The sequence below is a fragment of the Pelmatolapia mariae genome, linkage group LG5 (assembly GCF_036321145.2).
Source record: "Pelmatolapia mariae isolate MD_Pm_ZW linkage group LG5, Pm_UMD_F_2, whole genome shotgun sequence".
Taxonomy (NCBI): Eukaryota; Metazoa; Chordata; class Actinopteri; order Cichliformes; family Cichlidae; genus Pelmatolapia; species Pelmatolapia mariae.
The window spans coordinates 21,258,537-21,402,715 of record NC_086231.1 but is presented as its reverse complement, the minus strand read 5'-3'; the positions used below and the strand labels follow the sequence as shown (position 1 = coordinate 21,402,715).

The 144,179-nt window shown below is 40.9% G+C and overlaps 2 protein-coding genes and 1 non-coding gene across 3 annotated transcripts; all 3 read right to left on the bottom strand.

Moving 5' to 3' along the window:
* Window positions 1-29,432: 29,432 nt before the first annotated feature.
* trnaf-gaa (transfer RNA phenylalanine (anticodon GAA)) lies at window positions 29,433-29,505 on the bottom strand. Its single transcript has one exon. It is a non-coding gene; the product is annotated as a tRNA-Phe (tRNA).
* Window positions 29,506-32,232: 2,727 nt separating this feature from the next.
* LOC134627778 (G-protein coupled receptor 22) lies at window positions 32,233-50,093 on the bottom strand. Its single transcript, XM_063474162.1, has 2 exons — window positions 49,679-50,093; window positions 32,233-36,173 (listed from the first exon to the last, which is right to left on the bottom strand). Exon 2 carries the CDS (start codon window positions 36,063-36,065, stop codon window positions 34,377-34,379), a length of 1,689 nt encoding a protein of 562 aa, XP_063330232.1. The 5' UTR covers window positions 36,066-36,173; window positions 49,679-50,093; the 3' UTR covers window positions 32,233-34,376.
* Window positions 50,094-64,263: 14,170 nt separating this feature from the next.
* col7a1 (collagen, type VII, alpha 1) lies at window positions 64,264-130,786 on the bottom strand. The gene is made up of 119 exons (XM_063474161.1): window positions 130,659-130,786; window positions 123,638-123,710; window positions 123,345-123,525; window positions 123,099-123,255; window positions 122,907-123,000; window positions 122,637-122,795; window positions 122,389-122,546; window positions 121,216-121,345; window positions 120,786-120,905; window positions 119,801-119,956; window positions 119,452-119,571; window positions 119,208-119,357; window positions 116,772-116,888; window positions 116,422-116,568; window positions 116,203-116,328; window positions 115,946-116,092; window positions 115,551-115,673; window positions 115,056-115,322; window positions 114,809-114,952; window positions 114,539-114,670; window positions 114,293-114,439; window positions 113,954-114,088; window positions 113,695-113,844; window positions 113,476-113,612; window positions 113,231-113,357; window positions 112,962-113,105; window positions 112,362-112,528; window positions 112,086-112,127; window positions 111,872-111,898; window positions 111,738-111,782; window positions 111,280-111,399; window positions 111,130-111,201; window positions 110,983-111,018; window positions 110,843-110,896; window positions 110,645-110,722; window positions 110,323-110,436; window positions 109,179-109,205; window positions 109,035-109,088; window positions 108,854-108,925; window positions 108,723-108,782; window positions 108,338-108,373; window positions 108,209-108,253; window positions 107,618-107,653; window positions 107,474-107,518; window positions 107,320-107,355; window positions 107,143-107,178; window positions 106,978-107,010; window positions 106,813-106,884; window positions 106,665-106,724; window positions 106,450-106,485; window positions 106,281-106,361; window positions 105,253-105,288; window positions 105,019-105,063; window positions 104,835-104,906; window positions 104,653-104,697; window positions 104,529-104,564; window positions 104,346-104,387; window positions 104,075-104,155; window positions 103,885-103,920; window positions 103,727-103,762; window positions 103,405-103,485; window positions 103,276-103,311; window positions 102,418-102,489; window positions 102,243-102,287; window positions 101,952-101,987; window positions 101,653-101,688; window positions 101,050-101,154; window positions 100,907-100,972; window positions 100,579-100,614; window positions 100,035-100,070; window positions 99,902-99,949; window positions 99,769-99,804; window positions 99,130-99,255; window positions 98,756-98,965; window positions 98,642-98,677; window positions 98,505-98,549; window positions 98,295-98,411; window positions 98,135-98,206; window positions 97,603-97,647; window positions 97,158-97,193; window positions 94,824-94,859; window positions 94,701-94,745; window positions 94,574-94,606; window positions 94,387-94,449; window positions 94,212-94,247; window positions 93,548-93,628; window positions 93,391-93,459; window positions 84,694-84,729; window positions 84,522-84,581; window positions 84,363-84,407; window positions 84,238-84,273; window positions 82,179-82,214; window positions 82,035-82,094; window positions 81,793-81,918; window positions 81,636-81,707; window positions 81,375-81,410; window positions 81,229-81,288; window positions 81,082-81,126; window positions 80,641-80,676; window positions 80,464-80,499; window positions 80,082-80,138; window positions 79,894-79,965; window positions 78,634-78,705; window positions 78,485-78,520; window positions 78,296-78,376; window positions 76,527-76,580; window positions 76,177-76,230; window positions 76,021-76,083; window positions 75,875-75,937; window positions 75,614-75,730; window positions 74,164-74,241; window positions 73,343-73,396; window positions 73,144-73,192; window positions 72,909-72,917; window positions 69,741-69,821; window positions 69,315-69,443; window positions 66,963-67,130; window positions 66,405-66,587; window positions 64,264-66,321 (listed from the first exon to the last, which is right to left on the bottom strand). Exons 2-119 carry the CDS (start codon window positions 123,699-123,701, stop codon window positions 66,293-66,295), a joined length of 9,261 nt encoding a protein of 3,086 aa, XP_063330231.1. The 5' UTR covers window positions 123,702-123,710; window positions 130,659-130,786; the 3' UTR covers window positions 64,264-66,292.
* Window positions 130,787-144,179: the final 13,393 nt, after the last annotated feature.

Here is a 144,179-nt window from a genome sequence, read left to right as displayed (position 1 = left end):
TCGAATCTTTAAACTGATAAAATTTTGCATGTGATGACAGCAACACTTCTTAAAAATGTTACATTGGGGCAACAAAGGCCTGAAAAGTAAGTGGCACTAAAAAGAAATGGCTGGAGAAACATTTTGCAACTAATTACATTTATTGATAAGAGTTCAGTAACATGATTGGATATAAAGAGAGCTTCTTAGAGAGACAGAGTTTCTCAGAAGTAAAACTAGGCAGAGGTTTACCAATCTGCAAACACCTGCATCCACAAATTGTGGAACAATTTCTGAATAATGTAAAAGAGTTTCAAAATGTCATCATCTACAGTACATAATATCAAAAGATTCTGAGAATTTTAAGAAATGTCTGTATGCAAGGGACATGGCCTTGGCGTTTAGGCCTGCATTAAAAACAGGCATGGTTCTGTCATCAAAAGCACTTCATGGTCTCAGGAACACTTCTAACACTAGAAATCGCTGTCTGTGAACACAGTCCACTGTGCCATCTACAAATTCAGGTCAAAGCTCTATCATCAACAGAAATGTGGTTGTCTTCTCTGGGCCAATGTTCATTTAAAATGCACAGTCTGTTCTGTCAGACAAATCAAACTTTAAAATCATTTTTCATAAAAACACTGCATATTGCTTCATTACAACAACACAGCTTCACAGTGGTGCTGAAGTTGCCTGCCTGTAGGCCACACCTTTTAGCAGCTGAAACATCTGGCACGTCATTAAATTAAAAATATGAAAAAGAGGACCCAGGGCTGTTGCCTCAGACAAGAATTCCTCATTTCTCTGGCAAAATTGTTAGCACACATGCTACACAGATGCTACACAGTGGTAAACATTTCCAGTTTATCTAACAAGCAGCAAAATGTTCCTCCAGCTTTTTCTTTGTAGAACCTAGACTTGTAGTCAAGACCGCCTAAACCAAGACCAAGACAATACCAAAACCAGAGGGTATCGAGACCAAGACAAGACCAAGACAGACCGAGTCAAGACCAAGACAAAGTCGAGACGAGACCGAGACAAAAAAGTCTTTAAACTGCAGCCAGATGCTGCTTCGTTTACGGGTGTCAGGCATATTTATGTGTTTTTGCGATGCACTCGCACAGCCCTCCTCACCGCTGTCTACTGTCTCACTCACTTACTGAGAGGACAGACGCACGCTCCACTTGACTCTCGCGTCTCTCACCCTCTCTGTTTTTCACATAATGATATTATCCTATATCCTCGCATGTGATTGGCCACAATATGGAGGGATTGGAGCATAGCTGAGCCACTGTGTGAGAGCTGAGCAGCGAAAGGAAATTAAGTGAGGAGCCGGCTCTCGCGCAATGGGAGTCGACTCTTCTGATTCACTACAAAGCATTTTCTAAGCACGGCTCTTAGAGCTGATGCTTTTGCGCATGACACATTATCGAACGTTACGTTGTGTGTCATGGATACTGTTGACTCCAAATCTCCCGACCACTATGTCAATCTGAGACAGCAAGACCGAGACAGCGAGACCAAGACAAGACCGAAGGATCTGAGACCAAGACAAGACCAAGACCAAAGTCCGTCGAGACCAAGACAAGACTAAGACCACGTAAAAGTGGTCTCGAGGCCGGGACCTCCAACTCTAGTAGAACCACTTACTGTTCCAGCCCTTTGTTATCCCAACCCAACTTTTTGGAGATGTGTTGGAGCCATCAAATAAAATGTTTGTTCTTTTTAAGTTTAAACATATTTATGATTTTATGTTCTATTGTGAAAAGAAATGGCTGCATGAGTTTTGCAGATCAATGCATTCTGTTTTTAGAACAGCCAATTGTATTTCAGATCTCAATTTAAGTTACTTACATGCGCTTAGTAAATTAACTCGAGCTCTTTGCAACTTAAATTAGTTTTGTGAAGTGTTACTCTTTCATTTTCAATATTAAACAGTCACAGCCTACTTTATAACACACTGATTTTAGTTGAAGAAGTAACCCCATGATAGAAGTAAACCTGCAGATTTATATGTACTGCTGTGTCCTGCAGCAGCATCACACAAAGTTAGATTTCTCTGAACATCCCTGAAAGTGCTGACTCAAAAGCAGTACTTGACTTCCCTGAAGTGCGAGTCACTCTTTGCAAATTGAAACAGGCCAAAAACAGAACTTTGATAAAGGAGAGTGAGTGGCACTTAGGACTTAGCCTCATTATAAATAGTGGTATCTAAAAAAGTGGACTGAATGAGAGCTGGCACAACACACATTTTGTATTCACGTGTCACAGTCCTCCCCTGTTTTCTAACTACTTGCCAGCCCATCTGCAGTCTGCGTGTTGTTGATCCATAACACATTAGGTTAGTTACTCTGAATCAATCTGTGTGCTACAGTGATTGTTCTGCAACACTGCAGTGGTTTTTTTCTGGCCCTGTGTTTTAATGTCACGTTGATATCTAGCCACAGTGAATTATTCTGTTCATAACTTTAATGGACAGAATACACAGGTGTAGATAAGTGCTCATTGGTCCTGGGATCAAGTCATTGCTTTATGTAGATGATGTCGTCCTGTTGGCTTCATTGACTGATGACCTAGCTTGGGCTGTTTTCTTTTCAGGCTGTTGCAGCATCTGTAATCTGGGTATCTCTGAGCTCCTGAGCACTTACATATCACTCTAATTGAGGTAAAAACCGAGCCACTGATAAACTTGTGTTTCCAACCTGGTGCACAAGTTACAAAAATCAACAAGCTGATACAACACCAAAGCACAGTGGGTGTCAATGATATCATTTTTGGTGCATAGCACTGTTCACAAGGGTGAAAACATCAAGTGCCATGAGTATGCATATTCAAAGTGTGGAAATAAGTGATAATAAATAATATAATGAGTTCAATTTACAATCTAAATCAATCTAACAATCTAAAGAAACAGCTGAGAAACAAAGTCCCTGACATTTATCAGTCAAAGAGTTACAAAGACATTTCTAAGGTTTGGGGTCTTTGGTGAATCACAGCGACAACCATTATCCAGAAACAGAAAACAAAACTTGGAACAGTGGTGTACTTTCCCAGCAGTGAACAGCCCACAAACTTTACTCCAAGAGTGCATGGATAACTCATTCAGGAGGTTGCCAAAGAACCCAGAACAACATCTAAAGAACTATAAAGTTCACTTGCTTCACTTAAGGTCAGAGTTCATGATTGAGCAATAAGAAAGAGATTGGGCAAAAATGGCATCCATGGGAGAGCTCCAAGGAGAAAACCACTGCCTGACTAAAAACAAAGCAAACAAGCCTCTTGCTTGCTGATCTGTCGATGTGCGGTACAGGAACTCTATAGGGGGCTTTGCTGTCTCCATTCCTGTTCACCTTGTACATCTCAGGCCTTCAGTACAGCTTTAATGTGGCACACCTACAGCAATACTCGAATGTTTCTATTGTGGTTGGATTTTTAGTAAAGAGGGCGAGGAGCACAAAGCGCTAGTGGATGATTTTGTGTAGTGGTCTGGGAGGACTCATCTGCTTCTGAGTATGAATAAGGCCAGAGAGAGATGGTGATGACCTGTGTCTTTTATGGCACACTGACAACAACTGGAAGACCAACATGGAGGGTGTGTAAGCCCTATTTCCTTAGGAACCTGAGATCCTCCAACGTCCCAAAGGGATGATTGAAATCGACACGCCACGGATCGCCACGACTCAACTGAGATCGACAGTTTTTCCATAACAATCCAGTACTGTCTAACGTGCGTGGTTGTCGCCATAGCAATGCATCCCAGTGTCTCATGACGTAATTAATATGCAACATGAACACTACAAAAAAGGTGGAGGGCAAGGCAAGAGTATACCTGCTGCTTGGTGTGTGGCTTTTCGTCAGACTCGGAAACCACGGCGTTGTTTTTTATAGTCATTTTCCTCATTGCCAGGTTTCAAAAAAGGCGGTTTTAATTTTTGTGAACAAGACGCTCTCATGACTTATCGAGTGATTCTACTGACCAGCTAATCGGTGGCACTGAGTCTGACGATGTCACATTTTAGTACCTGCTCAGATCACTTCAAACCCCGCAGGTACTAAAAAAATACCTGGTACCAGGTACTATGTGGCGAACTGTGCTGAGTCGATCCGAGTAGGTACTACTGGAAAAGGGGCTATTGTGACATCACTGTTACAGGTCTTTCAAGCAGTCCTAGAAGTGTGCATATAATAGCAAATTGGCATATAATGGGAAACATCCTCTCGGCAATTCTCAATGTCAGCAATGCCAATTGAGATGTAGCCTCAGCTCAGTATACTTACCCAATTACAGGACCTTGTTTCCATTTTCATATCTTTAACTTCCATCTGCAAGTTTTGGAGAGTGCAACAACTCGCAAATTTCCCCCTTCCTTGGTTTCCATGTGTCTTTAATGTGGGCACAAGAATTGAAGAATCTGCAAGGTAAAATCAAATTTAAATGGTCTCTTGCTGCGATCCCCATTCGGCTCAGTTTATTCAGAGCAGTTAGCTATGATTAGTCACTTATCTAGTGCTATTTAGCGATCATCTTAATTTTGTCTGGAATTTTCTCTCGTCAACACTAAAAAACCCACTAAATTTCAGTTCAGGTCAATACTTGCTTCAGCCAGTCACTCCTTGTTAACAAACTTAAATTCCGTGTCTAATCATTCAGCCCAGTCAGTCCAACAGCCTGATCATTCACATTCATCTAGTGTTAAATCTGCAGCAATTCTAGCTAAAACGATTGTATTTAAGCTTCCGGAGCTTCCTCCTCATAAACCTTGTAAAATTTCAGTAGGGTCATGTTTTGAATTAACTGCACAGATAAATGCCTTTTTAGTTCTAAGGGTCATGAGGTGCAATTCCTTAACCCTAACCTGCATAGGCCCACTACGCTGCAATAATTATCACATTAAAGCTTTTAAGTTTTTCACTACCAAGTTATATGAAGTAGTCAATGTTTATCTGCAGAATTCAGTTGAGGGGGCCCAGCAACTTTATCGGGTAGGCCTGGATTCCAGAAGCCTCTGTATATCGCAGTTTCAGCCTGTGTTCATATCCTCGTTTTAATCAGGGACACCTTGTGTCCGTGTATCCTGATAGGATGATATGTTTAGCTTTGATTTTTATATCCACATGAGCCATTTGTACAGAAGCTCTTTCAGTTCAGTACAATGAGCCTTACATAATAATAATAATAATAATAATAATAATAATAATAATAATAATAATAATAATAATAATATTTTACTGTTAGTCTGAGAAACATCCATTAGGTAAATGTCTCTTGTTGTTCACATGTTGATTATTGGCTTACTGACCCTTACTAGCCAATTCAGGCGTTCACTTCATCTTAGGCCATCTTATTTCTTAGATGATTTTGCATACCATGTGTGCAGTTTCTGGGCATTTTAAGTATCCGAGATAATCAAATGCTTCTCAAATTCCTGAGTTAACCATCCATTAAACTTTAGCTTCCTTCCCTGTTTGGACATCTGACTCTCTTTACTCAAGCCATTGTTTGTCTTCTAATCATGAACATTTTCTCGTGATTATTCATCCTGGCTCTCCAGTGCGACTTCTATTACTTTCTGCCATTAAAGGTTATCTCGGAAGGTTTGCCATACCTGCTCAATATTTTGATTTGCATGTCCTTTTCTATGTCTTCATATTTCTTCTGTCTTCGGGGTTTTAAACATTTAGCACCATGTTTCAGGGGTACTATTGTCAGTAATAGTTAGAAGGAGTAGCCCACCTGAGTTTCTGCTGTTTCCTGTTCTCCACAGGAATTATTCAAGCATGCTTCTTATAAAGTCAAGCTGGCAATATGTGCATTCTAAAGATGGATCCTCGAAAGGACCTGAAATTAGAACTAGTAAATCAGTATCTCCATCTCTGCTGTTTCATGGTGAAATTTCAAGTTCAGCCTTTCCATCCCATTTATTTATATAATACCAAATCACTCAAGTCTATAACTCTTGGCACGTCAGCACATAGCTGGTGGTGGCATCACGGTCTATGTCTTTTCTCCTGCTCCTGCTTCGCCAACTCTCAGCCTCATTACAGTCTCTGTGCTCTCTCCTGGCCAATAGTGGCCTTGAGCCTTAATACAGGCTCTTTTCTCTCCTCTTCCTTTAGCAACTCTCAGTCTTATCGCAGGCTCTCTGCTTTCTCTGCCTTATTGCATGTTCTGGCTTTGTCCCGGCCTTCAGTGGCCTTGAACTTTAAACCAGGCTTTCCTTTCTCTCCTGACCTTTGCCAAACTCTCAGCCCTATTGCAGACCTACTGCTCTTGCTGCTACTTATGCAACTCTCAGCCCATTCAAAGACCCTCTGTTGTCAACTGGCCTTCAGCGGCCCTGAGCCTTAGTGCATGCTTTTCTGTCTTGCAACTTGCAGCCTTTCGCAGACTCTCTGCGCTCTGCTGTACATCAGCTCAGAGCCCATCAAAGGCTCTCCCTCTCTGTTATGCATTTTACGCCTTGTCCTGTGCCATGCATTACTGCCAACATTCATGTATTAATTTCCCTGTAGGTAAAATCTTCCTGCCACGATAAGACTGCTTTCTTTTCCTTGGGAGTCCTGCCTAAATCCCTATCACCGCTGGGATTCCGTTCTGCTGTGAATGGCCATCGGAGTCTAACCGCCAAATACCTTGAATAGAATTCTGTACATCAACAAATCCTGTTCAATTTCTTCTGATCTGTCCTTATTGAAATGAAGCTTCAATAAGGACAGTTCAAAAAGGAAGATCTGTAGTCACATATCTGTGTGCTTCCCAGCTCTTGGTGGCTAATCTACTTCCACATTCCCACACTGTCAAGCTGATTGTGACATCACTGGTGCAGTCCAACAATCTTTCTGCCGGCCTTCTTCAGGCCAATCACTCTTCACTCTACATACTTTAAATCTCACTGCGCATTTGTCATTCTTCCTTGCAGACGCTTTGTGCAATCCACCTCCATCCCATCACTGCCTCTCTCTCCTGGATCAGGTTCCATTCAAGTCTCCATCTGAATAATAATATTGCCCATAAGTTAAATATCTAAATAATATCTGTGACTATTTCCAAACAGGCTTGCAATAACAACCTGAGGTGATAAATAACCACTGGACTCATGGGTTCACATTGACTAGAATAAGTAAAAGAAAAAAAAATCCAAAATCACTTAATGTAGTTTAAGTTTTCATTGAGATACTTATATAACATTGGACTGAAAATCAGCTTGTAAGTTTTTATGGTGACCCTTGTGTTACCATAGGCTGCTGTATTATTGTGTATTTTATATCAGTGGTAATAGTGCGTGTAGGACACCTGCAAATGGATTTAGATTGGACAGACATGATAAAATGTATGATGCACATTTCCAATAATCTTTGTGAGTAGTTTTAGCATAAATTCTGGGGGCTTGGATTAAATCTGCAGCTAAGTGTTTGTGGGCGCCAGCTCTTTTTTTTTTTTTTTTTAAACCTGTCCCGTTTGGTTCTTTTGCCATCAGAATTATTGTCTAAAGGCGAAGAAAGATGCCCAACGGATTTACTTTACCAAATGGACCATCCCAGCCTTGCCGTAATGGTCCATTTGATTTACCTTTTATTGTTTATTTTATTTTTATTTTTTTATTTTTACTTGCTAGATACGGGACAGGGGAAAAGAAAAGGGAGAAAGAAAGAGGGGGGGAAAAAAACAGCGAAGAAGAGGGACGGGGATAAAGGGCAAAAAACAAAAACCAACAAAATAAGCAGACAAAAAATACATATATCGATCACCTGGATTACCTGTTGGGAAAGAAAAAAGAAAACAAGCAGAAGAAAACGAGAGTAATAGAATAAACAACATCACAATGATATATGGGAATATAACACTAAATACTTAATATTAAACATTATTGTGCAGCACGTAAGATCGACAGCGCACAGTGTGCTTTGAGGTAGGAGCCAAAAAGGGTGTAGTTTGTGTGTGTGATCACCTGTGTGTACACCTGTGAGCATGAGCGCGCTTGTATTTAAAAGGTTCCTTAATGTAATGATCTGCTAGAGGGTGTGGGGGGCCACTGCCCCGTCCTCCAGGGCATGAAGCAGGTATGGAGGAGATGAAAACTCCAGACATCCAGAGGCCCTCAGAACACAATTGTCATGATCCTGGGTCCGTTTGACCCAGCGTTTTGTGTTTCTCTTTTAGTGTGATTTTGGCTCTGCTCTTCCTTTGTTTAGTGTTTACTCTGTTCAGCCCGTGTGTGTCCTTGTATGTGTAGTTCCTGTTTTATTGTGAAAGTCTCTGTCTTATCTCAGTGTGTTCAGTTTACTTTCCCCTGTCTCGTCAGGTCTGATTACTCCCAGCTGTGCCCTCCTTTTGTGTCTCATTCCCTCGTTATCCTTCTGTGTATTTAAACCTCGTGTCTGCCTCTGTTAGTTGCTGGTTCGTCTGTGTTGTTTCCCCTCGATGTCCCTGCGTCTCTCCGTGTGTGTTTCCTCGGACCTCCCCGCATCTGCGTTCTGGTTTGTTTTGTTACTATGACCCAGTTTAGGTTTTAGTTTCTTTTTCCCAGTACCTTGTTGTTCGTTGTCCTTCCTTCAATAAATACTCACCTGCACCTGAGCTGCTGTTTTGGTCCTAAAATAATTCCACACGGCTTGCACCCGCAAACCGTGACAGCACGAACCAGCCAACATGGACCCAGCAGCAGTGAATCCGTCGGAAGAGCTCCGGGACGACATCATTTATAATGTGGAGAATCTTCTCGGCCTGTGGCTGGAACACCCCCCGGAAGAGCTTCGCCGCGTAGTGGAAAGCCGGCTACAACGGCTCTTTTCCGGCCTGCCATGGCTACTGGAGTCTCTTCCCCCGACCATGCAGGCTTTTCTTCACCTCACACCACACCTTCTCTCCGCCACTCCTGCCCCGCTGCCCGACTCGCCGGATGTGTTCTTGCCCGGCTCGTCGGAGCCGTCTGCGGGGAGGAAACACCGATCGCGCCATCGGCGCGCCACCCCACAGCCGGTTGTTCGGACTTCTAATTCGCCGGCTGTGGTGAGTGAGGACTCTTTTCTATCTTCGGACTGTGGAACTGTTTATTCCGGGACTGTCTTCTGTGCAGCAGATGATTTTGTGAACAGCTCATCGCCTGCTCAGCAGCCGCTTTCAGCTCAGTTTTCTGATGTCATTCCACCGCTGCTTTCAGAACTCAGGCCCTGCAGGAGGGGCAAGCTGCGGCGAAAGAAGGCTTATGTGGTGGAGGACACTGGGCTTACTCCGCTGCAATCCTTTGCCTTGTATTTGGGACTTCCACGTTCAGAGCTACACAATCTTCCCGCCTCCTCGTCCCAGTCTCGCTCCACCACACCTCCCCAGCCTCCAGTGGCTCACTTAGCTGCCCAGCCCCCAGTGGCTCACTTAGCTGCCCAGCCTCCAGTGGCTCACTTAGCTGCCCAGCCTCCAGTGGCTCACTTAGCTGCCCAGCCTCCAGTGGCTCACTTAGCTGCCCAGCCTCCAGTGGCTCACTTAGCTGCCCAGCCTCCAGTGGCTCACTTAGCTGCCCAGCCTCCAGTGGCTCACTTAGCTGCCCAGCCTCCAGTGGCTCACTCAGCTGCCCAGCCTCCAGTGGCTCACTCAGCTGCCCAGCCTCCAGTGGCTCACTCAGCTGCCCAGCCTCCAGTGGCTCACTCAGCTGCCCAGCCTCCAGTGGCTCACTCAGCTGCCCAGCCTCCAGTGGCTCACTCAGCTGCCCAGCCTCCAGTGGCTCACTTAGCTGCCCAGCCTCCAGTGGCTCACTTAGCTGCCCAGCCTCCAGTGGCTCACTTAGCTGCCCAGCCTCCAGTGGCTCACTTAGCTGCCCAGCCTCCAGTGGCTCACTTAGCTGCCCAGCCTCCAGTGGCTCACTTAGCTGCCCAGCCTCCAGTGGCTCACTTAGCTGCCCAGCCTCCAGTGGCTCACTTAGCTGCCCAGCCTCCAGTGGCTCACTTAGCTGCCCAGCCTCCAGTGGCTCACTTAGCTGCCCAGCCTCCAGTGGCTCACTTAGCTGCCCAGCCTCCAGTGGCTCACTTAGCTGCCCAGCCTCCAGTGGCTCACTTAGCTGCCCAGCCTCCAGTGCCCCAAGTTTCACCCGCAGTTCAGGCTCCAGTGCCCCAAGTTTCACCCGCAGTTCAGGCTCCAGTGCCCCAAGTTTCACCCGCAGTTCAGGCTCCAGTGCCCCAAGTTTCACCCGCAGTTCAGGCTCCAGTGCCCCAAGTTTCACCCGCAGTTCAGGCTCCAGTGCCCCCAGCAGTTCAGGCTCCAGTGCCCCCAGCAGTTCAGGCTCCAGTGCCCCCAGCAGTTCAGGCTCCAGTGCCCCCAGCAGTTCAGGCTCCAGTGCCCCCAGCAGTTCAGGCTCCAGTGCCCCCAGCAGTTCAGGCTCCAGTGCCCCCAGCAGTTCAGGCTCCAGTGCCCCCAGCAGTTCAGGCTCCAGTGCCCCCAGCAGTTCAGTCTCCAGTGCCCCCAGCGTCACCCTCAGTCCAGTCTCCAGTGCCCTCAGCGTCACCCTCAGTCCAGTCTCCAGTGCCCTCAGCGTCACCCTCAGTCCAGTCTCCAGTGCCCTCAGCGTCACCCTCAGTCCAGTCTCCAGTGCCCTCAGCGTCACCCTCAGTCCAGGCCCCTGTGTCCTCCGTAGCTCAGGCCCCTGTGTCCTCCGTAGCTCCAGTCTCACACTCTCGCTTTAGGCAGGGAGAAGGTCTTAGTTCCGCCCAGGGAGATTCTTGCTCTTTAGCTGCTTCAGGCGAAGTAATGCACTCCAGGGCTTCCCCAGAAGCTAGGTTTCACCCCCCAGCTATTACTGGACCCCTGAAGATTAAGCAGCCCTCAGAGAACTCCTCCATGTTAGTGTTGCCTGGGCAAAGCCAGTGCTTCGTGCAGTGCCAGCTGCCTTTATGTCGGCTAGTGGACTCTTTGCCTCGTGTCTCCGCTGGAGGGTCCGAAGGACCGCTCCGGCCTATGCCTCGTGTCTCCGCTGGAGGGTCCGAAGGACCGCTCCGGCCTATGCCTCGTGTCTCCGCTGGAGGGTCCGAAGGACCGCTCCAGCCTTTGCTTCCTGTCGTTGCTGGAGGGTCCGAGGGACCGCTCCGGCCTTCGTTTCCTGTCGTCGCTGGAGGGTCCAAGGGACCGCTCCAGCCTTTGCTTCCTGTCGTCGCTGGAGGGTCCAAGGGATCCGTCCGGCCTTTGCTTCCTGTCGTCGCTGGAGGGTCCAAGGGACCGCTCCGGCCTTTGCTTCCTGTCGTCGCTGGAGGGTCCAAGGGATCCGTCCGGCCTTTGCTTCCTGTCGTCGCTGGAGGGTCCAAGGGATCCGTCCAGCCTGCAGCGCCTCCGTCTCCGGCTTCCACGCCGCCGCCAGCTGCAGCGCCTCCGTCTCCGGCTTCCACGCCGCCGCCAGCTGCAGCGCCTCCGTCTCCGGCTTCCACGCCGCCGCCAGCTGCAGCGCCTCCGTCTCCGGCTTCCACGCCGCCGCCAGCTGCAGCGCCTCCGTCTCCGGCTTCCACGCCGCCGCCAGCTGCAGCGCCTCCGTCTCCGGCTTCCACGCCGCCGCCAGCTGCAGCGCCTCCGTCTCCGGCTTCCACGCCGCCGCCAGCTGCAGCGCCTCCATCTACGCCGCCGCCTGCAGCGCCGCCGCCTGCAGCGCTTCCGTCTCTGGCTTCCATGCCAGCTGCCGCCTCTTCATTCACGCCAGCTGCAGCCTCACCATCTACGCCGCCAGCTGCAGTGCCTTCGTCTCCGGCTTCCTCGCCGTCACCTGCGGCCTCTTCGTCTCCGGCTTCCTCGCCGTCACCTGCGGCCTCTTCGTCTCCGGCTTCCTCGCCGTCACCTGCGGCCTCTTCGTCTCCGGCTTCCTCGCCGTCACCTGCGGCCTCTTCGTCTCCGGCTTCCTCGCCGTCACCTGCGGCCTCTTCGTCTCCGGCTTCCTCGCCGTCACCTGCGGCCTCTTCGTCTCCGGCTTCCTCGCCGTCACCTGCGGCCACATCAGCGTCGCCTGGTCCTACCCCGTCGGGGTCCGCAGCTGACCGGCCACCTTCCAGGCCACTGGCCAGGCGACATCGCCGTCGTGGGCGGCCCCCGGACCGCCTCCGCCTGGGTCGCCGCCGCTGCCGTCCTCACGGCCGACCCCCTGAACTGTGCCCACGTCGGCGCCGCTGCCGTCCTCACGGCCGGCCCCCTGAACTGTCCGGGCTCCTGGGTTGTCGGCCCCCGGGCCGGCCCCCTGACCTGGGTCCACATCGCCACCGTGGCCTTCCGCACGGTCGGCCCCCGGAACTGTTTGGACTCCTGTGCGGTCGGCCCCCTGGCCGGCCCCCTGAACTTTTCTGTTTTGGACTGTTTTCCTGTGCTCTGGTGTGTTTCCTTTTTGTCTTCTTTTGGTTTTGGGCTCGTGTTGTGTTTTCTGGTGCTCCTGTTTTGTTTTGGCTTCGGGCCCTCCTTCCTGGGCCCCCGCCGCCCGCCCTGGTCAGGTTGTTTTCTGTTTTTGGGCGTCTTTTGGTTTTCTTGTTTTGGGCTGTCTGGGGCCAGCCTTTGAGGGGGGGGTACTGTCATGATCCTGGGTCCGTTTGACCCAGCGTTTTGTGTTTCTCTTTTAGTGTGATTTTGGCTCTGCTCTTCCTTTGTTTAGTGTTTACTCTGTTCAGCCCGTGTGTGTCCTTGTATGTGTAGTTCCTGTTTTATTGTGAAAGTCTCTGTCTTATCTCAGTGTGTTCAGTTTACTTTCCCCTGTCTCGTCAGGTCTGATTACTCCCAGCTGTGCCCTCCTTTTGTGTCTCATTCCCTCGTTATCCTTCTGTGTATTTAAACCTCGTGTCTGCCTCTGTTAGTTGCTGGTTCGTCTGTGTTGTTTCCCCTCGATGTCCCTGCGTCTCTCCGTGTGTGTTTCCTCGGACCTCCCCGCATCTGCGTTCTGGTTTGTTTTGTTAGTATGACCCAGTTTAGGTTTTAGTTTCTTTTTCCCAGTACCTTTGTTGTTCGTTGTCCTTCCTTCAATAAATACTCACCTGCACCTGAGCTGCTGTTTTGGTCCTAAAATAATTCCACACGGCTTGCACCCGCAAACCGTGACAACAATAGACCAAGGAAGACCAACAGAGGGGCAGCCGCGCCACTGTCCCAGAAAGAGCTGAGGAGAGTCCCAGATGAGGGATCACTCAGCAGCCGCGGAGCAGAAGCCAGGGGGGGTTGCAGTGACGTGCCGGTGAGCTCCGCCGGCAGCCAGCTGTGCCTGAGTGACCGAGCCCCAGGCCGAGAGGCCGAGGGCACCCCACCCCCGAAGTGGCCCGAGCGAGCCCCAGGTTCCAGGCCCCGATAAGCAGCCACCAAGGAGTGAGCCGGTGTGTACCCGGACGCCCACCCCCGGACACAAAGAACCACCAACGCACCGATGTCTGAGGGCGTCTGCCACCGGCAGGGGAAGTGGTGGGGGGAGATAGGCCTCCAAACCTTGGAGGGCCTGAGATGTCCCCAGAGAGGTGGCGTCTGATACCCAACCTGACATATAGACACAGACATACAGGCACACTCAAATACAAACATCCATTCCCACCCTCATGCTCTCATAGGCAATTACTCCACACTCAACCAACGTGGAGACAGACATAAAGAGACGCTGTACACATAATCACACTCCCCAAGCGTACTCTAAGAACCGGGTCTAGGTACCCTTGCCCCTGGAGGGGGAAACTGCACCCAGACCCAGGTGGTGTTACCCTTTTCCCTGCAGTGGGGAGAAGCAGACTGCCCCGACTCCGCAGCAGCAGGGAGGCCCCACACACCAGACCCCAGTCGGACGGCCAACTCCTCCTCCTAGCCCCCCCGCTCCAGCAGGCCGCAGAGAACGGGGGTGTGAGAAGACTCCAAACCTCCCTCTACCCGCTCATATGTAGTGTTGATGTATATGTGTTCTAAGGTGCAATTAAAACCCAGGAGGGCATGGAGCTACCTGCCAGAGAGCAGCAGGTAAGCGCATAGCCCCTCCTGATAGCCCTCAATGTCTACGTGTATTTAAAACTGAGAGGTGGGCAACGACGCCAGGGGTGAGGTGTACACCCTGATGGTAATTTGGAGTCCGTGTTGTGAGCCCACCCCCAAGATCCTATATGTATGTGTTATGAGAGTGTGAGTAATGTGAATGTCTAAGTTGTGAGATAAAATTGAGGCAGAGGCAGCCAGAAGGGGACAGAGGGGGGGGATGCCTCCTCTGCACCCTGGTGACACACCCCTACCCCAAGGCCCTGCATGTGTGGGTGATTGTGGTGGAGTGGGAAGAGGGAGGCAGCTGGAGATGGGGAGGGAAGAAAGGGAGGGGCAAGTGACCCCTCCCTGGGGCCAGCTCCCCCGCTGACCCCAGTAGTCACCCCCATACTCTGCAACCCGCCAGGGAAAGGGGGCCCAGGCCCATCTGGACCAGGGCCCAGTGCAGCAGCGCCGCCCGGCCCCACAGAGCCCGGGACAGCCCACCCGACCCCACTACAGAGAAAACTGCACCCACCCCATCATCCACTCATCTTCCAGACTACACAAGACAATAGATGCCCAGGCTGAGATCTTCCTCCACCTCTCCTATATCTCCCCCTCCTGCAGAGAGAATTCCTGAGGAGAGGAAAGCTCCTGCAAGATCCCCCAAGTGGCTCGATGCACTGGCGGCGCCCTGCGCCAGGGCTGGGCCCCCATATACCCACCCGCCCACAACCCCAGCAACACTCCAACCAGGACCCGAGCCCCCGAGGCCCGGCCAGGGCCCCAGCCCAGAGACGGAGCGCCCCCAGAACCTCACGCCTGTCCCGGACCCACCCATGGGCAGCCAGGCTACCAGGTCAGTAACCCACGTCCATCAGCACAGACCCTCCCCTAGCCCTGCTGCACGCAGCCACGAGGAAACCGTCACCTAAGAGCCAACAGAGCCCTTAATTGGCCATGACCGCTACCCCGGGTTGAGCCCCCCAAGGAAGATGCACCTGGGGAACCCCCCGACGCCCTAAGCCTGTCCCTACCCCCACACCAATCACAACAGTGAAGGTGGGACCAAACTATGACCCCCCACCCCCACTAGGTGATGGAGCTGATCAAAGGAGCCCAGAGCAATTGATCTGATGTGGTGGCAGAGGCTGTATCAAGACTAATGTAATCTAATAGATAATTTCTATACTGGTTAGAATTAAGATTATTTTTATTTTTCCAGTTCATGAGGACTGTTTTCTTGGCTATGCATAGGGCAGTGAAAACCATGTGGGCTACATTCTTTTCTGAAGTGACATTATCTAAGCTGCCCAACAAACACACTAAAGGAGAAGTTGGAATGTTACATTTCAGACACTTCGATAAGTCTTCACATATCTCACGCCAAAACTTCTGAACTGGTGGACAGAACCAAAGAGCGTGGATATAATTGTCCGGTGAATTGGTTTGGCAGTGTGAGCAGTTGTTGGTAGACGTAAAGCCCATCTTGAACATCCGATGACCTGTATAGTGCACTCTATGTAGTATTTTGTATTGAATTAATTGAAGACTGGGATTTCTAATTAGATGAAAGGTTTTTAAGCAAATCTGAGACCAGAAGTTTTGGTCTAAGTTAACTGATAAATCCGCTTCCCATTTTGCAATAGGAAGTGATATTGATTCATCTATTTTAGAAAGCATTCTGTATATTTTGGATAGTAATTTGGGGGTTTTAAGAGTAAGAAATTGAACCACACTTGGTGGTGTTTGTAGTTCAACTTGACCCGGTTTAAATTTCTTTTTTACTATGGATTTAATTTGTTGATATTCTAAAAATCTTTTCTTGTTGATCCCATATTGTGTAACTAGTCTGTCAAATGAAATAAATTCTGTTCCTTCTAGTATATGTTCTAAATATTTGAACATATATTTATACATATACATGTGGGCGCCAGCTCTAAGCTGTAGTGCTAGGGCGCTGCAGTGCTTTTCTGCTTATTCTCAAAGCACGTGATGATTGATGCACGTTTCTGCAGAGGCTGTAGCCAAAGAACTACATTTTCCTATCCCTCCATCCCTCCATCACTCCATCACCCACTCCCTGAAGGTCTCTCTTCCTCTTTCTGCTGATATACAGGACTCCCTCCTTTATCTCCAAAAGTATTTACATAAATTAACATGATTGTTTAAATATCTCAAAAATCGACCTCTGTCTTCATATCCCTGTATTTTATTGCATAGTATCAAGGTAAGATAATGATAATAAAAAACAAAACAAAACATCTTTCTCAGTTTTGCAATGTAATGCATTTCAACATCGTTCATTGCATTATCACAGTTAACCGAAAGCCCAATTTCTTTCTTTAACTACTGTCACTTATAATATTTTTATCATTGAAAGTGGTAGCATCCTCCTACGATTTATTGCAAAACCGACAGCACGGATTACTTCTTTCGAGCATATTCTATCCCATCCCACCTGCGTCTCCCTCTCCACTGCCACCCCTCGCGGGCTGCTGCATTGTGGAATTTTCCAACCAGAGCAAGTGCTGCAGTGCCGAGGCTCAGAGTGATGGCGTACAGGAAGATGAAAAGGATAGAGGAGGAGGGCAGGGTGAGCGCTACTTAGCACACATCACAAAAAAACTGAGCCATTGTGAGGATAGATCCATCACCTCACCTCCCTACATGAATTCAGTGGAAAAATACCAGACACAGAAGCAGCACTGAAGAGTTGGCGAGCACCCACAACATAGGATAATAGATGTGAGCATATTGATGTAAATGGAATAATAAGTATAGCACTATAATTAAAAAAATGCACAAAAATAGTGTATAATATCCTAATATATATGTGAAAGCAGTTGTGTGTGTGTGTGTATATATATATATATATATATATATATATATATATATATATATATATATATATATATATATATATATATATATATATATATAAATTACAGTTGTGTAACTGAAAAGGCAAAAAGCAAACATAGACCATTAAGAATGAATGAATTACTGAAGAGGCAAACTACATTATCAATCAATTACAAATCTTTTGAATAAAAAGTATTTGTCATTGGAAACCTTAATGATCTTCTATTTTTCTTACTTTTTTAAATTTATTTTATTTTTTTTACTTGCTAACAGGGCCTGCATTTTTTTGAATGCTTTTACTTCTGGCAAAAATAACTCCATATGCATTTGTCACATAGGCAATAAAACCGCTCACAGATTTATATTATGTCATAAAATTCAGCATCACTATGCGGCCGGAGGATGTGCGGTAATTCTCAGCACTGGTTAGATTAGTTGTTAGGGACGACGAGTTCCCATCAACTGATCTGACAAACAGCAAACAGTCAGATACTGCAGCATCTTTGGTGTAAACGTGGAGGAGGTGATTGGAAATGTGTTAATGACAATCTGTGACTGTGACAACGATGCAGCAGTGGGCATTTGAGATAACGTGGCAATGTCTGCGACTCTGGGTATTTAGTGGCTAAATCATAAGGGAAAATTTCTGCTGCAGTCTGTTGGGCCAGTGTTAAAATGATGACGTTGTAAAAGGTAATCAGAGTGGGAAACTGTGTGTGGGTGTGTGTGGCTACTCTTTAGATTATTGCCCTGCGTCACCAGATGTGTAGAGCATGACATCATTTACCCAGTGGACATCTCCAGTAACCTCTGTGGTGACATTCTCATACTTTCTGTCCTACACACGAGGAGGCATGCACTCACCCCAAAACATTAAGTCTGTGCAGTTAACCATTAGATGTATCATTCTCCAATGAGAGAAATGGCAGCATACTGGATTCCTGGAAAATAAAATCAACTTATAACAAGTGAATAAGCTGTCAGTGCAGAGATATATGCAAAGAAAAATCAAACCTAGAAGATCAAACAAAATTGAATATGCCAAAAATATAGTTATCAAAGAAAGGTTAGAATCAGCAAAATATCATGTTTTCAACCAAATTCAGTCCAGTTGTAATAGACTGCTGTGGTAGTGGGTATTGCTGAGTAAATGTACCTGTAATTTGCTCTAAAGAGCTGCTCCAACAACAAGCTTACACTTTCAGTTTCTTTATAATAACGATATCATTTGTTTTTTCTTCAAGCAGCCTTTTAAAAAGTCTCCATCTTTCAAAAAAAAGATGCCAAATGAATGCTAATATTAACATGTAAATAGGGTTACGTTTAAATTTGTGCCACTCTGTTGCTTCCCAGCCTTCTATGCCTACACTGTTACCAGTGCTCACATAAAAGGAAGACAACACTGACATGTTTGGTAATGGTGGAGCAGGACTACCCACTTTAAAGCAGACAGTGGATGTTATTGCCAGCACTACCAGCCTGTTGTCTATAAAAGAAAAAGGCAGCTGATAGTGAACCTGTCCAAAAAGCTGAGCATCAGGAGGGAACATTCCTGGTTCAAGACTGTTAAAGAGCTCACACTGTGGCCTTTATAACCTAATAATGCAACAAAGGTAGGTTATACTTATCTACAGAGAGAAAACTGATTTAATATTATTTCTGATTGCAAAGATTTGTAATCTACTTCTTATTAGATGGCATCTTATTCTTATTTTAAGTAAACTAGATTTCAGGGCACAGTGTTTAAAGCTTAAGATTGATCCAGACTGCAGTAGTGTATCCTGCAACATAAACTGGAGCTCAGTGGAATATAGGTAATATAAAACCAGTCCATATTGGATTAGAAATGTCAAGGCAACTATTTGGCAAACAGCTAAGCTTGCATCACATTGACTGAAAGTTAATTAATAAAGTTTGACGTACATGAGATCTATCCAGGAAAACAAATACGCACCAGTGCGGATATGTATGTATGTTTGAGAAAACCCAGCCACTCCTCCTGAGTCATCCTATCATTTGCTGCTCTTTTTCTGTCACTTTCTGATGCCAAAGGAAACTGGACCCAGTGAGCCTCAGTGACAGGAGAAGTTTTATGAGAATCCTGAGAGGTTTGGGACCTGGGCCAGTCTAGGCCACTGCCACAGATGCCAATCATCTGTCCTCGTATGTAAAAAGTCTGGGACACTGTCAAAACAACCACAAAAGAATGGAAGAGTGGAATGAAACTCTAGTTTAATAAGTAAGCAGTAAGAAACTCACATGTTAATTCATACTACCTTAAGAACAAATCCCTATGTTAGCCCTTTATATGCACGGTATATGCCATCATTGACATCGCTATCTCCTCTAAGCTTTTAATATAATAAAGTGTATTCTTTTCAGTGATAGCTCTACAGCAATGTTATCTTAAGCCCTGGCCTATGTACTGTCCTTTCAGCCTGTCTGACTCAATTTGTCCCATGTAATAATTGCAGGGTTGCATAACACTGACCCGCAAGCCCATCATCACAACTACCAGCGGTAAATCCCAGAGATCAAGAAAGGGTCCAGACAAAAGGAGGACAAAAAGAACAATGAAGAGATAGGATGAAACAGAAGAAGTCATGGATGTAAAGCCGTTTGACTGGCAGGCAGCAAAGGGCATTTGGCTCTATTCCCTGAGCACACAGACAGCTGAGAACATTGTGCTCAGACGAAGGGCACTGCCAGAAAAGATAGCAGCTTACACTGTGAAAACAAATGTCAACACAAACTCCCAGTGAACAGCGTTCCCGTTTACCATTTGCTGTCAGGAACACTAAAGTGACAAGGCTTAAGGAAATAAGTCAAGTGGTAATTATGCCGACAGGTAATGCACTGCTGGGATAATGAAATGAGCCGCTTGAGGAGTCGAGAGATTCTCTAAGCTAATCCGTATTTCCCACCTATTCACCCTGATTGGGTGCATAGTCTTCATAAAAAGCTCTGCCAAAAAAAGCGCTGGGAACTGGGACAGGTTCTCCCAAGGTGTAAGAAAAAGTATGTGAGAAAAATTAGAAATGAGATGGGAAGTTTTACTAAAGCTTCACATGAAGGAATGAAAGACTGGTAAATTAGTGACTGTGCAGGAGAACATTTTCTGTTAATGAGAACAGCTTAAATATAGCTGCAGAGGAAGGGGAAGTTGAGACAGAATCCCCCAGAGTTTCCACTCAGTATGTTTTTCATCCTTGGTCCTGAGGATGAATTTACGTATACGTCCACAATATACCATGTTAGACTTGGAGCAGGACATGGGGATCTTGCACTGATTTGTGTTATGAATGTAACAAATGATCCACATGCAATAATTTTCAGTAGCCCTAACACAATCTCTGTGCCCGTGTTCACTAAATAAATGATCTGAATGGAGGTGCAGATTTGTAGCACAAACAGAGATTAAGACTGTCGGGGTCATTTTATGCTGTCAAAAATTCCATTCCATTACATCATAACTGCTTTTTAGATAGTTAAATAATGTCTGAAGCCCTTGCCAACGACGCCTCTCTGATGTGAGAAAGTAGCAATTTCAGTAGCTTTCCACTGCAAGCGGAGATTTATCAAATGTGTGGAGGTGAGAAAGTGAGAGTGGTTTGGCTTTTTATCTACATCTTCATTCTGTTTATGCCACTCCTTCCTCCCATTGAGCACACTCAGACCCACATAAGCCAGTGAGTGCTGCTCAGACCTTCTCTTGCATAAGAGAGATAGAAAAAAAATGTGAGATGTCAGGCTTTCAGCCGTAGTCAACACCCAGCTTTGTTTTGCTTTAATCATGTCAAGACACTTAAGCCAAGCTTGTTGCATTTAATTATTTTATTCATATAAATGTCTTTGAAGTGTTGATGTTTTTTTTTCCACGGGTGTGCATGATTATCCCGTCTAAGCAGAACTTAGCTGACGAGGAAGTTTCGGAAGTATCACCACAAGGAGCAAATGTAAGCACAAGCCAAGGGTCAGGGATACTGCTAACATGCCTCCACAGAGATCCTTTGCCTTACATAACGTCCAGTGAATGTTAGCGCTGCACACTTCGTGACAGATGCACTGAGAAAGATCATTGATTTTTTTTTTCTTCACAGCCTTGGCTTAGAAAAGAAGAATGAAAATAGCGCTCTGGCAGTGGCTTAGTAATTTTCTGTTCTTTCTACTATGGAGCAAAGGAGGATAAGAGATTTTGTGAATAGGATAATTATGTGTAAGACATGTCAGACTGCCTAAATCTAAATACCTGAAGATGATTCTTATGAGAGGGGACTAAAATTAAGAGTAGTTCTAATGGTTATCATACTATATACACAGACAAAAGCGTTTTACAGTAATATTCCATCACATTACATACCTGATGCTAATCCAGACTGGGAGTTATTTCACTTGTCAGCTCCTCTCTCATTGTTCTTAAATAAAGGCATTTTACTGGGAGATGCTTTTAACAGAGGAATTTGTTTTTCCATTCTCCATCACCTCCAGCATAGTGCTAACTACTGTTAGCTTGCCTGCAAACACAGATGAATTGCCAGCTGCCTAAAATCACAAAAATAGTTTCAGCTAATTCTCCGAATGGATGGTGTTACATGCTAATTAGCTTCTAACTGGCTTCTTTGTGCAAAATATTTTAAAGTTACAAAGTAACCAATGAAAGATTCATACTTTTCATTGCTTAGTAGCTACCCCTCAGCATGCTTACTTGCTAACAGCTTCTATGTGATGGTCTGGCACTGATCCCGCTTGGTAATAGTAATGCTAACAAGATATCTAATATGAAACCTGATCAGTTTTTCTTTTTTGTATTGATATGCAGTATATGCTGGTGGTTTTTTTGTATGCTGTATATGTTGGTTGTTCATTGACCTAAGCTAACATTAGTTTGAAACACTGTTGCAAGGCAGTAAACAAGAGCTAGATAGACATATATCTGTCAAGTCTGTAGAGCTCTTTAAAGACATATGCTAATGTTCAGTTTTGTATGTCTGAGTTCTTTCATAATAAATAAATTAAATATACAATTGTTGGAGCCAATCCAACTAAAACTATAAATGTGTCTGTTTCATCTACCCACCCTGTGACAAGAAAAGCTCAGAATATATTTATAGCGAGCTTAAAATTACAACTCTATGCCCTGGGTACTTTTTTTTGGAGTTGTACTGTAGCTGTAATGGTACAGATGTTTGGTGATATTGCACGTCATTGTGTGCCAGGACTCCTCAGGGAGTACGTGTTTCATTTGTTCATCCTAACCCCTTCACTGTGTGTCCTGAGATCCTGGAATGTGGTAACGCAACACCACACAATCTCTTTGTGTAGACTCAACCAGCTGCTTAACACTTCAGGGCACCTTACACAGTTAACAATCCTGTGTAGGACAACGTGTGTTTCTGCCAGTGAGTGGAAGATAAAATGAGTTCAGAGAGATAATTATACCAACCCTATGGGCTCTTTTGATGCTCTCAAGAGAAACTGTAAGAATAGAATAGAATGATCTCATCACAACCTCGACCTCATTTATTTTCCATCACGTGCGAAAGACGAGAGGACCTCGAGGGTGTTACAATTATCCCACTAATCGGGGTGCCCGTGCTGTCAAGTAGTGATCTTAGCACCAATCTACTTTCAAAGAGACTGGATCGACGTGTAGTCTGCAGTCATCACAGTTGGAATATACTGTGAAAGAGATTAATTTCACTGGATGGAAGTTATATGGAGGACATTCTCTTAACCTATAATAGAAGTACAAAATCTAATAATGTTTACTGCAAGAAGAAGTATAAATGAAATATTTGGACTCGACCTAATATTGCCAACTTGTATAGTTTCTTTTTTTGTGTTTAATGAGTCAAGCTTAGCAAACTCCCAGCCAAGTGTCTGCTCCTTTCCCTGCCTCTAGAAAATGTCTGATCTGTGTAAACAGCGGGAAGGGCCAGATTACGCACAACATTAGGTCTACATAAATGCATGTAGAGAGAGGGATGATTGGTAGGCTTGCGAAGATGCGGTTGCTTCACCTGGTGTTTAGAAAAGCTTGCTTCTGCTGAGCTGACAGTCCTGCCACACTGTGACCCAGCAAAGACAATGCCAAATGATGGCCCTGACTCCCTGATGGCCAGAGGTTTTTAAGAGATGACATCCCTGTCTCTGCAAATCCTGCAAACATCACAGTTGGAGCATCATTGGGGTGCGATTATACCAGATTCCCTATCATCAGAGGACTTATAGGAATAATCACCTTGCTGTCAGATGATATATGAGGGTTTTGAATATAATTTTCTTTTTGCTGGAGTCAGGGCTGAGTAAGACTATCTTACAAAGACGTGCACATGTGCCAACGCCCTTGATGTGTTTCCTCCTGATCTGAGCAACAGGGCACAGGTAGAGAAGAACACGTCGATCACGACAGCAGTCACCCCCAAAGCACCGCAACACTAATTGTGGAAGCACTCCTTTAATGTTCATTCCCATTCTATAAATAAAGATTTTCCAATGCACTAGTCAATGGGAATTCTTACCCTGATATAGAAGAGTCACTCCCGCTGTGGTATGTGTCTCACTGGATTGCATTACACTGTTGTCCATCAACAGCTAAGAGAACGGTGAGAAAAGGGGACAACCTGTAAATAATAATATCAAAGGACACCTCCGTACAGTCAAAACAGACACAAAGTTACCTCATACTCTGCAAACATGCATGGCATGAGTTTGACCTAATGTTCTGTACCTTTCTAGTTTTAGCTCAAGGTTTGTCTATGGCATTCCTACAATTTACATTTTTTTAAGATGAATTACATCTAATTCAGAAAAACGATAGAAAGCAAAGAAAATTAAAAAATAAAGACAAGGACGCCTTCTTTTTGTTTAATCTGATAGATATTGCTTCTGTTCTGTTTTAAGAAGAATACACTTACATGTCAAATATAACAATAGCTTTCACTCTGTTGACCTTTAATACTAGTTTGTTATGGAAACAATCAGTGGACTTTCTGTTTTTTCCCTACTTCAGTGATATGCTTGGAAATATAAAGCATGATTACAAATCCACACAGGTCTTCTGCTGATACATCAGAAACAGCTGCACTTACCAACAACTATCCCACTTATTTATTTATTTATTGTTTTTTTCATTGACAGGGTGTGGTTGAATTGGATGAATGTTACTTTCTAACATCCCTTCTTAGAAAATGAAACATAGAGCAAAATGAAAGGGAGTGTTTACTGCATGCATCTGTGGTCTAGTTTTGTTTTTAGTTTTCCCTCGTGTCTCCAGGTGTTTTCCTTTCCCCCCTTCATTCTCTGTCTTCCCGTTTCCCAGTCTGTCTGAGTCACCCCTTGTCAGGGTGCCTGTTTCACCTCCCTGTCTTTATTCCCGTGTGTGTGTGTGTGTGTGTGTGTGTGTGTGTGTGTGTGTGTGTGTGTGTGTGTGTGTTGGGGGTGAGGGCAGTTACTCTGTTTTTGTTTTTTTTGTTGCCTTTTTGTGTTTTCTTCTTAAGTCACCCTTTGCACTGAATTTAACACTGAGGTGGAAGATTTCTGTCACAAACAGAAATTAACAGGCATGTGATAACTTAAATATACACAAGTTGAAAAATAAATAGATGAACACACATTTAAAAAATGTGTGTCTCTTTAACAATGAACTGCATACATCTCATGTCAGCCCCAAAGGAAACAGCTACCCACAAGGTATTTTCAACAATACCACATAAAAATATGCACTACTATTACATTAGAAACACATGATATGGGCCACAGTGGCTGTTAGATTCCATTAACAACTTTAACAGCCAAATGAATTTAATATTTACTTGGCTTGTTTTTTCTCTATATGGAATTGTTACCGTGGCACCATTATAATAGCATACCCAGGGGTTGAAGTGGGACAATCCAGGCATTCGGTTCCCTTCAAATAATGAGCAATTAATCTGATAGGCAGGTGAATGCATATTTCTGTTCAATTAATTCATTTTTTTGTGTGATGCAGCCTGGAAGTGACTCCAGTAATGACACAAAGATCATCCTTGCATATGGACTGCGTGGACTCTCAATATGTGCTTTTTTTCTTCTCACCGCTGTGATGCGTTAATGGTGCAGATGTAAAGTTGTGGTCATAGTATTTTGGTATATGACCACGAGCATGAACAATTACATTTTTAAATGCAGCTTTTCAAGCAACTCAAAAAATATCAGCAAACACTCAAACTCTCCCTGAAGAGTTTGTCATAAAATGTGTCTGCTAGCTAAAGGTGCAGACACTTCATTTAACAGGGGGAGAAAAAGAAGTTCAATACTGACAGAGATAGAAAGATGTAAGAAAGAAAGGCCACGGGAGGAAGAAGAGAGATTGTTTTCAAAAGTCAGGACTGCTCAGCAGGTGAAATTTGGTAAACTGGAAATTTAAATCTTACTGTCCTAATTTACTTTAAAGTTTTCAAATCGTATCTATAAACGATGTGTTGCTGTTATGTTATGTTATTTTTTGTGAAACTAATTGCAGTATACAAATGGGTAGAAAATATGATGTGATTTGATTCACTCAATGAATTTGACATTTTATGCCAGCCTTATAGTATCTAGATTGTAAAATCGGCCATACAGCTCATGAAACATCTGCTTATATCTAGTTGAACTCAGGTAGTTAAATCCACAATCAGCTGAAATAAATTACTATTTGACTTTTTTCTAAGTGATCCTTTTCCCCTGTTGAACGTTACAACCGATCTTAAGGTTCCTCCACCTGCCAAATCCCAGGTGTTAGATAATATGTATTAAAGTCTCAAGCTGGATAAGAAAACCCATCACACAACCTGTCACTTTTGCTTTTGTTGTGATAATGGCAATTTTGCATTTGTGGTAACATGAAACAGCTGCTGGCTATCTGGAGCAGGTGAGACTTGAACAGGTAGAGACAGGAAGTCAGACTGGCTTTTGTGTATTTGGCTCCATGTCTGTAACTAATAGACAGGCCAGTGTCTGTGCTCAATGATAATGTGTTGAAAGTAACAATATCAGTGTCTGGCTCTTTTTGAGTGTCTGCTTTTCCACTTTCTCAGAGGTCAGTCTCTGTGTTACTCTGGGTTAGAAGTCTGATTTCTTACCCAGTGACTTTGTCTTTTCTCTTTTTCAGAGGATCTGAGATCTGGAAAGAGGAAGCACACTGTGGGAGTGGACTGGGTAAATACAGGAAGTTAGCCTATTCTAAGTATCTACACAGCAAAACAAAGCACTCATCCTGTCCTCTGCCTGCAGTGCTGACATTGAAATTCAACACAAATGCTGAGTAAACATTTAGATTTTTTTATAGGGGGAAATGCACGAGTGCAGCGAATAAGTTGGATTCCCAACTGCTTTTATTCAGGTCACCTCTCGGCCAGACTTTTTAAAACTGAACAAACTCCATGTCTTTTTCACACAAGACAGTGGAAGTGATCAAATCACAATCTAACTGTTTAAGGTGCTGCAGTGTGTTTTGCTTGCCTTTCACTGCTTACTGGGTCATTTCAAAGAAAGTGGCTTATAGTCCATATAATGAGTTACCCTGCAGTGACATGTCCAAAGGTCTTCAGTGAGAAAGGCTAAAGCTGAGTCAGAAATTTCTACATAATACAGTACACATCAAGAGTTTATTTTGTTGTTAATATGTAATGACTAATCTGACTAACACATCCACAAGCACACAGACACATGCTCACACTTCTACCTGACCATAATTGTCCATTAAGGGTTGAAAAAGGGTGAGTTGCACAATTTCTGAGTCATCAGTTTGTTCAGTGTGTTATTAAACTCGCAAAAGATTTGCATCCTTGGTCAATACAACGCTGAGGTAAATATGGGTTAGGATACCACTAAACATGTAGTATATCTTTCTTTTTTTCAGACTGTTCAGGAAGAGCATGGTTTAGCATAAATACCTTTTTTTTTTTACCCAGGCACTTCCTTGTTATATAATGCTCTGTTATATAATAACACTAAAGTTAAATGTTAAAACGCAAACCACTTAACTATTTCTATAAAATTCATATGATGCCCTTTTTTGTATCTGTATATCAGAAAAGTGTTGACTTAAACTTTTCAGTTCAGTTCACTAGAGTTTTATTTATATAGTGCCAAATAACAACAACAGTCATCTCAGGGCACTTTATATGGCAAGTTAAAGACCATATAGCATTAGAGAGAAAACAGAAACAATTTGATGACCCTCTATCAGCAAGCGCTTGGCAAAAGTGGGAAGGAAAAACTCCCTTTTACCAGAAAAAAACATCTGGCAAAACCAGTGTATACAAACAAATACATTTACACAATCCATAAAGAAAATCAGATTTTAATAGTTCATATTCACTGTTAACTTTTTGAAAATGGAAAAACAATCCTGTAAGCTGGTAAACCTGTTACAAAACATGTTCTGCAAATCAAAATCAAGTACAAACATGAACTCCCTTTTTTTCTTCATGAGTACACAGACATGTCTATTAACAAAAAAACCCCCAAAAAAACCCACAAAAAAGCATTCCCATGTCATGTTTACAGAGCACTGGGTTCAGAGTTTTAAGGGAAAAGTGTGTATAAATAAACTAGCAAAGAAACAAAACCAGTTGAAGCTGAAAGGGAGGTGAATGAGTTTAGACTTTGATAGAGCCATTTTTACTGTGTACAAAGGTCAAAAACATGTGGTAGATGGAGAGGAGGCACTGACAGGAAGCAGGTGCCAGGGGTGTGTGTTTAAACTTTTTTAAATGTACCAGAAAAAGGAAACCAGGAAAGAAGTAAAGGATTCTGTGTGTAGGATATTGTAGGTAGTTGTTTTCCAAGGATTGCCTGATCCTAAATATATGGACATGGTGACTGTGAGAGCTGTCTTTAAGGGATACCCTCATGCACACAGATTAAAAGCTTTTCATCTGGATCCCATTTGAAAACCCAAAATAAGAAACAGTGAAAACGATAAACAAAAGTGACAGAGACCACTACTCCTGTGTTGAAATACTGAAACAAAACAAATGAGTGGCAGCAAATTCCAGGTATTTAACGTGTAAAGTGATGTCACAGAAGTCATGTGAGTTACTTTCTTTGCATATAGCTGCTGATAACGATGCACCTTTATACCCTCGACGAGATAACAGGTCCACAGTGTAAGGAGCTGCGTTGGCATGGTCATATTTCTTCATTGTGCGAGATGAAAGATGAAATATCCAGTTTCAGAAATTTCTGAAGACCACACAGATCCTAGTTACTGAGGAAAGACTGAACACTTTTAAAACTTTTTACAGACAAGGTAACTGGCTGCACGGAGGTTGGTACATGATCCAAAAAACTAAAAAAAGAAGAAGAAAAAAAAATAGGATATGTCCATGCACTAAAATCTGTAGACCAAATCTGTAACACTTTTTTTAAACTGTCTGTCATGCCATGCTTTTTTTGTTGTGTCTACATTTAGATTGAATTCTACTGCAGAAAAATTCATCATCACCTTAACCCAAAAATGATTCCCACCTCCTGTTCTTCAGATGAATTGTTCTCCATGCACTGAATGAGTAATGTAGGGATGTGAATATACTATTACATCAATGCATTCCACCAATAGATCCTCAAACACCCTGTACTATGACAAGTTTTATACCTCTAAAAATATGTCTTTTATTTCCTTCTTTAATATCTTGTCTTCATGCTTTGCTGTTGAATGGTTGCATACGTAAATTCTACATTACCATAAAAACAATAAATTGTAAGTCTGAAATAAGAGATGCTATAATATATATTCTTTGTAGCTGGCCTTTATAGCTCACACTACGAGAAATTTGAAGAAATTTAAGTAAACAGTGCCTAAACTGTTGCTTTAAAGCAGACACATTATTCTACAAACTATCTATATGTAGACAGGATGGATAATATTAATTAAAGTTAAGTACACAGGCTTTTCCAGATTCTGAATATTCCCAGGAATGCTGGAAATGAATTACTGTTAATCGAAACAAGTCTGTTATTTGAATGAGATGATCTTATTTGGCGATAAGCGCCTATACGCCCCTTGTTTACTGCTCTTTATGAGTTTGAAACTTGCTAAACTAACTGTTAATTGCTTTGAGCTCTGCAAGTAAACAATATGCTGTTGAGTGATTTGATGACCAAGACCGCCCTCTAGTGGAAATGTCTACGAATTGCAGTGCTGCTGATTTGCGTCGATGCCTAAACATTAGATTTCATTGGTCGGCTGAACACAGGACAGAATAAACCCATGCAGCTGGCACATGAAAAGGGTGTTCAGATACTAAGATCGTATACTTTTATGGTGTTAATTTATAACTTGTTAGTATAATTAAATACTCTAAAACTACTGAATATTATTCAGTTAAAAAAATGATCCAAACCATAAAACAATGCATATTTATGAAACCTAATATGCTTAAAATAAACAATTTAAACATTTTTATAAAGCTGTGTAGGAGTGAATATGGCGTGTGGATCTTTTGTATTTTTTATATCGATGAAATGAAAGTTGTTGCTAATACTTAAATATATGCTATGTCATGTCTGGCAAAACGTTACATGATCCACTTTTGGTGGATGCTCATATTTAAATTCTGACTAAGTTCTACTAAATAAGGCACTGAATGGTGAAAAGAAGGTAAAAATTTACACCCCTTCCTGCCGAAACCCGGGATCGAACCAGGGACCTTTAGATCTTCAGTCTAACGCTCTCCCAACTGAGCTATTTCGGCGGTATAAACGTACATGTCATATATCTAGACCAAATGATTCCTACCTATGTGATACGTATGAAGTAAATATGTTTGTATGTGAACTTCGTATTCTCTGCCGACAGCTGATAGTTGACGTAAGTATATAGAGCCATAACGCTATCTAAAGGACTCAGGTAACGGTAGAATTTCCCTTCAAGCCGCTAGACGTCATAGTCCTGAGCCACAGGGAGCCATAAAGCAGTACGAAAATAAAGGTTTTAATAATAACGCCACTGCTATTACAAAGACAGTGAAAAGAACGAAAAACGACGGAAAAGTTTCAGATAACGTTGCATTTCAGCCGTGCTCAGTTACAATTGTTCCAACGTTTGGACACAAGATGGCGCCATTGGCGACCATAACATGCTGTTCCCGTTCATTGTTTTTATTATTATTATTATTATTATTATTATTATTACTATTATTATTATTATTATCACTGTTGTTGTTGTTACTGCTATGCTGTTTATGGCTCTTGATAAAAAAATAGCTTCAAAATAAAACTGATATCCAGCATCGTAATGAGCTTATTCTGCTCATTTTGTTGGTCAAATCACCATAGACTAGATGTATCATCAATTTGGGACTCTACTTCAATCAGGCCAAATAGATTTTTATTTACCTCAGACTGCTCAGCTGGGATGGGGTGGGATTTATATGAAATGAAGGCAATAAAAATAGTACATATTTACTGGGGAAAAAAAATAAATATATTTAACAAAATAATTGCAGCATATTTTACGGTTACTAGCATGCTGTATTCCATGTATCTGACATAGCACTGGATTATTTTTCTGCAATTTGTCCTTCACTGTCTTTTTTCTTCTAAAGCCCACATTTTTCCATTCTGAAAGTGCTCCTGATACACATCCTACCACATATTAATTACATTTGCTCTTACACACATTAAAGAAGACCTTTAGAAAAACAGTGTGAGACTTTGTCATAAAATTGCAGTCTGAAGCAATATTATGGGACTCCTCTTGGCCTAAAGTAGAAAACCATAAAGCCTGCTAATCTTATCGTTCTACACTTCTCTTTTTTTCTAACAGGGTTCTGCAGTGATGCAGTGCTGTCCCTTTATTAGTCATACAATATCACAATGCCAGTTTCTCTGCCTCCCGTCCCCTCTCTGTTTTCCCCCTAATCTCCCCTCCATTCTGCCTCTCATTCTCTCTCAATCTCTCTCTCCCATTTTTGTCCCTCTGTCATCCCTCAAGGTGACTTTCCTTCCTTCACAGACACTGCAGCTGTTCCTCGCTTTTGTTCTTGAAGGCCTGAGTGTGGATAAGAGATGAGAGAGATGCAGACCGGCGGAATAAAGAGAAGGAGAACCAAAGGAGAAAATGGAAGTGCGAAAGAGGAGGGGGACTGATGAGATTATCAAGCAGGATGGAGGAATGTACAGTTTTGACTCACTGCTCAAATCAGTAAGGCAACAAACACAAGTGCATGTGTGACGTGTGCAGACCAATTTGTTCTGGTAAAATTAAAAATGAAGTGTCAACATCAAGCGATTGAGCCGCCTTGACAGATGCTTACCTGAATAACAGGTTTCATCTTCATTATTACTGGATATTAGCACAGTTGTCACATCAGAGTGATGCATAGTGAGGGTTCACTACAGTCAGCACTAAATACTGCAAGTATCTGGGACAGAGTTTCTAAATTTAGGAATCAGAGAAACAGGGAGCGGAAACAGGAGATGTCGAAAGGGAGGGACAGCTGGAAAAAAAAGAGACAGATTTGGGTAGTGGGTCCAGAGAAAAAGGGATGAAGGAATTCCCAAGTTGTCCTGATGAATCCAAACAGTTCTCTGTTAAAACTGCAGATAACTGGGTGCAATTATGATAAAGACCAATCACATTATTCATGTCTCTTTCTTTCATTTGTCTTAAAAGCTTTTGCTCATAATTAAAGTGACGCAAATGTCATATTTTATTCTTCTCTTTACAGATCACATCTTTGTCAAATGTTAAACAGTCTTGAGATTTGAAAGAGATCACTTGAAGTGAAGACTGCTTGACCTTTCAGTATACTTGTCCGCAATAATTCTGAATGATGATCGAGTCTGTCTGTAATAAAGGTCTTCTTGGTTGTTCGGTTAGAAATCTGTATCATTTCTGTATGGCTTTGTGTTCACATTTTCCTCTCCTAGCTTAGTACCTCTAACCAATAGAAAGTTTCCTCTTATCAAATATTATAAACGGACTACTATTTCTATGGTTAGCATTGCAACAGAATGGCAGTCTGTCCAAGGTGTACCTCGCCACTCGACCTACGACAGCTGGGATAGGCTCCTGTCCCCCCTACAGCTCTGATAAGGATAAGCTAAAGAGAATTGATGCATGGATGGATACTACTTGAATGGTGCTTTTCTACTATTTCTGAGCACTCAAAGCGCTTTAGACTACAAGTCACATTGACACAGACATTCCTTAAGTGCTTTCTACCTATCACACTCCCTGTTGATGGATAAAGTAGGGTCATCCCGTCTGCACTGACCTTTCAGCTGGTAGACGACCTGCACTACCTGCTGAGCTATAACCACTTTTAAAATGACTCGACGCAGACATGTGGGAAAACAGCTTCTCCTGTGTAACTAAATTGGCTAATAATAGCAGTTCAATATTTGAGTGTTGACAAAAACAAACACCTTGGACATGATATGAGTATTGAGTGACACAGATGGACTTTGATCACCTTTTTAATACAGATGCTGTTCTGCTCTATACAATGACACATATTATAAATCTTATACAATACTAATATTTCTCTATACACATGGTAATAAATGTACAGTACAGTGTACACACATACAATATTAACACAAATTCACTTACATGTATCTTCTCTTTACAGTAACTTTCCAGCTCACCAAGAGTTTATCACAATGGCTGATTTTCTGTCCGGCAGATGATTGTGGCCAAAGTAAAAGATTTTATTATTATTATTATATTTTGGACTAAAACCTAACTCAGACTCTTTATTATTTACATCCCTGAAAAAATGTACATGAATACACAAGAATTACTGCCTTCTGTCTGGCTCACAAATAGTGTAAAAGGGGTGAGGATGAAAGAGGAGATAGCCCAAAGCCCTCCGAAGGAGCACTCCAAGTCTTGAGTCCATACAAAGTTAAAAGTGTAGTCTATCTACTTAGTGGACATAAATCTTTACTTACTGCAACACCCATAATACAACAGTTGATTGAGGGCTGGCTTATTGTTTTTGTTTGTTTCATTTTGTTTTATTTTTTTATTTTTTTGTTGTTTTTTTTGTCCAACAAGTCTGGGAATTTGACATAAAGCCCTGAGGAGAAAAAGAGACACCAATATTGTGTAACATGTCCAGGACTCAGTCCAGAGGCTGTCTGTCTCTGTGATCATTCAAACCTCTAACCAAAAGCAGTAACTCTGCCAGCCAGAGAAACAAACAGCTAACACAAAGAGGTGTCTCGCATCTGCGGTGATTTCACCATCGTTCTGATCTCTCAAGTTCGTCATGCTTGTTAACCTGCTGTGACTTGAGAGCCTTTTATTATTGAAGTTTTCAGAAAATATTGCCCTTTAATTATCACTTTAAAAGTGAAGTTGATCCTTTTTCAGCAGTAATTTTAGCAGTTTCCTGCCATTTATACATAGTTACATATTCTCTATATCGTTCACTTTTATGTTCAGCAGCTTTTTTTCCCCTGTTAATCAGAAGATTTCCTTTTGCCTTTCCGTTAAACATATGTTGAAAGCCAAAAGGTCTTTGTTCACACTCTCTTTGTTCACATCCTGTGGGTCATTGCTTTGCTCATTTATTGCACATAATCAGTGACACACGCACACATTTCTTCATTTACGCAACCACGCAGCTTTTGCAAACGCACATGCATACATGCACACTTGCAAACAAACGCTATCATACAAATATTCTCCATAACCGTGGTCATTACAGTTCATTTTTCCTTAAAAACAAACAAAAAATAAAAACTCATGCCTTTTAGCTTTTGCTTGCACACATTCTTCTAAAACATGGTGCTTATTGAAAATCAGGTCTAAATCAGTTTTTTGTCTTCTTCATTTTTTGCAGTTTCCTGGTTTAGTATGAGCCTGTAAACTTTGAATCTCAATGCTTGCATTTATCTGCCTTTGATTCTCTATATGCAAACAAGTTCACTCGAAGTTGACACATTGTTGTAAACATACAGCAGGACAATCAGCACCATAAGAATACTAATAACTCAATTAAGGCATGAAAAAAAATAAAGCAAAGAACGGGAAACAGAGACTTCCATTAATAATTTAGTTTTTGTCACTGAGAATATCTGTGCAGGTAGATATCGATGTGCTTTCACAGATAATGATTAAATATAGATCAGTGTGCAATAATTGGATGAGTGTGTGTGTATCTACCTGTGCATATGTACATGCACATGCAAGTTGAAAGTGCACGCAGGAGCAACACTGTCCTGTATGTATTCGCGGTTATCTATCCTTTACCCTACATGTGGGGTGGATGTGAGTATTATTAGCAGTCATGGCTATGATGTTGTCATAAAAATTTTGACTAGTATTGCCACAGAGACACACTGGCCATCTTGTCAGTCAGAAAGTGGACTAATGACAGCCTTGGTAAGGAGAGCAGACTCTAATAGAGCTCATGTTTCTCCACATCTGCATGTAGCAAGAGGCCAAGAGACTTTCTCCTGACCTTTATAAGCTAGCTGGTTGTCAGTTTTCCTCACACCCCATGGATCATTACACTTCATCTATACAATCCATCTCCATTGTCTTGGTAAGATACATATAGTTCTTCAAATTCACACACATATTCATACATCCACACTCTAAAGACCAGCCTCATTCCCTCACTGCCTCTGTGAGGCACCGATCAGTGCCATCACTGGCCTCCACCCGCGATTTGCGATTCTTTCTTTGGCCTCCTCCCTCCACCCAAGAGTTATGAATAACTGTCCCCCCACTAGGAGCTGGGTCCACTTGCAGAAGTGAAACGACCCTTTTCTTAACACGTGTTTTGAGTGCGCGGCGCAGTTTCTGCCTGGTGAAAGCATAGAGCAAAGGATGAAAGATGGTGGTTCCATAAGCCATCGCCAGGAAGCACAGACGGAGCCGCACCAGGCTGTCGCTCGGACCCATACACAGGATTAAAACATTGACTGCAGACAGAGGAGCCCAGCAGCCGAGGAATGTGGATATGATGATTAGGGACATTTTTAGGACGCGACGCTGACGTTCCCGACGGTCCCGGTGCCGCCGCACTGCTCGCCGCAAAGCGATGATGGCAGAAACTGAGGCCTGTACACCCATGGAGGAAGCTGGCAGTGGTGTGTTGGCGTGGGTCTGAGCTGAGGCTGAAGGTGGGGTTGGAGAAACTGGGGTGGCGGGTGTGGTTGCGATGGGGGTGGTTGCTGCAGTGCTGACAGTGGTGACTGTTGCTCCACTGTCAGACATCCCTTGGGGCATGGAGGAGAGTGGCGGGGGTGATGTCGGTGTAGGCGTGGGGGAGGGAATGAGGGAAGGATGACTGAGGTTCTGGTTCTGGTTGGAGGACACTACCTCTGTGGGCAGGCTTAAGTTCTTCTTCCTCTGCCTCCTGCAGCGTATCCTGCAGGTGGAGTCCTTTGCACGGGTACTCCTCATCATGTGAGAGCCGATGCGGATGTTGAGAGCCTGTAGGATCCTGGAGTAAGTGAACAACATAACTGCCACAGCGATAAAGAAGCAGGGCACTTGGAGGAGCAGGTGGTAATACATTGCCAAGCCTGTGTAATACCCCTGCCCTCCAACACAAAGCAATGTCCTGTTCTGCCATACTGGAGGCAGGTGTTGTGAAGGGGATGGAGGTGTAGTTGCGGGTAATAAGGAAGGTGACAGTGAGGAAAAAGTGGTGGTCTGTTCAGTGATGAGCTGAGAGTCATTGTTCTGCCTTTCCAGCTCCTCGTGTTCACCATCCTCAGCCCTTGAAGAGAAGAAGTCCCCCTCAAGGAAGGGCAGGAAGAAAACGGCCAGAGACAAGGCCCACACAGTTGCCAGGAGCAGCGCAGCACGTCTGGGGGTCAGCAGACGACTGGCTGGACGCACTGAGATGTCATATCGGTCCAAGCTGATTACTAACACGTTGACTGCTGTAGCCACGCTAGTGAACGTCACACAGGCCTCATGGAAGCAGCAAAGTGTGGCCAGGCTGCTAACTCCATTTTCATTTGCTGGCAGCAGGATCACAGCCACAGTGAGTGGCAGACACAGCACGCACACCAGTATGTCGAGCACATGGAGGTTGACTGTGACCAGGTTGCTGACTGAGTCCACCAGGTTGGACTGAGCGCAGTACAGCACAAGAACGGTCAGGTTGCTGCTGAAGCCCAACACAAGCTCCAGCATCAGCACAGTGGTCAGAGACACCTGAAAGCCCAGAGGGTAGGGCGTGCTCCAGCCCTCCTCCACGCCCACCTCACTCCCTCCATCCAGCAGGCCTACCCCCTGGCCATCACTGGTCTCCAGGAGGTCACGATAGCCTTCGGTCTCCATTGACGCCGCGGCAGTCCTTTACACATAGCAACAGAGGCCGGCGTACCTGACCATGTTCCCTTCTTCTCTGGCTCAAAGGAGACAGCGATGGAGGAGATGTGGTTGTATCTAAGAAAAATAAAAAGAACAGACATGGAGGAGAAAAGAAAGAGAGACAGAGAATGATCAAGCAGTTTGACAGTCAGTTTACTCAAAAATAACGCTGCACAACAAGTACAAGTCAAACTTGTCAAATTTCACAAGTGAGGGGAAGCTACTAGCTGAAGCTATGAGGGAGGTGAAAGTGATCTCGGCAGTCGAGCGGAGTTGTAGGGTGCAGTTCAAGCTGCTGCTGATGACCCATGATGTCTCGCTGGCCTCAACAGTGAAACAACAACATGCTTCATACAGTCAGTGGTAACAATTCAGGGAGGATGTGGGGCAGGATGTATCTCGGGGTGTACGTGAAGGTCTGAATGAATTAAACAGAGACAAATTATCTCTGAGCTGTATAGATTTTAACAATCGAGTGAAGATGTGTTTTTGTGATATACCTATAATCCACATAGTATGCAGAATTAAAAAGAAAAAAAAATTCCCTCATAAACATGAGTGGGCGAATGTTTGATTCATTCTTATGCAACATACATTATGTGGGTCAGAAAGCTGGCTGGATAAAGCATATACAGATAAACAGGAATAAACCAACACACCTGCACCGTCAAGATGTCAGTGACGTACTACGTTTTGGGTCTAACATCTACCTCTACGAGTACCCATTCCTAAGTGATTAACAACCCACCTTATGAATTTACGACATACCCGTACAAATCCAATAAATGTCAAGCTTTGTTGTTAAATCATCTTTCTGTTTTTTTGTTTTTTTCACGGGCTATATAAAATCTTCAGCTTCTACTTTCAGGAGCAGAGGTGGCAGGAGCATTGGTAGCAAGGACATTTGCAGTGCATGTCAACAATGCAGGCAGCCAACTGAGGGTGGCAGCAGTTAATAGTTCTCACAGGGAAATGTAACGAAGACGAATAGATCAATGATCCACAGACAGTGGCGCACAAACAATGCTATCAGAGAAAGACCAGCTCCCCTGGCATCCTCTCTCCACACCCCCTCTTTCTCCTTCTCCTTCCTACATCCTCCACATCCCTTTCTACTCTGTTGCTTTTCAGTTTGCTGGCTGACTGCTTTGCATGTACAGCATGTTATTCATGGCTGGTTGGACGCTTTCCTGCATTAGAGGGAATCATACAAAGTGATTAGGTCAAGAGAAAATGCCTTCATGATTTGCTTTAAGGAATTAAAGTATTCCCTCGAGTGTCTGTCTAAAGAAGAGCTACAGATCAGTGGCAGCGCTGACCCAAGCTTTCCTCTGCCACACTTTTTGTTCTCACCCTCTTGTTTGCCCTTTTCTCTTTGTTTTATTTCACAGTTTCCCTCCCATTTGTCATGTGGAAAGCACCTGCAGGCAGAGCAGGACTCAATGCGGAACAGTGGTCTATCTTAATTCACTAATGGGTTTCATGGGGTTTGCGGTGGTGCTGGAACATTGATTTAAAGCATCATCGATCTGCCAATTTAACAAGCCTGAGGCGAGGGAGCACATAAACACACTTCCTGTCACACCCTCCCAAGTGTACCTGTGGTCTCATTTTGATTTTGAGAGGCCGGATAAAACAGTTATGAGTGACTGTGTTCAATTCCTGTGTTTTAACTACAGTTTAAGATGTTTTCTTTAGTTTATCATTATTGCAAGGCAAAGTAACACGCATGGCTCAGGGGAACGAAAGTAAAATGTGGTGTTTCCCACTTTTATTATTGAAGTTTTTATGATTTTTATGATTTTTTTTCAAAATCATAAAAACTGAATCAATTCACAGACCTCATCACAGGAGTGAAACTTTAAAACTAAGTGGGCTTAGGTCTTTTAATGTTATCGATATTGGTTGTTTGTCTTTGATCAATATGGCGAACAACACACTGCAACACAGTGTCATGGAGCTAACACTCACTTAAACCAATCACAGTGGCAACATTGTCAGCATTGTGCTTTCCAGCACATGTGAGTGTTGTTTAACCGCTGTGGCAAATTAGGGTTGGGAAAGACTTTTAAATCAATAAATGGCTGACAAAAACTGAAAGGTGTAACACAACAGTCACCTGTCACCTAAACTGTATTTTTCACAGACATTGCGACAACAAAACAGAGAATAAAATTATCCACAAGTCAATCTCTTTCAGCAAACACCAGGTCATTATCTTCTTCTCTTGACTGTCCTGCCAATAATTACAAGAGGATGACTGTGTAGCGGGCCGGCAACGAGCAGACGGGATAGCTTTCAACAAGTGCAGTTTATCCTTTTCTATGGCTAATGAGTCCTGCGACAGAGGATACTTGGGATGAAGCCGTAAGAGTTACAAAGGGACAGAGGCAATAGAGTAGAAAACATCAAAGTTAGCATGTGTTTGCTCCCAGCAAGACAAAATGTCAGAAGGCCTTTATATGAGCAGCTGTGACTTCGACCTGCGGGCAGCAAAACTGACAATAACCTAGTTTTTACAGGGACGTGGGGAGAATAAAATTAAAGAAGACAGACGGGTAAACTTTGGGGAGTTTTTATAAAAATCACAGGTGTTTCTGTCCTTTTAGTGAGAACTTAAAACACTAAGGTTCATCTGAGGTTGCTGATCTGTCTCGTGCAAGTCGTTATCACAGTAACTGAGGAAAGTTGCAAGAATCATCATCAATCAATTTATTTTTTTTAGTTCTAACAAGTGTTTTGTGTTATTGTGGCATCCTTATTGCAATCAGTCACAGGGTGTGGGTGTTTGGATGTAAGAAAGTGGGTTGTTGGGTTGAGCGAGTTGTGGCAACAGAAGATGGCTGTAAACAAGGGGAAACTTTGCCAGCTGAAATTACATCAACAGTGTGATTGCCAATTTAGACAGGCGGGGGAACGATAGGAAAAACAAACTTAGAGGTACAAATTGTACGATTGCTTGAAAGTTTGAAAAAAGAGGTGAAAGTAAAAGAAAGAAACAGATTTTTGGATTGATTGTAAACCCAACATTAACTGCTAGGATGTCTGTGTATTGTGTTGCATAGATGTTCACTGAAGTTAACCAGCTAGTGCCAGAACCATAAACATAGATAGCATGACATTACTTGAGCACACAAGTAATTGTTAATAACAAGAAAAAAAAAAGACATAAAATATTAAGAAGATAATAAATAAAATACAGATGTCTGATCACAAAACAATAGGTGAATGTTTTTTGCAATGTCCAAGGCTTGTTTACTTTTTATGTTTCATGTCTTCTTAAAAATCAATCATGTTATTCCTGAAAATTCTGCACGTTATTTAAGAAACAGCATCTGTGGATAAATTGTTTGGCCATAATAACAAAGATGTGGTACAGTAATTCCCTTTTCCTGTCCATCATTTTAAGACCAAGTTTAATATTGTTAAATTCTAATATGGGTGCTTGACAGTATTTTTCAGAAAACCAATTTTGAAGTGTTATCCAAAAGGTTTGAGTGTAATTACAATCCAAAAACAGATCCTTTGAGGTTTCAATCTCTAAATCCCAAAAAGTACAGGTATTTTTGTCAATGTTGAATCTCTGTCTCAAAAATTCATTACAAAGATTAATGTCATTGATGATTTTAAAGTGAGTGGTAGACAGTTATACCAGATACCCTTCCTGGTTTATGTTTTCAGCTGGGCTTGAACCAGCATCATTTTGATTAGCAAAGCAAATACGTAAGCCACTACTGAGCACAACAAAGTGGGCTCAGGCGACGTGGCCCGAGCCCATGGACTCAGAAGGACAGTGTTTACAGAGGAAGACAGAAAGCCATTTTCCTGTATAGAGCTAGCAGTCTTCCTGAAACCACAGCTGTCGTCTTCTGGTGGTCTTCAGATCGAATGCAGGGTTAATGCACTTCTGCATTGGCTTAATGTTTGTGCTCCAGAAGCTACGTCAATGTTTTATAGAGTCTATGGCCTGAACATACCCTTGTAGAACACCACTTTGTACTTAAATATGGGACAGTAAGTCAAGTGTCCACTCTGCCCACAATCCAGTGTGAGAGGGAGGACAAGCGGTGCTGCCTAGAGATAAATTCTTTCCATTGTCTCTGATTTTAACCTTTTGGGCCATCGTGGTGGAGGGCAGGCAGTTGATAAATGAAACAGTAAATACAACAATGTTTGAGAACAGGGTTAAAGAGACAGGGCTGCCTGTCTCTGGTCTGTTTTTCCCTGTGCAACTCTCGTCGCACTTATGCCTCCTTGCACACCACTTACCACGTCCTCTCTCCTAGCCATCATAGTCAAGCCATCAGATAATGCTGTAGCACTGTCTGGCAACACAAACACCAGCTACCCCTGCATTAATGTGCCTTAGAATTAAAAGTTTGGCTAAGAAACTTTTTAAATAAGTATTCCTTAAGCCCTGAAACAAAGTATCCCACTTATTACACCTTTAAGGCATGTACAAAATTTTACATTGCAAAACGGCTTTGCCTTTAGTGCTAAACCAGGCAAATAAATCTGAGAAGCAATTTTAAAGTTTAATGCAGCAGCACTGTTCAATTCTGCTAAATTGGTTTGGGTAGCCCCATGGGTCCTCTCTTATCAATCACCAGCAGAATTTACAATCATGTACTGAAAGCGAAATAAAATGACTGCTTGGTTCGGTGTGGAACCAAATGAGTAACTGTCATCGGGAGATTTTACTCAGGCTTTACAGATGTTTTCATCACATCTGGTGTCTCATTTACTGTAGCTTGTATGACTCTCTCCAAAACAACAAACTGTGTCCTAGATTTCACAGCTTCCTGGGCCCTGCTGTCAGGGTCGTTATAGGTGTTGGGCAGGAGATGACAAGCTGTCAAGCCTGTTCTCACATTATCAGAGGGTGAATAGTAAAGCAGATCCCGTTAGTGCCAAAAACTTCAGTTTCCTCCTTTCTTTTCGAACTTTCCTCCTGCTTTGTGATCTTGCATTCACTCTGCACACAGGTACAAACAAGCTCTCCGTGTATTTAATTTGTACTCCTGACAACAAATTTGCTGCCAGAGGCTTAATTACTTCTTCCCAGCACAAGACAAACAGTCGGCATGCTCGCGTCCCAGGCATCATCTAAAACAACATGGCGTGAGGTGTTTCTTGCCATATTTCTTACTTTGAGAGAGCGTGGAAAAAGAGAAAAATAGATGAAGAAAAGGTTGTATATAAATAATTATAGCAAGAGTACAATACATTGTTCCAATCGCAGCCACCAGGGAGCTGACAAAATGCACTTTGCACGAGTTCAGAGTGAAGCAGTAGCTCAGTAGAAGTCAAGATAAAATTCAGGTTCCAAGTTAATGGCACAGCTCTTTGCCACCTGTGTTTACTCAACCACTGTTTTTATATTTTTTACTGCTTTCCTTTCATTAAACTTGGGTTCGAGACCCAACTTTGTAAAAACACTATAAAGTCATTTCCATTATGCTACCTCAATTGGTAAAGTCACTTGACATTCACTTCAAAACTAGTAGAACTCCCTGGACATGAACAACACACACACACATTTTCCTTGCACGTCTGCAGTGAAGCACAAACAGTTTATTGAATCTGGTCCTGTGTGTCGTGACCTCAGTCCATCGTGCTGCTGCGTGGCAGGGTATCTGCAGTACCTGCTGCTGCTGAAAGTGCTGATCTGTGCCTAGGATCATGTTCCAATTTTCACCTCAGTCCTAGGCAATATAGAAGTGACAGTGGTTGGTATGTATGAGACTTGGGATGATGGGCCAATTATGTAAAAAAACAGAAAGCTTTTAGTGCTCAAATTGCATCTATCTGGGGAAGAAACTAATTTTTACAGAAGGCAATATCTGCAGAATCTCTGCAGAGAGTTTGTTGTCTTTGGATGATTCATGAATCTGAGTGTTGCTGTAAGATGGAAAAATAAGACAAAAGACAAAGGTGTCAAAGGTTGAATATGAAGTGGAAGCACTTCAGGATGACAGATATACAGCTCTTTTTTTCCATGCAGTAAGCAGTACTTTCACTGGCACTGTGGATTGATTTAAGTTAGTCAACTTGGTGTCTCCTACTGCAAGAAGTTCTTAAGTTCTCCTGATGGATTTAAATATCTCTTTTAATTTGTTTAAAACTATTTAAATGTGCTGCGTCAGATTGGTGACCTGTCCAGGGTGTACTCCACCACCTGCCCTATGGTAGCGAGGATAGACTCCAGCCCTTCCACAACCCTGATAAGGATAAGTGGATGAGAATGGATGGATGGATATTTAACTGTGACTCTCTCCTCAAGGATGGAGATCGTCAGATTGTCAGTGTTCTTATGTAAATGTCGAGGCTCTTACCAAAAGCGATGAGAGAAGGAAAATGTTATAATATTAACCTGTACCAAGAGAGCACTGCCTCTGAGTACAAAGATGGAAGCTTCATTGTACTATGGCTTATTTAGGTTCCTATCTACAATATGGAAAAACTGTTATCTCCTTTTCTGATGGATTTTTCCTTGTAAAATGTCAGTACAAAATGGTAAGATGAGAACAAAGGCTTTGTTCTTTGATTCGACAAGACTATCACCAAAAGTTGACATTTAGGGAAGAAAGTAAATCAGTAGGGAGAGTGATAGGACAGGAGAGGAGATAAAGAGGGGGGGAAAGTGAATACAAACAGGATGATGGCGGATGCGGCACGCTGACTCATGGTTGTCTTAGGTATTCCTGATGTCCGCAACAAGACAATCGATCAAAGGCTTAATTCTCCCATGTAATTCATCTCGCAGCACTAAGGGCAAGCAGCCACCAGCTGGGCAGCAGCATCCCTGGCAGGCTCCCAGTAAAGCAGCCTGGACAGGCCAGCAATAGATCCAGTTCAGTGAGAGCACCAACCTACCTAATGTGCTCCTCATCAGGACAGCTTTCGGAACTTCGGGAGAAACGCACACAACAACATCATTACTGTGTGCTTGTTACAGGTGGAAATATCCACCTGTAACTCAACAACACTTCTCTTAAGTGAGGCCAAACAATCACAAACCCATAAAGATTTCAAAATGGGTTATCATAAATCCTGCCAAGCTTACCAAAGACATACAAGCACACGATGTAGTCCACAGTGTATTACTAACTGCCACCCACTGCCAGCCCACGTCTCTGCTTGCTCTCCCTGCCCGTCTGCACTCCACAGATACAGTGAAAGATGGATTGCTATCTGAGGCGAATGACATGTTGTGTGCTTAAGAAACTGCTGAATCCCAGCCACACAAGTGGAGGAGAAAGGTATGGGGGTAGCAGGAGGTAAGATAAAAGCGGGAGGTAGGTGCAGTGAGGGAGTGATGGATAGGAGGGAGGCTTAGGGGTGTGCAGATGGATGCTGAGTTGTGTGCTCGCTCGAGGGGAAAGTCTGCTCCCCGCTCACTACCACAATCCATTTCTCCTTTGAATAGTTGCACCATCACCCCCCTACACCATCTATCTTACAACCAGAACATGGCTCTTTGCTTTTATACTCTACAATATCTTTGTGTAATCTCCCAAGACCTTCAGGACAGACTGTGATTTTTAATATTAAACTAGCTTTATAATGCAACTGTGCAAGTAGCCTCCCATGGATTACACAAATTACATCAGAGACGCATAAAATAACACAACACTGGAATATCCAGACATCTTCTATATGATACATTATTTCTGACAGGTTGCTACCTTGACATTAATAAAGATGCCATGCTAGGCAGGTCTGTAATCTATTAGTTCAGCTCTGTATAGAAATAAGACTCTGGTCCCTAAACAGGTCTGGTCCACAGGGTGTGAGACATCATTACCACCTGACAGCACGTTCGATGGATTTCATTTGGCTCCCTGTTCGTTAAAGATACTCCTCTATATCATCTATCCAGCTCTAAACTGTCAAGCCCATAATTTTGTTATTGCACACACCACCCATCAATAAGCACTAATCAAGGCTGCTGTGCAATCACAGCTTTCTAAAAGAAGCAGCGATTAAAATCAAGTGTGAGAGCTGGTCAAAGCATAAATAAAACACAATAATAACAATAACAATAATAATGATGATGATGATGATGAGGTGGAGGAGGAGGCTGTCCACTGCCACATAATGACAGAATGGAAATGATTAGCAATGATATAAGACAACAAAACAGGATAGATAAATGCTCCTTCATTTCTTATGTGCTCTAAAGTGATTGTGATTAGCAATGTGTCTCTCCACTTTTCCATTTCAGCAGCATTTTCCACCAGGAATAATGGCCAGTCTGAATGGAGTCATCACGCTCAAGTGCTGTGCCCACCTCTCATGATTTATATTGTACTGGAGTGTTGTGAATAAATAGTCAAGTCACAGTGTGAGCTCTGCGGCCACTTTAATGACACTCTGGTAATGCCAAACCAGCAGCTGTGTGATAACAGGCTTAGCGCCACTTATTTAGCACAGAGTAGCTTGAATCCATGTTATTTTACACATATCTACATTGCCACACTAAATGTATCAATTCATAAATGCTCAAAGTCTCAGACAAACATGAGCTTTTATCCCAGGATGGTGGGATTGGTCTTTCTTTATCCTTTAATAAAAGGGTGACTCTTATTTTATTTATTGCTGAAAACTTGCATTAGATTTACTTACCAAATTATCTAGTACATAACCTGTGGAAACAGTTAGATTATGTCTGCAAACTCAGAAAGAAACATCATCATTTATATCTTAAAGAAAAAGCAAAAATTTTGCATTCAAAGTTTTATATCAGGGGTTCATAAATAGTGGACAGTTAAAGATGCTGTTTAGCTGCCTTGGGGGAACCTGGAGTTCCTAATATTTGGATATTTGATTTGATTGAATCTTTATTTTGAACATGTTGAAAAAGTACAACAAAATAGAATTAAAAGAGACAAATGAACAAAGCAAAACAAAAGGAAAACGAGCAACCACAACTCCAAATAACTTTCATGTTCAAAAAGGAGCAGGAAGAAGCATAAGCTTATTTAATCCCACCCCTTTTCCACTATCTAGTATCAATAGACTACAGAAATACCTCCTTGCAATTACATTATGTCATGTGTATTTTTTCTTTTTTTATTTTTTTATTTTTATTTTATTTATTTTTTTTTATATATACATATATGTTTCTATCTATCCAGATAGAAAATTTCAGTACGAAATTTCTGTTTTTCTCTGGGAAGGCATCCAACATTGTTTCAACAGAGTAAATCTTGACAAGTGCATTAATTGGGTTTGCACACTTAAGTTTTTCCTCCATCTGGAAAGATTGCTTAACACGGCAGAATAAACAATAGTGTACATGTAAAGAAAAGTATCCCCACACACCCAGTGGAGGCTTATTGTACAAGATTTGAATCAATGATGCAGTGATTGTATTTTTGTTTTTTAACACAAAACAGCAAGTTGGATTGTGGCTCCTTTATTTTCTTTGCATTTGCAAAGAGAGAGATAAGATCTTTTTCACTGTGTTCTGTGGAGTTGTATGCTAAACAAGCATATTTTCATGTTATCAATCCTGACTAGGCTCAGTTCACTGCACAATAACATCGAATTTGGTTAATTCTTTTAGGCTTATCAAAATGTTTTGCATGTTTCCCTGCAATCGTTGGCTCATTAAGGTTGTATCAGTGGAAAAGCATAAAAGCATGAGACCACTGTTGCTCTTGACTTGTGCATGAGCAGCTTTGTACAAGCAAAAACAGCAACTCAAGCATAACAACACTGCTCCATTGCACTACTAATGGTCAAAATCTCCAAAAAAGGGTGTAAAAGAAAGTGACCCACTGAAACTGTGTGTCAGCAACAGAGCAGCTATTTTTGTTTTTGTTTTTTATCATTCAAAGCTAATGGGACAATTTTGCACTAATGTAGTGCTCCCAGTCAGATTAAACTAAACCTGACCTTGCTTTCAATCAGTGGCTACAGAGAGAGAAATCTCTCTATGCACTCTCTCTCTCTGCTCTTTGAAGCAGACTTGCACTCAATGTCCACTCAGTGACTGAGCTTAGGAGAACTGGGGAGCAGCTCAAGAGGTCCAAAAGCTGAAAATTAAAGAAAAAAAAAGATTTGAAAGCATTTCAGTGCAGTGGAGTAAATCTAAGTGATGATGAAGTTGTCTGCACCAGGTTAAAATGATTAAGCTATCTCACTCTAGAAGGCAATTAAATCTCAATTAATGTCATTCATCTCCTGCAGACAGGACATCATTGTCCAAGAGGGGAAAGATTCACTGCAAGCATTTATATTGATGACAGATTTAGAAGTTTAATCTGAGGAAGGGAACACAAACACATGCTCAAACATGGTGTACATAACACCATAATGTCTATACACACCTTCAGCCAATGTAGCAGAGGTATATGTACGTGTAATTATATTACATCATAAGCAAATATGTTATGTAAGCAAAGCAAAAACAAAAACCTGCAGTGTTAGTATACAGATGGGTGGAATAATGGAGTTCTCTTCCTTGTTGCCTGTGCCTCTCTTTACTTGATAGTCTATTTACACATGCTCACTACACTCTGCTTTTCTAATGATGTATTGTTCCATCCTCTCTCTATATTTGCTCTTCGTGTGCTGTGCTTCTACTATCATCCCCCTCATCTGCTTCACCTATCTGTTTCTCTGCACTCGCACACATCAAGGAACAGTGTTATTTGGAAATTAGGTTTAGTGTGGATTTTAATTTCACACAGTGACCGCTGGTGCACTGAAAAGAAGGAAGAGCAATCTCAGCCATCATTTATCGCTCTGTCTGTGGACAAGGAAGTTAATGGCATTTATTAAGTCTTGAGTTTTCTTTGTTGTGCTATTCCCAAGGCTGCTTTTCTTTAAAAAATATTTTTAATTTCTGACAATTTTATGCACGAATGTGGGCACATTTATACTTCATGTTCAAAAATAGCACAGAGGTCTGACAGCTTTTATCAATGACTCAGGTTAACCGAAAAAAGGATGTGACCAGTGCAGTGGAAATATTGTTCTAATTAGGAACATACAAATATAGACACTGTTTGATTAATTTAACTACAGATGTCCTTAATTACAGCTGCTTTTAAACCTTGCTGGAGGCTTGGACAGCAGTAAATGAGATTTTCAGTGACTGCAGAGTGATTTTGCACACATCCTTCTAAATGTATTCACGACAAACAAGCAAACAAAAATTGAACATGACGCTTAAGTCGTTGAAAGTTTCATTGACAATTAGACACAAATGTAACACATTCCTTACATATAAAAAGTAAAGGGATATAATAAAACAATCAGTTGTGTTAAAACAAGATTCTGCCAACAGAGAAACTGGGAACTTACTATAGCAATGGAACAGCTCTCCCATAAATCTTGTGTACTTTTCCCACACTGATGTTGTCCTGCAGTACCCTTTAATCATCTCCAGTTCAGTGTTGATATATAAATCAGCGTGTCAGATTATAAGTACAGTACTCCATTGCTTATTGCACTGAAACAAATTATTGCTGCTTTTGACTGTGCTGCAACATCTAGCTAGAGAGTGACACGCGTGATGCGTCCCCACCAGCAGCATCAAAGCTCCTCTATAAATACACGCATAATCGCAAACACATAATGACCCATATGCAAAGCAAACATACAAGCTGCTACTATATAAGAGTGAATGGAAATGGAAAAACACTGAAACAATTAGCCCTTTTGAGACTCACAGCGGGGAATGCAAAAGAAACAGAGCTCTTAAATGAGCACACACGTACAAAAACAAGGTTTTCACTCGTAGTTTTTTGCATGATTGTACTCCTGACACATGACACTCAACATGAAGCTACATGTGAAATACATTTATCTGTCTTGTGTAACATACAATTTAACAACAGAGAGAGTTCATCTTTTTTGTTATTACAAGTCTTTTTAAAACAGGTTTTATTTTTATGTTCCAAATCAAGTTACTATGTATGCATCTTTGTCCAAAAAAGGGTTAAAAGTTACCAAAACTGATATAGTTGTGTTACTGAAGAGTACTCTTCAAGCCCCTTTTTTAGCTGGATTTTGAATGCGTTTAGTTTATCTTTGTAAAAAATAAACAGTGATCCCCCTTTTATAAGTATTTTTTTTTCTAGTTAGATTTACTGAGATAAAAACAATGCCCCAGTATTTTAGGCTGAGCTCAGCAGAAATTGTAATTAGCCGACACATTATTGCAGTATATATAGCGCTAGGTGTTACAAGTGATTACGACATGTCAGAGGGTGTGTGAAAGAGGAATTCAATGCAATAATGCGGGAGAATGTGAGAAATTAGTGAACAAAAAAGTTCATAAAAAATTCTTAATTCATATTAATTAATTAATTCATGCAATAATAAAAAGCTTCCTGCTGTGCACAAATATGATGCTATCTAGCAAAATATTTTCCTTCATTTTTATCATGCAGATGACTTCTTGCAAACGGGCAGCAGCACTGTAACTACTGGAAAATATGTTGCTTTGCAGGTGCAAAGTTGTTTGGCAGGCAGAAACCTATCTCACAAGACCAGTGTGCCAATGCTCTCCTATTTTATATCTAATGAAGAAGACAGGAGTGTTTAAAACCGTCCTGCTCCTCACTCAAAGAGACAGTCTGCGGGAAACTATCAACATAATAATGTAGACTTTAAAAACCATTGCTATTTCCTCCAGGAAATTTAAGGTAGACCGGGGAGCTTAACGGTGAGACATCATCACATTTTTTTTCTTTTTACATCAAAACTCTACAGCACAAACCATCCAGTCATTAATATTCATATTTTTCGCAGGCTTTGATGAAGGGCAGAAGCTCGGCCAAAAATATTATGCTATTAAGCATATATGCATAAATGTAAGATATGTAAATAAATGCAGGAGAGCCTTGATAAACTATCCTTTGAAATCATGATATCAGTGGGTTATAACAGTTCGAGACCAACTAATCATGTTTAATGTGGAATAATTTTATCTGACTAAAACATTAAACGTCAAAACGTTAGTTTATGCACCGAGTCCTCGCTCTTAAAACGATCAAACGGTGCACCTTCACCAAGCGTGGCGCATGCATGTGGCTGAAGCATAACAATCACTGTGGGTCTCTGAAAAATGGGGGACTTGGAGGATGAAAATCATCATCTGATCCATATTCAAAAAGAATCAGAGAAAAAGAGAAAAAAACAGCACAGTGCCCCCCCCCCCCAAAAAGAGATTTGATTTAGATATATTTTTTACTGCAATACAAGAAACTTATTGTCTGCTGTTACTGAACAGAACGATGAAGCCTATCTAAACCGTCACAAACTGCTGAATGATTGCTGTCCTGCTGATCACTTTATATTTGAGAACGAAAAAAAGCGATTAAAAAGATCCCCCTAATGTGCTGTTCTGACACCAGGTTGATTTGTTATTGTTGCCTGTAAGATGCAATAAAACTGTCTTATCCCGCCATAAGAGACCCAGCATTTGTTTTATTTTGCAGTATCCATTTGACAGCCAAAACCCTTTCTAGTCAAATGCGACTTTGGATGTATGCCTAAGATACTAGGAATTAATAAAAGCAAGTCTAATGAGAAAAAGTGCCTTAGACAGATGTTAAACTTACCAGCTTGGTTAATGGGAATTCCCTTTACATCCTACTGCAGGTGTCGGTGCGCTGCGCTTTCTCGAGCACTGGACCCCCGATTCACTCCAGCGCTCTCCAGGACAGCCGGCTGTCAGCCAAAAACGTGACCGGAATAATTTGCCTCCGTTTTGTCATAAATATTACAACGGGAGGGGGGGAAACCCTTCACGGCTGCAGATACGGGGCGCAGCCAGTGGCTGCTGTGCGCTCACGAATAAGGTAAGATGAGAGTGTGTCTTAGCGTTTTTCTTAGCCTCCCCCATTCAACAAGGCGCGTTACACCTGTCCACTTTTATTCCGCGGACTTGTACAGCATCCCACGCAAGGACCGGCCAAACGCGTGATCATGCGCTAACCGCTCGCTGGAGCGCAGTCGCCGCTCCATCCCAGCGACCAATACGGTGATCTGCAAGCGGAGGGTGGAGGGAGGATGGAAAGGGGGGTTTTCGTTGGAAGGGGTGGAGACAGGGATGCAGGAGGAGCGGTGAGGGGCTGGTGTGTGTGTGTGTGTGTGTGTGTGTGTGTGTGTGTGTGTGTGTGTGTGTGTGTGTGTGTGTGTGTGTGTGTGTAAGATGGTAGCCTTTCACAAGGACGACCTGAAATTCCTCAAGGGTGAACGCTCTTCTGTAGTAATTCAGTGAGATTTCCCAGTCTCCTACCCTCCCTCTCGCAAAACATTAGGCACACTTCACATGTCTCCCTCAAAGGAAAATGACTGGATATATTCTTGACATGATAATATCACTTTGCCCCCGCCACCATTGTGAAGGAGGCTATTTGAGGGTCTGTCTTGGTTGCACTGGGGGCTGTACAGTGAATGTCTGCACAGCTCATGTCAGATTCAGAATTTTCATGTGCATGATGCTGCTGGTGCTGGTGCAGCTGGTAGATAAGCTGGTTAAAGAACAGATTCATGAAGTTTGACACCATAAATCACACAAGACTGCCATCCACTGTAAGCTACATCCTTCTATCTGGTACACTGTGAACACTGTGCCATTAGCTCTGTGCAGGGATCAAGGTCACCCACTGATAAATGTGTGACCTTGAGCACAGAGTCGATATAAGGTCCCTTGACAGCGCAGTTCTCATGCCCCTGTTTGTTTTAGGGGCTTAAATCACAATGCAAGTATCTGTACGATAATGTGCAAAGGTGGATTTAGATAAAAGGTATGTGCACTTGGCAGTCTCTAAAGGGGATCTGGGGCAGCTGATGTCAGCTGTTCTTTGTTCATAAATTCCCACAGGGCGAAAAAAAACAAACAAAAAACATTAAGGCGCTTTCTCATGTTCAAATGTGTTAGGAAAGCAAAAATAATTACTAAACACACTTTGAATAGTTAAATGCTTCTTGAACCTTTTACACCTGCGTCTGAAATTTCAGCGATGACTCATGTATGCTAGAGGCATACAGATGTAACAGATGGTGGAATCATTTCTGAATGAGAAACCTTTAATGTTTTAAAAAAACAAACTAATTAGTCATCTGTTGGATCAAAGTATTCTTTAGAGAGGAGTTTAGTTTTTCTTGTTTGAAAATGTTTAGGTTTAGTCTGATTTTTATTAGTTTCAGTGTTAGTTTTAGTCATTTCATTCAACAATCAAATACTAAAAATAAGAATATTGCATCAATATATTAATTTACTTTAGTTTTACAAGTTAACAAAATTATATCAGATAGTTAACGTTGTTTATTTAAATAACAAGATGAGGATAACAAGATGTATACAGCAAATAAATTGACTGGTTCTTATACAACACTTTTCTGCCCTGTTTGAGCACTCAAAGTGTTTATTACAAGCGCCATTCACACCAGACTTTATTTTCCTCTATGCTTAAGTGCTTTCTGTCTAACATTCATACACATTACACACATATGGCTTAATAGTATGGTAAGGAGGGCCAGCTCTGTCCTGGACAATTCCCCTGATTACATAGAGGTGGTGGGTGAGAGGAGGATGTTAGCCAATCTCATATCCATTATGAACAACACCTCTCACCCGCTGCATTCGACTGTAGAGGCCCTGAGCAGCTCCTTCAGCTGTAGACTGCAGAGTGCTATCACAGCTCCTTCATGTACATTGCACATATGCAAGTTTTTGCCTTTGAAAAAACGTATTTATACCTTTTTCTTATTTATTTACATTTTTAATGTGTTTAATATATCTCTAATTCACTTTTTCTTGCTGACCATTGTGCTTCTGTAACAACTGAATTTTCCCAGTGTGGGATAAATAAAGTCTATGTTATTCACACTCTGATGAACACTATGGGAGCAGGTTGGGGTTCAGTATATTCCCCAAGCATGATTTGGTATGCACAGAGGGATCAAACCACCAGCCTTCCAATTACTTCCTGAGCCACAACCACCCCACAAGTGAACCGCAACAGTTCACTTAGCTCAGGACAAAGACTGACCTGACTGACCAAAATGGTTGAAGCTGTGTGCAATGACCTAGTGATCTCATTGCTTTTGGTCTGGGACCAACTAGTAACTGTTAGAAATCATCAAAAATCGCAAATTGATTGTCATTTACATACGCAGAAACAGACTTCTTACATTCAATATTGAGGCAGAACCTCGTAGATCTGAAACAGAATTTCAGGAATTCCTCAACAAATAGTGGCACAGTTGCTGCAGGACAGCAAGTGCAAAATGACACGGATGCTCGGTAATACAATAACCACAATACAAATACCTGGCAACCAGCTGAGTTGAGTCACCTATTGCAAAGTGACGTCAACCAGACAAATAGATATCATGCAGAGTCAGTGCAGACTGACTTAGTTTGATTGAAACATGTTGGAAATTGCATTTATCCTTAAATTAAATGGCAATTATTTGCAAACTGTCTGAGAGGGATTTCAGTGTGTCCAAATCAGACCGGGATGGTTTCAGCCAGAGGCTGCTGTGTTGCAAGCTCAACCTCTGGGTATTCACTTGGTTGCAGCAACTACTTGCAATATGTCACTGAATGTGAAAAAATTCAGTGCAATCACCAGGCAACTACAGATTGTTTCTAGTCGCAATGAGCATGTAGTCTTATTTTTACTCTAGTGTGACTGAGCTTTTAGACAGCTGACTGTGTGTGACTATTTCCAGATTTTACAAAAGACACCTCATGGTCTCAAATGAAAAGGGTTGGGACAGTGTCTTTGTTTTTTTGTTTATTTATTTATTTGCTTTTTTGGTACCACCCACCACTCCAACCCTACCAAACACATTTAACTTCAGTCCCCCCATTTTTTTCAGTAGCCCACCTTTTCCTTTTCGCTGCACCCGACATTTTACAGGACACCAAGGGCACCCTGTGAGCTCACAGCTGCATCTTCTTTTTTAACAAACAAAAAAGCAGCAAATTGCCCTCGGTAGCAATCTGAATCTCTTGTGAAAACAGTCACATGCGAATGCAAAGCTAGGCAGTGATTACAAGCATCTGCCAAACACCCACATACCATATGCCTGTGTCACTTAGCCAAGGAAAAACAGACACCACACCTAAACATGCACGCACAACTCTAGAAAGCAAAATAAATATAACCATAAGTACCAAACCATAATTTGCATGCTTCTGTTTCCAAGCTGGGATGGGTACAGGCACATGCTCACACTCACATGCAGTGTGGCTCAGACATACTTGGGCCTATACAGCTGTATGATACTATGGCAGAACTGCATTTGCCTGCATTCAAGCACCAATCAACTTATAATGTACTTGTCATTTCCAGGGCAACTGAAGAGTCATTACTATTTTGATATATCGATCCAGTGTGTACCCCATGATTTCCCATACATCCACCATAGCTTCTCAGAACATTGAGGAAAGGGCTATGATCTTACTGCATATAGCAGAGCCTTAAGAAGCTTAAACAAAAGCAGAGCATCACCTTATTTCCAGTTGAGAAACTCAAAACACGAACTCTGGTCCAGCCTATAGAGAATTGCACACATCTCCTTCCTCTATGGAGGAGTCCTTTCCATTCATTTTTAAATGTCAGGTTCAAGATGATAAGACTAAAAATAAACCCTTTCTCTTTGATTTTAAGGGTTGATATCCAAATATGACATTTTTCTCTGATGTGTTAGAGAAAGTTTCCTGTCAGGCCTTTACTGTAGCAGACCTGGAAACATCTCAGGTTGTCTGTCTTTGACTAATTATCCCCTGGAATAAGAAAAAAAAAAAGAATGTTACCAGTAATGTACATCTGCTTACTGGTTTCATTGCTATAGTCATCAATAAGACACAAAATCATTTTAAATGCACATATGCACTAGTTGGTGTGTTTACAGTAGTCTCATGTTGTGGATTTCTGAGTACATCCGTGTGTCCTGTCTGACAGCAGGCAGAGCAGCGAGGTGGTCTGCAACCCGTCTGTCCAGTGCAGTTTCAAGGACACTGGCATGAGTTCTGGTAAACCTGGAAAAAAGTCAAGACCTGGGGTCTAGCCTAGCTTGAGCATTGATGACTAGTCAACAGAGAAAGTGGGTGGGCCTGGATTACAACTGCCAGACTACAACACATATGCATGATAGATCCTGAAGAGACTATAATAGGAGATGCCTTTTATATCACAACTTTTTTCCCGTAACAAATAATAATACTGTGAGTCTTGTTTTATGGAATTATTTTAGTGAGACTAGATTTACATCAACAAAGTTTTGTAAGCAAAAGTCAGCTTGAGGAAAAGTCAAGGGATCAGATGATTCAGTGGATAATAATTACTATAAAAACATTTCTGGACTCAGATTTATCAGCCTATAGCTATTAATTCATTGAGGGATAGAGGACTGCATTGGGACTAATAAACATTCAAGGAGTGTATGATTATGTGTACAAAACTTTGTAGAACTCTCTTGAGTAGTAAGCTAATTCATTTTTAACCATAAATGTCAACATTATGGTGCTCCCAGGGAAATGGTGGAGATTGCAAAAGTTAGAATAATTTATCTGGGAAAATAAAAGTTGGGGGGGGAAAGTTCATATAGTCACGTTCATAGTTTGAGATAGACTCACCAGCCACTTCATTAGGTACACATTGCTATTAAAGGGTTGGACCCCTTTGGCCTTCAGAACTTCTTTATTTCTTAACAGCACAGATTCAATAAGGCACTGGAATAATTTCTCAGAGATTCTGGTCCATATTGAGATGACAGCATCACCCAGTTGCTGCAGATGTGTCAGCTGCACTTCCATGATGCTGATCTCCCATTCTACTACATCCCAGAGGATGTAGTAGAATGGGAGATTGGACTGCAATCTGTGACTGTGGAACTCATTTGAGTGCAGCTTTGTGACATCAGAACATGAGTACACTGTGGTTGTAAAGGGATGAACAGTGTGTAATAACTATTAAAAACTCTGGAAGTGGTTGTTTTAGCTTGACGTGCTATTTACCACCACAGAAACTAAGTAAAATCAAGATAGTAGCAATTTTTTCAGTATGTGAATACTGAATTTTAAACACACAGAACAGCTGTTAAAAAAATAAGAACACATTTTAGAGATGTTTAGACACTGACTTACATTCAGACTCAGTTAGGTGTGCCTTTGAAAATCACAGAAACCTAATAGCTGTTCTTATTACAGTAATACTCAGAAACAGCTAAAGTCTACTATAAATGAAAATGTCCGCAATGACTCAAAATATCACGAAAGCACCACTTCCGGCTCAAATAGAAAATAACGTAAGAGGCGAGACTTACAAGAAAGATCCCAAAGGACAGGAGAAAATAAAACCAGTTTGAACAAGGAACTCTGCAATGATAGAATTCAAATCAGAGAGAAGCTAAATTGATGCAGACAAGCACATAAATATATAAGGACTAGGTGAAATTAACTTTCAGAATGCGTAACCTGGTAACTGCATGCATGAGATAGAATATAGAGGCAAAGGAGACACGTGAAAGACACTTGCATTGTTAAAAAATAAAAACTGAAGCCAACTGTGGCTTGACAAAATGACCTTGAGCTGAGGTTTGACAAAAGCTAAAGCCAGGGCGTGGGGGAAGACATAGAGGATTATGGGTGAGGTGGAGTGAGAAAGAGAGCAGATGAAGAGAAATGAAGAGAGAGAAAAGTGAGTGAGGGAAAGAAAAGAGAAGAAAAAACCCAGAGAAAGTGTTGTAGCTATTTGATAGAAGCCCAGCCAATTACAGTCCTACATTATGAATGCGGAGAAACAAATTTACCTTTTGCCAGCATAAAGAAGGGGAAGCAGGGCTCAGAGAGACGTCTCACAAAATGCCACCTCAGAAGAGTGTTTGTATAAGCTCATGGAGTTTTGCCTAAGGAGGGGGTAGACTGACAGGTTGGTTCACCCTCTCATTAGTGTATCCAGGAAGTAGCCTTGGACCTGCACTGTGGGCCTAATGACTATGTCACCATGACTGTGTGACCTGCCAGAGCTGGTATTTGGTAGCACTGTAAACTATAATTTTCTTGATGCTGTATTCCCACTGTGAGTCTACTGGCTGCTTCTTTTCAAATAAGTCTAATGGGCTGTGAAATTAGTTTTATCTCTGCACACAATATGGCTACAGAACAATTCTGGACTATCAAGTCTCCCTAAAGGCCGGGTTTGGAAAATGCATTTTCACTCTAAATTACAGTGCAGCCATTACAAAATACCCAGCTCCTAAGAACTTACATATGCACAGTGAAGAACGTGCGTAGGCTTCAGTAGCAGAAGCTTGTCTTCTCATTTGATTGGAGGATATTTTTGTCCGGCATACACAAGTGGACACAGGTGTCTGCATGAATACGCATTCACCTGTGCTCCTGCAGTCAAATTCAGTCAAGACATTTGTGGTTTGATTGAACCACAAAGGGACTGTGTGATGGATGGAAGATGAGACGTGCACTGACCTGTCACTTCAATCCCCTCCCGCTTCTACACTTAGACCCTTTCTTTCCTGACCCCCTGCCTGTGCAGTCTGTTCTCCCTGTGCTGCATCTGACATCCACAGTCCTGTCTTCATTCCAGCCTCCTGTTCCTCATCCACACACATGGCCTGTCACTTCCCTCCAATCGTAACTTAGCTAACTTCCCAAGCATCAACAGCAGGCCTTTCTCTATCCTGCCTGCATGCCAATCCTGATTATGAAAATGTCTACACTACTACAAACTGGTGTACATATACCAGTTTTTATACATGCATATATATATATATATATATATATATTTTATTTTTACACCTTAGGGTGCTACTTGCTTCAGCATGAAAATATTACTTGAAGCCTGCCACATATAATGTGTTGAATAAGAGAGAAGACGCCCCGGAGCCCAGTAATCCAAACTGATACATCCACTCAGACGACTCACATATATCCATCTACACAGACAAGGGAGAAATAATCCTCTGTCTCATCTCATCAGTCTCTATCCTGATTAAATGACAATTTATCAGCATCAGTGTCATCACTTTCTCTGTGTTTGATTGTTGAGTTGTTCCAAGGTCAGGCAATGGGAGCTTTACTTTTAACAAATTTCATTGAATCAATAGGCAATTACTTATGGATGCAGCAGTGTTTGCATGAGAAGGGAAGTAATGACCCCATGGGCTCAAAGCTTCAGCACAGTTTGGGTGTATGAGAGAGTGCATAGTTCACCTGATTGTTGTGTATGAAACCAAAATGGATTGGCAGAACAACAAACTGAGTATAAACTTGTTATGGTCCTGGGTTTGAGTTTTTATGGACTCTTACTTCTGACTTCAAGTTCTTTTGTATTTTGAGCCTTAGTTCTTTGTTTCGGTTCCTGCTTATTGGCGTTGGCCGAGTGCCTTGCCTTTAGATTACCTTCCCCTGGTCTCATCATCCTGATTAGAGTCAGCTGTGTCTTGTTAACCAGGCGTTAACAAGCGGCATCTTGTTGTGGCATCTCTGTTGTGGCATCTCTGTTGTCTCCCCATTGTGCTCCATGCTAGTGTTTTGGGTTTTTTCTACTCTCATTGTTTTGTAGACTCATCATACAACTAATTAAAAGTTTGTTCTCTGTTACTCAGTCCTGTTTTGGAGTCAAGCCTTAGTGTCCATTTTCCTATAAAACATTGCAAACTATCCAAAATCAAAACTGAAATGTGAGCTGCAGTTGAAGGTTGCAGCAGGATCTCACTGACAAAGAAGTTTTGCAGTTCGGACTTGAGGTTAAATTGAGTCCGAAGTCAACAAAAGTCAACACTCGTGTCTGAGAAACTGGGGGTGACTTTGCTGGTATCACAAACTGAAGAAGGGGGAGGCTTAAAAATAACTTCATTGTTTTCAAAGTCCATAGCAAGGTGCCAATGTGAACACTAATAGTTTTTGTAATATTACTGGAATATGGCTTTTTTCATGCTGGGTTTTAGGAGATTTGGTCCTAAAAGCTGCAAATAAACTACAGCATATAACCACTCAGTTTGTCATCAGACTATTGTTTTAAGACAGACTTTGGGGATAAAAAGTTATATTTAATTATTATTCTTTTTAATGCACCACTTTCCTAAGTAAGACATCTCAGTCATACTCGACACACGTGAACCTCTACGTGTAGGTGTACTTAAAAGTTGCTCACTCTCTAACCGCAAGCTGTGATTTCTACATTTGCTGAGGACATTTTACATTCAGGGAGGTGTTGAATTGAAAAGCTTGATTCAGGTCTGAAAACTGTCATGTTGAAAGGACTGGTTTATTTTGACATGAGAGTGAACAAGTAGCTGAGTGTGCTTAAAGACTGGTGTTCAAATAGGTATTTGCAAAACCTACGAATGTCTATAATCTCTACACTACCTACCGCTTTTAAAAAAGGTGTAGGTAGGGGGTCAGGGTTAGGGTATTTGATTTATCAAGTTTATTATTGGCACATAAAGTCAAAGGACACTTGCTAAGTTGTAAGAAGGCTGACTGTTGTAGAGTTAGGCCTATTTCATAGCCTAAAGATGTTCATAATATGATATTTATATTGTATGACTCAATTCCTATAACGATCCATTTTAACTAGAAAACTATATTCTTTTATAAAACTACCTTTTTAGACAAGTAATTTTAATTACAACTTTCATGCAGACGTTTTATCGCCACTCCAGGATGAATGTGAGAATCTGCACTGATGCGTTGACAAGTGAAAATCGGTCCAGTAGTAAACTGTTCAAAATATTGATTGTTTTCCTTTTTTTTAAACATTTTTTTGTTTAAAGTAGACTCCTTTCTGTTTTGAAGTGTTTCTTTGTCACTTCTGAGGGAGATATGATGCCATAGATCCAATCATACTCCAAAGCAGGACATTTTAAAACCAAATTTAGTGTAAGCTGTAGAAAACTAGAAAAGGGCAACGAAAACAAAAGGAAGAGAGTATGTCTATTGTCAAAGTTTGCACCACCTAAAAAAAAAAAGAAAAGAAAAAAGCAATGAATGCTAACTGTTGGTTTCACATGGGATTTAAACCCCATGGTCCTGGCTGCTTTCAGCTGCTCCCTTATTCACAAGGGGTCACTTCAGTGGGCAACTGATAGCTCCACAATGTTCACTTTGGCAGATTTTTTATGCCGGATGCCTTTTGTGATGCAACTCCAAAGGGATTTGTGTCCCACAGACCTAAACTGTAAAAATGTAGAGAAAATTCTAACTATTAAGTTGGCATGATTCAATAGCATTCTGTTTTATCAGCTTTGTTATTGTTGGCTTCACTAAGATTAAGTTCTGGTGACTTTGATTTTCTTTTTCAGTTAATTATAATATGGGGTAACAAGAAAATCAAGTTGTTGTATAGTCAACAACAACAGTAACAAATTGTGAAAAATGTAAAAATCTATTGGATCATGATGCTTTGATAGTTTGTGTTTTCTCAAATTTACTTTTACAGTATAGATCAAAATCCTCCACTTAATCCATTCCACATTTGTTTGGCTCGATTTCATTTGTATCTCAAAGTCTCACACTGCAGCTTTAAACTTTAACTTGGGGAGCATTTCTTTAAATCTACCATAGGTTACCAAAGTCCTGGATATATTTTTTTCCCAAAACCTACATGTAATTCACTGCACTGTAAATGCTTACTCACAATTTTATCTGCAACTAAAATGACAGCTATATAAAAAAGTTATCATCTGATGGCTCACACTGTGGGGCCAAACAGGAGTCCACGCTGCCACACTGCTACACTAACACTATCAGAAATAGGTCTAGGTGTTACACCAGCGCCAGCGAGCAGGAAGTGCCTTACAAGGTCCTATCTTAGTGCCATCTCCCCAAATGTTCCAATAACTAACAATTTTCACCACTTTGCCTTCCAGTCAGCTGCAAAATTATAGATTACAGATTTGCTCAGAGTGAAGAGAGGGAAGTGGATCACTGGAGGGGAGAAAGATTGAAGGAAGGAGGTGAAGGATGGGAGAGACACAGTCATGGATAGGGAGAGCTCAGAAACTGAAAACATCTCAGGCCATCAGTAGTTTGAAGATAAACTGAAATAGAGTATGGACGTTTGAATGACAGCAGGGAATGATGAGAAATGGCATATGCTAAATGAGGCTTAAATGCCTCAGGTATCCCCTGAGAGGCTTTTAATAATGCTCAGGCATTGTGACACTCGGCTGGCCCAAGCACATCCTTTCCATAATGAAGAGAATATGCTAATAGCTGACTCATCTGCTGGAGGAAAAATTAAGGAAAGCAAACAACACCTTTGGTGCCCTCTGTTTATTGAGACGATGGACAAGCGAGGAGACAAAGTGAGAAAGTAGCGAGGCAGCTTGGAGGGAAGCGACTCTGCAGAAAACTAGCAGTTGTCCCGTTCAAAATGAGGCCAAAGTTATCCATTTGGATGCAGCTAGCTTCATTTTTGCAGTTTCACTTTTGAAACATTTTTTTTTGCAACACAACAACATTGAGAACAAAATTCTGGACTGAAAGCCAATAAAGTAGGAGATGAACAGAGATAGGATTGTGTGCAATACCCGCTTCTAATTGAAACTGCTCTGCGTGAATGTTTTCAGTACAGCCAGGATGGCAGAGAAGTTAACCTAAATGCGCAGATCAATAGACTAAATAATAAATGCTTACACTGGCACAACCGTGAGAGCTCAAGTGAAAGACTTGCAGGACAGAAAGAACGTCTGATGCCAAGTCCATACTTAAACTCCAGGAGATAAAATAGATAAAATAAGGGGTCAAAGCATTGAGAGAACCTGCTAGGAGCAGCACACATAAGCTTTGCAGTAATCCCAAGGCATATGTACTTTTCATTTTTCTCCTGACACTTCAGCATGTGCATATAGATGAACAAGAGTATCTGCACCTCGGCAGGAGGACCCACACACAAATGTGGGTCCTCCGTGTTTTGCCCGATGAGCAATATGTGCACGCACGTAGGGTAGAAGTAAAGATAGAATTGATATGGATCATATGCTAATATGGCTGAGAGGCTAAAAGTGAGATTGAGCACATTTCTAGCATGTTTCATTGCTATAGCAACAGCCTTTGTACTTGTGGAGGGAAGTGGGTGGCAGAAAAAAGAGCAAGAGTGAGAGTGAGAGGAGTGACAGAGAGAGAACGAGAGAGACTTTGGCTTGCTTCTCTCTCTTGGCGAGGTTCTACCAATCCAGCTCTCTGCCAACTCAAGACCCTGGGGCTTTAGACAGCCAAGGTCACTGAAGAGGAAAAATGAACAACTCCTGAACGTGTTTCTGCATACTTCTAATCCATGAGAGGCAATAAAGGGCAGTTCCAGCTCACACAGGCAGAGGGAGCCACTACATGTGCATAATCATGCCCTACTAGACCCAGCTACACATGAGCAGAAGGATCATATTGTTTCAAAAATACCCTTGAAGGGTCACGATCAAAGATGCATAAACAAAACAGCCATTTAATCCTTACTGTCTTCATACAGAAGGCACTGTTGAAAGAATCCAAGCTTTATAGAGTGAACGCTAAACCAGCAACCCCGTCTTTACATTTTTACATCAGCTTTACATCACAGCCTCAATGACATTCCTTCATGACTATTGTCCCAGTAGTACTGCTCTGATGGGAATTACTATAGCATATATACAGCTTAGCACATAAATAAAGTGCAATATTAGTTCATATTAAATTATCATTTGCCTACAGCCGATATTCAAACTCAAATCTGTGAAGGACAACCTTGAATGCCGAAAATCGGAGCGTCTACGTCTGTTTGCGTTCAGAGTGAGAGAAGCCTTAGGACCCCCAGAGGTAGGAGGGTGAATATGAAATTAGCTATGTTTATTAAAAGTCCCCTTGTTTCATAGAACCACAATTTAGCAGTCAGTCTTCCACATAAGCTCACCCCCCCACACGCTACTCTCTTCACATGTCCTTTCAAAGACTTGTGAGACGGCTCTAAAGGCTTTGGTGCCTTGTGTAAAGCTGGCTGTTACGGCTGCTGAAATCAGCGATGGCTGCTATTTTTAGGATATGTGAAATCTATCTGTAGCACTCCAATCATGAAAAAATACGCATGGGTGTGTGCCATTCACACACACACACACAGACACACACACACACATGCACCATAGATAAGCACTCACACAACAGACATAACAGATACAAGGTATTGAGCCAATTTACAGATAACAAGATATATATATATATATATATATATATATATATATATATATATATATATATATATATATATATATATCATTGCTACATGAGGTGTTGAATTTCCCTGTTTTGTCAGATTTTGTGCTTGAGTAAAAGAAAGCTTTTTCAAGAATCAGAAAGTAGGTCAGTCAAAAAAAAAAAAAAAAGAGTTGTGTGGATGATGAAACTTAGGTGCTTCTGGCCTGGTACAGGTAACTAACTGACAGAGGGAGGGCTCAGAGATTCCTGGTGTCCTTTGAAATGTAAAAGCATTTAAGAACATTTATATTTAACACCAAAAATAGTTACACTGAGAGAAATTGGACCATTTAACTGCTCCAATTTATGCATTGCAGGGCTTTTCTATATTCAATTTTAAAAGGAGCCTTTGAAATTCTGTAAAAAGAAATCTTACTGAATTCCATTTCTTGCAAATATCTGCTGACTATACATTTATACATTTATACATTGTAGAATGATGAATCAGTTTTCAAATTTTCTTTCAAATGGTCATTAACACATATAGAGGAGGTCAGGAGAAAGGTGCTTACAGCAATCGCTGGACAGAAAAAGACACGATGGAATACTATCAGTCGTGGATTGGCCTCCCCAGGCCTTGACGTTATTGAAGCAGTGTATGATCATCTTGACAGAGAATGAAACAAAAAGAAGCCAACATCCAAAGAAGAGCTTTGAATGTCCTTCAAGGAGCCTGGAGAACTCATCCTGAAATGACAGGGAAATCTCCCCAAGAGAGTTCAGGCTGTAACAGGCTCAAAACTTTTGCACAGTTCTATAAAAATTGAATGGGACTGTGTTGCTCAGTGATATTATTTTCCAAATATTGCTAACAAATCTTCTGTATTTGTTCTTAATTTTATAAAAATGATTGTAAGGCCTTTAATTGTAATTTGGAGTATTTTTGGATACTTAAAAAAAATAGGATGATGTGCATCAACCATTTGGAGAAAGCTGTTCCCTGTTACAACATGATCATAAATATCTGTACAGTCCAAAACCTACAAGAAATGTGTTTGTGAGTTTGATGAGGAATTACTAGACTTGCTTGGACAGAGTGGAGACAACTCCAATATCTAAAAACTTTTGAGTTTTACTGAAAAAAAAAAATAGCTACTGAATCTCCGGCACCATATACTGAATGTTGAGCATAAATATTTAGATAAAATGCAAACATTACTCAGATGTCTAGATGACAGTGTTTTAATGTAACATTGCAACAGAGTGCATCGTGGTCTGTTTGTGCCCTTTTCCACATATTCATCTTTGTATCCACACTCACTTTCAACCAACCCTAATGACATCCTTGCCAGAGTGTGCATAACTTGTTACAAGCAGTCGCACAACCTCCTGATAAACACACGCAAGCCTAAAGCACGATGCAGGGCAAAGATAACGCCAGAATTTAAGTAAGAGGAGGACGAGATGATGAAGCTGTGTGAGGCCAGCTGGAGTGTGATGAAACTGATATGGAATCAGGGAGACTCGAACCAGGGGAAATCAAGCGAGGGCAGAAAGCATGGAGAAACGAAGGGAGGAGGAGCCGTGGCCAACAAGTAGAAAATCCTCTCATTAATAAAATCCACTGATGAAATTAGAACATGTAATCAGTCACATACACCTCCACACACGCGTGCACTTCATTTCTTATCTCCCCATCTTCGCCACTAAAAATATTATGTAGTGCATGTCTTTGATTAGAAATCTTCTATTCACGAGCAGACACAGATCTTATCAAGAAAGAGAACGTCATCATTATTTAAAGCTCACTGAGACACTTTTAGATTTTAGTTGGGGAAAGGTCATTATTTCTGACTGCAGTATGGAATATGCAAACCTGTTTTCATGCTCTTCAGGTTTAAAGCTAAAAGTGATTCATCGCTAAATGAAAGCATACGACAACTTTGTTTTTACTCAGACATTTGGTTTATTAGAAATGTTTATTAAAATGTTCCATGACAAACAGAAATGTCTGCACCGCACAAAGACACCTTCAACAAACTATAAAAATACATTTAAAAATAGCACCTTTTCTCTGGTAAGTAAACAAGCAGGCATTAACAGTAACACAACTCCCCACAAATAATGATAAAAACAGTATGTACAAAATATTGGCAGAATATTGCGCTTGATTCTTCATATTTAACAGATACGATAAAACTATATTCGTAATAATAGTCAAATATATTTGTGCTTGCATAGTTATTTTCATGGAGAGAAGTGCGAGGGGTTATTTGAGGAATCTGCGGGCTAGAGTTTTATTTAATGTTTGCATGGATAACATTAGAAAACTGAAGAAGTAAAGTTTGGATCAGCTCTTAAGAGGCGCCGCAGGTGAAGACAGGAAATCACCGTTTCTGAAAGCCTGGTGTGAAGGCTGAGGCTAGCTGTATACATTTCATGTTATTTCTTTGTTTTCTTTTTCTTTTTTCAGGGTGTATGTGTTTACATCACGCTATTTAACCTAAATACTCTCTGTGCTGTTAACATGTAACATATGACGCCATTATCCTTTAATCCATTAAAGCCATGTTTGATTCATGGGTTTTTCAGTCTTCTACATCATCACTGTGATTTTTTTCTCCCAAAAAATTGACAAATATGAGTTAAGTTAAAACTCACATATGCAAATCAATATTTATTTTTCATTTTTGTCATTCCATTTTTGGGTTTATTTTAACTGCTAACTCTAAATTGCCCATAGGTGTGAATGTGGATGTGAATGGTTGTCTGTCTCTATATGTTGGCCCTGCGACAGACTGGTGACCTGTCCAGGGTGCACACTGCCCCTCTCACCCTATGATGGCTGGGATAGGCTCCGGCCCCCTCGCGACCCTGACAAGGATAAGCGGAAGAGAATGGATGGATGGACTTTCAAAAAACTTTGAATGTTTTGGCAATTATTTCAAAGTTTAGGCTTTAAAGGTTTAAAGGCAGTTTTTTTTTTTCAAATAAAACCTGTTCATGGTTTTAGTGTTTTAAATCAGTTCACAAAAAATATTGTTACTTTGTGCAGGTAACGCCTTTTGTTTCCAGAACCTACACTGGTGTCTACTTTTTCTTCTTTGCTAAATAGCACAGAGCCAGTTAAACAGTGTGTACATAGATGGAAATAGAGTACAACTACACTTGCACCTTATTACACACCATTGTGTAGTTACCATTTGAGTGAAGTTCCTAACAGATGCTGTTTGTCCTGTCGTCTAAAACAAAGTCATTCAGTGTTGCAAAGAAAAATTACATATTGTTTTTTTCCCCTTGTTTTTGTTTTGCTGAAATAACGTCATTTATTCCTGTGTATTTTCTCTAAGTTTGAAATGAACTGTGCCTTTTTAGCATTGTATTAGAGCGAGAGAGAGACACAATGTTTGCCAATATGTTTACTGTTTACAATCCTCTATTTTTGGTCCTTTTGTGTTTCTATGAACAGAGCTTGTAAAGGATTGCAGTTTGTTTTTCTGGTGTTAAATTTCAAAATCAGAACAAAAAACAAAACAAACAAAAAAACTAACTTAGTGTGAAATATTTAGCAATTTCTTTCAGGTAATAAGTGAGACTGCAAGCATCTTGCAAATGATGAATAATGATTGCAACCTGCAAACAACAGCCTCCCTCAAACAACCTGCAAGTTACTGAAACATACTGAGCTTCACCAAATTGGTAATCTTCCTAAGCAGCAAGATGTTATTCCACTGTACGATGAGTTTGGCAGTTTAGTCTCAATACTGTAGCAGTGTGCCACATGAACTGCACTCAATACTGTGGTATGGTGGAATAGTTAAACTGAGATGTGTTAAAGTCAGGTAAACAAGCAAAAGAAAAAACAGACCTATGAGGCATTGCGGTCTCCCTTTTTAGCAGGGTAAAGTTTGGTTGGGTTAAAAAAACAAAACAACAATAAATAAACAAAAATAAAACCACTGACATTTGACATCATAGTGATCTACAAAAGCCTACCATCCTGTGGCGGAGGACGAATGGGCCACAATCATCGCGCTGTCTTAAAGGGAGGAGAACCTGCACAAAAGATCAACTGTTAGCTTGCATGCATTATATACTGGACTTAAACTAGTGTGTCTGTGTCTTGCTTCTATTTGTACCATCAGCCTCCCCAAGACAGGTCTCTTCACACTCCTCCAGGTGAAGGAAACGGTTGTCATTTCCTTCACAGCCGCTGTAGATGAAGGGCCTGCAGGCTTGAGCCTGTCTGTTAAAGTACCAGCGCATAGTGTACTTTCCACAGCTTCCCTCATCCATGGGCAGCAAGCACAGGTCTGCTGGAGCTGCAGAACACATGCATACATGTAAAACTTGTGCATATATAGACACAAAGAAAGCGAGACCAAGGCAGCCCAGGCAAACAGGATCAGTGGGAATAAGAAGCAGCAGGAAACAAGATCATGAGATTGTCAAGCCAATCTATTTATTTCAACACTTCTTGTTTCCAAAGCAACATATTAACACTTCTTTGTTTTTGCCTTATTTTGTTGGATGCATGCTTATCTTTAATAATATTGTATGACACCCTTAAAAAACAAAAAACGGACAACAGCAGAGCAGCAAATGCACCCAGAGACATACACAGAGAGACAGACACCAGATGGCCAGTAGTAAGGATGAATAAATCCCCAAACAGGATGACGAATGAGCTGGTTTACCTTCCCCTTTGACTCTCCTCTTGGACCTGACTGTTCTGGACTTGACTGCTTTCAGATGTGTAACTTTGACTGCTTCCTGACCATCAGCTGTTGCCTGATCGTCAGCACTTGCTGATTTGTTAGGTTCAACTCTGACTGTTTTCTCAGATTTCTTTCTGTCAACCTCACCTGTCGACGCACACACAGACACACACAGACACACCAAAGAAACACAGCAAAAAGCACAGACAAGGTCAACAGAAAATTTCTAAACACAATGGTAACAATGATAACGGGGGACAAAGACTGAACAATCCATGTTGTCAACATGACAGGTCACAGGCTCTGGATGGTGTGGGCTTGTAGCAGGCTGTGTGATAAATACTCAAGGGCAATAGAGTCTCATTGTGATGAAATGAAAACAAATTGAAAAGCAGGCACATAAGATAAGCTGCTTCACCAGCACAAACTCAATTATGGCTTCAAAGCATAAATTTCGCATGCCTTTTTGGGTTTAACACGTGAAACAGAAAATTGTGTAGCACATATAACACATTTGGCAAAAGTCAAGTCACTGACTAAAAGTACTTTTTCATAAGTATAATGACAGCCACTATAGTCAAATGAAGATTATTAAATCCACCTGCGGTAATTTTTATTTGGTGGCGTGGCAGCATAAGGTGCGGAGCACAGCATCAGGGGTTCCTTACAGGGGATTTATACTTTTGTGCTAATTTCCTGCACTGTAGATATGTCGTAGACCAAAACTTTCTGAATGCCTACTCTATAACCTGATCTATACCTCACAGTAACTACTGTGACCAAATGCCACTGTCAGTGCAGCCACACAATGTCAGCTACTCCCGTTGGCTACACTGTAAGCTCTGCGTTGATTCACCAAAGAAGCATAATTCAGATGTTATGCTATTGTCACACTTGGAAAAACAGAAGAACAAAATTACAGTGACTATGCCCAGCGATTTGTGATCTCCTTGCTTTTGAAATGGTTGCTTCAAGGACAGGAACTAAGACTGTGCGTCAAGATAGTAAAATGATAAAAAGATGGAGTTACACTTATTTTACTTGACCTCTTTCTATGTTATAACTTCACTGTTCTCCACGGCTGTCTGACGGACCAAAAACAGCACAAGCGAGAGTATCCCACAGACCAGCTGTGCCACATACTTTGAACACTGCTTTCATCGACAGTGGACGCTCTCTGCCAGCAGACCCGTTATCCATGAACTGCCAGCGGACCGCGATAATGCTACCACTGCTGAACCATGATTGCAGCTTTAGTCTAACATCAGTTTACTAGTTTGAGTCAAATTGGCAATTACATGAAATTTTTGTCTGATAATACGGCGATTAACTGTGATAAACTGCAAACGTGTTGCAATCTGATGTAAATGTCTTGCAGTATATATGCTAAAAGGTATTTATTGGGGGTATTCTGGATCTCTATACCAGTTATGATGGTGGAGAATCAGAATCAAATCACAGCTTAAATTAATGTGCACAGTTTTCTCAGTCTCATGGTTTCTCTTCAGACACAAGTGATGAATTCAAATGTAACAACACAAACAGTTTATCATGCCAGAAGTAGCCAGTTACCACTATTTAATCTGCTGCGCCATTTAACTTCAAGATAATGTCAATGTCAATGTTCAGTATCAATTAAATAAAGACAACAAACCGTGCATACAAAATTTAAAGACACCCTTAGAAGCAAGGGTTTCTAACTACGGGATATGACACACAGGTGCCCCAGTGCATAACTGCAATCCTCCAAGTTGAAATAAAAAGCAGAAGATCTCACTTTTGGAGGTAACTCTTCCAACAGTTTCAAGATCACCACCCACACACTGGCAATATGTCTGCTTTTAAGAATTAGACAGTGAGTATTTGCAAACCTTCACCGATCTGTCTGTGAGAGGTTGCAGTTAGAAATGATTCAGTGAAATCATTTGGCAACCACTGACTTTTCCTAGTCACAGAGAGACTGCCATCCTGTTTTTACTATGGTGTAATGGAGGCTTAAAAAACAGACTATGACACTGATTAATTCAGACATAGCATGAGTTGGTGATCTGGGTTTCAAATTGGTTTGCAGGAGCAACTTTAGGCAGAATAGATGCAGTTTAATCACTGTGCTCTCTATGAGGTTTGCCAAGTGAATGCATAGAAAGCTATCAGCTGACACACCATCACTCCATTATATAATGTGGTTATATTCAGTCATGATGGCCAAAAATGTTAATTTATTGCTTAAGCTGAGAAGTTGAAGAATACTGTTCTCTCTTCACCCATGTCTACGATACTAAAGCATGTTACTTTAGGAAAACACTGGAAATAGTGTAAAACAGAAACTACCATCACTCTGGTTGGCCGAGGGAGGCGTGAAGTAGAGCATCTCCTCCAAGGGGTCGTCATAGGATTCGACGGAGTAGACATGCTCGTAGTCTGGGTCATTGGTATTTACCACCATGTGCAGCTCACGGCCTGAAAGAAGAGCAGCATCAGGCAGGATCATCAGAGACATCAATGACAACCTCTAATTTTTGGATTGAACGAGGCCTGAAAATAACTGACCTCAGTAAAACATATCCATACTCTACCACTGTATTTTTCTTTATGTAATCAGACGTATATATTATTTTGTCGGTAGAACAGAAATGGAGTTCTCTGTTTTCTTGATGAGAAAACCACCCAAATGCTCAGAGTTCTCCAAATAAAGGACGACCAGTTAAATGTGTTTGTTAGGACAGATACATAGACAGACTGGAAGGAAACACTCACCCTCCTCACCCTTCAGCGCCAATTGTTGCTCTGGTGTAGGCAGAGCCCTGACTGGCGGGTACCGAATGTTCGGACCTGAACCTGGGAGAGCCAGATAGGACAGGGACACCGAGACAGGCACAGGCAGAATTCAGAAAGCAAGAGGGACAGGGTAAATGTTACATAAGGGAGAAAAGGGGGGTTGAAAAGCAAAATTGTGAAAATAAGAGAGGACAGAACATTCTGGTAGTAAAACATAAGCCAACAACAACCCCAAAGTACCAAAAAAATCATTCCACCATTCCAACACAGACACCAGCTTAAAGGATTCATCGAGTTTTTGCAAGACTTTGTCACTGTAGGAAAAGCTCACAAAAACTGGTTATAATCCTTTAAGGACTCAAGTCACTGCTATAAAGACTTGTGTCACTCCAGTCAAAAGTGACTGTAAACTAAAACTATTACAGAGTTGTTCAATATTAAACATGCAGCTATTTCTTAGTCAATAATACATCAGCTAAACATGAGGTAAATTTTGTGTTGGCCTCAAACTTGCATACTGTATTTATTAACAGCCTGCCTCACCAACACTTATCTCATGCGGGTGCTGCTTCATAACACTGATGTGGTCTTGCATTGATTAACAGCTCGAGCAACAAACACATTAGTGCAAACTCTGGGAAAGTTTATCAGTGGAGGTTCACATCAGCTTTCATTTGATTCATTTACTTTAGCATATTCCATGTTATTTACTTTACAGAAATATAATAAATCAGGTATTAAAAATCCCCAAACAGGACAAAAATGAAAGATTTTTTTCAAGATTTATCTGAAGAAGCTGAACAAACTTTCAGTAAAGTTATTTCGTGAAAACCACTGATATTATTTATACCATCATCTGTTAAAAAAAACTTCAGTAAACACCTTGTTGCTCACGGTGGCTTAAGGTGCAGACTTCTAGTATTTTTTTTTCCCGAGGGACTGAAAAAAATAGTGCACTGATTTCTGCAATGACCAAATTCCAGCCATTTTTATACATTATCCTATTTTGTATCCTATTATCAGAGACTCAAATTCTCCAATTACACTTGGAGAACAAAATTCAAATGTTAAAAAGAGTTTCATGACCATGTCTGAACCATTTCTTCATTATTTCTTCCTATTTTTATGCAGGAAAAGGTCTGGAAATGATTGCAAGTGTGGCATTTACATTAGGCAGCAGTGGCCACAATGCACAAAATAGCTCTCAATGCAAATAAAAAAAGGGCATGCTTGCAAAAACAAAGCAAATCAATCATCCAGCCACTGTTAGGAGTCTCAGAATAAATAGCTTGGTGCATACTGACAAAAAGAACATACTAGTGGGCTAGACTATTTAAAAGCCAAGCATAGCCACACAAGATAATAGTGATTGATATGTGCAGGATCTCATTTATGTTAAAGAAAAACATCGTCACAACATTTAGTTAATTGAAGAATATTCTCCAAGAAATGGGGATATTGTTATCACCGTAAACAGAAGTCTTCACAGGAGAAAATACAGATCCACCAGAAGTTGCAAACCATTTATAAAACTCAACAATAGAAAGGCAAGGTGATGCATGAGCATGAATAGGGTCCAAGGACACTGAGTCATTGTTTATTGATGATATGACAGAAGGCAGAGGCAGCTGGGTGAATTCTGAAGTAGATGTAAAGAGTCAAAAAGAAAGTTTTCAGTCCTCTGATAAAGTGCATCATTACTGCTTCAACGGGAATTAAGAGGGTAAGTAGCAGCAAGGTGCTGATAATCAAATGCACTGTTGTAACTGATCATCGGTAAGTGTGACCACATCTATGAAGGGGTACATTTTGACATTTTGCTGGCCTGGAGCTTTCAGATGTTTTCCTATAAGCAAATTCACCCCAAGGTCAAGCATGGCAGCTAAGCTGAACCTGAACAAACCACATAAGTAAAAACAGAAAAAAGCGCAGATGTTGGCCATGATACACATTGTCACGTCTGTAGAAAATCAAACACAGCATATCACCAAAAACACCTCATACACCTCATGTCAAGAACGGTGGTGGAGCGCTGATGATTTAGGCTTGCTTTGTGGCCACAGCACCTGGACACGTTACGGTCACTGAGTCAACCACAAACTCCTCTGTGTACCAAAGTATTCTAGAGCCAAATGTGAGACCATCTGTCCGACAGCTAAAACTTGAGTGTAAGTGAGTCAAATGGTGGGACATTGATCTCAAGCACAGCATAAAATCGACAACAGAATAGCAGGAAAAGAAAAGAAGATTTTGCAATAGCCCAGTCAACCTGATTGAAATGCTGTGGTGGGACCTTAACATCACTGTGCATAAACAGACGACACAAGCCGCAATGAAGTGGAGCAACACTGTAAAGAAGAGTGAACCGAAAGTCCTTCACAACCAGGCTGCAGATTAGTAAAGTCATACAGAAAACGATTTGTGCTGTTAAAGGTGGTTCTGCAAGTTAGTGAATCATGGCGTGTACTTTCCTGATCACATTACTGCACATGGAAACATTCAGCCAAATGCACCAAAGCTGACAGGACGGATTCTCACAGAACAGATGGGCAATGACTCAAAACATACTTTGAACAAAATCCAGGAGTTTTTGAAAGTAAACGTTGAATATTCTGCAGTGGCTGAGTCAGCAATTGATGTCAACCCAATTTCAGTACTAAGTACTTAGTACTAAGTCTGCACTCTAAGTCTATACTCATCACACGACTAGAACATGTTTTAGTTTTTTTTAAAAAGTGCCAGTATCCAAAAATGTGGACCTACTATCTGCAGCACCTGAGAACACACCATTTATACTGTATATTTGAGTATGTGTATGCTTCCTTGCTAATGTTGCCAGCAGTTTTTGTTTTTTATCCTTATTTTAGCTAATGTTGTTCACTCTCGGCATTGTAGGGAAGTGAAAGAAAGGAAAAGAGGTAACGCACATGGATACAAGATATAGTCTAAACCTTCGTGCAGCCCACTTATTCAGAATGAATGCAGTTGAGGTGCTAAACAAGACAAAATGTACTTATCGTCTTTATCAGATACATGTCACCATCTATCTATAGCAGCATATGTGTTACACTATATTACTGTGACTCATGCTAAATCACAGCCCTTCTGTCAGCTTTTTTTTCTGTTGCAGTTGAATGGCTCACTCACCTCCACACGCTGAGCATCAGACAGATGGACAGGAAGGAAGCACAAAGAGAGGGGAATAATAAAGGTCAGTTTAAACAGTCAAGTACGGTCACTACGGTTTCCAACAGCTCTGATGGAATTATATTTCCTCAAAGTTTAGCCGTGGCTGTGACTCATGTGCTGTGATTAACATCTGAAGTTCGACTTGAGGACAACGCTGATATAAATTAGCAAAGGGAGTGCATGTAAGACTCACCACAGTGCTGACTCATCTCTGAGCGAACATACTCTCTGATCTCTTCCTCCTGAACCCAAAATAAGAAAGGAACAGGGCAAAGAACCCTTAGCAAAGACAACCCCTGTATCCACTCGAAGTAAAACTGTGTGTGTGTGCGTGCATGTGTATCGTTTGATGTCTTCGGATTATGCCCCTGCGGTAAGGATCAAGCACTGACCGTCATGCCTGCCTCTCCTCTGTCTCCCTTGGCTCCATCTGGGCCCATGTCTCCCTGCAACATGGACAGGTATTAGGACTTATACGACCCACAGAGAGGCTTGCAGGGCATTAATTCATTAAAGTGAGACCAGGTGCCACACATGAAAGAACTTCACAGTCAAAGTGGAAGGTTAAATCACCAATAGTGACTTAAGCTCTTAATACACAGGACTAGTATTTCTTGGGGACCTCTAATAATTAGTGATAACTAATATATGCCAATGCTACAAAACTGTTTGTTCAGCAGTGTTTACTTTATGCTGCTGGCAAAGTAATATACTTAATCACATTTAGAAAAGTAAAAAAAGAAAAGAAGAAGTCGAAGATGTTTATATGATTAAAATGGCTCATTTTAGCCCGTTGCTAGGTGGTTGCTAGGCATGCATAATTCAACTTTTGTGCATATAAATGAGACGTTATTGTCATGAACTTGATGGGATGCTTTCATAAGGTGTTTTAGCTGTAAAAAAGCTAAAAAAAAAATTGCTAGGTGGTTGCCAGGCATTATAATGTATCATGTTTAATTCAACTTTTGTGGATAAAAATTACACGTTACTGTCAGGAAACACAAATGTGATGCTTATAATAAGGTGTTATAAGGTGGATTTTGTTGGTGACCAATTTCTAGAAAGAGTGAGTTCAAATCCAAACATACTGAACTCTTGAAGAATGAGTTGAATGAGGAATGACAACATTTATTGCAGCATTCTGTAGGGAACATCAAAAATGGAGGCCAACAGCACAATCAAGAAACAGACAGAGACATGTTTGACAACTGACCGGCTCTCCTCGCTCCCCCGGGATTCCTGGGATACCACGCGGACCAACCGTGGCAGGGCCAATTGGACCTCTCTCCCCCTGACGCACAGGCAAAACAACATTAATATAAAGTACATGCACAGAGGAAAGCATTCACCTAACTACATTGTCCACATGATAGACAAACGGTATCTGCTTGTATAGTTTTTATCAGTAAAAGCTGTCGTTACCTCAGCCAAGAAGGGTATGTTTTTGGTAGCGTTTGCATGCCTCTTTGGGTGTCATCATTCTGACTATAGATGCGATAGCTTGGATTCTAATAAAACTTTGCAGGTATGTGGAGGTCATGTTAACAATCCATTAAAATTTGGCTTACATCTACCAAGGTCTTCAAGGTCAGCTTAAGGATTTATTGTATGATTTATTTATTCTATGATTCTTAGTGTGTGGTGTGTAAGGTCAACATATAGAAACTACCATGTAAAGATCTAAAATGTCAAGTCACATTTGAGCTTTGACCTCTGCTTCAATGCCAATAGTTTGCTCTACAGACCTATTTATAACTATGTTTATTACTACCACTGTTTCTACTGACAGCATTCAGGGATTTAGGACACGATATATGGGGATTCCTAAATACTTTGCACCTCTGACATGTTCAAGGTCAAATAAGGTCAAACATTTATAAAATGTCTTTTTTCTTTTTATAAATTACCTAATCCTACATAATGGCAGCTAGAAACTGAGCTGCCTTGGTGGAGGTTTGATGTCTCTTAGTGATTCTTGCTGATATTCTATCTCTACTGTGTCTCCGGACAAGAAGCAAGACGAACATTAGTGTGTTGATATATTGGAAAATAACACGACAGGCCTAGACAAGAGTGTCTCAGTTTGAAAAAGAAAAAAAAAAAAAAGCCTCTATCAGCAACATTTGGTTTTGCTCCACTGTCAACAGCTTTTTTTTTTTTTTTAAAATTTCCTTGATAATAAAGCAGACAAACCAGTCAAGTACAGGGCTCATCAAGCTGTCAATCATCATGAAGCAATACACAGAAACAAAAACAAAAAAATGTGTCAAGTAAAGAAGAAAAAGTAAGAAAGAAACGAAACACAATGAAAGAGAAAGACAAAAAGAAAGTGTTCTCTTTATATAAAGCTTGCATCATATTTTTATGACAAAACTGTCATCATCTTTCATCTTTGTTGGCACCACATTACTCGAGACGCTTGGGTGCAGCTATTTTTTGCAAACAGTGACATAAGTGATACGTTCGTCTATTCTTTCTTCTGTTATACGCATTTTTGTTTCTACTGAAAATTCTGCATAGTCACACTTAATGACGTAAAAATGAACTATGATATAAATAATTTTTCAAAAACATACTAATATCACAGTCCTACATCCTCGTACATAAAATATGTGGCCAAAGTGTGGAAATAGAAATCATGAAGCCAAAGAAAGAATAGTCACCTTTTGTCCCTGGAGCCCCTCAGGGCCCTTAGCACCAGTTGGCCCTTGTGGGCCGGTCAAGCCAGGGGCTCCATCCGCCCCTCTGGGACCTGGAGGACCAGGTACACCAGGTAAACCCTACGTCAAACACAGAGACTGTTATTTTTATGTTTCTGTTGTTGTGAGGATGAACAGTGGCGCAGAATCTGTAGATTAGGTATATCACATGGCTAAAGGTAGTACTCTAATTTTAGATTTGTATGTTTAATGTGAGAAACTCACCCTTTCACCTTTCTCTCCCTGAGCTCCTTTGGGTCCTGCAATCCCATCAAAACCACGGTCACCCTACATCCACAAAGAAAAATGACTACACTGTGCATTTGTACTGGAATATGGAACTGGAACTTGAGTATGTGCAGAGCACAAACCTTGGGACCAACTAGTCCCTCTTTTCCAGGGATCCCCGGGGCCCCAGAAGGTCCGATGTCCCCCTACAAAACAAATGATGATGACCACTCTTAACAAAGGACACAAAGACATCCACACACCACACAATGACTTATTTCTTCAAATATTAGGCATACCTGTTCACCCTTTCTCCCTGGTAGGCCTGATCTTCCATTGACACCAGCATTTCCCTGAAAATCGCACACAGCCATTATGCTCCACACCATAAATACAAAGTGCAACCTAACCTACAGAAATGTAATATGTAACCACGTCATAGCAGCAGAGTAACCACCAAGCAGCTTTATGTACCATCAGCTTCTAACTAATATTAACATGATGTATTTGGTTAACTCATTATTTAAAAAAGAGAAAGAAAACACGAAGCTTCAGAATTATTAAGTATAACTAAACAACTTCTCCATTCATCTTTACTTGTATTTCTCTTCTTTCTACCATTTCCCGTTTCGCTGCCTCACAAACTCACCTTTTCTCCCTTGGGTCCATCGCCTCCACAAATTCCCTTGGGTCCTCGGTCACCCTGGAAACACAAAAGTTTTTCACTGACAGACATAAAGATCTTTTGTGAGCCACAAAGTGCAAAAACCAGCAAGGCAGAAAGCCCATCCACTCACACTGTTCCTTTATCGAGCACTCACTGTGCACATGAACAAGCACTTTGTGCAGCATATTTCCTACAAAAACAGATATGATGCAGACCTTTGTGCTTTTTCTTTTTTCTCCTTGCAACGGGTATTCAGATAAAAATGTAAAAGTATGTAAAAGCAAATGTGACCAAACAACTGCAGCATAATCAGAGAACTGCAGTTAATGTCTTTGACTCCCATAAATCCGCATGTATGCCTCTGATTTCGATTTGATTTCTACAGATGCATATGGAGAACTTGGGTGATCTCCATTTCTAAATGTCTCCTGTTGTTATATTGGCATCCAGCTTACCGTTTTCACCATCCCCAAAATAGTCTTTTGAAACCACAAGTCACAAATGAGGGGGGATGTCACGGAGAAACCAACATTCAAACTTCACGATCATGAGCTTGTGACTTAGGTCAGTTAAGTGGTTAAGTATACTCTATTTATGTATATTAATGTTTAACGTATGGCTTTGGGCTTGTTGCTGTACCTATCCTGACTTCCTCGGTGCATACTGACAATTTGAAGCAAAAAATGTCAAATTTGGATTCTTTACTCCATAAGACCTCTCATCACTGATTTTCAGTCCAGTTCTTGTGTAATCTGGCATACCTCAGCTTGTTTCCCTTCCTTAAGAATGGCTTCTAGACAGCCATCCTTCCACATGAGACCATGTCTGAAGAGGCTTCAGTGAACAGCAGATGGATCAGCTGAAGGGCCCTATGCATCTCTCAGACTGTTTGTCAGGTCTTTAAAATTAAATGAATTACATTTAATTAAATTTAACTTAAAATTTAAAATTGGTTCTTTGATAAGTTGTCTGTGATGTGTAGACAACATTGGCGCTGGTGCACTTTTTAGGCTTGAATGATTTATAGGTCAGTGTTAAGTAGCTCAACAAACAAACAAACAAACAAACAAACAAACAAACAAACATGCCTTTGAATTGGTCAGGTACAAGGACTGGACAGAAAATTTGTGAAAAAGCCCCCAATGCCCCCCAAAAACCTTTAAAAGCCCCTTTAAAAGCCTAAAGAATTATTGCTCCATACCACTTTAAAATAGGGCAAGAAAAGCTGGATCCTGGGAAACAGAATATAAAGAAATTAAAAGCACCTCAAATCGATTCGTTTATTTGAGTGAATGTGTTTGATTTGCATCTTTTGTATGTATTTTACCTGCTGTCTTCATGCTTCTCTTGAAGCCGATTCAATAAAGGTTATAATAAAAGAAAAGCATAGCATGCCTTCACACCCCTGCGTCACCTCCCACTTTGATCTTTGTTTCAAATTGAATTTAAATCCATGAAGTAAGTAAAATAGAAATGGGAATTGAGTCCACCAGGTTGAGTAAAACATCAATTTTCTGATATCAATCATCATAATAGAAGTTGAAAGCATCTATATGTGTGACACAATTTGCACTAATCCTCTGCAATCGCAGCAATTTTATGCTATTATTCAGTTATGACTGTCATCACCCACCCCTGAAAAACACTGAAGGGATAAAAACACAAAGAATGAATGAGCACCAGCTCAACCACACACACACACACACACACACACACACACACACACACACACACACACACACTGAAAATACCTTAACTCCTCTTATTCCCACGTTACCAGTCTCTCCCTGTTCACCCTTACGCCCTGGGAGTCCATCTTTTCCCAGTAATCCCTAAAAGTCACAAAAAAACCCACAAATCACCTCTGCTTTTTTTAACTGATGACAAATCTACACACAGGTAATAAAGAAGCTGCAGTGTGATGGAAGCTAAACACCGACCGATTCACCAGGTACTCCAGGTTGGCCTGCTTCTCCCTGCAGAGACAAAACAGTAATTACAGCAGTGAAATTACTACCTGCGCTGACTGCTGCTATTAATTGGGATTCTAACTTAATCACAATCATCATCCATGAGCGGAGTTGCTTGCCTTCTGCCCACCAGGTCCTCTGGCACCTGGGAAACCGGTAGATCCTCGTTCTCCAGGTTCTCCTCTCAAACCCTAATGTTAAGTACACACATGCACATAAATATGGAAATTGATCTTCTTAAAGATCAATACAGTAGCATTTTTATCTTGATTTTTGGCTGCGGCAATGTCATAATATTTAAATCATTTTAAGGTTGGAATTGATTCCTGTTGAATCCCAAATCAACGTCTTAGCCTGCATGGCCAACACATACACTTCATCAATGATTTTGCATTATGGATCAGTTCTTTAGAGTAAACACAATAAAAATGCACTAAAAAGTCTTTAATGCTGAAACGTTGTTAACAAAAAAATAGTTAATACAAAAATCTGGCATTATCAACCAAAAATGCCAAATATTTGTTGAATGTAGCCAAACAGGCCTAAAAAATATAATTAAGTAGACAACATATAGGCAGACATACTCAACACTGCTGTAACCCCAAATGGCCACTTAAGACTGCTTCTAAAAGCAAGTCAATCACAATCAAATTGTCCAATTAATTAAAAATAAGGAAAAAAAGAATAGGTCGATTAAAAAAGCAGCTAACAGCTAATTTACTCCTCCATCATGGTAAAATATGTTCATTACAAGGTTTGGCCAGATAGTGCCAGTGGGTTTAACACTTTACCTTAGATATTTTTTGTGCATTTTTTAGGCAAATATTTGACAAACATTATGGATTACAGTGCAGATATTTTTACACAACACCCAAGACGAGTCACTGCTGTGAAGTTTTAATGCCCCCTTATTCACGAGGGTTCGCCACATGTTTGATTTGGCAGATTTTTTGTCTTTTAACAACGGATGCCCTTCCTGACACATTCCCAAAGGGATTTCTTTCTCCTCCCTGAGAAACAAAGGTCGCGAAAGTGTAAACCACTACTCTAAGTTCTAGTTGTATTTGTATGTTATCAATCTCGGGTATCTCTGTGTGTGACATTGATGCAGCTTTCTAAATATATTTCTAGTGCTGGCTGATAACTCTAAATATTGCCACATTTGGTTCCAAAAAGGCACAAGGTGATGTTCACAAAACTTCTGCCAAGCAAGTCCATATCTATTATTTACAGTCTATAGTTTCAGCTTCTGAAATGCAGCAGTTCCTTTCATCTAGTCAATGTCGCTGTAAATTATTTATCTTAACTGACAACAACCTTAATTGATGGGCTGCTTTTCTGACATTATTCAAACCAAACAGTTAATTAATTCATCTTACCACTTCTCCTGGTGGACCTTCTTGACCTTTTACCCCCTTTTCTCCTTGTATACCCTTGGGTCCTCTGTCACCCTAAAAGCAACAACAGTAAAATTCAGAACAAGTTTAAAAAAAAAATATTACGCTATCACAACTAAAGTCAATATTCAGCCACAGTAAATGGTGTCGTGCATTTGTTGTTCACTGACTGTTTCTCCTTTGTTGCCCTTTTCTCCAGGAGGTCCTCCCACCAGCACAGTGTCCCCCTGTAAGTGATACTACATCTGTAAGAATCCGCTATAAGCCCCAACCAAACACACAACGCTTTATCCTTTTGTCTCTTCTTTCACTATGCATCTTGTAATATCACAGGTCATTACCATTGTATGTATTTATACATTCCTCCTGCTCTCAAGGAGCCAAATCTGTTGTAAGAGTTCTTTTTAGCAACAGCCACATCTGAGACATGACTTATTTAGTCCTTTATCCATTCACTGTCTCTGCCGCCTTTACAAATATACACAAATAGACAATCAACAGAGTGAGAGAGTGAGCAGTGGTACTGCTTATTAGATATTAAAATGTACACACCTTCTCTCCTTTGTCACCTTGCGGCCCGCTGTCTCCCTGAAAAGGCATTGCATTCAAGCGTGTCAATTTAATTCACTACTTTACATGAGCAGAAAGCTCAGGGGAAGTAGCTAGGATGATGACAAAAAAAAAAAAAAAAACGAAAAGGGAAAGGGAAACAGGACCAGTGGTATTTACCTTCTCTCCCCGAGCCCCACGATTCCCTGGAGGACCCTAATGAACACAAAAGACACACAAACACATTACAAACAGCTTTATAATGAAAAATAACTGTGGATGCTTCTGCCCCATCAAATTGCATTAATGATGTAATGTCCCAACTCTGTAGGGTGCACGGTTTAATTAAACAGTGAGCATCGGTAGAATAGATTCCTGCTGATCGCGCTTTCTAACTGCAATGCACTGAAAAGCCAAAGACCGACTGACTGAATAATTTACAGTCCAGGAAATGCACTGTGACCTTGTGAAGGGCAGCTTTTCTATAATAACAATAAGACTTTGCTTGTGTTCTTTGCTTCACAGCTCAAAACAGATCGTCCTTTGGTTTAAAAAGAAAATTGAGATCTTTGGTGGACAGGCTCTGTCTGCTCCTGAATAAAGGAAAAACTGGATATTTACAGATGGTCCTCTCTCCCCATCCAAGCCAGCTCGACCCTCCTCGCCCTAGGACACGACAGACACAAGATGAGCAGAAATACACAATTCTTAATTTATATATTTTAGGAGAAAAGTTAACAAAGCAGTAACGCAGCCACTGTGTCTTACTCTGGGCCCTGTATCTCCTCTTTCTCCTCTTGCACCGGGGATGCCAACACCAGTTTCCCCCTGGCAACAGAAAATATATGAATTAAAAAAAAATCTATACACATTTATGCTGCTGGAAAATAAAATACTGCATGTGAGAGAATCACCTTGTCTCCTTTGACCCCGTTAGTACCAGGAGATCCCTAGAAAACATATTATTGATCATATAAATCAATATTTAATTTCTTCTTGTCTGTTATGGCATCTCCCTCCATCTAAATCAGATCTATTCTTGATTTTAAGAGCTCAATTTAACCCAACAAAAAGGTGATCCCGCTAAAAACAGGTAAAGCACAATTAACAGTCAAGCCTAAACTGGAAGCTCTCAGGAGAATGTACTCTGTAAATAAAAAAAAACAGGAACTTACTGCCAATCCAGGAGGTCCAGGAGGGCCAGGGGGACCAACATTTCCTGCACGGCCAGCAAAGCCTTGGAGACCCTGAGAATGAAAACACAGACAAAGATGTAAAGGTTAAATTAATAATAATAATAACAATAATAATTCTCCTAGTGGATGAACCAACCCTCTCTCCCGGGGGTCCAGGAGGTCCTGGTTGTCCATTTTCTCCTCTCACACCAGGTGGCCCACTGTCTCCTGTTTTCCCTGCAGGACCTGGAGGACCAGCTGGACCAGGCATCCCTGGATCCCCCTAAAACGCAGTGACATTTTTCACCCTCAAGTGAGGTGCGCCTGATACAGCCCGCTATCTGATTGGAAAGATAAAAATATAGATCATCTTTTGCTGCAATGTGTGCTATTACTCACTTTTAAACCTGGAGGCCCAATCCGACCAGGAGGACCTGCAAGTCCTATCCCTTTCTCTCCCTGCAAAACACATTTTATCATAGCAGTCACTGTCAGATTGGTTAGACTGCAGGAAAATCAATAAACCAAATGATGAAAGCTCACCTTATCGCCTTTTGGCCCGGGAGATCCCTGTGCCCCCTTAATTAAGTTATGAAAAAAGGAGAATTATTTATTGTGTTATTTACTTTTTCATATTTGTATCAACAGAAAATTAGTCAAAGTAAAACAGAAAAATATTAATGAATGAATTGCTGTTTCATAAATTTATTGTGCAGATTTAGAAATATTTCATAAATGTTTCAGTTTCAGGTTGTGAGAACCGTTAATGTGTTTTTGAAAACCTCAAAACCAACAAATCATTAAAATCTTGCACATCACAGTCGTCTGGGCAAAGACAGTAAAAACAGGAATAGCAATTTCAATGTCCTTGTGACTAGAAAAAAGCAGTGTTTGCCCCTGATTGCTTTGACATTTTTGTTGCATTCAGATGAAAGATTCAGGTGACAGATTGAAAGAAGTTGCAGCAACCACCTCGTTGCTCAGAGGTTCAGAGCTGTTGGCTGACCCCATTCAATTGCAAGGTGCTGCACAGGTCGTGTGGTGGGAAGCAAACTTTCTCCAAATAAATAACATCCAGCTGAGACTGACTTCAATCACTCTCAGACACGCTGGAATAGGAATGCAAATAACTGCTGTCCAAGATATCCAGATATCTGAAATCACTCCAAGTCAGTTTACAAAAATTTGTAACACGCCTCTTTGCAATATGAGATACAACTCATCTAGTTTCCAACTGGTTGCATTCTGGCTATATTTCTATATAAAAGCAAGGTTGAAAAGCCTTATGTCATTTTACAGTTAAATTGCCATAGTGGAACAACTACGTCACTAATTTCTGTTTCAGCTCTATGAGGCTCTGGCTAGTAAATAATGTCAGTTTCTGTGTAATGTGAATTCCTGTGTATGTAGGCAGCAACAGATAGCAACAGATTTGAGATTTCCACCAATTTATCTCAGTTAATCACTGTATTTTCACAAACAGATGGTGTGTAATTGCTAACTTGACCCCATTCAATCACAAACTGGTAGAAGACCGACTCCGTCTTGTTGCTCTTTCGTTGCTGTCTGCATACACCAAAGTCACTTTAAAGACAGCAGCTGACTCTGTGTGGTCACAGACCTGGGCCCCAACTCGGAAGGAACAATTTCAAAGCCAACAACAATGCAAACGCATTTACACAAAGTGCAACAATTGTCTCCAGCCTGGGTTTTCTCTAGTGTGACTGTAGCATTAGATACACTGTCTACAGACCAGCGTTTCCCCAAAGTGTGGGCTCTAGTGAGCCATAAAGGTGTAGCATAAGAGGTCATTTGCATTAAATAACAAGTTTTCTTTTACAATGTTGTAATTTAGTTTGCACTACCCTAAAGATCTAGAACCAAATTATTACAAAGTTGATCATATCTCATAAATAAAAGTTAAATTAAAACTCATCAAATTTCAAATTATGTGTTATGCTTAAATGGGCCCACCGGCGGGCCCATTTTACAGGTAAATTTGAAGGGCTGGTCAATAAAGGGTTAATTTTGTCACCTATTTTTATTCCATAAAATATCTTCTATCATGTCACTGGTTAAAGGGGATGTGATGGCAATAAAAAAGCTGTTGATGGAAATGGGGTATGCAGATTTCAAACTGTGCCGTGGCATTCTTATATGCTTTAGAAAAAGAACTGATTCAGGCATGATTATATAACTTGACTTCGGAGTAAATCAGCTATCAAGTTGTTAAAATGGACTTATATGCATGAGGTGGGCGGCACTGAATACTTTTTCTCCTCTTATTACATACACATATACATATAATATACATTTTATTATTTTGCACTAATATTTATAAAGGCATAGAAGACATTTAAGAAAATCAAACTGTTCAAAATTTGATGAATTTTCCCAAAAAATAAAAACAGTAACTTTAATACCATCGACTATAATGGATCACTGGATTTGTTTATGTGAAATTACACAAAATTACACACTACTATTGACATCAGCATTGCAAATCTTCCATAAAAGCATAAACACTATGACTAAGACTTCATTAAAAAAATCTAATATGACTTTTTGAAATCCAGTTGGGCAGTGAAAGTTTATTACTCACATCTTCTCCAGGTTCTCCTGATTCACCAGCTTGTCCCTTGTATGACAACAGACAGCACATTGTGAATGTACCTTCATATTTGTATATGTAAGTACGTCATTATTTTGTCCCATTATCGTACTCACTCTTTCTCCTTTGATGCCAGCAACACCTTTGTCTCCCTTGTTACCCTAAATGACAGCAGTTGTGCATTCAGATATACAATTTTAATGAAAAAGCACTTAACATTTCCAGTCTGTCCCTCTCACTCACTGAGGGGGAGCTTGCAGTTTGGTCAGACTCACCTTTTCACCAATTGGACCTCTCTCTCCAGCTGTGCCTGGCAGCGTTAAACCAGAAGGACCCTGCATCAATCAGAACCAGGAAAGTGCTGTAAGCTGCATTCGTAAATGCTGCTCTATTGCGTCACTTCATGCTGCAGCTACTTCCACATTAATGGCAATAGGAGTGACTCACCCTCTCTCCTTTGGGTCCAGGAGGTCCAGCGACAGCCTGTGTACAGAGTACAGAAGAAGGAGGAAAATAACAGTAATTACCTGCACAGCACAATGTGGGTTGTTGTTCATTAAAAGATGCCAACGTGTACCTAAAAGCTTTGGTATTAAGTATCATATTAGCTTAATCATCTTTGCTTCTAGCTCTCGAATATTAAGAGCCTGAATGTCTTCAGGACGGACAGCCAACAAATGCACACTCACTGTTTAAGAATAGCACAGCAGACTGTGAAAACATTTGAAAATCTATTCAGCTTCACTGGCAAAAGCCTGCAGATGCAAGTCCAGTGTCTCTTATCACTTGTACACAACAATATTTTAAAGGCAGAGATAAGAAAGACTGGGTTGTAAGGACTGATTCAAAAAATGCTTAAATCCAGAAGTTACTTCGTGATAAAATTCTGTTTTTGTTCGTGGTGTTCAAACATGTTTCACCACCCTGATAAGGAAGAATAAAGGAAGCAAAGTGGAATAAACTAAGCACATTATGGAGTGTGACAGACAAACTACAAAAGTACTGTGCTTCAGAACACAGGCATCGCTTCCTGTTAAAAAGGGAGTTCTTCCTCCCTGCTGTCATTTGCTTGCTCACTGAGATCACCAGATCATTGAGCTTTTCTCTCTCATATCACATTGTTTTTACCTTAAAATATAAAGCAGCTAAAGATCATTCTTGTTGTGAGCTGGACACAAAAACAATGTGAAGTAAAACATCTTCACAAATCAGGTGAGGATTATTCCAGGGATTCTCAAAGTTTAGTGACATACTGCCAGTTTGGGAAGGCAGCATATGCCTGATTGCCACAGAGGAAAAAGGCAAACTTTTAGTTGTATGTAGTCTGTAGTCTGTATGTACTCATGTAATGCAGTCATTTTTTATTCTGGCTTTTATTTTAATAACCATTAACCATTAATTTTCTGACATCAGCTATAATTTGACAAAGTTGGGGTAAGTTTATTCTGCCATTAGGCCAGAGTTGAAAATACATATCAGTACTCTCTAGGTGTGTGATATTCTATAGTAGTACTGCATGAACTGTACTTGAAATGTACAGTAGATCATTCTTTTCTTGCCGCAGTAAATTGAGGGCTGTCAATGATCGTCTTTGAGATTTCTGGTGTTACAGAAAGTCCAGAAATTACTATAAGTTAAGCGAGTGAGCGCAACCCTTAAGTGAAGGGAGAGTGTGTGTGTGTGTGTGTGTGTGTGTGTGTGTGTGTGTGTGTGTGTGACAACAAATGTTGGAGTGAAATCCTGAGCAGATGAACAAGTTGTCTGTGGCAGCTTATCAGAGTCACTCAAGAAACTGAATAAATATAACCATTCAGGAAAAAAATGAAAACTAATCTATTTCATAAGTCGTTTTATTTTTCATGTTTTGCACTAAATGCATCTTCTTCAGTGTTGTCGGGCATCGGAAGTGAACCAGTTCATGGCAACACGGGCAATACCGGTGCTTTTTGAATGTTTTCTATACACTGAAGCTACAACGCTGAATTACTAATATTTTCAAAAGCATGCCATAATGTGTCTGTGAAGGTTCTCAGTCAACCAGGTCATCGTAGTCTAAGGAGCTTGGAAAGAAAAGCGTCTGGACTTCTTTAAGTTTCCTTGAAGACGTTTCACCTCTGAATTCAAACAACTTAAAGAAGTCCAGACGCTTTTTTGGTCACTTGGTGTTCGCTCGCTTTGTGGTAGAGTATCACTTCCTGTTCCTGCTCAAACACAGTGGTGTTTCTGAGTAGCTTTTCTGCTTAGCAATTTAATTGAAATCTTTTGATACATCCCTTTTTCATATTATAATCTTAACGTGCTTCATCTGAATCACCCTTTCTGTGTGCTCACTACCTAATTTATAGCCAAAGTATTCACTCACTGTCTCTTTACTGTTTCGCTAGCTTAGCTCGTAGCCGACTCGTTAGCACCATGGCTTCTTCACCTGTCCCTCCTGCACTTTCCTGCTCATTGTGTCAGATGTTTAGTTACTCCTCGGCCTCCTTTAGCAGTAATGATACCTGTAACAAATGTAGCATATTTGCAGCTCTGGAGGCCAGGATTACTGAATTGGAGACTCGGCTTCGCACCCTTCATTCACCCGTAGCTAGCCAGGCCCCTGTAGCTGGTGCAGCCGAAGATAGCGTAGGCCCCGCTAGCTGTTCCCCGGCAGACCCCAAGCAGCTGGGGAAAGAGCGCGGCTGGGTGACGGTGAGGAGGAAGCATAGTCCTAAACAGAAGCCCCAGGTACACCACCAACCTGTTCATGTGTCTAACCGTTTTTCCCCACTCGGCGACACACCCGCCGGGGGTCAAACTCTGGTAATTGGTGATTCTGTTCTCAGACATGTGAAGCTAGAGACACCGGCAACCATAGTCAATTGTCTTCCAGGGGCCAGAGCAGGCGACACTGAAGGAAATTTAAAACTGCTGGCTAAGGGTAAACGTAAATACAGTAAGATCATAATTCACGTCGGCAGTAATGACACCCGGTTACGCCAATCGGAGGTCACTAAAATCAATATTGAATCGGTGTGTAACTTTGCCAAAACAATGTCGGACTCTGTAGTTTTCTCTGGTCCCCTCCCCAATCAGACCAGGAGTGACATGTTTCGCCGCATGTTCTCCTTAAATTGCTGGCTGTCTGAGTGGTGTCCCAGAAACGATGTGGGCTTCATAGATAATTGGCAAACCTTCTGGAGGAAACCTGGTCTTGTTAGGAGAGACGGCATCCATCCCACTTTGGATGGAGCAGCTCTCATTTCTAGAAATATGGACCAATTTATTAAACCCCCCAAAATATGACTATCCAGAGTTGGGACCAGGAAGCAGAGTTGCAGTCTTACACGCCTCTCTGCAGCTTCTCTCCTCCTGCTACCCCCCCAAAAACCCATCTCCACTGAGACGGTGTCAGCTCCCAAAAAGACAAAAAACAAACCAAAAACCAGCAATAAACAACTTAAACATAAAAAAATCACAAAGAAAGAACAATACAGTATCCACATCTGAACCAAAGAGTAAAACAGTGAAATGTGGATTATTAAATATTAGGTCTCTCTCCTCCAAGTCTCTGTTAGTACATGACTTAATAATTGATCAACAAATCGATTTACTCTGCCTTACAGAAACCTGGTTGCAGCAGGATGAGTATGTTAGTTTAAATGAATCAACACCCCCGAGTCATTCTAACTACCAGAAATCTCGAAGCACAGGCCGAGGGGGCGGTGTGGCAGCAATTTTTCACACCAGCCTATTAATTAATGAAAGACCAAGACAGACTTTTAATTCATTTGAAAGCCTGATGCTTAGCCTTGTCCAACCCAGTTGTAAAACTCAGAAACCAGTCTTACTTGTTATTATCTATCGTCCACCTGGGCCTTACACAGAGTTTCTCTCTGATTTCTCAGACTTTTTATCTGATTAAGTGCTCAGCTCAGATAAAATAATTACTGTGGGGGATTTTAACATCCATGTAGATGCTAAAAATGACAGCCTCAACATTGCATTTAATCTGTTATTAGACTCAATTGGCTTCTCTCAAAATGTAAAAGAACCCACCCACCACTTTAATCACACTCTAGATCTTGTTTTAACATATGGCATAGAAACTGAACATTTAACAGTGTTTCCTGAAAACCCTCTGCTGTCTGATCATTTCCTGATAACATTTACATTTACAATAATTGATTACACAGCAGTGGAGAGTAGACTTTATCAAAGTAGATGTCTTTCTGAAAGTGCTGTAACTAAGTTTAAGAATATAATCCACCCACTGTTATCATCTTCAATGCCCTGTACCAACATAGAGCAGGGCAGCTATCTGAACGCTACTCCAACAGAGGTCGATTATCTTGTTAATAATTTTACCTCCTCACTACGTACAACTCTGGATACTGTAGCTCCTGTGAAAACTAAGGCCTCAAATCCGAAGTCCCTGACTCTGTGGTATAATTCTCAAACACGTAGCCTAAAGCAGATAACTCGTAAGCTGGAGAGGAAATGGCGTGTCACAAATTTAGAGGATCATCATTTAGCCTGGAGAAATAGTTTGCTTCTTTATAAGAAAGCCCTCCGCAAAGCCAGAACATCTTACTATTCGTCACTGATTGAAGAAAATAAGAACAACCCCAGGTTTCTCTTCAGCACTGTAGCCAGGCTGACAAAAAGTCAGAGCTCTACTGAGCCAACCATCCCTTTAACGTTAACTAGTAATGACTTCATGAACTTCTTCACTAATAAAATTCTTATCATTAGAGAAAAAATTACCAATAATCATCCCACAGATGTAATATTATCTACAGCTACTTTTAGTACCATTGATGTTAAGTTAGACTCTTTTTCTCCAATTGATCTTTCTGAGTTAACTTCAATAATTAATTCCTCCAAACCATCAACGTGTCTTTTAGACCCCATTCCTACAAAACTGCTCAAAGAAGTCCTGCCATTAATTAATTCTTCGATCTTAAATATGATCAACCTATCTCTAATAATCGGCTATGTACCACAGGCCTTCAAGGTGGCTGTAGTTAAACCCTTACTTAAAAAGCCATCTCTAGACCCAGCTGTCTTAGCTAATTATAGGCCAATCTCCAACCTTCCTTTCATATCAAAAATCCTTGAAAGAGTAGTTGTCAAACAGCTAACAGATCATCTGCAGAGGAATGGCTTATTTGAAGAGTTTCAGTCAGATTTCAGAGCTCATCACAGCACAGAAACAGCTTTAGTGAAGGTTACAAATGATCTTCTTATGGCCTCTGACAGTGGACTCATCTCTGTGCTTGTCCTGCTAGACCTCAGTGCAGCGTTCGATACTGTTGATCATAATATCCTATTAGAGCGATTAGAACATGCTGTAGGTATTACAGGTACTGCACTGCAGTGGTTTGTATCATATCTATCTAATAGACTCCAATTTGTTCAAGTAAATGGAGAGTCCTCTTCACACACTAAGGTCAATTATGGTGTTCCACAGGGTTCAGTGCTAGGACCAATTCTATTTACATTATACATGCTTCCCTTAGGCAGCATCATTAGAAGACATAGCATAAATTTTCACTGCTATGCAGATGACACGCAGCTCTATCTATCCATGAAGCCAGGTATCACAGACCAATTAGTTAAACTGCAGGAATGTCTTAAAGACATAAAGACCTGGATGGCCGCTAACTTTCTGCTTCTTAATTCAGATAAAACTGAGGTTATTGTACTCGGCCCTGAAAATCTTAGAATTATGGTATCTAAGCAGATTCTTACTCTGGATGGCATTACCTTGGCCTCCAGTAATGCTGTGAGGAACCTTGGAGTCATTTTTGACCAGGACATGTCCTTCAATGCACATATTAAACAAATATGTAAGACCGCTTTCTTCCATTTGCGCAACATCTCTAAAATTAGAAATATCCTGTCTCAGAGTGATGCTGAAAAACTAGTTCATGCATTTATTACTTCCAGGCTGGACTACTGTAATTCTTTATTATCAGGATGTCCTAAAAACTCGCTGAAAAGCCTTCAGCTAATCCAAAATGCTGCAGCAAGAGTACTAACAGGGACTAGAAAGAGAGAGCATATTTCTCCTGTATTGGCTTCCCTTCATTGGCTTCCTGTTAAATCCAGAATTGAATTCAAAATTCTGCTCCTCACATACAAGGTCTTAAATAACCAGGCCCCATCTTATCTTAATGACCTTGTAGTACCATATCACCCTATTAGAGCACTTCGCTCTCGCACTGCAGGCTTACTTGTTGTTCCTAGAGTATTTAAAAGTAGAATGGGAGGCAGAGCCTTCAGTTTTCAGGCCCCTCTTCTGTGGAACCAGCTTTCAGTTTGGATTCGGGAGACAGACACTATCTCTACTTTCAAGATTAGGCTTAAAACTTTCCTTTTTGCTAAAGCATATAGTTAGGGCTGGACCAGGTGACCCTGAATCCTCCCTTAGTTATGCTGCAATAGACGTAGGCTGCCGGGGATTCCCATGATGCATTGAGTTTTTCCTTTCCAGTCACCTTTCTCACTCACTATGTGTTAATAGACCTCTCTGCATCGAATCATATCTGTTGTTAACCTCTGTCTCTCTTCCACAGCATGTCTTTATCCTGTTTTCCTTCTTTCACCCCAACCGGTCGCAGCAGATGGCCGCCCCTCCCTGAGCCTGGCTCTGCCGGAGGTTTCTTCCTGTTAAAGGGAGTTTTTCCTTCCCACTGTTGCCAAAGTGCTTGCTCATGGGGGTCATATGATTGTTGGGTTTTTCTCTGTATTTATTATTGTGCGATCTATTGTACAATATAAAGCGCCTTGAAGCGACATTTGTTGTGATTTGGCGCTATATAAATAAAATTGAATTGAATTGAATTGAATTTTCTCTCCAAGCTCCTTAGACCATGCCATAATGTCTTATGTTAAAGAAGCTCCAAGTTAATGGGCATGAAAAGCATGTGGCATTGTAATAGTTTACGTTTGTCTGAATGTTTGCGTCTCGAGATTAAATGAACGGAACCAAATTATGTTTTAAAATATAGGGTAACTCAGAATTTTGAAACACTGCGTTTCAATAATTGGAAAAACAAGCAGCTGGTATTGTTCTTAAAAATAAATTAGTTAATTCCAGCACTGTAACACACTTCATTCTAGACTGTACACTATGTTAATGTAAACCCCTTATAAAGGGTGGCAAAATTCAACAACATTAACAGCCTGCCATTAAAACAAGTCAGATCTGCTGAGTCTGCATTGGAGGAAATTCATTACAAAAAGTAACAGTTTAATTAGAGCTTATGCCACAATTAAAACTATTAATGTACACTGTTTTTTCTTTATTAGAAATGTTTAAAAGAATCCATCAAACCATCAGTAATAAAAACTCAAGTCACATTAAAGTGTGGAAAATGTGATAATGTGAGAAGCAGTTAACAGGGAACATTATGTAAGTGACCTTCTCTGTCATTTTTAGTTTTCATCTGCAGGAATTTGGCTTAATTTCCATCCTCACTGACAGAATCAACACAAGGAAGCCAAACAATCCCCTTTAACAGATGTCTCCCATCATTCGTTAACAGTATACCAATGTTCATCCAGCACAGCTGTTGGGCATAATCATTTTTGATTAGGTTTATCATTATATTAGTGGTTAAAATGGAATAAACTACAAGGCACAGCAACTGCCCAACAAGTCAGTAATAAACTCCAGGTATACAAAGATGTCTTACTTCACAAAGGGTTTGATTTCCCAATCGAAAAACAAAACTGTGGAGCAAAAATCTATGGATCAATAAAAAAAAACAAATGAACTTTAAAGTGACAGACAGTGCACATAAAAAAGGAATGGCATTTGACCTAAAGCATGTGAACCCATCTGTCAGCCACGGTGGTTGTGTTAAAGCCTGGCCTTCAGCATGGAGAGCTGCCAATAGATGTGGCACACTGGAATTTATCAAGGATTTTAATGCTGATGAAAGCAAAAGGATGAATGCAGAGGTATAGATCTGTGTCATCCATTCAGCTGGAAAACAACTGCAAACATACAATACTTACAATAGGGTCTGGAGACTATCTGTCAATGATTTAATTTATAATGATGAGAACATTTTTGTGCATGGGATGTTTAGTCATATAACAGATTAACACAGCTGAGACACTTTGCACAGGAAGCTTGAATTCTTCTATTACCATAAAGTCCCACCATATCCAGTTTATTATAGGAAAACATAAACTGGAGACACGGCCTACTGTAAAATACAACACATGGTCTTAGAGAGAAATTAAGATTAAATACTCAAAAAAGACTTTTTTAACACCCCAGAGATACTGCTTTGTGTTTCACCTATTCGGGAATTAGCGACCACTCCAAACAGCTCAAAATGTCCAAGGTTAGAAGAGCACAGTTGGCCTGACTGTTTAAATATGCAGAGGCAGAAGTGTGTTCAGACAGAAATGAGAGCAGGTCCACATTTATCTGGCATTACTCCACAACACAATTTATGACTGTGTTTGACCTCATGAATTACAGTTTCCAGTTCAAACGACCCCAAAATTCTTGAATTGCTCTGACAATATACTGGCTCTCAATCAAACCTTTTCCATATTAAATTCTTAGATTATCCTCTCAGCATCATAGCTATCATCTACAAATAAAACTCCAGTTTCTCTTTAAGAAGAGTGGACTTACAGGGGAACACATCTGGAACCCACTGGGGCTAAGGTTCATGCTTTAAGATGCAGCTGTGGCTAAGATGGTACAGCGGGTCATCGAATTATTGGAAAGTTGGTGGATCAGTCTTCCAATGGGTCGACTCCCTCACTTCTCCGGTCCACATGACAAAGTATTGTTGGGGAAGATATTGAACCCTGAGTTCTCTCCATTGGAGAGTGAGATTGTGTCTGAATGTTAGAAAAGGTGCTCTGTGAATGAGACTGTGTTCAACCGAGTAGAAACGCATTGTGTAACTACCAGTCCATTTACCATTTACTGCTCCTAAAGGAGGACTCAGAATAGAACCCCCTGGTGTCAGATAAAAGCTCTTCAATCTAATAATAACACTATATATTTTTTTAATTATTACTTTATACAACAAACCATTCTGTAGCTTGGATTATATCAGATAAAAACAACCAAAAAACTAGCTGTGTCTCTTAGAAAGAGATTGCTCGCTAGACGCAACATCTGCTCACCTTCCCTGGAGGCCCGCTGTCTCCCTGCTCCCCCTTCAAGCCAGCGTGGCCTGGAGGTCCTGCAATGCCCTGAGGAACAAATTACACAATGTTAACACTAAGAAAAAAAACACTTAATAGTGCTGCCACCGGTGAGCAATATGACATAAACTCAAACCTGCTTTCCTGGTAATCCAGGTATTCCTTCTTTGCCAGGCACCCCATCTCTTCCTGGAACACCAGGTTTGCCTGCTTCACCCTGAGGAGCAGCAAATGCCTTAGTATATGTGAATGTGTTTATCACTCTCACACTAAAGATCATTTACTCATTCAAAATCTGAATCGCTGCCTGTGTTAAATTCACATCTTTACATCATTGATCAGTTATGGTCTACACAATAAGACTCTAAATAATTCACACAATGCCAGATAAATGAACTTACATCTATTTTGCTTGATTTTCTTATCAAACAGTATGCCAGTACTTATTTTAAGGTTATAAAAGCGCTTCGCATTTTAATATATTTAGTCTACACTAGTCAAAATATTACACAAATCCAGCAGTTATAGCTATGTAGATGTGTGAAAAAAACAGAAATAATAATGGTAGAAATGTTGATATATCCCCAAAAAAGAAAGAAGGGTCTGATATCCCAAAAACCCTATGCAGCTCAAGCTGTCAGCAAAAGCTTGGTACAGATGTTTTGGCATTTTCAGTTAATCACCTCCCTATTTTCAGCTACAACAAAACTGCCTGAGGGTCAAGACTTTTTTTTTTACGTTTACATTTCCTCACTGTGTGACACATTGCAGCCGCAGCAGGATTAAGACCAAATACGCACCACCTGTCCTGGCAGTCCCGGAGGCCCCTGTGGACCCTGCAGGGAGAAAAAAAATTACAGTGGTACGAAGGAACACATTTTGATACACACCGTGAGATTTTAAATGAATTTCACGAGAAAACATGACAGAATTATTTTCCCCTGCTGAGAAGTTATGATTTGTGGGAACACATACCACAGCTCCTGGGGGACCTGCTGGTCCTGGCAGACCTGTGCTCCCCTGTGCACCAGGAGGACCCTGCAGAGATGACAAATAAACTCACAGGGTTATCTGTTGTACATCACAACTGTGCACATTGTTATATTATTCGGTCCCGGAGAAATTTAATGCATTTTATATAAGATGTAAAAAATTTTTATACCTGTACACCAACACCTGCTTCTCCTTGATTACCCTGTAAAAAAAACAAAAGTTTTATGAGTTTGATAAACAAACAAACAAAAATCTACTTGTTGCACACTAAAGTTTTGATAATGTAGTGAACTCACCTTTACACCTGGTGGACCTGGCAGCCCAGCGGGACCCATGGGACCCTGTTAAAAACACATCATCAACGTTGGTAACTGTTAATAAGAGTCTTTGAATGTGTGTGACATGTTTGTCATACTTACAGTTGGCCCCCTAATGCCTGGCTCTCCTGGGTTTCCCTATAAGCAAAGTCACATAAAAAAATTGAACATCTGCACACAGGCCACATGCTAAAGGAAGTTTTTTATTTTTTTACATTTTTAAAAGCTAAATGGCTTTGTTCCTGAGAGTTATGTAAGAATGTCAGCCGTGTCTGTCACTAAATATAACTTTCTGCTAGAAGTTTCCATTCACAGCAGTCCCAGTGAGATGATCACTGATACAGAAACAAGCGATTCTGCATTTGACCGCTCCAAAAAACAACCAAATGAGTGAATATTAAACTGTGTACAGATCAACTATGAGTTTATGTATTTTTGAGGTGTCTGTTTCTAGTCTTTAACTCTAAGTTAAATGACTACTGGCAGTAGCTTTATATGTAACAAAGTGATGTTTTCATCCAACTCTGAGTAGCAAAATCCAGAGCTGAAAAATTACGCCAAAGGTTAAGCTTATGAAACGCAAAACTGAGGCAGGTTCCAAAATTGAGTACATAGACATTTTATTTCTATATATATATATATTTGTATATTAACAATGATTAGCAGGTATCTATTAACTGCATTTTATATCCATCAATCCTTAGGTAAAAAAAATGATCACTTAAAAAAAAAATTCCTAAAACTGAGGCTTCAGATTTAAAGGTTAAAAACCCCATACATGTTAAAATGATAAAATGTACAGATAATTTTAAAAAAATGGTAGCCTTTAAAGTTAATTTTAGTTGTCATAATAATGTAATGAACTAATTTTTAATATAACTTACTTATTAAAATTTTTATTCAGGCTTAAAGAGGCAAAAGGTCTGCCCCAGTATTTGACGCATGCTTTTACATATACTACCTTTTTTGCACCCATGCAATCTACAGATCATCTTGCTTACCAAGCAAGCTAGCATCAGCTGATAACTTCACCCTCTCATTCAATTCAATTTTATTTATGTAGCTCCAAATCACAACAACAGTCGCTTTAAGCTAATTAATATTGTAAGGTAAGGACCCTTAAATAATACAGAGAAAACTCCAGCAAACAGATGAGTAAAAACTTGGAGACAGTGGGAAAGAAAGACTTTGGCGAGATCAATTTTTGTATACATTCAACTCCCAGGAAGAAAGCAAATAACTTTCATTTTCAAAATGTAGAACTATTCCTTTAGGCAACATATTTATGCATAAATATGTTTAGAAAAATTGAGTATTTAAAAAGGTGTGCACTTTTTCTGTACCCAAACATCAACAACTTGGAATGATAAATATTGTCATATGTACATGTCTCTATAGGAAACATAAAATACAAGCACTTAATTGATGGACAACAGGTAGAACAATACAAATAGATTATCTGAAATGTCCACAAGGAGACACTTGCATGGTAAGCTCTGAAAAATCAGCACTGTGCAAGGGATAAGCAAACAACAGACATCAGGCACAGCTGCATGCATGATAAGCAGATTCGAGCGAATCATCAACCGTACTTTCTGGAGTGCACCCAGTTTAGTATTCCCCACACTACTGTACATAAGAGCTGCGACTGAGGATGTCAGCCGACTTGCTTTCATCTCGTCTGGTATTTTATACATTTAAATTTTTTGCATCAAAATGTAGTCCTTGAGTTTGACACAGATCCTTTTGGACATTTCATGAGGAACTGTTCGAGGTCTGACTCTTATCCCAGACCTCAGCTCCCAGAATCATGATTCTAATAAGAATGAATTAAGATTAAAGAGGTGAAATTTGCCTGGGAGGTACATGACAATGAGTGCATCCCGATGACAGGTTGTTCTCCTGGTGTTAAATCATGCTTTATTTTTTACCCTGCTTGCTTTGTAAGCTATTGCCCATTAGCATCTTATCACTTTTGGTCGAATCCTAATTATATCTGATACTACAAGGACAGATTCTCCAAACCTTTCACACCTATTTCCCCAAAAGCCCAAGCATGCCAGCCATCAGCAGAGAACCTACCGGTCTGCCTAGAACTCCTGGGAACCCAGGGAAGCCCTGGAGAAATGACAGACAAAGGAAAGTGGATGACAGGAGGGTGGGGGGGACAGGTGGGTGGAGAACAGTGACGAAAAAGGGGAAACGAACAACACACACAAAAGGAAATGGACATAGATAAGACGCACACAGGTAGAGAGAGAAAGTTAAAGAGTGAGGCGTTAGTCGCACAGCTGCACATGGTTATTGCCTAAGGATCTACGAAGCCTCGGCCCAAGGAGGGAAACAGCTCCGTTGGCTTTGAACTTGCAGTCAGCCTGCAGCTTTAACTCTGCAGATCAAGCCTAAAAGAAGCAGACTGTGTTACTGGTTACTCACTGGTTGGCCTCGAGGACCAGCAGGCCCTGTTGAACCCTGCTCAGACACGCAGGGAAGGAAAACAAAAAGTGTGAGGAATATTTTCCTTTATCTTTCCTTGGTTTTACCATGACTGATGATAACCATGACTTACAGAATTTCCCCAAATTGTGTTTTGGTGAAAAAAGATGAAACTTTAATGTGTTCTTTGTAGAGATGTGGTTCCTACTTGTTACATACTTTGAAAACAATAGATTATAGGCTCATTATGTCTGTGAATGATTATCAGTGATATAAGGAAATACACACACTTACCAAGTCAGCTGAAATTAATGTTTAGAATACATATTTACAAAATCAATGCTATGTCATCTTCACTATGACAATTTGAAAGTACAGTGTTGTAAGAGTCAAGTTAACTTTCAGAAACCTCTGCCATACATCCCGCAGGGAGCAGTCCACTTACCGGTTTCCCTTCCTGGCCCGGTTTTCCAGACTCTCCTGGTGTTCCCTGCAATTGCAAGCCACATATCTGTATGCTGACAAATCTCATAACAGTAATTATCATAATAGTTTTATATTAGACTGAATAACACTTTCAAAGAATACCTGTACAGCTAATTGTCTTAATGCAATTTAGCTGAGAACATCAACAAATATGAACACAACAGGTCATCTTTACGTTTCAGTTTTGCAAAATAAACAAGAAACAATGTTTTAATTAGTGGGAATTTAAGGAGGCGGAAGAGAAATTTTAATAGCTTTAGACATAGCTTGACTAACTGTTTCCCCATGCTTACAGTCTTTACACTAAACTAAGCCAACCAGCAGCCTTCAATAGTGTAATATTTAGTGGACAGATGTTAGGATCACATCTTTTCATCACTGATCTTCCTAACAAGCAGGAGGTGGTAGTCAGAATATTTGAAGCACATTTTGAGTTCATGATTAGAGTAACAAAATATTTTAATCCAGGCTCCATTTGAGAGGCAGCTCACCTGTGAGCCATCACGGCCTTTTTCTCCTGGCTCTCCTCTCTCACCTTTATCACCTCGAGGTCCCACGAAACCCTGTAAGGCGCATTCCAATTGTTTATTCATATTAAGACACATACGATGTGACATGACACAAGATGTGTGTAATATGCGTAAATCTTACGCGGTCTCCTTTAGGTCCTGACGGTCCTGTAGCACCAGGTTCTCCCTTCAACCCAGGTACTCCAGGAGCGCCTCTAGCCCCAGGAGACCCAACCAGGACTGAGTCAGCAGATTCTCCCTATAAACAATAATCACATACATATCTGTGAATCCTTTTTTTACTCTACTTTTACTAAATATCTTATCACAACAACAACTAAAACTATTTTACCTTTTGACCTGGCGGGCCAGCTGGTCCTGTTAATCCATCCCGACCCTGAGAAACAGAACAAACTATCAGTTAACTACAAGAACCAGGAAATTTACTAAAACAAGAAATGAAACCATCAACCTAATAAGAGGACTCACAGAATCTCCTCTGTCACCTTTCCCTCCTCTTTCCCCCTAAAAAACAAATATACGATGTCATCAGTGTGATGCCAAAAAAAGATCCCCATTTGGTTGCCCAACTCTCCTCTCCACCTTATCTCCTGGCCTTCCTGCCTCTCCTAGTTCCCCAGCTCGTCCAGGAAGACCTGGTATCCCTGGCTTGCCAGGCTCCCCGGCAGGCCCCGGAGGTCCCTCTGGCCCTCGTTCGGCAATGGCTCTTCCTGGAGGCCCCGCTGGTCCCACAGGTCCTCGGTCCCCTGCGTCTCCTTTGCCGCCCCTCTCTCCAGGAAAACCACGAGCACCCTAGGGCAAAACCAGAATAAAAAACGATTTCTCTATCAATTTCATTAGATTAATTACACTCTAAAGAAAAAATCCAAACAAGATGCTTCATTCTATCTGACTGGAAGTCTTCACATCATTTTGTCTTTTCACTTTAATCCTCGAAGATGCTTAGTCACACTTACATCTGCTCCAGATGGTCCTCTCTGTCCAGGCTCACCCTTATCTCCCTTTTCACCTTTCTCTGTATTCAGCACGTTAAATGTCGAAATTGTGTCCTTGCTGTCCACAACCTCCTTCAGATCAGACACCTGTGTGGAGCAGAAATCCAAAACGGAAAAGCTTTATAACTTTCAGCAGCAGATGCCCATCTGCAAAATGTTTTAATCCCCAGATAAAACCAGTCATTTAGAATTCATCCCAGCAGCTCAAAAACTGCTCATAAACAGTGTCACTTTAACCTGCCAGGCATAATTCTAAAATATATAAGCAGGTGTATGTGCATAATAAATGAAAGACTCATGCCTACATTTACTGGACTAAATGAGCTGCTGAAACAAGGCCAGCCATAAATGGTATGATGACATTTGCAAGAACAAAGTGGCAAATATAACACTTTGCATACATTTGCAGGAAATGTTCCATTAGCAATAGCATTACTCTAAAATTCTTCTCTATAAGCTATAACAGAAGCAAGAGTAAGTGCTGATTTTAAGACTGTTTAGATAATTGCATTTTTTTCCCATTATTCCATCCATCCATGCAAGTGAAAGCCAAAAGAAATCGTGTTCAAATTGAGTTAGTCATCTGCGGAGTCCACCTACCTGAATACCAAACCCTGCCAGAGCTTTCTGTACATCCTGGCAGGAAACACGGAGACATTATTAAACCGAGATGTAGAAATGTAAAATACTGACAACTGAGAATTACATGACAGGCAATGTGCTGATGTCTTACCACTGACGTCCCGGGTTTGCCAGGTGCTCCATCCTCTCCTGGGTCTCCCTAAACATAACAAGATATGAAGGAGTCAAAAAAAAAAAAAAAAGTGGACCCTCGATGTCACATTTTCACTGAATGTTTCACTTACAGGTTCACCTTTCAGGCCAGGCAGACCTCGCTCTCCCTGAAAACAAAAAAGAAAAAATGAGAAATACCAGTGAGGGTGAGGGGGGAATCGCACTGCAATATCATCACAATAAACTGCGCACAATAATAACGGCATCATAGTAAAGTGATTCTTAGATCTTTGCAATCTTTCTTTTGTGCAAGAAAAAATACTCCAGAAACGGAAAAAAAAAAGCAGGGCTTATTTCTTTAGTAATGTAACTTTGGTGTTAGAGTGTGTGTGAGTTATTATTATTCAGCTTTAATAACATGTTAGTTCAAAGTACTCCAGTTTATACTTGCCAACTAAAAGGTAAGTTAATTGTTCAAAGAGGACTGTGAATGTCATATGCCAACAAAAGAGTCTTGAGGTGTAATGAGTTCTCATAAGAATAGAAGGTGAAAGACTTGACCTGTAGCTGCTGTTACATATAATCACATTTCCATTCACTTCCTGTTTCAGCTACAGAAGCAGGACACCAGTTAATACAAAAAAAAAAAAAAAACAGGAAAAAACTACCACTTACTCTGGTTCCTGCAGCTCCAGGGATTCCTGGGACACCCTGAAAGGAAAACGGGGACACAAAAATGAAGACACCCTGGCAGCGATACTAACAAACAGCAACTTGTGTAGATATGACACGCATCACTGCTGCTTGTGGATGTTGGTGGCTCATGGTTTTGGGGATAACAAGAGCTACATACATTGAATATAGTGGCAGTAATAATTATTTGACTGCCACTTATAAAATATATGTTTCTCCAATAAATAAGCTAAAAGAATCTAACTAAAAGATGCTCAATTTAGTTTCAGCAGCACCAACAGCGGCAATAAGAATGGTAATGCACACTCACGGGCGTTCCTGGGGGCCCCTGTGGACCTGGGATTGGTGTCGCTTCAGCTCCTTTCACATACACAACCTGAGAAAGGGGAACATCCCGTTTCAGTCAAAACGCCAAATTAACTTAGTTATTTTTCACGTCGGCTTCACTCGCACCTGACCAGGAGGACCAATGCTGCCAGGTAATCCAGGTGCTCCTGGGGAACCAGGGGAGCCTAAAGGCCCAGAAGGACCACGGTCTCCTTTCTCCCCGTCACGGCCCTGAAAAACACATGCTGTTCACAACTGAAATTCACCCCACACACTTTCTTCCTCCTTCACTATAGTAAAGGCTGAACTATAAAATCAAAGCAGGTGGCCGCTGCCACCCCTCCACTGATGTTCTAGAGATAATTAATATGAATTTGCACATGAAACCGGCACTCTGACATTTGGCACCCCTCTGGATTCCACTCAGAAGTCGCTCCACTTAAAGGCTAAGCTAGATCATTAGAGGTGAATTTATATAGCTTCTTCAGAGGAGCCCATTGATTCAGCAGTGAGAGGCTGATGTCAATTTTAGAACAAACTATGGCTGACAACTATACAGCTGAAGGGGGAAGTGATCAGGAGAAAAAAGGGCGGAAAGCTGATATGCAATAAAGTCACAACAGGAAGGCAGGGCGATATAAGGCATCTCGATAAGATATATAAAAAACAAACTGACAACAAACACATTTTTGAAAAGTAATCTTATGAAAGAGGTTTGTGAAAACTGACATCTCTTCCAGCTGCTCCAGCTTCTCCTTTGTCGCCCTGTAGATTAGAAATAGACGTTAAATACAATCTTCAAAAATAATCCTGCCAAATTATGTTTTTTTTTGTTTTAATCCACTCTTTATGTGCACATCATGTAAAAATAAAAACCAATGTCTAATGTATGTACATGTAACATGCAATTTTACATAACAATCGCGTGGCTTGGTTAGCAAAAATCTTGCCATGGGTCAAGTAAGATGCCTTTACAGAGCCAAACTGTGGAAATCATGTTGACTAAATCGTATAAAAGAGACACAGACCTTTCTACCATCTTCACCTGGCACGCCATCCTCGCCCTGTGAGTCCAAACAAAATGCATTATAACAAACAGGAACAAAGTGCATAATGGCCAGTCTGCCATGGGAGCACTCAGTGCCTCTGCTTTAGAAACTCACTTAAGAGAACCATTATGCGGTAGAGCCTGAAATAAATGTCCATACTGCTTTTGATCAGTAAACATCATTTACAGAATAAAGGTACAAAAAAGGCCATTACCAATTATACAAGTACATCAAACTATGAGGATATTATATTCAGGAGGTCAGAGTTACCGTTTTGCCAGGTGGTCCAGTTTTGCCATTTTCACCTGCTTTACCCTGACAAATAAAAGTAAGGTTAATTAGAAATTTGGAAGCGGAAGTTCGGTAAAAACATGTATAGGCCTGAGAGACAGAACGATGGAACATTGTGGGAGTCTCTTTTTGAGTGGGATAGAGGGGTACTCACAGGTATCCCTGGATTGCCTGCAGGTCCAACAGGCCCTGGGGGACCCTGCGCTCCTACTAGTCCAGGTAATCCCTGGCAGAAAAAAACAACAAATAGTCCAAGAGTAGATTTTGCAATGAATTACTAGACACTGTAATACAGTGCAAAATAGATTTAAATGTCTATGATTTGTTTATTTTCTGAGACGATCACTGTGTAAAAGATTCAGAGATGTCATCGCTAGATAGACTTTAATGTGCATGAGCAGCTGCAGAGCTGTTGTACAACTGGCCTGTAAGCCAGGATTTAGATCTTTTAGATAAACCCTAAGTTTCAAAGTTCTGGACTTTTAATAACATTATTATGGTCAATATTGCATAACAGTCTCCTCTGAAAAATGGACTGGCCTGGAGACATCTTTCCCTACAGTCGGCTTACGCAACTCAGCACAGATCTAAAAGCTGTTTTTTTACAGTTTCCACAGTGCCCTCTGCAGGACGCCCACTTCAAGTGCATATGCTCACTACAATTGAGAATGACGCAAAATAATGACCCCACAACCCCGAATTGGATGAGTGGAAGAGAACGAATGGATAGATGGATGCTCATTAAAATCAAACTATAGAAGACATTTCCATCATGAATAATCATTTGCACGGTGATCATCTCAGACAATATGAAAAGTACATTTCCTGAAACTACATTAAATACATTTCCAGTGTAAAATGATTAAAACAGAACAATGAATGAAAACCTGAAGGGGCAAACAATTATACCTGTCTACTTAAGTAACAATACAACCAAAAATAATGTGTATATTTTGTAATGATTGCCTCTTTCACACAATCATCTTCAAAGAAAGAAAGAAACAAAACTTACATCCCTCCCTGGATCTCCCTGTTTCCCAGGATCACCCTATAACACAAATAAAAACAAATGCAATGCATCAGCTACACAGAGACTCTGTGAGTCTTATAGTTTGGTAAAAGATGAGACAAATTGAAATACCCTCTGGCCAGGTGGCCCAGGAGCCCCTGGTTTACCATCAAGACCAGGACGCCCATCTAAGCCAGATGCTCCCCGTTCTCCCTGGTAATACATCAGTTAAGAGTTAGGAAATCACATGGTTATTACAGTCTGTAAGTCAGCAGTAAAAGTGATTTAACTTTGCTATGAAGCTTACTTTCCCCTATACACATGTTTCTGCCAGCAGATTCCTACTGGAAATCTGCTGTTTTACTAACAAAACCAGTGGAAGTTTCCTTGCAGCACAATGACAGAACTACACATGTCAGAAGAGAGCAGTAGATGAGATTGTGTGATTCCAAACCTTCTCTCCAGGTGGTCCTCTGTCTCCTGTGTCGCCCTGTAAATATTGGAAATCAACGTGACATAAATATAGTTGAAAGCCAATGAAATTCAGACAGTTAAAAATATGCATTAGAGATAATTGTAATGTAGAGAATGAGAGAAGGAAAGTCCACTCACTCTTGTCCCTGGAGGCCCCCGTTGTCCCTCAGGACCCTTTATAGACGACAGGAAAAGAACAAGAAGTCACATCACTCTTGCATACTAAAATCTACTGAGAACAGGATCTGTGCGCATTCAGATTTATGTATAGCGACTTATCAGATGCTCATGAATGCATTTAAAAATTGCAAGAATGAGGAACACTCACTCGTAGGCCTGGAGCTCCAGGAGTCCCCGCCTCGCCTTTCGTGCCTTTGCCGCCATGCTCTCCTGGGTCACCAGCATCACCCTGGGAATCACAGTGATATAATCTGCTGCTATATACTTTTTTTTTTTTACCCAGTTACCTTACATTTTTCAACTTATTTCAGCTATTGGTGTTTATTTAGGATATTTTAACAGGTCAAACAAACATACTTGATTTTGTAAAAAAAAAAAAATAAATTCTCAGTGTCTACATGCACAGAAAAAGCGCTCACCTTTTCTCCTCTCTCTCCTTTCAGTTGGCCCTGGATATCAGCCTGTTGACAAACAAACATGGCAAATGTCACATGTAGCTCTGCCTCCTCTGTGTTATCAAAATTGGATTATAAGTAGTTAATTCAGTGTTAAGCTGATTCCTGGAGGCTGTTAAACAGTGTTCTGTGACACTGTTTTTTTACCACTGTTCCCGGTAGTCCTGGGGGCCCTTGAAGTCCCTGGTTGAAGAGAATAAAGTGTGTGAATCTACTAGCGGTACATATAAAGACACATCTCCCATTTCCAAAATGAAAATAAGCACCATACCTGTTCTCCCTTCTCTCCTCGTGGTCCAGACGGTCCAGGGTTGCCCTGTGATTGAACACAGATCAATAAAGGTGCTGAGCGGCCGACCTTTTTCACAGCTCCTTCTCTCAAGGTATTAACAGAATAGTACAAGAGCATACTGAAAAGCTGTCTGTATGATAACACATAAATGAGCATCTCACATTTCGTCCACTCTCTCCAGGGTCTCCTATGTCTCCTTTCTCGCCTGGTGGCCCTGGCTGACCAGTCTGACCCTGAGTGCAGCATCAATCAAAATGTCTGTTAAGCGAACTTTCAAATGAGGCAATTTAAAGGTTACAATTGAAAACTTAACTTTAAAATATGCTTCAAAGAGATTTGTCATACCCTCAGTCCTCTTTCTCCTGGCTTCCCTGGAAGTCCAGACTCACCCTGATGAAAAATTAAAGTAAAAAAAGAAAATGGCCAATAGAAAGGATGGAACTACACCTAAATATTCATGACAGAAGGATCCTTTCTTTTTGGATATATATGATGGGGATGATATTCTAGTCAAACAAACATATTATAAAAGGTAAAAAGAAAAAAGAAAGAATGTGAAAGAGCAGATGCTATACTCACAGGAATGCCTTCATCACCCTTCTCTCCTCTCTCCCCCTAAAAAACGGAATTAATAATTTATTTGGGTGTGAAGCTCTGTGGCATTAAATTTCAAAATCGACACTAACACAGTAGAGCATCTGAAGAGAGTACGCATGCACAAAAGAAAGGCACTGGACATGTCATGAACACATAAAGGGTACTTGTTTTTACCTCTAAAACGACCATTAGAAAGAGGTGCATGTTGAAAGAAACAGAAGAAGGTTGCTGTTGATTTTTGATTACAGCACTGAGAGCAACATGGACAACCTTAATACCTTAATGCAAAAGTATGGAGTAAAGTGCAACAGTATATGGACGCCTACACATTACACCTACAGGAGCTGCTCAGCCATGAAAACCCATACCATGAAGCTCCTGGCACACAGTTATTGTGCTGATGTTAATGCGCAAGGAGGTTTGGAGCTCTGCAGTTATTGAGTCAGCAGAGTGTTGGTAACTTTTACACACTGTGCCCTCAGGACCCGCTCTGTAACTTTACGTGGTCTGACACTTGGTGGCTGAGTTGCTGTGGTTCCTATATCTTTCTGATTTCAATAATTGATTGTGTTGTATTTTAGGTGATCGTGGAATATCTCGCAGGATAGAAAGTGACTTGTTAAGGTGTGGCCCAATACTTTTATCCATATAATGTACTTCACTGTGTAAGGTAAACCAGTGAAAGAATAACAGAGTATAAAAGTTTCAGTAGAAGCTATAGTTTCCCATAGAGGCTGGACCATATGGTTGATATTATAATAAGAATATTAATGTGGAACCAGAAAACATTTTCCATATATCAAAAAATTAGATTATCAACTGATTATTACACTTATTTTAAGTACAGAAAATGTATGTCAACAGTCCTTTCTAAATATATTTACACATGAGTCGCAGTAAAACTTAAATCACTCAAACCTACACCCTATTTGTAAACTCTTGAAAAAAAAAAACTGTTGCTTGTCACAGTAAAGGTCAGGTAGTAACTTCATCCAAAACACCGCTCTGACCTGTTTACCGAGAACGCCTGGCTTTCCTGGGAATCCTGGGCGTCCATTTTCTCCCCTCTCTCCCGGTTCACCTGGATCTCCCTAACAAACAGTTAAGAGGACCAGATAAACAATCAAACAGACACTAATAAACAAAAACAACTGAAAGCATACACAGCAGGCCTCTCACCTTGGCACCTGGCCTTCCGCTAATACCAGCAGGCCCCTGAGGGAAAAGCATATGTTTATGTACTTTTGCTCTGAGAGGTTTGGGGATGACAACAGGTGGCACAAGGGAATGCTTCATGAATAACTGATGCTTGTGTCAGGAATTCATCACGGCAGCTGTAAACAGTGCGTCTGTGCCCTTTGTAGCTCTGATAAAGAGAAGTTAGAATGACTTACTCGCTCTCCCGGCTCTCCCTTAGGTCCTGCAACACCTGACCCTCCAGAGCCCGGAGACCCCTTACAGTATAAGAAAAAAATCAAAAGCCATTATGAGGTATGGCAAATGATGAACATTTAAAAGCAATAATTAACATATTTTTCTCACTTTCTCTCCTCTCTGCCCTGGTTCTCCCTTTTCTCCTCTTGAACCCTCAGGGCCAGATACGCCTCGCTCCCCCTGCGGGTGAACAGCGGCGCAAATTACACCCATGAACTCTGAGCGAGCTCCGCTAAAATGAAAAGTTGTAGGAGATGCGATTTTACACATTACCTGTTCTCCTTTCCTCCCTGGGAGACCTTGAACCTGGATGATTTAAATAATTCAATAAAGGCTTGTCATCATACACATAGACTGTCATGAATATTAAGTGTATATCCAAAAAAACGCATGAATAAATTAATGTATGTGATGATTTTCTCATGTCTGATTGCTCACAGTTCTCCCAGGCTCTCCTCGTGCACCTTCATTTCCCTGGGAACAGACATGTTCACTTGTTCTTTCATCTTTGCTTGGAAATTCATTACATCAGATTATGAAACATTCAAGGACAAAATCACGTTCCTATTGACCCGCTGCCTCTCATATCATTGCACTTAATTATATCAGTCTCACCTTTTCTCCTGGCGGTCCACTGGGTCCTGGTAAACCCTGTTACAAAAAGGAAACACCATTTTGTGAGACTCCTAATGCTGATGATGCAACAAGTATGAAATGGAAAGGCACACAGATGCCATTAGCCAATATAACACGGCAGTCTGTCACTTACTCTTACACCTGCTGGTCCTGGAGGGCCTGGCTTCCCTGAATCTCCCTGAGGAGGCAATTTAATTCAGAAAAGAGTGAAAAAAAATCTTTTGAAAGCACAAGATGCTAACCTTTAACTAAGACTACAAACTAAACCAGTACTCACTCTTTCTCCAGTTTCACCAGCTGGTCCTCTCTCCCCCTACAAACATACAAAGGTTCAAATTCACCATATGCTCTTTCGGTGAAAGTTTCCCTGTATTAAATCAGCACATGCAATCAACAGAGTCTTACTGCCATAGCTGCAAACACTACAACTGAAAACATTACAAACCTTTTTGGGGTGTGCTCAAATATATGTGGGTAAAACGATGCACAGCATCAGTGGTACCAATCTACTGAGCATCAGTGATATCACTAAGGTGTCTGCTGAGAGGATACTAAAAAACAGAATCCTTCCCATCTGGCAAGTGATAAAGTAGCATCATCTATCATAATTCATGACTGTTTCTTTTCTCGGGCTCTTTGATATATCATTTTATGACCTCATTACTTATTCATTCATTCTGATTTTTTTTGTGAGTAGCATAAAAGGACTACAGCTGTTACATCATCACGATTATTTTTTTTTAAATGAATGTTGAATCTTATAGAAAAGGGGCCCCAAATATTGTGAAAAGTTACCTTGATCCATATAACAGAAAGAAGAATAAACAGTGACACAAAGAAAGATTCAGTCTCATGTCATGTGACTCACCCTATCTCCCTGTGATCCAGGCTCACCTGGTTGCCCTCTGTCTCCCTATCAGGAAAGAGAGAGTGATAGAAGTCATTCTTCCGTTTAGACGTCATGGCACAAGGTTTTTTTTCCCTGCCATCGTCTTACCTTGCTGCCAATTTCTCCTGGAGGCCCACGGGGCCCCTGAAAAACGGGAACAAAATGTTCAAACCTAAATTTATCAGCTCCACTGAGGGGGTTATGAATTTATTTCTGTTTCTAATTACACTGTTTCCTAATTAGCAGGATTTCTCAACACCCAAACACGGCCATTTAGAAAGCATTTCCTCAAAACTCTGTAACTGTAAGGCACAGAAGCACACTTTTTTCACATGTATTTATCTATCTAAGCCACCTTCATCATCCAATGATTGTGTAGTCTTAACTTGTGTGTCCTGTCTGTTCTTTCTGATATTTACTGCATAAAATGGATACATCTTCATCATACTGTACTATGAGCCATGCTTTTTAAACACCTATGTGTCTGACCTACCCTGTCCCCAGGTTCCCCATTTTTGCCTGGAGGTCCAGGTTGTCCTTCGGCACTGTCACCCTGAAAAATAATCACAGGCCTGTGAAATAAACACATTGCATCACTCTTAAACCAACTCAATAGGCAACTACCTTCTCCCCTTTTCTGCCCTCAAGTCCTGCTGGTCCTGGAGGACCCCGAGATCCCTGAAGTCCTGGAATACCCTGATAATACAAAAAGCAATTAATAAATGCAAAATATGCCTTGCTTGCACGCAGATCCAACCTCCAAAACAAGTGTGTCAGCACACTGTCTGCGATTGACAGCTCTTACAGGGGAGCCCTTCTCGCCTTTCACTGCCACCCCGCTGCCTACTCCTGGAGGTCCCTGTCAGCAAAGAGAGATAAGAGGTGTGAAATCATCCTGCTCGTGTGGTCCTTCGCAGTGAAAGGACAAGCTGGTGATGGTGTGACTCACCCTCTCTCCTGGGCTTCCCTTGTCTCCCTGTAGAAAAAAGTGGAGGAGGAGAGAGAAAGACAGATTGAGAAAACAACCGGGGGAGAACGAGGATTCAGAACATTGTTACTAGGACGAAAAACTCTATAATAAGTTTCCCAAGAGACTGATGTGCGTCATGTGTATGCACACAAACTCACAGGTTGATCTGTAAAAAAAAAAAAAAAAACCTTGAAAAAACAAAGGACGTCTCTGCTGTTTTGTGTATTGTATTACCTTAAAACTAAAGCAGATTGACACAATACAATGATCTGTTAATAACAGGACATTCTTATAAAATCACTGAAGAATTGGACACTTTGCTGAGAAAGAGAAAAAAGGATGTGATTTTTCTTCATTATTTCCCAGTGGGTCACCACAGCTGATCGATCTGTCCCTTTATCCCCAGCCAGTGACCAGTGAACACTATGATAGACAGGATAATTCATGTCCAGACTTCAGACTTCTCAAAATCAAACAGCATCAGTCTCTGTTATTGAATATGAAAACTGGATTTTTAATACATTAAAAGAAAAAAAAGACCTGAGACTTTTTAAATATGGAGCTGAAAACTGAAAAGTAGAAACCTGGATAAAAACCCCAACCAAAGAAAAACTGCCCAAAGATTTCTTTACATATACAGCCAATGATTGATATTCCACTGAAGAAATATGCAGGCAGCTCAATACTACCACCATGTGTGAGACTCTGACAATAACAGTTTCTTGTTGGAGAAATGCTCCACAGAGTTCATAAAACTGTATCCAACAGCTGTTTCTCAGTAGGAATGTAAATAATGGAAAGAACTGAGTGAAAAAACTGTACCCGCCCAAGTATATAATGACCAGTATATAATAAGCTTGTATATATTAACAGAGCAAATAATCATTGCATTTGAAACTGCTGCTGTTTCCTTGTACTTGTAACAGAGCTCAGGGAAACTGACTGGGTGGTTTAAGATACGTTTTAGCACCGATATGGCAGAGAACAAAACTTCTGCACAGAAGTCAACCTGGCGGTCAGTGTTTTGCACTAGGAAAGGATGTGGGCTCATACATACATGAGACATGTATGTATGTATTACTTTTCTTTTCTTAGTAGAAGCGAAACAATGGAGGAGAAAAACCTTGACTGAAAGGCCTGGTGTTCCTGGTATTCCTGGGCGACCATCCTGGCCTCGTATCCCTGGAACTCCAGGTTCTCCTTTGGTGCCGTCCCTGCCTGGCCGACCTGATGTACCCTTGTCACACAACAAAAACTCAACTCAGTACATATGAATGATGGATGACCATACAAACCATTTTAACTACATTCTCTTCTACACATAAGATTTTACAGATGACACTTTGGCCCACTGTGGGTTTTAGGATTACACTGGCTATTTAAAAGAAGTTAAAGAATGCTGTGAATGTCAACATAAAAAACATCCTGACTGGTGTTTTTCTTACATCTGTTCCTGGAATGCCTGGTTCTCCTTTCCTCCCTGGAAGACCCCCACCACCAGATGTCACAGAACCTGGTTCACCCTAAAATATCAACAAAGTGCAGTAAACAGTGGAATAATAATACTTCAACTTTTTTCCTTTTGAAACTGGCAAAAACAAACTGAATTGAAAAAAAAAAGGTTAAGAAGTTTTTAAGCTCACCCTTTCACCTTTATCACCCTTGGGCCCCAGTGGTCCTGGTGTTCCTGGTTCACCCTAGAACAACGGAAAACAAAGGAAACGCTGCAGTTCAAACCTGGTCACCAACAACTCTCTGGTACAGGATGGCTGGGGCTACTTACTGGGTTTCCTCTGACACCAGGTAAGCCTTGTGAACCCTGTGCAGTAAAAAAATAAAAAAAAAAAAATAATAAGTAACAGTATTTTATTGACTCGCTGCTAACAAAATCATAAACAGTCAATCTGTGGGTTCCAGTCGCTCTACTCACAGGAACACCTGCATTTCCAGGGGCACCTGGTCGCCCTGGTAACCCTGGATTTCCGTCAATACCGGGAAAACCCTAAAGAGAACACGGCTCATTAGTTTGGTTCTGTTTTGGCTGGTTTGTATGGTTTAGAATGATTTCAGCTACACTTACTCGCTCTCCCTTTTCTCCTTTTACCACCAGTGAAGGGTCAATTGGGACACTTTGGCCTGGTGTTCCTGGACGACCTTCAGGGCCTCTGGGGCCATCTCTCCCAGGCAAACCATCACGACCCTGTATGAAGATTGCTAATGTCAAGAAAGAGCTAGCATGGCGGTGGACTACAAACCGACATGCAGATTTGCATTAACCATAGGCAGGCTAAAGCAACTTAAACAGCACAACCTGTGTAGATCTGCCAGTTAACACGTTCAGCTGAGCCAACACTGTTGTGGGCTGATATTGATTTGCTGGATTTGCGACTGAACCAGACTTTGTGGCCTGCCTGGACTGACTTTACACTCAATAACTGGACGCTTACTAAAATGTCACGTCAATATCCATTTGCAGTAACATTGCACTACTGCAACGCCAAACTGAATCATCAAGTTCAGTATAATTAAATGACTCACAGGCTCTCCCTTGCGTCCATCTGCACCATCTCTGCCTCTCTCACCCTGTGGGTTCAAACAAAGGAAACAGCATCTTAAAAGCTGAAGAACAAGACCACTGAAGAAAAAAAAGTGCAACTTCAGCTCTTCAATACCTTTTCTCCACGTTCTCCCTTCTCACCCTAAAAGAAAATTAAAAAATAAAACCAAAAATTTAGAAATTAAAGTATGAACGGCAACAGAAGAAAGCTCCTGCTTTTATCAGTTATATAATTAACAAGTAATTAATCAGAGCAGGGTACATCAGTCAATTTGTGGTTATAGATTATAAGACGTAAAAATACAGCATGACGGCACACAATAACTTACCCGAGGGCACTGAATGGTACACTCATCTGTACCTTGAGTAGTCTAAAAAACATCAACAGAAACAGCTAAGATTTAGACTTCAGTTGAACCTTATCACCGTTAAAATAAATGACACGTATTCACTAATGTGAGTGTTACAGATGTTTAAATAGTTAATGGAAAACTAGCTGTTTTGTTTGTCTTCTTCTTTTTTTAAGTACATGTCAGTCCAGATCACACCAAGCTTAACTCTAATTCAAGATTGTAAACAAAATATTTTTTCTGGTTTCTTCCCACCTCTTGTGCCCTGGCAATACCACAGAGCAAGTCGGCTAGATTAGATTGTAGTGTGTTCAGCTGTGCTGGATAACTTGTATACAAGAGGTTGTTGTTGCCATCTGACACAGCCTGATACAGCTCCACAGTGTCTGCCTGGTCGACACCAACAGCTAGGACTTTCACACCTAGCAAACATGCAAACAGAAAAATCAACAGTATTTGTTTGCAAGGCAAAAAAGGCATAATACAAACTATTTGTGGAATTATTTTGTAGGCATTGTTAATTAATTTAATTGTTTATTAAAATTTGATATGCCAAATACTCAGCATATCTCAGCATGATGTGCAGTGTGTCCGGCTCTGTTCAAGATGCTTTCAGATGTTTCATTCTATTAATGCTTTTCATTTATTTTTAGATTGAACACATGGCTTCCTACATTTTTACACACACTTTTGTGGTAGATATGTCCCAACTAAACTGTTCCAATTCTGTCAAATATGCTGCCTTCATAGGGACCAGGCAGTAACACCCATCCAAGTTAAAGCAAACTCCAGCTGTCATTCTATTATATTCTATTAATATTGTGACTTCATGTCAGCGATCCTCTGAAAGAAAACCTGTAGCTTTGAGACTGCTGGCTGCAAGGCTCAGGTCGTCATTGGAACGTTTGTCAGCGATGATGACAACAACACCAGGGACCCTTGGGCTCCGTCCAGCCGATGGGGTCAGGACATACTGTCTGGTGAATGTTACCGCCTCACCTGCAGCGGGAGACAGGCAATATCACAAATGTCATCGCACAAAACAAAGCAGCTGCTCAGATGGCACTCAGTAAGAACAGAAAAGGACTGTCAGAAAAGATAAGGAGAAAGACAAAAATCCCAACCGATGTTGCTCCCTGGGCTTTCATCAAAGGGTATGGACTGAATCTCTTGAAGAAGGGTGTCAGATCTGGCATGGCGATTGAGCAGGAACCATATTTTGGGTCTAGAACCATATACTACAACCCCAATCTGAAACAGATAAAAAAAAAAAAATAGCCCATAAGTAAAAGCTAAAAAAGGACTGGAAAAAAAAACCAGTTGTACATTTCCCTGATCTGTTGTGAGACTTTATTTTGACAAAAAGTACCTGTGTGTTGAGGGCTCCAGTAGTTCTGAGAGACTCTGCTGTGTTTGTGAGGAGTTCACGTAAAGGTCTTGCAAGATTAATACGATCAGTAGACGCAGGTACCAGAAACACCACATCTAGAGACCCAAGCGCACACACTGCAAACAGAGGTGTGTGTCAGGGTTAGTAAGCGATACATTCTTAAAAAAAAGCATGTGAAAGAACATGTGTTTGTTTTACCAGGGCGTCCAACTACAGAGCTTTCCCCTCCTAGTCCACTTGCAAAGTTGGGTTGCAGGCTAAATCGATATCGAAGGCCCAAACGCAGCCCGGGCACCTCATAAGAGCTAGATGAAGCAGGCAGCGTGACGGACAAGACTCGACCACTATCTGAGAAATGTGAACAGTGGGATTAAATGAAATGAATAACGTTAACAATGCAAGCATGTAGAAGTTGAAACAAAACAAAAAAGTGAACATGTATACCGCGATGCCTTACCTGATTCTTCTCTCCAACGAAGAATATATCCGGTGGCACCTTGTAAAGGACTCCAGCCCAGCCGCACAGAATCCTGGGTAACCTCTACCACTCGTAAAGTTGTGGTAGGCAATGAAGGCGGGGTATAATCACCAGCTGTGTGCATTCAGATATAGTCAGTTTATCCCATTTATCAGTCAGTTTTGTACATTTTAACGGTTTTCTGTGAAATTTGAGATTTTGCAGCAAGGCTTCACAGTACCCTGCATATTCCTGAAGGTTTATGTTAGCACCAATCAGTATTTGTGAATTACCTCTAAAACACATTTCCTGCAATTATATCCAAAAGTCAGGACTCACGTGTGGTAATGCTGACAGATACCGGAGCTCCCTCTCTGTTTTGGACTAAAGCCATGACCTGCACCTCATACTGAACTCCAGGGTCCAGCTGGTCTAAATCCACTGCTGTCACATCTCCAGCTACCAGCTGACTCCTCTCTTCACCACCTACGGCAAAACACAGAAAGGGTGAGTGATCTAAGAGAAACAAGCTTTTATAACACTTTAATATCAGAAGAGACAAAAGACGAAAAAAAAACCACACACCATCTGTTCTCCTCCAAGACACACGGTAAGATGTTGCTCCCTGCACGCCAACCCAAGTGACTCGGACAACCTCTCCGCGGCCCTCCTGGACTTGCAGTGATGTCACAGTCCCAACCGTGGACTGATCTGGTTCTGTCAGTAGGATCAGGAAAATACTAAGCGTTGTTTACTTTAAAATATTCCAAGTAATCCACACTCACAGCTAGGTTTATGTAAAAAGATACCCAGAACAACAGCTGCAAAGTGTATTTGGCTGATCTAGTGAGATACCTGTTCTGACATTTAGAACTGCAGGAGTCCCTTCTCGAGATCCAGTCAGTGTAGAAACCTGCACTGTGTAAGCCGAATCTGGCTGCAGTCCATCGATAGTGTAGGTAGAAACACTGGCATCAATGTTACGACTAGTTTCGACTCCTGCAGCGAGCAGAATATTGTTTGACACTAACACATTCCTTTATTTATTAAAGTGGTTCCATGTAAATGCATGCATTTGCTTTTAATGCAAATAATTACAAACCATCATCACGGCGCCACGTGATCTTATACCCAGTTGCCCTCGAGGAAAGTGACCACGCAATGCGTATTCTCTGAGACGTGATGTCAAGGACACGAAGTCCAGACAATAACCCACTTTGGGGATTGGTCTGAGTAGCCAGCGTGGCCACCTCTCCAACACGCTGATCAGCAACGGCTGCAACACCAATTATTAGTGCCTCATCTGGCTGCAGGCCTTCTATGGTGAAGGCCGTGAGCTCCGCTCCCAGAGTACGGGATTGTTCTGCACCTACAAAAGGGAGAACATAGGGTTACAAAAAAATCTAAATTAATCAAGCTAAAAAGAAAAAAATATAAACAATTAAGCAACAGTTAGAATTTTGTGCAAATTCTTTAGAGGCTCAGATAAAGTGAGAAACAAATAATGGAATAATACAACATAAAAGATAATATACCCTAAGATATTATATTGATATACTAATATATATAGGATAATATTTATATGCATAACACTTACTGTTGCCTTGTCTCCAAGTAACCCTGTACCCTGTTGCTCCGGTAACACCTGTCCAGGTAATTCGAATTCTCCGACTATTTGCATTTATTACTCTCAGATTAGTCACCCTTCCCACAACTTGCTCTGCAATCATTAATATAATAATTAATAAAATATAGCATGACAGTGTTTTTAAGGAAAAAACAGGGGATAAAGCCTGAACTTCACAGAGGTCCATTCAGGGTTGCAGGTTTTCAAAGATAATAAAAAAAAAACCACATCTGCCATTGAGTCATCCAAAGGCAAGTGAATGTGATGATCTTTTTGTTTGTTTGTTTGTTTTTTGTTGTTGCTGAAATTGGCAGGTAAAAGAAAGACACTGGAGAATCAGAATGTCAGTAGCTTCCTAAACTCACCTGGTTTGATATTGACAGTCACCGGGTCTCCTTCGTTTTCTCCCACCAGTGCCGTGACACTGACACCATACGAGACCCCCACTATCAGGTCTCTGAGGTCAAGGGTTGTCTGGTTTCCAGGAATGAGTCGTATTTCTTCTGTTTGCACTGACATGACATGAATCATACAGAAATTTTACCACCAATCATGTTTTTATTCATTTAGCAACAGAAGATATTGATTTGTTTTTCTTTTTAAATTACTAAGTTCAGCGTACAGTCAGTGTTCAAGATGATAACTCTGTATTGTGTGGCGCCGGCTACACCGGTCCAGCCAAGTCTGACAGTGCTGCCCAGAGACTCCACCACTCGCAGGTTGGAAACCCTTCCCACTGGCTGTTCCTCTGCAAAATCAAGGGTCAAAGTGATTCAGGCACAATCAGCATGTTTATGACCCATACAGTAAATCCAAAATCGGTTTAGGGTTCAAGGCAGACCTCTGGATGTGGTGGAGACAGGTGTGGCTTCCTCGCGACCTTCGAACAGGGTGTACAAGGTGAAGATATATTCTGTGTTTGGTTTCAGGCCTGTGAGCACAGAGTTGGTCGTGCTTCTTGGAAAGGACAGGCTCCGGACAGGGCCTCCTGAAGCACAAAAGAACAGTGAACAGGGATCAACTTTTTCTCACTCTATATATAGTATCAGTGCAGTATATGCTTTCTATTTCTTTCAATTTAAAAGTGGAGTTGGGATATAATACAATACAAAACTAAAGCTGGCAAAGTTGGGAAAAAATCATAAGAATTAATTTTTGGAATTTTGCTTTCATGGTATATGCATGTCTAACCTTCCCCCTCCCTCCACTCCAGCCGATACCCTCGAGAGGACTGAATGAGTCTCCAGGTGAGGCGGATAGAGGAGGGACTGGTGATAGCTGCTCTGAGGACCTGCTGCTCTTGACGCTCTGAGGGGAAAAAATAATACATCATGCAATATGTTTTGAAATGTTTGTATGTACATGGGATGGCTTATTACGTTCTGTAATTGCATCTTCTGTTTAGAATGGCTGCAGACTTTCCATTCTAAACCAATTTCAGTATAAATGGTGGGCGACAAACCCACTTTCAAGGTACATTTGCCATACTAGAAATTCTGTTCTTGCAGAATTACTACATGCATGGACTCCTGGAGCTTTTTTACTTCACAGTCACTGATTCACACACACATGCGCACGCAAACATGCACACACACACACACACACACACACACACACACACACACACACACACACACACACACACACACAAATATAAGAGCAACTTATTGTTTTCGTATCTTGTGCCAGGAGGACTGAAAGACGCTTCTGCACTTAAATAGTTGCCCATGATTACTGGACACCCAGTCTACCACGAGAGCTACAGCCACACACAAAGATCTATTCCCAGACACACTTCATATGGTGTCGTGATAGATTAATAAAAGGCTGAAAGTAATTCCATCGAACATGAAACTTGCCTTCTTTAAACTTGATACAAGTACAATTTTTATAGGAGTAAATAGGGTAAGTACCAGGCATTTGTTGCGAATCAAATGTACTTGATTAACTGGTCATAAGCAATTGTGAGCACCTTCATAAAAAAAAAGACGTTCAGGTCTGTTTTAACAGATTCTCACAATCTTCCCAGGACATCCTAACAAATTCAACCCCAGGTCAGACTGTGCAATGCTCAGAGAAACTGCAAAAAAAAACACCTCAGTCTCTACAGGCCTCAGCTAGCATGTTAAATTAAAGTTTATGACAGTATAATCAGAAAAAGACAGAACAAGTATGGGTTGTTTACAAGCATTGCCAGGAGAAAGCCTCTTCTCTCTAAAAAGAACATGGCAGTGTGGCTTAGGTTTGCAAAGCTGCATCTGAACAAGCCACAAGAACTCTGGAGCAGTACAGTGCACCACATTTGGTGACAACCAAACACGGCACATTAGCACAAACATCTCATACGAATGGTCAAACACAGAGGTGGAGGGGTGATTTTAGTCTCTTTTGACCATAGGACCTGGGCACCTTGCAGTCATTGAGTTAACCATAATGCCTCTGTAAATCAAAGTATTCTAAAAATAAAAGTCAAATTTGAGGCTATCTGTCCAACAGCTAAATTTGGCCATGCAACAGGACAAACACATCAGCAAAGCTACAACCAAATGTCTGACAAAAGATAATAATCAAGGTGTTGCACATTATTCTTTTTGATATAACTGGATATCTGAGTGGCTACAGAGCAAAAGTGAACATGAACATGCATGCCACTCTTAAACCATTGAAAATCCATCATTTGTACAGCAGCCAGTTGCAGTATCTTAGCCTGCATATGCAAAATGTACACGTTCGTGTCAAAACAGATCTTCGTGGTTGAGGAATCTTTTGTGAAATTGCATTAAAGCTACAGTGTCAAGAAAGCAGTGTAATGATTGACAGCTAAGTAAATCAGTAACAGATTTAATACCACACCTCCGCCCTGAGGCTGTCAATGTAGTGGACAAGAAATCATCACACAGGTCGGCAGCCACGAGACAAACAAACATGTTCTCTCCAATGCTGTGAATGAGCACAGGTCTTTTCTTGTAACTGAGCTGCAACTACATCGATGTGTGTCCGATAAAGGTCCAGAGGTCAAAGAAAAGTTTGATAATGAAAAGGTAACTTGAAGCTTACACACAAAACAAAGTGCTTAAACAGAACATGTTGTATACATCTTAGTTCTCTGATTGCAGAACTGAGCCACTAAAAAACTTTCCAGTTCTCCATTCCCATCACTCCACTGCTCAGTGTTGTTACCCACAGTGACTCAAGTAACACTGGTCCAAATGAAGAGACAACATATGGGAACTGCTCACGAGAGGCAGATGGTGTGTGTGTGTGTGTGTGTGTGTGTGTGTGTGTGTGTGTGTGTGTGTCTGTGTGAAACGAGGGCGTAGGTGTGCTACAAAATGTTCCCCAAACAAAACAGCCCTAAACAGTAACACATGTAGACATTTTAAAATAGAGATAAACCGCAAGGAGGATTTCTATCGCTGCTTTATTTTTCTCCCCATCTTCTTCCTGCTGCTGCACTTGGCAGGACAGAATAGAAGGCAGGAGCAAATTCAAACAGCATTCTTTATGACAATTAGTTGCTAGAGAAACTGGAAAGTAGATTGTTGCCCCAACTAACTGTGAGTCACTGATTGGATGAGAACAGAGGAAAAGTTTGGTGGTGTGGCAGACCACTGAAAACACGCCTACCTATCTTGAATCTGGCTGTTGTTGGAGAGGCCTCTGTGTTTCCCTCGTACAGTGGGATAATAGTAACAATGTACTCAGTATCTGGCTGGACCCCGGACAACGTGTAGAAATCGATGTCACCACCGACCTCCACGGTCTCTACATCACGACCTAAGTGAACAAAAAACAAAGACAAAAATGTAAAGATATGTGACACAGTAAATAAATGCTGTTAGAAAAAAGGATGTCTGATGTGTCCTTCGACCTGTAAACGGTCCCCAGACCAGACGGTACGCCCTCGCACCGCTGACACCTCGCCATCGCACACGAACACTGCCCTCTGACTCCGTCTCCACTGATAACTGCTGCACAACCTCAAGGCTCACTAGCACAAAAACATAAAAAGAGAGACGTGGAGATAATGTTAATATACTGAAGGTCACCACAAGGAGACAGTATCACTTAGATCAGGCACTATAATTTATCATTTTTGTGTATTTATTGCAAACTGTACCACTTATTGTATTTTACCTGCTGATTATGGTTGCTCACATTACAGGAACATTATATAGCAGCGGCAAAAGGATTAATAGCAGGCGAGAGGACGAACTCACATGTGCGGGCGTTGAGGACAGACGGGGATGCAGAGTTTCGTGGGAACAAGGGGTAGAGGCTGATGACGTACTCTGTGTCGGGCTGAAGTGACTCCAAGGTGACAGATGTGGAGCCTGCAGACAGTGACCTCTCCAACAGCTGAGCTGCCGGCTGACCTACACAAAGAAGAGCAATTAACTAATAAATGCGATCGCAAATTATACTGTGCGGTATGTTCGAACATTCAGACAGAATGTTTTTGCCTTTAGGGCCTCGCCTGTGCTTGATTAGTCTCGAGCATACTGAGAAAGGCTTTGTGCCTGTGCAGAATGTAGGTGTCTATCTTTGCCTGGTTTCACTGAATTATAAATGTCAAAAGGTGCACCGTGAACAGGTAGGAACATCACTCCATGCTGCGCATGCTCACTAGAATGCACCCATTGACGTGGCAGTGTAACCGATCAACAGGGGAGCTTAGCGTGGCATTCTTCCAGTGAAGAACTGATACTGGCACAGCATGTGGTGAGAGAAACAGCTTATATGAGCCCTCGGGGCCCACTTTTCTCTCCTGAATCACAACCTAAGCACCCACCCAGACCTCCTGACACACCCCGGTGCTATAAATGTGAGGACAAAATTACTCACAGTCCATGACATAAGCAAAAGTTTTCTCAGTCTGCCTAGCTTCATGATCAGCGATGATAAAATGTATTTGATATTTTAGGTAATTATAAGGCTATAAACATCCCAGCTGACAGCCAGTGCCTGAGGGAAGTTAGTTTACAGAAGCTAATGTTGATCACACTGAACCCATACTGCTACACACCCTTTGCATGGCCCCTGGACGCCATAAAAAGTAACAGTTACTGACTAGTGTTGACTTCTTTTCCTTTTTTTTCATAATTCTGCCAAGGTTAGCATCGTGGCAGGGCTATTCTGACATTATAGGAAAAGAACGGTTTACCAAAACAGGCAGGAAACAGAAAAAATACGTGTGTGCCTGACCTCGTGGTCCATAGGTGATTCTGTAGCCCTGGACAGGAGTTGAAGGTTGATTCCAGCCCAGAGTGAGAGAAAAGAAACCTGCTTGGACCAAGCGCAGACTGGAGACACCTGGCAATGACCCTATGTGAAGAGAAAATGGGTTATTTCATATTGCAAATGGACCGATACTTATCTAGCGCTTGTCTACTCAATCTGAGAACTCAAAGCATTTTCTTATTACAAACTTAATTCACGTATTGACACTCACATTCATAAAAGTGCTTTTTCCAATTCCTAGCCAAGCTTAAACCAACATTCAAATGCTCACACTTTGATTAATGGATGAATCAGAGACAACTGGGGTTCAGTATCTTGCCCAAGGATACTCTGACATTCATAAGTGTTTTGTCAGTCTCTTGTGTCTCTGTTGAGTCGTTCACTTTGTACTCACTGGTCCTTTGCTTGGCAGAAACAGAGTCTCCCACACTGTTGGGGTACTGGGCGATGACAGTCACCAGGTAGTCTGTTCCTGACCTTAAACCTCGTGCAGTGTAGGTCCTCTGATTGGCAGTGACACTATCCTGCAGGTTGGGACAGGGGTGATCTTTGTAAACTGACACTCCTAAAACACGTGTATGACTGAAAAATAAAAAAAATAGCTGAGCTCTGGCATCCTTCTATCATCACCATCATGCCAGGATACGCAGAAGGGAATGTAATGCTTTGCTCTGCCACACTTTAATTTTTCCTTTTCCTTGAAGAAGATCCACCCATTAGACATGTTTATACTCAGCCTGAACACACATGCTTCTTGAGCAAAGCAGGATTGAGTCTGGCTCATAAAACTGCAATTAACCGTTTCAGTGTAGGTCACATAAATGTACCTTTGCTCATTCTCTAAAATCCTTCAACACCTGAGGTCACGTTACCTCGACATCAGTGGAAGAAGACATGGGGTGAAAGAAACGTGCGAAGGAGACTTAGAAGACTCTTTTGGCAGGTGACAGCCAAAAGAATAAAACAACAAAGTTCGAAGATGAACCACAAAATGCACATTTTAAAGAAAAAGAAATATATTATATACTATTAAATGACACAAATCTTCTTTTATTATTTTTTTCCTGCTGAAGAGAAGATCCTGTATAACTCATTTCTTCCTTTTTTCTAATAAATCTTTTTGGGACCAGCATAAAATTTAATCCATCAATCACATCCAATTCACTGTCAGCTAACCTGATTAAAAAACGAATGATACAATACAGCTGTAGATGTACATTAACTAATGCAAATCAATTTATAGTGAATCTTAAACATACTATGATATAGGTAATACACTTTATAATCACTTCATAAGAAGCAGATTTTATTACAGCTGCATGATGTTCAAATGTTTAAGCTGTGCTTTTAGCACTGTGTTTTACAAAATTCTAAACACATCAGTAGTTTATGGCATTAAATGAAAAATGAACTTAAAATGTAACGTTTATGCAATCTGCTCCACTTGTCAATTATGTTGATCATTTCTTGTGAATCATCAGGTGGTGTGTAAAGGTGTATCCTATACTAAAGGAAATAATAAAGGAAGCACTTCAATCTGATTATTTGGTCACACCCCTGAACTCACCTGACGCATTTCTGCTATGACTGGTTGACCCAGGCCAGTGAGTGGCACGTGCTGGATCACATAGGCACTCACAGGGCCCCCTGCAGGACTCCATCGGAACCTCAGAGAGTCAGACGTCTGGCCTGTGAACTGCAGGTTGGATGGACCAACAAACGCCTCTAAGAAGAGAGGAGACACGGTTAAAATCACATGCAGTTTTACAATAATTGTGACAGTTTAATTTCTTTGAATTCTAATGTTAAGCATACCATCGCTAGCATAATCGCCTCCTGCTTTCGAGCAAACTTGAGAGTTCACAAGAGGAAGCAGCGTGTTCAGCAGTTTGAAGTCCCCAACAAAGAAGGTAAAATCACTGCTGGGTTGGGACGAGATCTGAGCCAGTTCATTCCTGTCTGCACTCTTTATGCCTGTTAAAAACAAAATAGTTGTCAAAGAAAACAAAGCACTTCACCTGAAGCTCTGGTAAAATTCCAGATTATTCAGAATAACTGAGGAAATACTGCAGATAAAACACACACCAACTGCAAAAACATGAACTCCCTGACTGCGCAGCTTCTGTGCTGGCTCGTTCACATTGTCCTGTGACTTCCCATCTGTGATTAGGATCATGATCTGAAAGTTAAAGAGGGTCCATAGATAAAATTAGCTAGAACTGCTACATTGAATAGATAATAATTTATCAATCGTAATGGTATAGCTACTCCTTAGACCTTTGGAACATCCCGAACAGAGGCGGGGTTGAAGAAGTTATCAGAGGCAAACTTAAGGCCGGCACCAGTGCGCGTGTTTCCACCTTTATAGTTTATATTCTGGACAGCGTTGACAAGCTCAGTGCCATTCAGGTAGGCAGTCAAGGTGAACTCGACTCTGATGATGGAAAAATGTGCATTAATATACAATTCTGCACCTGCCGTGTGTTATTTAGGGTTTGTTTTTTTTTAATTATTCTCAGTCACCTCGAGGTGTCACTGTACTGTACAACACCGAACCGAATCCCTGACTCGCCCACGGAGCTGGCGAATGGCTTTACAATTCCAGCCATAAAGCCCTTAACCTGCAGGAAGTTAGGTCGGCCAATACTGGAAGAGCCATCAACCAGGAAAACTATATCTGCAGCTTGTACATTATCACACCTGTCTGATGGACATAAAGGACAAGAATTAGAAACAGAAACACAAAACATTATGTCTGCCAGGGTAGATGTGACAGTAAGGTAAAGTGAAGTTAATTCAAACAAAAGGCATTTTACCCTGAGCTTCAGCGTGTTTCACAGAGCACAGCAGGACAGTTACAGTGAAAACCCAACTCCACATCTTCACAACCTGGGACACACAAAGGACAGGTAATATTATTATTAATATCATCTCTAAAAACAGTCTGAACAAATTACAAACTGTATATAGATATTTTAATATCATCTTCATTTCTGTTAACCACTATCTATTAATAGTAAACATCAACACTGAAAATCCGGTTTCTGCTGACTGCCACTTTCTTGTTCAGCTGGATTTCATTAGTCATTTGTTCCATAGCATAATTTGTGGGTAGTTCAATCCAGTAATTTGTCTGCATTTTCTTAGGATTCTAGTCATTGTTCCTGCCTATACCTGTTCTGACCTACCTGACAGCCTTTATTTCTTGTTAGCCTCATTACTTTGAACATGTTTTCCTGTAACACAAACACGTGAGGTCTCTTTTCTTATACCAGCCTGTCCTGCAGTCCAGGTTTTGCACTGCACTAAGAAGCTCTCACACCTGGTGAGAAAGTGTCCAAATACCTACCACCCCATGTTACCTCATGGACTATTAATGTTATTCATCATCACTGAAGAGACCACTACATGAACACATTACGTGAACAAGAAGCCCTGAAAGAAAGCATTGTGCATGCATTTTTTTTTTAGCTAGTAACCTTTTATATATGACTGAGTGTTGTTTTAAAAGTCCTTGATATTATAGTGAATGATGACCTCAGAGAAAAACCCACAAAAACCTGTAAATCTGAAAAAAGTAAATACTATATATAGCTCAGTTAACTAATACCAACCCTTAAACAACAAGATTTACATGGTATATTTTTTTATTTTTTTACTTGTCATATTCTTGCATGTCTCTCACTAGGTATGGACTCCAAAAAGCAACAGACTGATCTCTATGAGTCCACCTCTTGCATTCAGCAGTGCAGCGGTTTCCAGTAAAACAGCTAACAACCACAAAGGGAGAGAACAGCTAAAGATCGACAACACAGAGTGGCGTATTTCACATCGACAGCTTTTCTTAATATGTTGGCAAGTGAGTTGACATGACTAAACAGCTTAGGTGGATTGTTTCACTATTACCTGTCTCATGCTAGCTCCACTCCGCATGCAGTGTGTGTGTATGGTGAGTAGGTGCACTCACAGTGAGAGCAGGCAAAGGAGAAGCAAGCATTACTTCAAATGACAGCAGCAGACAGTGAGCTGAGCCACCCTGGACAATTTGTAATTTTACTCATACGATAGCAATTCAGTAAATTTATATTCTTATATGTTTTAGTTTGTTGCACTTTATTTATTAAAGTAGGAAAAGCAATGTTTAAGTCAAGCCTGATGTTGCTTTAACATAAAAGAGCATTAAGATAGCTGCTTAAAAGGTTCAATCTAAGATACAACATGTCAGGTGGAAATTATTAATATTTAATATATTTTATTATGTGACAATATTGCACAGGCTCCTTTAGTTATTGTTAAAGTGTTAAGCAGTTATTGTTGCAAATTTCTTTTAAATATTGTGATATCATTTTGAGGTTATATCACCGACCCCTACCAGAGGCTATCCATCTTTTACATACACTCTACGGACCTCTGTGCATGTTGATCCTAAAAGAATAAAATGCAACCACCCATCCATTTGCTTCCACTTATCCTTGCTAATGATGGAGCCTCTCCCAGCTGTCATGGGGTAGGAGGCAGGGTATACCCTGGAAAGATCACCGACCCACGGCACATTCAAACCCACAGTCAATTTAGAATCATGCATGCCTTTGAACTGTAAGATGAAGCGTGGGTAACCAGAGGATACCCATCCAGACACAGCGAAAACATGCACACTTCATGCAGAAAGGCCACAAACTAACTGGAGCGTTTGAACCCAGAACTTTTTAGCTCACAGCAAGAAAGTCTGCATTCATTCTGTGTCAAACAAGACTTCCTGTTCATGTTTCTAATTTACACAAGAGTTTGAATTTTTTTTTTTAACAGCTGTCCTTCTCATTCTCTTCCCTCCACACACACTTCACATAGCATGCATATTCAGAGCATACATGCTTCTGTACATGTGATCATGCATCAAACACCATCAAACACATGCATCTTTGCTCAAAGGATAGTGGTCAGAAAAGACTATTTTTTACAGCGAGCCTCAGATCCACTCTTAAACTTCACTAGTGTAACTCATGTTGGAGTTTGGCCATAAAGAAGCTTTAACGTATTTTTTCTCCATATTCCTCTTTGGCCACTGTATGTCTGGAACGCAGATGTCAGATCCTTACAGACAATATGCACCATTCTGGAAAAAATCCAACAGATCCTTGATTCACTTGCAGACCGTCTTGCAGCATTCCTATTCTCTACAATGTATCTCACTGTTACCATGTTTTGCTCATAAGAAATTTCCAATATGATTTTGGCGACAGCTTTTTTTAGGTGAAGAAATTCATTCTGGATGTGGAGTATTCATTTTCATGAAAACCTTTGATTCATCTTTGACGCAGTCAGGCACAGCATTAAAGTTACTGAAAATAGCTGACAGATGTTGAGCCAAAGACAGAAACATCAGATCTACTCTGTAGGGATATGGTAGCTAAAGTAAACACACAATACAATGAAGGAAACATGAAAAAAAACATTTAAGTGGATCAAACCAATTACATATGTTGGTGGCAGGACAGCATCAGACTGAAGTGATTTTCTGAGCCTCTAAATGAATGTAAAGAACAGTAACATCGTCTGACATTTGGAGACTTTTATAGCTTGGTATTTTGTTGCAACACTGACCAAAACCAGACTGACTATCAACGAGCTTTGGTCAGAGCTAACCCACATGAAAGACACATGCTGCCAGACTTGATAAGACTCACAATAAACAGAAAACTTTTGCAGTACTTTGAGTATCAAAGTTACTTCTTATTTTAACCCTTACCATAAATAGAATGTGTTACCTTTTAAATTCATTAGGATACAACTATTTTCTAATAATTGGAATTTAAATTAGTCTAAGCCTTGATCTGTCAGAAGCAAGCAGTAACCTCCTAAACCGAAAAATACTAAAGGCTACAACTTCTTGACTAGCTCCAAAAGACACATAATCAACAGAGAGTGCTATTTTAAAAAGCCCCAAAAAACAGAATTGAAACCCATGTTTAAAAGGTTGGAACAATAGAGGTCTACGCATAATTATCCCCTTAGAAAGTAGCTTAAATTTATCGGTGTGGCTGCTTTGATTGATTGGTGGTTCATCCAAATATAGTCACTCCTGGCTGTGAACACAATTAACATTAGAGGCAGCCAAAGCTTCATTAAAGTTGAAGCTTCGATTTTTGCTTTGCTTTTCAGTTTTTATTATGTTGTTTGTTTAGGTAAATTTATTTATTTATTTTTTTGGTATGCAAGTTTTTCAAGATCTGGAATATTAATATGTCTATGTCTGCCTTACTTAGAAAGTACTTGGGGTAAACTGCTGTTTTAAATGCACTGCATAATTAAAAGTGACTTGACCTGATGTGACTTCAACCTGGGGAGTCCACAACCAATGGGTGACACCACAGTGGCTATGTCCACCTTTAATTTACACTCTGTGGTCTGATGGTCACAAACTGCCATTTTGATTTATGACAGAATGTAAACTAGTCATATGATTGGTTAAATAACATACATGTATTCTTACTAAATGCAGTTTAAGATCTTGTAGCCGCACCTGAGGTAGCTGGTAAAATTCCACATTGAAAGAAAGCTTTTATTATCATCAGATTGCCACACCCAGTTTCACAGCAGAGGCTTGCTCAGACTTCAAATAATCTAGTTACAGTTTATGTAAAGTCCAACAAAGAGTGCATCAACTTTAAGGTTATTCTTTAACATCTATAACCTCGTTTTGATTCAAATGTGCACTTTTCTAGGTACTTCTGGAGGAAAGTTTGCATTTCACGGTTCCTGATGTGCACACATGTTTAACTGCAGCAACTCTGAAACCACAAATCCCTTCTTAATACCTACCAACACCACCTCTAAAGCTCACTAGTAGATTCTGCTGTAATTATCTACTGTAAATACATCAGGACTCATGCATTTCTACAATAACACTTGACTACTTTCACACATTCTGCACAGATCTGCTAAATACTGTTCAGTGAAATTATTTTAAAAATGAAAAGAGACAAAAAAATATTCAAGAATCTAAAGTTAGATAATAACCATTAAGACACACAACGTTGAGTTTTTCTAATGTTCAAACACTGCTTGAGGCCAGAAGCTCATAATCACTGATAAATGTTTTTTCCTTAAGCAAGAGTTTATTTTTGTCCCAAACACATCACACATCACACACAGGAAGCTTAATATGTACCAAATGTAACCCCTCTTTCCCTTTTCAAAAATCAAAGCATCTATTTTGAGGCTCTTACACCTACAAATTTAAATTATGTACCGTTAACTCCTACCTTTTATGTTATATTTTTCACTGTAGGAAATCTATAGAAGTTCTGTTTATTGCTGGTTTTGTAAGCCAAGTTTTGAGACTATAGTCTATATTCCCAGCCTTTTCTAAAGTACAGTGGCTAACTTACCACTTTGTAATGTGATTTAAGATGTCACCAAACACGCCATCTTATGACTAAAAGTTGCACTAAATGTTAAATGGACTACAAACAATGGATTTTTCTTCTTTTTGCTATTCCCACGATACACTCACAAACCCTTTTCTGTTTTCAGGCACAAATCTGTTCACATAAAGTCCTGGTAGAAATACTTCCAAGTAATTACTGCCAATTTACAAGCCAATTGTGGGGTGACCTATTTCTGAATGTTTTTTTGATAGATGTTCATCAAGTCTATATTAACAAAGTGTCTAGTCTGGCTTCCACACTTGGAATGTTTAAATTATGAACTGGCTTATGGGCATGACCACACCCATGACTAGCCACTTGGCAAATAAACCAGTCAAGAGGGTTAAAGGGTCAAAAGCTCAGAAGCTGACTGCTTCTTCTTCTTTCTAAATCTGGTGTTTCTAAATCTGGTGTTACACTGTCTTTGTTTTGGGGTTTTTTGCAGTTTTTGCACATTGCACTTTATATAGTCCTGTGTTGATTGTCTGTTATATATTATATGTGGCACCATGGTCTTGGAGAAACATGTCTCATTTCACTGTGTACTGTACATGGTTAGAACGACAATAAAGCAACTTGACTTGACTTGAAGTCATTTTTAAAAAGAAAAAGTAATGTGTGCATAACAGCACTAACAGAGGAAGTAAAAGACATTTAAACCTGTGGAAATTGTTTAATACTCATCCTAAAGCTTCTGTTGGAAGTTTGTACAGGAGCTAGACTATGCTTTCTAAAAGCTATGCTTTTAGTAGAGATGCCATTCTCCCAGGGGGGCAGCGGGCCACAGGCCACTGTGCTGTGACAGAGTGCAGGATTGTGTAAGAGCCAGCATAACATCAGCCTAGGGGACAGAGAGCGACACAAGTGAACAAGGGGATGGAAGGATCAAATAGGGTGGAAATATCACAGTAAATTACTCAAAGTCTCGAGCTAAAATGCTCACATCAGGATCTTGTGTACTTTGTACCCAAAAGTTGATCTTGGCAACTACAGCCAAACGGTGCTCCGAGGCCATTAGGGAATTAAAACAAAGAGGGAGGGCTAATGCAGACTTCTTTGACCCCTGGAGTCAAATATATCATCTCCCACTTCCAACAATAATGGTTTCTTTAACCAAACAAAACAAAAACCTTGTAACAGCAACTTCTGAATATTATCCATGACCCCTTGTTGTAACAAGTTTCAAAATAAGCTCCAGTCGTATCCTCCTATTTAAGCATTTCACTAGCTTTGTATTACTATTATCAAAAGCCAGACTGACTGCATCAGAGAAATGACAACATTCAATGAGAAGTTATCCGTCTCATTCAAGAGCATTAATGGACTGAGACAAGTCAAATTCACAGGGCTTATAGTTGGTTTAATCCAACATAAACACAGAGAAAGAGAAACCTAAGCACAAGTAAAAATGGGCCATTGTTCATAAAATTGTTTAAAGCGTCGCTCCTAAAGCAACTTTCTCTTCCTAAAACCTGAATAGAAAATGCTGGACAATGCACACATTAAGCACACGCGGTAACTAGCAGCAGCAGGCCTTACTTGGGATGACACACTTGGGATGAGTCCAGAGACATCCACTACCACAGTGGCACGCCAAAAAAGTTAACCAGGCATGGCTGCAGCAATGCAGCAAATTAAAAGGAGAGAGAGCGAGAAAGTATCAGGGTGCATGTGAGGCTGTGAGGAAGACTCTAATCACTCCTTATAAATATTTTCAGGCATTTTTTTTCCCTTAATTCAGATACATCAGGGGATTTTTTTTCTTTGCTGTTGTCTGAGCCAAACCACAGCAAAGAAAAGGATGTCCTCAGAAGTAGTACAGACAGTTGAAACCAATCAAGATACAAAAGGCTGAGGAGGAAACGTAGGAGGGAGATTCTTTTGCAGCATCATGCTGTAATAATGGCCTCTCGTTATAAAAGTTCAGCTGAGGTCAAGATGTTATGAACATCTAGTTCAACTAATGGACAGATTTTGTGTCAGAGCAAAATTATTTTCTTTCATTCAAAAGGCAGTGGTGCTTACGATTTATTAAGACTCCTGTGCCTGATTCTCATTATCATACAGAATACAGAAAAGCCAAGCATTTAAAAACACTTGTAATTATGAGAAGGGTGAAAATTAGGTGATGAATGTTCTGGATGTTCTTGTGCCAACTGAAGCATTTTTTTTCTGACGGCAAAGCGATGGGCTTAAAGGGGCGGTGTACTGGCAACAGTTTGGGTAATTCCCCGTTTGCACAGTTGCCGCTTACCAGACTGCAAGGTGTGCAGAGCAAGTTAATGCAGTGCACACATGCATAGCATTCTTATATAGACTGCCATTTGTAGTCTTCAGTGTAGAAATGCATGCAAGCTGTGCACGAACTGCACCCAAGCACAAGGGCTCCCACAGTTTCCACTTATCTTACCTGGGGATCTCTTCTCCTTGCACCCGACTGCAGCCTGCCGCTCCCCACCTTTCCACCTGTGGCATATCCACCAGCCCTGGATCTCCGTGAAGTATTTTGACCACACAGACGAGAATCACAATCCCGGCGTCCAAAGTCACAACTTCAAAAAGGTAAAAAGCAATCCAGTGGAGCTCAAACGCCCAGATCCTGTTGCTGCATCCCGGTGGAGGACCGTCAGATGTGAACGCTATTTCTGAATCCCGAGGCAGCGCTGTTCAGCGTGGGCTGAACTCAAGCAGGAGCAGAACAGTCCAGACTTGCTCGGATGCCTGAAGGGGAGTCCTGAGCTCTCCCTTTCTGCTGCCTTTTTTTTAAACCCCATTCTCTTTGACTGTCGTCCCTCCCTGTTGCTGACTGAAAAGCAGCCCATGCAACCGTTTACATGTGAAAAGTAATCTCGTTACTTCTACCTGGAAAACTTCTGGTCACATGATTTTTATCCAGCTGTAGAAAAAGTTATGTGCACCGGTGGTAATATCACAAAAAAACAAACAAACAAAAAAAAACAATATATGACTAGTACTTAATGAAATATTTAGTTAAACTGAAAAATGTGTAACCAGTGATCTCAGACTCTACATTAAAACTCCTCAACAAAACAAAAACTGTAATAAAAAACAGCCTTTCTATGCCTGTACCTTGACGTGGTGCTAATGATGCTCACTTGTAAGAAGGCTAGCTGCTAAACAGCTTTTTAACCAGGCTGCTGCAACTTTATTTCGGGGGATTTGTGGAGTTTGTTTATTATGAAAACAAAGTTAAAAGATTTTAAATGAGGCTTTGCTTAAAAGGAAATGCAGAAGAGTTTCCCAGAAGGCTCCAAAAATAAACATGTAATTATGTCAGGAGTAACTTGGATAGGCAAACCCTCATGAAATTTGCTTACAGACACATAGTAATATAACAAATTATGTATAGCACAGTAGAAACCATATGTTTATTTTATTATTCCTATGTGCTTATAAACCTTATTATAACCCTTTTATTCATTTTTAGGCTAGAAATACTTACTTTACTACAAAAATAAATAAGATTTTAAAAAATAAAAATGCCTATAGGTCAGAGAAACCTGCGATATAATGACATTCCCACGATATAAATTTACAGATAAATCTTGTGAAACAAGACAGCAAGTGCAACTAGCTTAACAACTGCCTTGTGTGAAAAAGCATAAACTGTCAACATCATGCAAATTAAGTACCAGTTTCTAAATTTGAGCAAAATAGGATTTGGGGTTTGATACCTCACCTTCTCAATGCAAGGCTTTGACTCAGTTTAGTCCCCTGCAGCAAACTTCAGTTTGGTCAGTTTAAGAAAGGGGGTAAAACCTCTGCTTTGACAGGATACTCCTTTGGTCATTAGCAAGGAAACAGTATGAGTTAGAACTGCAGAGTCTCTGCTCATCAGTATGCACTGGGATATTGGATCAACATTCCTACTTAACCTCAGTGCAGATACAAATCACAGAAAAGTATTTTTAATTAGAAATGGAGAGGCAGGATTGCCTCATTATCATTTGAGGTTTTAAAAGCATGCTTATCCAGCCCCTGTTTTCAGCAGTATTTGTCAACAGCTTATCATTTTTTTAAAGTGTTTTCATGTGTGGTTATAGATTATGTATGACAGGCATAGCTTCTTTGGTAGCAACCGAAGGTTTGGACTGCTTTTTTTTTTTTTTTTTTTTTTTTTACATATCCGCAGTTTTTGCTGTAAATGTAATTCACACTGTAGTTAACGCCATTTGAAACACTTTAAACTGGAAGCAAGAACCTACCAATTTAATCAAAGAAAAAGATTTATGGTAATGAAAGAGTATCCTTCATAATATATGTACTGTTGTTCGTAAAAATGAATGCTCTTCTACAGGGAGCTGACAGACACTCCCTGGTTCTGTTACTTCTTGCCAAAAGTCATCACCCTACCAGCCACTCTGAGCCTCTGTAACTCACATCAACACCAAATTAGACTGCTCGGCATTCTTTGCAGGGCAGCTTCCTATTGTTAACTTTTACTAGCGTGCTAGTTATTGTTGCCATAGCAACGACTGCACATCTGAGCTATACCTATTATATTCATACTGGATTATTCTAACTGTATGCACTATTTACAGGTAAATTACACTCCTACTCTTAAATGGAAGTGCTGCACTTTATATGTCATATGGTGATGTGAGTTCTATCTGTTTTTATGATATTTAAAGTGATTAAAGTCCCAGATTAGATTTTTCATGCTGTCTTCCTCTTCTGTTCAGAGGGTACATTTCCCACTGAATTAAACCTCAGAGGTTTCTTTTTTTCCACTTTAAATGAGAGCCAAAGGCAGACTCTGGTGTAAACAATCAAGCAGGAAGGCAGACAGAAATCTGTGCTAGGCAGATGTGTTGTGCAGCTCTGGATCTTTTGAACCAGCCAGCAAAACTGAAACCATAACCATGCTGCACTAATAAAAACACATTCCAGTACAGAATGTATGTTCTCCTGACAATGCTTTTTTAACCTCTGCTGGTTGGGAACGATTGAGACAAGATGACTTGTGGTTTAAATTGCCTAAGTTTGTACTTTGCACATCACCTCCCTGATTTAGTCTCATGTGTATCCTTCAATCATAATCATAACCAAGATACAACAGTAAACGGCCCATATGGCTTGAATTCAATTCCAAGACCTGCTGAATTCCTTTGGTCAGGGCGGAAGTGAGTAAGACAGTTACCCTGTCCCCAGCTTTTTGGATCATTCTTTCCTGTAGCCAGGAACTGTGGACAGTTATTATAGTAATTATTTCAAATATATGCATTCACTTCAGCTGCAAGAATTTAATTGTGTGAATGTGACACTGGGTTCTGCTGGAAAACATCTTACTTGTTCAGTAAAACCTAAAAATAGTTTAAGAAAAGAGAGCGTGAATCATATCTTAAGAGAATCATCCGTCTACTTGGTTCTATTTTCATAGATGTGCGGCCAGGAGAACGTGTCAGTGGAGGGATGTCATGAGAGCTCCGGCATGCACGCAGTGAGTTCAGGAGTTCTCATGGCAGTGTTCAGCCTGGAGACATAATAGGACATAATGAACCCCATATGATTAAAACAAGATCAAGGAGGCAGGGATTACAGCTTGTAATATTTTAAAAATGAGTTTCTTCAAGCAACTTGCTATCAGCAAGTGTGAACATGGTTTGCAGAGGACTGAGTTGGCACTGGGTACTTTAAAAAAGGTTCATCATCTCGGTATCTGTCATATTCAGAGTCAGTTACTCCATAATAGCCTTGATAATCTGTGGTGCAACTATTTTCTTTACAATTTCTCAACTAAACATTTTTATTTATTTTTTTGTTGTTTTAAAGATTAAGAGAGTTACGCACAGGTACTGGGTGGTGACGTGTGATGTCTGTTTTCTGTGCTTTTCCTTGTGATTGACACCAATCTCTCCATTTCCTGTTCTCCCTTTACCCTTCATGTTTCTCCACACGTTGAGGTGATTTACCTGGGTTTGACATTAAAGGAGAGTGCAACGTTTCTTCATGTAGTCACTCGTTTTTTCTCTCACCATTTTAAACAAACCAATCGTGTGAAACGATTTGGGCCTTCCTTTGGTTTTTGTTTGTTGCAGACAGGTCTTAAATCAGACTGATGAGTGACAAAGAAATGCACCATCTGAGTTTGTTTACCAGACTCAACCAGGCAAAGACAATAGACTGGCCCTCTGAATGGCTTTGGAAAATGTAACGGAGGGCAGAAATTTTGGAATTTTGATGCGTTTTCATTAGGTTTAGAGCATTCCCTCATCATAAAGCTAGTCTTCTTACAACACCAGAGTCAATAAGTAATAGATAAATGGTTAAATGAAAGAAAAGTTCCTGTTTTTTCACTGTCTATCAAATGTCTATCAAAAAAAAGTAAAATAAATAATTAAATGGAAAAGTTTCTGTTAATTAACAAAGCAATCTGAGCAATGAGCCACCAGTTTTACAAATTAATTATTAAGCCCAAAGAGTAGGGCTGACAGATTTAAGTCATTTACTACAAAAGCATTTCTTCATCATGTGCAAAAAACTGAGACATATTGTTGTCTCAGTTGTTGTCTCCTAAGTGGGCCACTGCTGTGGCCCACTTAGGATCAAAGTGGGCTGGATGTGACCCACAATGTAAAACGAGTGTGACATCCCTGCTTTAAAGTTATCTATACAAACTGTTTTTTTCTTCTGTTTGTCTGTACTACAGGACACAACAGGGGAATGTTTAGTTAAGAATTCACAAACTACTCACCTTGATTTGGAAAGGAAGGAGGGCGATGAAAAGCCAGGCTTCCTCTTAATTCCTTAATCGCCTGCAGCTTTCTTCTTAAATACCACCCGTCCAGGTGACAAATAGCACCGTGAAATGCTCTCGTAACTAGATTACAGAAGAACGAGAGGTGAGAAGAGAACATAAAGCATGAAGTGTTCTGACAGATAAAGTATAATTAAAAAGGGAAATTGTCAGATTGGTACATAGCTGTGTCCAGTGTTTGGTGGGGGTGGTTAGCAGCTTAAAGTCAAGATTTAGGTTTGTAGGAAGGTTAGTTTTCCTTTTTTCTCTTTTGAAGTTTGAAAGGTTAACACAATCATGGTGCATGAAGCAAAGCTATGATGACTAGAAAAATGACATTTCCCCAAAAGTCAGCTGATAATAAGTCGCAGTAAAGTGCTACATAAAAGCTACTCGAGTTCCTGCTTATACTTGTGAAATAAAGACGTCTGTAGACATTCGTGAATAGAAGCAGTAGCACAGTTGAGCTGTGGATAAGGAAAAATATAATAATTACACTGACAATTCCACCTCCAACCTCGTAGTGTTCAGAATAAAATCTTAACTTTTACTCGTTATTACTTATTTTTTGAAAATAACATGCATTTAAAAGTAAATTACAGTGTCCATATTTTACAGTACAATTCTGACCAGATGAACACCTTTTTGATCATCTGTTTTCAAACCAGCACACTGCGACTCAAAGCATTTCATTTGCTCTTAGATGTGTCACTGTTGCCTCAAAACAAACGCTGTGTGTTAGGAAACATGCCGTCGCTGCAGAATGCTCTGCTTTGAAAGGCTTCACTTCTTCAGGTCTCTGCTTGGGATGAGTTCCCACTGGCTTGCAGACAGAAGGCAGCAGTTGATGTTAATACCGGGTTTTTTATTAACACTGTGGTAACATGTCTGAACAAACGGATGTAAACAATAGCAGTGTCTTTGATGATTCACCAGTCTGGGCTGGATGTTGATTTCCTCTGTAATAGCACCGATGGGCATCGTCATTCTTGGCTGGAAGATCCAACATGTTTTAAAAGATTTAGAGGCAAAACCTCAGGATTAAATGACTGTCACGTCTTTATTAAAATTAAAAATAAAATAAAAAAATGTAAACATAATTGAAAAACGAACAATTATGTGTCTCTTTAATCTTTGTACCAGTCTCTAAGGTATAGAGACAGCTGCTTTTTGTTTTGGAGAAGCTCATCCCAGCATAATTTAATTATAAATCAGAATTTGTGTGTGGTCCCCTTTCAGAGTTTAAAACACCACTTTACCTTTCCAGCTGTCCCATTACTCTATAACAACAGGGTTCGTGGGGCTTAAACAGAGAGTGTAGACTTCCAAATATCACTGTGATTCACTTTCAGGTCTCCACTGCTCTTCCTGTGAGCGTTCTGTCTGCGTAGGTACATATTAACCCCTCTTGTAGAATTTCTCATGTCTTTTAGGTGAAATACACTGTTCATCACAAGGATTTTTGACCTTTGACTTGAGCAGTAGTGCGCTGGGTCCAACAATAAACGCTGCTTTGATAAAGCAGTTATTTGAATTGTTTGGAAATACACACTTTTTTCTCAGAGTTTGATGAGTGGATCAGTGGAATTTTTTTCCAGCAGACATCGCAGAAGCACAGCTGGAATTAATAGCATTATTAATGGCTGAGTTTCATGAAGTGTCCTAGTGACAGACACAACTATCCTAAGAGAAAAAAATCCTAACATTAAGAGGATTTCCTGAAAGCAAGGATTTGGCAACGGTGGGAATGAAGAATTCACTTTTAACAGGAAGTGACCTGGAGCTGAATCAGGATCAGGGACGGCCTGCAATCAGCTTTGGCCAGATTTGGGATAGGTTGGTAAAAAGAAGAGCAAAACACCCACTATGGGAGAAAATCTTTAGTATTAAAGATATAAGAAGATATAGTAATTGCTTATGAGAGCATGAGGGTGGGAATGGATGTTTGTATTTGAGTGTGCCTGTATGTCTGTGTCTATATGTCAGGTTGGGTATCAGACGCCACCTCTCTGGGGACATCTCAGGCCCTCCAAGGTTTGGAGGCCTATCTCCCCCCAGCACTTCCCCTGCCGGTGGCGGACGCCCTCAGACATCGGTGTGTTGGTGGTTCTTTGTGTCCGGGGATGGGCGCCCAGGTACACACCGGCTCACTCCTTGGTGGCTGCTTATCGGGGCCTGGAGCCTGGGGCTCGCTCGGGCCACCTCGGGGATGGGGTGCCCTCGGCCTCTCGGCCCGGGGCTCGGTCACTCAGGCACAGCTGGCTGCCGGCGGAGCTCACCGGCACGTCACTGCAACCCCCCCTGGCTTCTGCTCCGTGGCTGCTGAGTGACCCCTCATCTGGGACTCTCCTCAGCTCTTTCTGGGATAGTGGCGCGGCTGCCCCTCTGTTGGTCTTCCTTGGTCTCTTGTGTTCTGGGGGCCTCTGGATGTCTGGAGTTTTGATCTCCTCCATACCTGCTTCATGCCCTGGAGGACGGGGCAGTGGCCCCCCACACCCTCTAGCAGATCATTACATTAAGGAACCTTTTAAAAAAACAAGCTCCATGCTCACAGGTGTACACACAGGTGATCACACACACAAACTACACCCTTTTTGGCTCCTACCTCAAAGCACACTGTGCGCTGTCGATCTCACGTGCTGCACAATAATGTTTAATATTTAGTATTTACTGTCATATTCCCATATATCATTGTGATGTTGTTTATTACTCTCGTTTTCTTCTGCTTGCTTTCTTTTTTCTTTCTCAACAGGTGATCCAGGTGATCGATATATGTATTTTTTGTCTGCTTATTCTGTTGGTTTTTGTTTTTTGCCCTTTCCCCCCGTCCCTCTTCTCAGTTTTTTTTCTTTCCCTCTTTCTTTCTCCCCTTTCTTTCCACCAGTCAAATCTGTCCTGTATTCAGCAAGTGAAAATAAAATAAACAATAAAAGGTGAATCAAATGGACCATTACGGCAAGGCTGGGATGGTCCATTTGGTAAAGCAAATCCGTTGGGCATCTTTCTTCGCCTTTAGACAACAATTCTGATGGCAAAAGAGCCAAACGGGACAGGCAAAAAAAAAAAAAAAAAAAAAAAAAAAAAAAAGATATAAGAAGAAAATCATAGACGTACAATACAGGTTTCAAAATAAAAACTAACAGAGCAAAGAAAAGAAGAAAACTGAAAGAAAGGACACAAATTAAAGTGTGAAATAAGTACAACTTAAACCACGGGATATAACATGAGGTCCACTAGCCTGGCTTTATTGTATTGTATAAATAATTACGAAAAAAATGTTCTTTTAGTGCGTTTTGCTTGGGAACTGCTGCGATATAACACTGAGGAGCTGTGGAGGTTGATGTTTTGCGCATACACTGCCTACTGTCACTGTGAAACATGTGTCCTTTTTAAGTAAATGGGACTTCCACATTTTACAAATTGTACACATATAATTTTTGGAAATCCTAAATTTTTATTTGGAGCATATGAAGAAATGTAACTTTAAATTATAACCTTAGCGAGACGCAACGAACAAAATCAGATGGTGTTAGTCATGGGTTGGAAATACTGAGGTTTAGTTTAAAGGGTGGGTAATGGTTTAATTGTTCCTAGCTTGATTTCCAGACAGACAGCTGACTAAGCCTCCTCTCACGTGTATTGACTCAAACAAGCATTTTTGTGTGGTCTAACAAATAAATCTGGCTCATTTTAATGTACACGGATAAACACAGCAACACTCAGCCAGTGTTTCGGGATATATTTTTTTTTAATTTACAAACTACAGCTGCTATTTTCAAATAGCGATTCAATGAGTCATGTGTAGTTTGCAAGGATTTAATGCTTTACTGAGGGTGCATGTGCACTAGGAATAAAACGTGCAGCTGAGATTCTAGTTAAATGCTGACAGAAAGCAGAGGAGTGGTTTCTGTATGCACATGATTTGGGGGTATCATACATTATCTGGAGGCCACATGTTCGGTCTTAAAAACCTCCAGAGTAAACTGTGCAACAATTAAAATACATTTGTACTCTTTTATATCATTGTCATTGTGACAAATTCATAGGAGTGAATAAGGACAGTATCACAGTACAACAGCAGGATCCAAGAGGATGGGACATGTTCAGTCTGGTGCAGGGTTGCTTTTAAATAGCACGGTCTGTATGTATTGCACCACCACTAGAGGGAGCCACAGGACAATGACTTCCCAGCTCAAGTCATACGACTGCAGTTAAAGAGGTGGAAGTATTTTAATGTATGCCGTTACAAGAGTCAAACAAACTAAACTCACATGACAGGAAGTGAACATTTCTAAACCATATGTAATATATTAGTGTTCTGCAATAACTGGTCATAAAATTATGTTTTGGCAAAAGCTGTGGATTTTTGTTTGTTATTAGAGAGTGGTGGCTTCCTCAATGGTATCCTTCTAATGGAAACCAAACTCCATGCACTGTGATTTCTTTTCTAACCCATCCATTCATCTTCTTAAAACTGATCATTTGAAAGGGCTTTATAACAGCTGGTATAACAGCTATACCAGCTGTTATAAAGCAAGATGCGAGGTACTTTGGACAGGTTGCCTGTCCATCACAGAGCTTATTGTACATGCAAGAAGCAGAAGTAGTGAAGGCGGACGAGTTTAAATACCTGGGGTCAACCATCAAAGGCAAAAGACAGGTACAAGTGCACAAGAGAGGTAAAAAAGAGAGTGCAGGCAGGGTGGAGTAGGTGGAAACCAGTGCCAGTAGTGAGACCTGCTGTGATGTATGATTTGGAGATAGTAGCACTAAGAAGAAGGGGACAGCGGGCCGAGTTAGAGGTGATTTTCATTGGCAATGACAAGAATGGACAAGAAATGACTACGTCTGAGGGACAGTTTAGGCTGAGTGGTATGAAGGCTAAGGTTAGAGAGGCATGGTTTGGACATGTGCAGAGGAGCAATAGTAAACACATTGTGCAAAGGGAGTTGAATGTGGAGCTGCCAGGCAAGAGGAAAAGAGGAAAACCTCAGAAAAGCTTCATGGATGTAGTGAAGAAGGACTTGCAGATGGTTGGTGTGACAGAGGACGATACTAGGGATCAAGTGAGATGGGAGCAGATGATCGGCTGTGGCGACCCCCTAAAGAAGCAGGAGAATGTAGAAGAAGAAGACCAATGAATGTAGTCAAGCTTCTCAAATCTTCTAGGTTGTTTGATTCCCCGCTTCTAGGCAGAATAGAGATGAACACCTGAACTCTCCGAGATTATTCTTTAACCTTTTAAATCAGTAATTTCTTAATATTTCTTTCTTAAAAGGCATAAGTTCAAGCAGTTCCAGATGCTTCCTGTGAGTAATGTCAAAATGCTTTTTTCTTTTAATGACTTGAGCTCATTTGTCTCCATCTAGCTTTTATTAAAATTTGTTGCCTCTTACAGTCGCTTGAATATATTCAAAGTCAGCACAGGGAAAGGTTCTCCTTCAGGGCTTGTTGGCAAAAAGCATTTCAAAAGTGTAATTTCCCATAAACCCAAAAGGCAAATATGATATGAAACAATATAAGAATCATACTTCCACACCGATAGGTAGTCCCTGAGCTCGTGGATGAAAGTCTTTTCATCGTGACATGTGCTCATTGCATATATTGTATTGGTGTGGGAACGAAATTGGTACAATTAAAACCAGAATTACATTCTTTCTGTGAAGATGAGACAAAAATGAAGAGTTCTTTAAAAGACTACAAAAACCATCTTTAAGAACATGCCATGAAGGTAGGTGGTCACTAGAGAGCAGCAGAGATTCAGCACTGAGACTGAGTCTTTGGGATTAACTCATAATTTTGGTACCATAGTCTTGTGTTGATTACATTTCAGTTTTGCTACCAATCAAGAGTGGTTACATATTTCAGATGAAGTAAACACAAGTGTAGAGTGAGTCGCTGGGCATACAGGTTAAAAGTAACTCTGTAAATGTCAAGGCTCAGTTTACTCACAGAGGATTTAGCTGAAAGTCGAGCTTTTGTTCTAGTACAGAGGAGCGGTAATACTCAGTCCCTGTGACCTTTTGTTTAAACCAACAGACAAATGTCCGATCAGCTGAGGACGAGTTACTGTTTTCTCATCGCCATGCCGTTTGGTGACCTTTCGATGCTTGCCACAGAATTTCAAATCGTCAAAATTAAACCACCTTAACAAATTTGAATATAGTCACATGTGACTGAAATTTCTCTCGGTTGAACCTTCCACCCATATTTTTTTTATTTCCTTTCATCCTCATGTTCTTCATGTTCAGACCTGTCAGTTTTGTGACACTACAAAAAGTGGGGCAATAATAGAGCAAGGCGTGGAGAGTTCAGATCCCTGCCCATCCTAATGTTTTTGAGAGATTTAGTCTGGGTCTTAATGACTTATTGCTGCATCATTATCCTGCATGTTTGCAGTATTTAGACATACACAGCTGGTAACTAAGCCCCTGCTGTGCTTTTATCAGTCATAAATGTTGTGAAAGCAGAGGAATAGATAACCCCCCTTTTTCATACACAGAACACACACCCATTAAGAAGAGTTTCTTTCATTTGTGCTAAATGAGTTTTGTAGTAAATAGCACACAATGATGCTTGAGGAAGAAAAGAAAAAAGGCTTTCTGAGAGTCCTCATAAAGGGTGAGAGGTCCTTTCTTTTCTCAAAGCCCTACTGAATAGACTGCTGCCTGCTCTCTCTTTTTGGACATAATGAAATACAGTAGACTTCCCCTGCAGCCCTTTCAGCCCTGTTGGACACACACACACACACACACACACACACACACACACACACACACACACACACACACACACACACACACACACACACACACACTTGGCCATTTTTCCATCATTTCAGAAACCATTACACTGACTTATGTTTGTTTCCTGGAAACGCACTCTAACATGAATCTCAACTACTGCTTGCCTAACTGTACCCATGATTCTAATCTTAAAATGTTTTATGATTTTATGTTAGGATTTTTGTTTAGACATGTCCCCATAAGGAGATATAGTAAATAGTCTAGGTTTCCACACTGAAGGAAATACATGTATCATACACACAAGTGTGCACACGATGTGCAGTGGACATTTCCGACAATGGAAATTTTAATCACACCAGAAAAATTATGAATGGACAAATGTGTATTAAATAAAGTTGAGTGATAGTGGCACAGTGTGTATAATGCTTTGAGGCTTTGATACCTGCTCAAGTTGATGACTTTTGTTATTTACACGTGATGAGGAGTCTGAAAGTTGAATCCTTGCACTAGTGATGTATGTTATAGTTCATAAAACAATTTTTTTAAGCAAGTACTGACAAGCATCATTTGTATGTCACTCAAAAATGCAGGTTTCAAACTCAGATGAATTCAGACGCTCTTCATCAGTGCCACTTTTCATGTGACAAAGGGATTAATCTGAAAAGATTTAAAAACAGAAATGCTTTTGATTGATTAGATGTTGGTATGTGTCTAAATGCATCAGAAAATTATCGAAGCCAGCTGCTTCAATTGTTTTCTTTTGATTTCCAGTTTTAAAATGTGGTCTCTAACTGGTTTTCAGGCTCTCTGAATTAAACGATGTGGTGTCAGGTTCTTGAAAAGATTTTTAGGAGGTGTATCAGCCTTTCACCGCTGGCAGTTTATTTATTAGTTTATTTACCAAGTACCAATTTCTATTTTCTCCCAATTTATTTAAGACATAAGAAAACTGCTCCAATCTGTTCATGGCTCTTTGTCTGTATCCTATGATATAATGAATTATAATACATTGAATCGTGTTATTTTTCATAATGCTGTAAATATTGGGAGAGAAATGCAAAAAAATGCTTTTGTGCTCAAATACTTGAAAAAATATATGACTATAAAGATTTCTATAAAGAAACGCCTATCGTGCTTCTGATATTTTACAGTGCAGATGAAGAGAGCAAGGCTGGGTTTGCTGTATATTTGTAGCCCTGGTGGGCTGACATGTGATGACAGAAGACTGGCAGCCTCCTCCATCTGGCCTCGCTCTTGGAAGCAGTCTGGTTCACCTATCTGTGTGTGTCTGAAACCCTGGCTCTTGGCTGACTGCCCTACAACCATAAATTACTGTGTTCGTGATTGTATGCTTCCAGTGTGTTTGTGTCACAACAGTTGTGTCTGTGCCCATTCATATGTGTGTTTGTGTTTCTGGCTTAAATTTATCCTCAGGTGTTGCTGAGAAATTTCCCAACTATAATAAGTCACGAGGTTGTGGATGCGCATGCACAGATCATCCTCACCACAAACTTATATATTCAAAGAGAATTCCAGGAAGAGTCATTTAATGCGTCACAGTTTCAGTGTGTGTGTCTGTGCTTGTCTGAGGTGAATTAGCAACTCCAGTCATGTTCACACCATCCCCACCTCTTTCTCTCTTTCTCTCTGGTTTCTTTATCCTCTTTTTTTACCTCCTGCCTGTCCTTCCATCTGCTCAGGGTCTTTGTTTGTGTTGGTTGTGTGTTTAAGGCTATTCTTACTGGGCAAACATGCTCCATTTTCTTGAGTGAGGTTTTGTCACTTTGTCAGAGCTCCTCACATTCACCCTCACACACATTCAAGCACATGTCCAAACAAAAACTTCAAGCATGCTCAAATACAACATTTGCTCAGCTAAGTTAGGCAACTGTATTCAGCATTTTTTAAACTAACAGTGGCTTAAAACACCTACTTCTTTGAAAAATGGGTGACTTGTAGTGACAAATCAGTACGTGACTGTGCAGTTTCCCTCAGCTCTAAGGGTTTTTAGCATTTTTAAGCTAGCTGATTTAGCTTCTACTCTCATTACTGCTATTCCCAATATCAAAAAAAACAGACAGACGAAGTTAGTAACCAATTGGTGAATGTGAGGCAGTATTTAGTCAAGTCATTAACACATACAAGTCCATTACTATTCAAAAGTCTTGAACCACCCATTGTGCTGGAAAACTGAGAAACAGGTTTAGCAATTCATTAAAACTAAATCAGAAATACAATATCTAGACCCTTTCCAAAAACTTAGAATATCAGGGAAAAGAATATTTGTCTTCAGAACGTTAAACTTTCAGATATTATAGATTCAGGGCTCACAACTTAAATCATTTCAAGTACTTAGTTGTTTATTTGTACATAATTTGGGCTTCCAGCTCATAAAACCCACGAAAACAGGAATTCAAAAAATTAGAAT

What these genes read in the sequence shown, in the direction of transcription:
- LOC134627778 (XM_063474162.1), bottom strand. Translation starts at nt 36,065, where the DNA reads ATGGAGACCGAAGGCTATCGTGACCTCCTGGAGACCAGTGATGGCCAG.
- col7a1 (XM_063474161.1), bottom strand. Translation starts at nt 123,701, where the DNA reads ATGTGGAGTTGGGTTTTCACTGTAACTGTCCTGCTGTGCTCTGTGAAA. An exon ending in AGGGAGAACGTGGAGAAAAG is followed by an intron (nt 111,783 to 111,871) that starts GTATTGAAGAGC and finishes TTGAACCCACAG; the next exon opens with GGTGAGAGAGGCAGAGATGG. An exon ending in GCAAACCCGGGACGTCAGTG is followed by an intron (nt 99,805 to 99,901) that starts GTAAGACATCAG and finishes GTTTCCTGCCAG; the next exon opens with GATGTACAGAAAGCTCTGGC.